The sequence below is a fragment of the Psittacula echo genome, assembly GCF_963264785.1.
Source record: "Psittacula echo genome assembly, chromosome: Z".
Classification (NCBI taxonomy): Eukaryota; Metazoa; Chordata; class Aves; order Psittaciformes; family Psittacidae; genus Psittacula; species Psittacula echo.
The window spans coordinates 28950442-29060867 of NC_137742.1; the positions used below are offsets into that span (position 1 = coordinate 28950442).

The 110426-nt window shown below is 40.2% G+C and overlaps 2 protein-coding genes across 2 annotated transcripts; one reads left to right on the forward strand and one right to left on the reverse strand.

Moving 5' to 3' along the window:
- Nucleotides 1–31638: 31638 nt before the first annotated feature.
- Nucleotides 31639–48741, reverse strand: PTCD2 (pentatricopeptide repeat domain 2; the record flags this gene model as incomplete). Its single annotated transcript, XM_080637952.1, has 10 exons — nucleotides 31639–32690; nucleotides 34090–34203; nucleotides 35020–35094; nucleotides 38106–38219; nucleotides 40231–40322; nucleotides 41521–41599; nucleotides 43015–43132; nucleotides 44046–44175; nucleotides 46511–46603; nucleotides 48636–48741. 10 exons carry the CDS (start codon nucleotides 48739–48741, stop codon nucleotides 32466–32468), a joined length of 1146 nt encoding a protein of 381 aa, XP_080494078.1. The 3' UTR covers nucleotides 31639–32465.
- MRPS27 (mitochondrial ribosomal protein S27) lies at nucleotides 48723–99870 on the forward strand. Its single transcript, XM_080637951.1, has 11 exons — nucleotides 48723–48880; nucleotides 50882–50959; nucleotides 59018–59088; nucleotides 60985–61043; nucleotides 83188–83302; nucleotides 83777–83855; nucleotides 85164–85279; nucleotides 88088–88190; nucleotides 91001–91143; nucleotides 94461–94616; nucleotides 99571–99870. The coding sequence occupies exons 1-11, from the start codon at nucleotides 48817–48819 to the stop codon at nucleotides 99808–99810; spliced, it is 1224 nt and encodes a 407-aa protein (XP_080494077.1). The 5' UTR covers nucleotides 48723–48816; the 3' UTR covers nucleotides 99811–99870.
- Nucleotides 99871–110426: the final 10556 nt, after the last annotated feature.

Below are 110426 nucleotides of genomic sequence, written 5' to 3' on the forward strand. Positions count from 1 at the left end.
CTATTTGGGTGTTCAGCTTGTGGTAACACATAAAATTAAAGCCTAATCTTTACCACCTTTGTATTAAATCACATCCATACTCTTTCTGTGTATTATTGTAAGAAGCCTAATTCCATCCTCTTGAAGAGCACCAGAGCAAATAAGAGTGGCCACAACCTCATACAACCAAGATGCTTTCCAAACTCATATAAAATGAGATGCTTCAAGAAGCCATGTTGAGGACAGGCAAATTGGCCACATCATAATGAGTATGGGCAAGTGAATGCAGGTGGTTTATTATATTAGAGGCTTGTCTGCTGTTAAGGTCAGCAGGGAGAATTCTGCAAGACACTGTATAAAACAGAGCACATGTGGATGAAAAGTCAAAAACTGGGTGAAGAAAGACAATGTATTTACCAGGAAAGTGAAGTTGCAGGTAACCACGAAACAAACTGGTTTGTGTCTGGCTGCCAGATCTCAGCCATCTCCTTGTTAACCTGAGTTCTTCCTGGTTGAGGACAGCCTCCAGCCTGTAAACGCAAAGACAGGTGTTCTGTGTTTAGCAGCTCAAAGGATAAACCACAATATTATAATAGAAGTTTATCCTATATTGCGTCCTGTAAAACAAGGTGCTGGGAAGACCAGGTAATGCTACTGCACCCACCTTTTTACAACTCTCTGTTGATCTACTAGCTACTCTCCTATTTCTGTCTTCATACGGTGCTGCTGGACTCTGCTATTATGAGTGTACAGTTAAGAAGTAATATAAGTACTGTATTTATTGTTCCAAGAAGTTTTTAATAATTATTAACAGTTTTGAAAATGTCATGTCTGCTTAGCTGAACAAGATGTAACAGAGCTAACATTTTGTACCTCTAACAGATTTTGCAAATAAAGTTATATATATTTATTTTGTGTAGAATGTTGTGTTCCTATTCAAAGCCCCAGCTCAAAAAATAGACCAAATATCTGTGAATACTCAGCTTCTGGCTTTATATCTCAATAGTAAAAGCATGTATGAGGTATTGTATTAATTTAAGCAAATAAATATGTACTGGAGAAGCTGCTGTGCTTTGTATTGAAATGGATCTGAAGTTTTTGGAACTCTAGCTATTTTATATAGTAAATGTATGGGGCTGGTCTGAGAAGGTCATGTCTCACTCAGCACTGCTGAAGAGTGGTCCTTGTAAAGGGAAGCCTCGAAGACAAGAGCAGAACAGCTGCCAGATCCTTTGAGGTAGAGAGATCACTTTATTATGACAGACTGCAGGGAGGACATAAAAATGCTCTGAGATGATTATGGTAGTTGTTAATGTGGCCTTATACCAGCTAAAAATCAAAGACGTAATCCTTATCTTAAAGGTATTTCAAAGATCTGCACCACGTAAAAAGAGAGGAAAAAACAACCAGACGTATTATAAGACTGAAGTTAAGAAAGTAGATACACCTTTATAACTTGAGGAATAAGCAAAAGATTCTGAATTTGGAGGCTCAAAGTTTCTTTTTGTAGTGGAATTCATCACTTTAAGTGATAATTAAACTCTTGAATTTGTTTGGTTTAATGAAAACTTGATGGATTTGGCATCATCAGACTTTACAGAGAACATTTTAATCTGTTTCTGAGCACCAAGAGAAAGCAACTGGAATGTTGGATATAATATCACTAAAGCAATAATGAAAATAGATATATTCTGATTCTCAAAGTTACATACCTTTAAAAGTGCAAGAAGGCTTATACAAACACTAGAAATACATGTAAGAGGCTAAAAGAAACAGAAATAAGGTTTTTTTGCATTTCTGTTTTCTTACTTTCTTATTTTCCCTTCTGTTTCGGTCACAGGTAAAAACAACTATGAAGATTATAAGCTACCTCTACATGAGGAGAAGGAGCATATGTGGGAAGTGACATAGTTCATTCCCATGTGACTCAGCATCACTGAATCTCAAAAATTCACCTTTGCCAGTCACGAATAAATAATTTAGGAATGCATGCTTGGTCCTTTTCACAAATTTCCTTTTTCATTTTTCTTGAAAACTGAGCTATGCTCACTTACGTCTTCAAACAAGCAGAAATGAAGTAGAAGAGAAAGAGAGCCTCTCAGATGTTCCCAGAGGGCTTTTCTGTGCCTGTAGCAAAATGGCAACAGGCCCAGAATATCTGAAGTATTTTCACGGAGACAGACTAATATCAACAATACAACAAAAAGGGGTGAAATATTATATAAAAAATAATCCTAGTTACATACAGATGATATGGGATATCTCTGAGTAGATTAAGTCACAGTCAAACTGCATTTGTTAGACTTTCAACAAATTAACATTCTAGTTTAAGAAATAAGGCTGCATACACAACTTCTTGCCAAATTTGTCCCATTAATCTGCTCTATGGCTTGTGTAGTGTGATACAGCTAAATGTGTTTGCCCACTGGTTCACGATGCAAAAATCTGATCTAAAAACACATGCAGGGTGTCAGTCATTTCAGCACTTGCAAATGAAACACTATATAGGGATCACTGCTAATGCTGTTCTCAGATATGATATGATGGTGTGTTGGATCATACAGCATAAATTTCCTTAGAGATCAGACTGCAAAGAAAGTACAGCTGGACAGAGAACAGACATTTTGTGAATAAACCTTCTGGTGTCCTATCATTCTGTTTACCCTGTCTGAAAAAGAACTGTCTATTCAGTGCAATTGTATAAACGATTTTGTTTGGAAGGAGCCAGACACCATTGCCTTACAGTGAATTACTTCCTGGATTGAAAAATCTCTTATAGTGTAAGCATTTTGCTTAACAGGCTTTTGTCAATTTACATCCAAGGAAGATGTTGGCTTGTATTTTTGGAGCTGGGATTCTCTGTTTGTACTGTACTATTTTCAGTACTTAAGTACCCTTAGACTTCTGAATGGAAAATCGTTGAAGAATAGGTTATGATTGAGACACTAATTAGCCAATTAAAAAACAGGATGCAATAAAATGAGAATGATGGAGTTGTGTGAAAACATGGAATGTATTTCTACCTGTTATAAAATTAACAGAGATGGGAACAGTACAAATTTGTCAGATAAGGTGCCGCAGAAATATCTCTAAAAGAAATACCGCTTAGCAAGCTAAGTGACAGATACAAACCCAGAGAAATATCTATCAATACAGAGTGATATCGTGCCATTTTCTGCTACAAGCTATGTGACTTTTCTAGAAACACTAACTCTTCATCTTTTTTATTTGTTTCATAGACCAAGATGACTTTTTAAAATTAGTATATAAAACATTTGTACAAGAGAGAGAATCTACCCTTCAGCCAGCCATAAATATAATGAAAACTGACAACAGTGAAGTTTTGCTGCTAAGAAAGTTACACTAAAATTGAAACAGGATTGTGCCTGCTATAATCTATCTTGGAAGTCTGTGAGAGCAACACCAAAACCAGACAGGACCAAGATGATATAGGTCTGCTAAATGCACATGTACTGCCTGAGAGTTTACTCAGCCAGTAATCTCTGTTCTTACTTATGGGAAAAATTAAAAGCTGTCTCCTAATGAGAGTTTTCTTTAAACTGGGATTAAAACCAATGCAAGTTCTGAAAGGATTGTATGAGGCAGACTTCACATGATTTGATACTAGATACCAGCAAAATTAATGCCACTGAAATATTTCCTACAGGAATATCCGGGGTTCCCAGTGTTACCATTGCTTCGTGGGAGGCAACCACCCCACAGCCAGCCAGCAGAATGGATCATGAGAGAGGTTTGTGCAAATGTCACCCATTCCAGTGTAGTTAGTCCATTCTAATTATATCATATCCAGGTTAAGCAAGCCTGCCTAATTTCACTCTGAAGGTGATGAGGCATAATTGTGTAGCCTGTTCCACCCACTCTTCTGTAACATGCAGCTATGGGACAAATACATTTTGAATAGCTGTACATATTTTAGTAATGAGCATCTGATGATGACATCCACTAACATGCCTGGTTTCAGCAGTGAGGTTAGCAGTCCTTCTACCTGATTTATATTAGCAGATCCAACCCCTGTGCAGCATGAAACCACACAACACTCATACCCTGTTGGATAATGTAAGGATTTTTCATTTCCATTGCTCCATTAGTCTAATTGCAGGAGTCTATTAACCTTGCTGATGGCTTGACCTGCTTCCTCCATTTCTTATAATCATGTATTTCCACATTTTTTTTTTTTCCATGGCTTTAGTTCTGCACTTTTAGGCTTCCATGTAGAAAAAAAATGCTTAGATCTTATAATGCATACTGAGAAGAGTAAGTGCAAGTAACTACTTGTATGCATTTTTGACAGATGGTGGCAAGCTAGCAAATATTTTCTAAAGATTTTGCTTTCTTATTTTGTATTTTTTTAAAAAAAGGTTTCTTCGATTCCATTTTACTTTTTCTGACCACTCTTCAGGGCTCTACTACACAACTACTGATCACCTTCCTACAGGGGACCCTAAGTGTCCAGAGTGATCTACTCTGAGAACACTGCTGCAGAGCCATTCTTATGAAATGTTTCAAAGAAAAAAGAACATCCCAGTGTGACAGACGAGCAGAGAGAATGACAACCCCAGGTGCACTTAGCATTATCTCCAACAGCCAGCACCATGAGTATGACACACTAGTCCTTTCTTCAAAGCCAAGGTGCAAATTACCCAGGGAATTACAGACCAGTCAGTCTCACCTCTGTGCCTGGCAAACTCTTGGAGCAGATTCTCCTGGAAGGCATGCTAAGGCACACGAAAACCAACAAGGTGGTTGGTGACAGCCAGCATGGCTTCACTAAGGGGAAATCCTGCCTCACCAATTTGGTGGCCTTCTACGATGGGGCTAGGGAACTGATGGACAAGGGTGGAGCAGTTGACGTCATCTACCTGGAATTGTGCAAAGCGTCTGACACTGTCCCACACGACATCCTTGTCTCTAAATTGGAGAGACACCAATTTGATGGGTGGACCACTCGGTGGATAAAGAACTGGCTGGATGGCCACACACAAAGAGTTGTGGTCAACGGCTCAGTGTCCAGCTGGAAACCGATAATGAGTGGTGTCCCTCAGGGATCGGTGTTGGGACCGGTCTTGTTCAACATCTTTGTCGGTGACATGGACAGTGGGATTGAGTGCGCCCTCAGCAAGTTTGATGATGACACCAAGCTGTGTGGTTCGGTTGATACGCCGGAGGGAAGGGATGCCATCCAGAGGGACCTCGACACGCTTGTGAGGTGGGCTGATGCCAACCTGATGAAGTTTAACCATGCCAAGTGCAAGGTCCTACACCTGGGTCGGAGCAATCCCAGGCACAGCTACAGGTTGGGCAGAGAAGAGATTCAGAGCAGCCCTGCAGAGAAGGACTTGGGGGTGTTGGTCGATGAGAAAATGAACATGAGCTGTCTTCAGTGTGCACTCGCAGCCCAGAAAGCCAACTGTATCCTGGGCTGCCCAGCAGGTCCAAGGAGGTGATCCTGCCCCTCTACTCTGCTCTCATGAGACCTCACTTGGAGTATTGTGTGCAGTTCTGGTGTCCTCAACATAAAAAGGACATGGAGCTGTTGAAACAAGTCCAAAGCAGGGCCATGAGGATGATCAGGGGACTGGAGCACCTCCTGTATGAAGATAGGCTGAGAAAGTTGGGGCTGTTCAGTCTGGAGAAGAGAAGGCTGCGTGGAGACCTCATAGCAGCCTTCCAGTACCCAAAAGGGGGCTATAAGGATGATGGAGAGGGACTCTTCATTAGGGACTGTAGTGATAGGACAAGGGGTAATGGGTTAAAATTTTAACAGGGGAAGTTTAGATTGGATATAAGGAAGAAATTCTTTACTGTGAGGGTGGTGAGGCACTGGAATGGGTTGTCCAAAGGAAGTTGTGAATGCTCCATCCCTGGCAGTGTTCAAGGCCAGGTTGGACAGAGCCTTGAGTGGCATGGTTTAGTGTGAGATGCCCCTGCCCACAGCAAGGGGGTTGGAACTAGGTGATCTTAAGATCCTTTCCAACCCTAACTATTCTATGATTCTATTAAAACATTTTTAGATTAATAAAAAATGCCAACATTTCAGTGTTTCTGGGTTTGCACTCTTCAGCTTATGGAGTAAATATGTGAGTTATAGCAGGCAGTGGAAACATACAGATTCACCCATAGTGGAAAAAGACTGTTAATCTCTTATCTTCATATCCTATGAATTAGCAATCTAGTCTAAAAAAGTATATTTATAATGCAGCTACTTCCATATGCGACATTAACAAGACACATGAAAAAAATCACTTTGGTGTCATGTTTAAACTCTGTCAGCCACGCAGTCTCGCTCGCTCCCTCCCTCCCTTCTTCCCTCCGCTCCCGGAGGGATGAGAAGGAGAATCAAAAGAATGTAACTGCCACGGGTTGAGATAAGAACAGTCCAGTAACTAAGGTATAACACAAATCACTACTGCTACCACCAATAGTAATAATAATGATAAAGGAAATAACAAGGAAGAGAATACAATACCACCCACCGACCGATAATAACCAGCCCGACCGAGCACTGAGCGATACCTAGTCCAACCCCACAGTGAACTTGCCCTTCCAGGTAACTCTCAGTTACATCCCGGGCATGATGTGCTGTGGTATGGAATACCTCTTTGGCTAGCCTGGGTCAGGTGTCCTGTCTCTGCTTCCTCCCGGCTTCCTCTCCTCCTTGGCAGAGCATGAGACTCAGAAAGTCCTTGGTCAGACTAAACATTTGAGCAGTAACTGAAAACATCGGTGTTATCAGTGCTGTTCCCAGGCTGAAAGTCAAAAACCACAGCGCTGCACCAGCTACTAAGAAGGAGAAAAATAACTGCTACTGCTGAACCCAGGACATTTTGGATAGAACACAACCATAAAATCCGGCAATCAGGATATGAAGGGTGGTCTCATCCCATTCATATAATCCCCCAAAAATAGCTTCATAAAGCAGCACAATAAATAATTTTACCAGTATTAAACACCTTCTAACCTATACATTGAATATCCCTAAGATATCTTTCTTTTTGAGTCTCTGCATGATGTTAACATGAAGACAAGGCCTAATTGCCCAGAAAGTAAAAAACTATCCTACACTATTCAAACCTGGAAATTCTCCAAGGACATTTAATTAAATACTTAGCTTTTCAAGCCTTATTATGAAGGGGTTTTGTTATAATATACTTTCACATTACTGACCGTCCTGCCACTTTCTGAATCAGTTAGGCAGGAGTATGCCCAGAGGGAAGGCCATCAGAGCAACCACACATCTCCAACCTCCTGTCCTCTCCAGCCAAGGCACCTCCTCAGCTGATACCTCCTGATCACTATGTTTTGCAAACTGGTTACTGGGCGAAAGCATTCCGGCTTGTTCTTGTGGGGTGCAAGCCATTGAGATCAGTTGTACAGAAGAGATGTGAGAATTTTCCCCACAATGTTAGAAGGTGAGAAGCTTCGAACTGACCCAATGGCTCCAGGCTGAAGCAGATGCTCCACTGCTGCCAGGGTTGCCGAAATGGCCCACACCCAGGCTGGGGCACTGGGGTCAGCCTCCCACTGGTGGGAGAAAGGGATATAAAAGGCATACAAAAAGGGACTACACTACACTACATCTGTGCGTCACTACTACCATGAGTCACACACTTTCTCCTACAAAGCTCAATGAGACAGGGTCTTGTTTTGACCTGCTCTGTTGCATCAGCAGGAATTATTTTAAGAAACATGCCTTTCAGGAGAGCATGAATACTCTTGGGAGTCACCAGCTCTGTCGAAAAACAGCCCCAAAGCTCATAACTGAGACACAGTTCTGTATTTCACTTCTAGCTTCTCCCTGCTCTTAGACCTACCTCCATTTTCTGAGGTCCTTCACCTCTGCAGGGCACAAGCATGTCTCATCATGCCTCCAATAGCCATCTGACAAGGATAACCAGTCCTTATGCTCCTCTTCTCATTTTTCCTTACAGGTTTCCAACACCTTTAAAGCAAAGTTACATATCAAAACCTCAGTTTTCCCTCCAAGCACTGGAGAAGCAAGACTTCTTCTCTTCAGACCCCTTGACTGCCTCTTTCCACCTTGCTGCTCCCACTGACAAATCTCCCTCATTGAGTGGGTGAGCTCACTTGGTTTCCATGTTGATGGAGGTGCTTGAACCCATTCCTCACCTGCTCAGAATCCACCTCCTAACCTTCTATGTAGAGCCTGAATAATGTCCTATTAATGTATTCATTTTGTAATTACGGAGCTCTGCTTTGTAAAAGAAGGAATAGCATCACTATCTGTAAAAGAAGGAATAGCAAGCGCCATCAGACTGTTTTTCCAAGCAACCTTTTTTCCCCTTCTGCTCTTTCTTTCTTTAGCTTGTTTTTTATTCTTTCCTGTAGGTAGATGACACTGGCAAATCTTCTCTTCTGGTGGGAAGCAGGTAGGTGGTTATGTTAGTAATATAAGAACAAATGAAAATACAGAGCAAAACTTCATGCTGCTCTGTGAATGTTAAGGTTCACTGTGCAAGAAAGTAATAGTAGCCTTGAGTTTATGGTGGACGCAATTGCACTCTCCACCTTTAAATGACAGTTTTAACTCTCTTGTCTTCCACCATCTGAGGGATGGTTTTTTTCAAAAGGGTAAATTTTAAAGCCATAATCCACAGGAAAGTCAAATTGACTTTCAGAACTGGCTTTCACTTTACCACATACGAGAGTAAAAAGGACTTCATGGAGCCATTTTAACAGGTGTTGGCAGCATCCCAGGTCTGTTCCCTGTACTTAACAAGCAGCAGATTGGGCCAGCCAGAAAGTGGTTACCTCATCCACCAGCGATGACAATATCAACCAGAGCTTTGTGCCCATAGGCAAGACATGCACACAAACCTTACACATCAATGTAGTCCACTGCACAGATGAAACGGGAAACAGCTTTAGATGTCAGTTAAGGCTGCTGCCTGATGCTTACACTTTCAGCCCAATAACTGAGGAAGGGATGTACCTAAACCAGGTGCCAATAGACCTTTCAACTTTGATGCCTGATCAGCTGCCAGTTGGCCTTTTACAGAAGATAAAACAAAGTTTCTGACAGCCAAACTTCCTTTTGCTTTCTCTGCCTCCTCCTATGGCTAAGCAGACTAATCGAAAATGCTCCTGTGTTGGTGCCTGACTGGACGGTATTACCCTGGTAAAGTGCAAACCTGACCCAGTATGACTTAGCTGTTCAATTTTGAATGGCACACAGCCAACTTGCTACCAGTTGGGTTATTCATGCTGCAATAGGAAGCAATCTTCCTGACACGCGAACTTCCTTCTTCTGCCTGAGCAGCAGCGTAAGCAGTCAAAGATGCTGAGCTAGATAAAGAAAAAATCTATCCTGTAAAGATATGGGTCTTGACTGAAGGCTGTGCTTCAGCATCACTTAGCCCATATTCATATGCATATGTACGACCTGGAAATCTTTGCTAAATAAAGTGGGCCACAGAGATGGTAATCTAAATTGGAATTCAAGGTGCCAGCGCAGAGTTTGATTACATTTATTTTGCTGTCAAGAATGCTAACCTATTAGAGAGAGATTCATCATCTGCCAGTTAAACCAGTTATTTGAGATGACTTTCCTCCTCCCCTTTTCTGCCCTTATCAGAGCTCTTAATCGTGTTTTTAAAGGAAGGCTACCTCAGCCTGCAATGGTTTTCATTAGTATGGTTACCTGAGCTGATGCACAATGTTCATCTTGGAGGACAACAAGTTAGATGAACTACCTGTTTCACACAAGAACACCAAGGCACCAATACAAACCATGTGTCTGTATAAAGCTCTCCTTAGCTCCTTACCTGAAGGGGAAAGAGAGGTTTGGAATAGCAGGAGGAAAGAAATGGAGGGCCTATATTTTAGTTTTCAGCTGATGCGAAAGTGTTCTCTTACTGCTCGTACTCTCACACTCATACTTTTTACTCATTTTCTGGGAGTGTTGGTCAACACCCAGCTGAACATGAGCCAGGTTGTGCCCAGGCAGCCAAGAAGGCTAACAGCATCCTGGCCTGTATCACAGATAGCATGGCCAGCAGGGCCAGGGCAGTGATCATCCCCCTGTACTGGGCACTGACGAGACTGCACCTCAAATCCTGTGTTCAGTTCTGGGCTTCTCACTACAGGAGAGACGTTGAGGTGCTGGGGTGGGTCCAAAAAAGGGCAACGAAGCTGGGGAAGTGCCTGGAGCACAAGTGTGATGAGGAGCAGCTGAGGGAACTGGGAGTGTTTGGTATGGAGAAGAGAAGTCTCAGGAGGGACCTTATCTCTGTCTACAAGTCTACAACTACCTGGAAAGAGGTTGTAGAGAGGTGGGTATCAGTCTTCCAAGTAACAAGCAATAAGACAAGATGTAATAGCCTCAAGCTGTGCCAGGGGGGATTAGATTAGATATTGGGAATAATGTCTTCACCAAAAGGGTCGTCAAGTTCTGGAACAGGCTGCACAGAGAAGTAGTTGAGTCACCATCCCTGAAGGTATTTAAAAGACACGTAGATGTGCAATTTATGAACATGGTTCAGTGGTGGACTTGGCTGTGTTATGTTTATGGTTGGACTCAACAATCTTAAAGGTTTTTTCCACCCTAAATGACTCTACAATTATAACGGATTCTATGATTCTAATTGATTCTATGATGCTATGATTCCATGCCCTTCTGGAGAGGTGTTCCACATTGCCAGGGAGCAGTGCAGGGGAAGAAAGATATCCATTGCACAGTATACAAGGAGAAAAAACAAATTGTGTTTAGATTCCTGAACTGACCTTTATTTATTTTTTTTTTTCTGCCAAAAATCAATACTTCCTTGTAGCTGTGCAAAAGAAGCTGGAGAATAGAGATAACAAAGGCAGTGGATTTTAGAAAAACAGTAGCTATGAACCAAATATCAGTACCCCAGGCACATAATTCTGCTTGCAGCCAAGACTCTTGATGGAAAACAAGTTAAATATGGAGAGTTTGAGATTTGGGGTGTGTGTTACTCTTTATTTACAAAGAAAGCACACATTAGGGACAAACAACAGAAGGCAGTTTCTTTGTTTAGAGAATTAAATCTGTTTTAAGCCAGCATTCTGTCCAAAATTAGAACTTTCACTCCTACTTTGGATTTCTTCCAGGGCCATGCTGCTGGTACTTCCTTGGCTGGCCCTGGCTCTTTTTTGACTGCATTTTCGTTAGGTTCACTTCACGTTCTCACATACGCACCTTTATGATCTAGTCTGAGCTCGTCAACTGTGTTTGCAAATTGTCCCAGAGAAAGCTTTTTGACTGGTACAATCCAGGCTTTCCTTAGCCCCTTGCTAGTCTGTGACTTGGGTAGCAGTTCCTACTGTTTCATTTGTTGCTAGGTAAAAGGGTATTTAATTATTTTCTCAGTGAGGTTATATGAGTCTACCAGCCAGCTATACTGAGGTTTGACATCACCAATATGTCAAAATTATGAAGTCTGACAGCTACCAGCATCTTCCAGCCCGGAAGTGTTGTATTTATTGGAAGAGAACACTTTAGAATATGAAGGAATTCAACTGGCAGGTTGACAACATGATCAGAATTGAGATGAATCTGAGTTATATAAAGGTATGTATTTAAAGTAGAGCATTCTTACAGCTTTAGATTCTTAAGGGTAGCATGAATTTGATTTGATTAAATTCCCTTTGAATTTTAATTAAGATACCTAAAAATTTAATTCTTAAAAACAGCATACAAAAAATAATTAAATGCAGTTTACCTAATCTTCTTTAAAATTATTTTAGTTTTACACGCCTGAGGGTCACCTTGTATATTTAAAACATAAATATTACCTCCCTGACTCCTTTCATGACATTCATGAAAATGAAATGTTTGCTTGGTGTAGTATTAAAATATACTGCATACTTGAAGTAGTATGTAATAGGCATTCAGCATTGTTCTGAAAAATAACTCCAGCTGATGATATACAAAACAGAGGGTATAACAATGTGATCCCTCTGCCAAATTTGCTCTTAGCTGCAGCGGTTGTTAGATGTGACTCATGAACACTGATTTAGTCAATGCTTTGCTGCTTGGGAGTGTGGTATGTCCCTAGCTAATCCAGTTTAGGATCAAATAGGAAAGTTGACTTAATTCATCTATGAGAAAGGGGCAAACCAATCTGCTTGGCTGGTCCCAAAGCAGTCTGAAATCCACTTCCATGAGAGTGGCAGTTTGATGTTTGTTTTATTGTTTGTGTCACTGAAAAGTAATTTCATACACCACCTTAGAAAAATGTTTTTCCAAGCTCAAGTGTTTGTAGGGTCCTTTTCTAGCAAATGGAGGGCAGCAATTGTCTCAGCCTCCAAATATACTCTCCCTGTTCTTGTGAATCACCACCACAGAAAACAAAGACACAACCTTTTCTCTGCTGGCTATGCAGGCACTCAGAAATGTATACAAGCACAACTTACGCTACTTATGTAATATCACCTAATGTCATCAAATAACAATTTTTATTTTTTTTTCAAATACATTCCAAAACGCAATCTAAATCTTTTATGAAGTTAAACCTTTCCTGGCTGCAGAATTTTTCACTGAAATCAATACAGCTTTGAAGGAAAGAGATAGGTCGATTTGAAACAACTTTTTCTGACAGAAGTTACTCAGAAAGTGTTTCTCAACTGTAGACACTCCAGACCTTACAAAAACTTCAGCTGTTCTCTAAGACTCGAAAGCTGTGATGGTTACATGTGCAGTGCTGTGTTCCTTTGACTTTTCCCCTTCCTTTAAAATGTAAACCCATGACACATCCATCTATTTGTTTATCTTTCACAGTACGGAGCCATGAAAATCTCTTGTCCTATACAAATGATTAATAATGTCACGATTTCTTAACCACTGTCTATGAAGAAACACTCTGCTTCTTACCCTCTGCTTTATAATTTGAAATCTCCCACCCCCATCCATGACATACAGGCCTGTCATTCTCTTTCACTGTCATTTCCTTCTATTTTATCTAAGTGTTTCAGAGTTTTCCCCAGGAAATTCTTTTCTATTCATTTTTAGTGCTTTTAAGGGAGCAAACAAGATGAAAGCTTACGGAAAAAAAAAAATGTTGTCTTTTTTGACATTGTAAATATAGCTGATGTTTCCCTTTTTGCAGCTATGTGGGTTGCAATCTGAAAACTATTAAGGTAAATAGTAGTTAGTGAAGCCTTTATTTTACAGCAAAGCAGACGCTGCTGAGTATCTTTCTAAATCAGTTAAAAAGCAACAAAAAGTCAGAGCAATGAAACAATAAATTTCAATTGATAACTAAAGCCTAATTGTTCCTCTCCACAGAAATACATGCCAAACGTTTAACTACTGTTCATTCTTATTAGTGGCTTTAGACCCAGAAATATAACTTGATTGTCTTCTTATAATGAACTTGATTGCCTTCTTATGGTGTAAACCAGGAATAACTGACTTGAAATCAGGTTGTTCTCATGTGGAAGGTTGCTAACCAGACTCTGGTAAAGCAGATGAGAGTAGTTTCCTTTTCTCTAGCTACGTTTGTGCAATAAGCAACATGCAGAAGATTAAATGTCTCTCCACATTTTTTGCTAGCACCAACAGCCATTATGCAGACAATTTGCTGAGCATTGTCTTCCAAACTCCCCATCTGATAAAGTATCTGAATAGTACAGCATGGTAAAAAAATAATCCTGTAATAATCAGGAATTCTTCCACCTTCATTTAGGTCTTCTTAAAACATGGTAATTAATCTAACAAGCAGAAAAAATTAAGAAAGAGGAATTCCCCTTGTTACCATGGAAATTACAACCCGTTGACTGACAAAGGAAAACAGATTAATAGAATCATAGAATGGTTTGGGTCTGAAGGAACCTTAAAGATCATCCAGTTCCACTTCCCCACCACAGGCAGGGACACCTCCCACTAGACCAGGTTGTTCAAAGTCTGGTTCGACCTGGACTTGAACACTGCCAGGGATGGGGCAGCCACAGCTTCTCTGGGCAACCTGTGCCAGTGCCTCACCACCCTCACATGGAAGGATATTTTCCTAATATCTAATTTAAATCTATGCTCTTTCTTTAAAATCTATGCTCTCTTTTTTTCTCTAAAGCCATTACCTCTTGTCCTGTCACTACTTGCCCTTGTAAAATGTTTCTCTCCAGAGTTGATTTAGTCACACTTTAGGTATTAGAAGGCTGCTTTAAAGTTTCTCCAGAGCCTTCTCTTCTCCAGGCTGATAAACACTTGCTTTCTCAGCCTGTCTCCACAGGAGAAGTGCTCCAGCCCCCTTCTCTTGACTTGTGCCAACAGTTCCACATCCCCCTTGTGCTGGGGGCCCCAGAGCTGGATGCAGCACTGCAGGTGGTTTCTCATCAGAGCAGAGTGGAGGGGGAGAATCACCTACCTCAGCCTGCTGGTCACGCTCTTTTTGATGCAGCCCTGCACACAGTTGGCTTTCTGGGCTGCAAGTGCAAATTGCCAGGTCATTATGAGCTTCTCATCAACCAGTTTGTTGTATTAATAACTTCAGCAGCTGAAGAGGACTCCATATTTATAGAATTGGAGAGTTACAGGATAAATGAGATTGGAAGGAACCTCTGGAGGTCATCTAGCCCAACTTCTTGGTCAAAATGGGTTGAACTAGACCAGATTGTTCAGGACATCGACCAGTTGAGTTCTGAGCATCTCCCTAGGATGGAGACTCCACAGTCTCTCAGGGAAACCTGTTTGAGCACAACCGGAATTTTCCAATGGAAACTGTTTCTTATTCCCATGTTCGGGTACATGCTTGTTGCCTCCAGTCCTGTCACTTGCACTTCCAGAAGAGTCTGGTTCTGTCTTCCCTATATCTTCCCATGAGGCAGTTGCAGATGGCACTTAAATATTCCCTGCAAAGCTAATTTCCAACCACTCATCCCACCCTCTGTAATGTTGCAGGAGGTTATTCTCTACCTTGTTAAGCTTTCTGAGGCTCCTGTCACACCACTTCTTCAGCCTGTTGGGAATTACAGGTTCATCTCAGCATGCCCTGCAGCATATCTACCATCTCCTGACTTGGTATTCTTGGCAGGCTTCCTGAGAGCGAAATTTCTGTCATCCAGGTTATTGACAGAGATGTTAACCAGTATGGGCCTCAGGCTCTGTTCTTGATGGACGCAGTGAGTAAATAACAAGCCATCATACTTCATACTTATGGCCACAGAACCCCTTGAGCCTGGCAGTTCAGCCAGTTTTCCACCTGATCAACAACCTGTGTATCCAATCCCCAACTCACGCATTTGGGTACTAGGATACTATGGGAGACAGAGTCAAAAGCCTTGCAAAGTGTGGTGCAGTCATGGCATCACAGGAGTTGGTCAGTTTAGTAACCTTTGAGCTGCAAAAGATTAATACTGATTTATTGGTTTTTCCCTGTTTCTTTTAAGGCAACAGTTTTGACTCTATACTTAGTTAAAGTCTCTGGTTTCTGTTGTCCAGTTGACCTGGCACTGTTTGAAAACTCAAAGATAATGTCAAATGAGTGAGAGGAGGAAGAGCAGTTGCAGCTTTAGATTGTTATTTTCTAGCTAATTATTCTAGCTAATTATTCCATTGATGAAATTTTTCCCTAAAGATTTTCTGTCTTACATGAAGAAGAATAAACAATTTTTTTTTTCCCCCAAATCATATAATTCCTTGAAATGAACAAAGCTTTTCTTTGTGGTTGAACTTTATCACAACCAGGAGCTCAGGAAAGGAGACCTACACTGTCTTATGGCTTCCACCAGGTGGTAAAACACAGCTGTATTTGAAACAGAGTTTTCAGTCAGAAGGCTGGTTTCTTCTGCTGGCCAGGATCCCTAGCTGGTTAAAGCCACTGGGAAGGCACTGTGTGGTCGTCTCCTCTGAAAGGAAGAAAATTATGTATTACACTCGCAGAGCAAGAGGTATGATAGAAGATTTACTTTATTCATTGCTGATAGACAGCACTTTGCAAAGACACCATTCAGAAAACAAGCCTTTAATTTCAGCATGAATGTAATAAAGTTCAACCATAAAGAAAAGCTTTGCTTATTTCAAGGAATTATAGGACTCGGGAAAAAAAAAAAATTATTCTTCATGTAAGACAGAAAATCTTTGGGGGAAAATTTCATCAAAAATTTAGCTTTCTGTCAAAGAACAGCTTAGCTAGAAAATATTTCCAGTATGTCAGCTAAGACTAGATGTGTTGAGTCAGTGGAACATAGCTGAACTTTAAGTGTTGTCATTTAAAAGTAAAGATAGCACTAACGACACTTACACATTTTACAAAATGTCCCACGTCACTCTAATAAGAAAATGCCTCCTTCCAAGCTGCTATTAAGACTTTTGTAGAAATTATTCAAATGAACATTTCAACTATCTGATGTAATACCCAACATTAGCTATTATTATTATTACAAGACACATAAACTGGTGTGGATAGTCCATTTGCTTCCTAACAAATTCCTATAACGAAGGACAGCCACATAGATTTTCAAATGTCAGTAACAGTTAACCAAGTAAAATAATCACCTCGAATCTCTGATTCATCTGACTTCAGAGCAGTTTGCCTCATCTCCGACACCCATATGATCTCGTAAATGCCTGACATGCTCTAACAACTCTCCATTGCATTCTTTCTCAGGATATTGTAGTTACTTCCTTGTACCTTGTAGTAAAAGTATTAGAATAGTAGCTCGTGTATCATTATCCTTGCATGACATCAGTTCTTGCAAATATCTTCCTAGCACATATCTAAGTGGCTTCCATTTGAATTTGTGTAAACATTTCGTGCTATTGAACTAGAAGTCACTTAATTTTGCACCTGTCCCTTCCTCAGTTTAAATAATACACACATATTTCTCCTTCCTGCTATTGTTCTCCCATATAGGAAAAGTAAGAAGATCCAGAGTGTGCAACTTGTAAAGGAAATTGCATTAATATATATTGGAAAAGCACATTAATAATAAATTAGGGAGCAACTGCCCAAGTTTACTTTAGAAAAAAATCCAACTCTCATTATCAAAGGCATTTTTCTACAAATTACAGTATCTATTCTTCTCTGCATGTAGTTTACATCCAATTCCTATTTCACCCGGTGGAAAGACTCTTGTTACTTTTCTCCAGCACTGACAAAATCTGTGAAGTACAAGAGGGCAAATGATTTATACATTCTGTTTATTCAAAGTCCCTGTGTATGTTATTAACCATGAGAGATTATATAGCACATGAATGAGAGGAGGTTTAAATGAATAGTGGTGGATCCTTGGAGGGGGGTTCAAAGGACAGACTTTCCAGAGGCAGAGAACCAATTTGAGCAACATAATTGAAACATAGCACTAACCAAGTTTAAGTGGCTAACAGGCAATTGCAGAGTCTCAGCACAGAGAGATCTTGATAAATTTAAGGACTGGGCCAAGAGGTAGCTCATATGTTTCAGTAAAGAAAAGTGGAAGAATCCCATGCACTGGTATGGCAGTTGCACATCAGGCAAACCTGGCTGATGTGCTGGGCTACTTGAGGAGGACTGTAGCCAGCAGGTCAAGGACATTTATTATCACACACTATCACACACTACACTCACCACTATGATGGGGAGGCTGGCTCTGGAATATCGCCTCCAGTTTTATTGATCTCCCCTCAAGAAAGGTGTGGACAAAATAGAGTGAAAGATTACCAACAGGTCCAGGGCTTGCAGTATGTATGTTGTGAAGAAAGACTGAAGGATTGATTTATGTATTCACCTAGGGAAAAAAAAGGTTAAGGGGTGATTTAACAGCTACCTATCATTACTTGGAGGGTAGTTACAAAAATGACAGACCAATTCTTGGTAGTGGTAGATGATGTAAGAGAGAGAGTAGCCAACAATTGTGGTTTGGGAGGTTCAAGTTTTACATAAGTGGCATTAGAAAGCATGGTTTTGCTAGCAAAACCTAGTGCAGCACTGGAACAAGTTGTCCAGAGATGTTTCTCAGTCCGTGGAGGTTTTCAGGACTTGGATGGAAAAAGCTGTGGCTCATATAACTTAGTCTGAGAAATAGTCTCATCTCAAGTAGGAAATTGGACTGAATGACCACTATTGGCACTTCCAGTCCACACTTCTAAGCTTCTGTGAACTGAATTGACCTGAAGTCTGTCCACTGTAATGCCAATAATAAACTCAGGGAAACAAAAATGTAAAAATGTAGCAAAACTATGCTATTTACTAGCTACAAGAAGAACTAAAATAATTCATAATAATCTTTACTAAATGCTGTAATAGATAAACAGCTAACAGCATGCCTGCTAGCTAGAAGAAAAGAAGGAAAAGGCAAAATTCTTAAAGGTTTTTTTCATGATATAATGACAAATTCCAAGATTTGCTGTTTTGAAGGAAAGTCGAAATAGCCAGTCAATGTGTCTTGGTGTCTATTTGACTCTTAATTGGAAAACGCTAGCTATTTATTTTGCATAGCCTATTTTTAGGGAAAACACCTTCTGTCTCGTCACATGCTCCAGAGGAATAATTTTAAGAGGACTAGTTTCAAACACGTTATTTTCAAAGTATTTGTAAAAAGTGGTTGGAATGGTTAAGCTTTTTGTTGTGGAGAGTCTAAAGCATCTCCAGTCACCACTGCAGGACATCAGTACCTGTCTAGACAAGCTGCAGATTCCACACAACAGTATTTTTCATGGATGAGCATCTTAAATATATTGGAAAAAATAATGTTTTCATATCGTGATGTAAGATCTCAGAGAGAGCATAAGGAGCATTATTCCTTCAGTGATGAAACCTTCATAACTACAGTGGCATATGAAGGTCTATTTTCAGTCCTGTTGCAAAGACAAGGTGCAGATCTCACTTTCTGATTTTGCATTTAGTGAAGTTAAGTTTCAGTTGTGCTCACTGTAATGTGTTGGTGAGGCATGTGGACATTTTTCAGACATTTCCGGAGCTCTTCTAAACATAGTGCTATTCAGGCAATACTAGACATCTAGCTACTGAGAGCCATGGATACCAATGCAAAACAGTATAACACATATTCACAATAGCAAAGTTCATTGAGTTTAGTAAGTATGATGGGATACTTGGTTTTTATTTAGCAATTTGGTAATATGTATACTGTGAGTGAAGAGCAGAAAATATCTTTAAACACAGAATTCTTCTAATTGCTTTTTTATGCATAGAGATGGATGCTCACTGTGACCTCCTGACTTCTTTAAAAGTACATGCAAATAAGTTTAGCATTATTCTGTATTTCCATCACTTTTTGAAACCATTCCAAGGATGCAATCACTTGGATAGAATTATGGTTTCTGAAGTTCTTGAGAGTTAGTATCTCATGCTGAAAATGAGAGAGGACATATTTTTATTCTATCAGTGTCACAGTAAGACAAATTTTAATCCTGTGAACAAAACCTTTTACACAAGAAGGTGTTTCCTCAGTGTTATCTTTTCTGACAGCTGAAACTAATATTATAGAATCACAGGATGATTAGGTTTGGAAAGGACCTTAAGATCATCTAATTCCAACCCCCCTGCCATGGGCAGGGACACCTCACACTAGACCAGGTTGCTCAAGGCTCTGTCCAGCCTGGCCTCGAACACTGCCAGGGATGGAGCATTTACCACTTCTTTGTGCAACCCATTCCAGTGCTTCACCACTCTCACACTAAGGAACTTCTTCCTTTTATCTAACCTGAACTTCCCCTGTTTAAGTTTAAACCCATTGCCCCTTGTCCTATCACTACAGTCATAGTCAAATGAAGGTTCAAAGACAGTGGTGGAATGGAAACAGAGCATCTTTAAAGTAAATGTAAGTTCAGCGTAGCCAGTAGATGCATATTTACTTGTAAAGAACCCATAAAAGAAATTTTGTCTTACAGATGTTGAACACAGAAAAGAACCAACATAGTTCTGTTCAAAAAAAAATATGTAAAATATGGCAAGTAGCTGGACTAAGGCAAACAGTGCTTATGGGGTCAATCACAAACTTGCAGTTGCCCACCTAATACATCAGAAAGAGTAACTATGTACTTCAGCATACTCACAGTACGTATGGAATTTATTTTATTTACATCACACAAAATGTACTCAGTAAATTTTAAGTAACCACTGCCTAGTTGAAACATTATGTCTTAGTAATAAATTGATTTTTACTGCCATATGTTAATAAACCTTGTTTTGTAGAATACCAAGCATAATCAGCACTTGCTGTCTAGATGCCCATCTGCAGAAGGTTTCTCCTATGTACATGGAGGTTCCTTGAACTCGTTACTTTATATTTGACACACAGGATTTTGAGATACAGGTTTATTTGCAGTGCTTGAACAGTTCTTGCTTTATCTTGCCTTCATTTGCCTTCTGCTGTTGCTGATTCAGCATGATGATATCTGTATTACTAGGTCTGATTCCAGCTGTAATACTTTGAGCTGATCACAAATTATTTCATCTGCTATGCTTCAAAGTGCATGTGCAACTGTCTGGTTCCATGAAACAGCAAAATATTGTTCTGTGTATTTCCCAGTTTCTGTCTGTGCTGCTGAAATTTATAGCCTACAACTACAATATGCAGTTTACGCACACAAAAAGTTATCCTATGCCAGAAAAGCAGTGTCACATTTATCATTAGTGAGGGGAAGTACACAAAGCAATAGCTGGCTTTCAGTGGAGTATGCAAGAAGAACATTTTAGTTTTTCAGAAAGCCCTTGAGCTTTACTAGTTTTCAAACATTTGAATCCATCAGTGAAAATAACTGCAGTCTCACTTTATCTTCATAAACACCACAGAGGTGGGTCCAGATTTAGCAAGATATCTTCAACCCCTTTTTGCTGTAGAAATGGTGAATTTGGACTCTCGGTTTATTCCATAAATGTAAAGAAACAAGGTACAATAAAGAATGGTTGCAGCTACAGACAGCAGCAGCAGTCGTGAGGTGGACAAAGAAAGATCCATTTACAACAAAGGTAAAGGTCCCTGCCTCCTGTCCTACCTGCCAGAGCGTGAGGTGTGTGCTCAGTGGTAGTACTGCTCCACCAGAGAAAGAGAAAACTATGTTCACAGATAAAGATCAGTACAAGGAGAATGGCTTCCTTGCAGGTCAGGGCATACTGAAATAACCTTGCCAATGACGAGGCATACATCTTAGAAAAAATTTGGGGTTTATTCACTTACACAAAGAAGAAAGTAAATTAGACAAGGCCAAAATTATCTTTGCGCAATAAACTGAAAATCTACTGTAGCTTTTTCTACACTTCTGGACTGAATTTGTCTTTATTACTCAAAAAGGCCCTTTTAAAAAAATATCTGATATTCTCAGTTTCATACCTTCATTTTTTCCCTTAAGGTCATTTAGGGAAACAGGAAGCATTCTCACTCATTGTGTTTCTGCTTATTGTTTAAACAACAGCATTCTCTCAGCTGCCCTTTTAACCACATTCACAAAGTCTGCAGACTGGGTGCTTGATGTTGGAAGGCAAGGAAAAATCCTCTAGCAACAGAAGTAATCAGGGCTGAGCTGAAGCAAAGTGACACACAACAATTTTTACCAGTGGAGGTTTCTATAAGTTCTTGGGTTTCTACAGAAGCCCAGTAGCTTCACATATCTGAAAGAAACCTGCTGGGATGTTGTAATACAGAAGTAGTTCTGTCCCAACATAAGGTGGGGTTTATGAAGTTTGCAGTGTAATTGTGCTGGAATTCAAATTCTGTCAAGCTTTCAGGATCTTTGGATTTGCAAGGTGTGTAGGAAAATTATAAGATCACATCACTTCCCGTCATGCTCCTACACCTCTATTTCTGGCACAAGGAAGGGCTTTGGAAGTAAAACAGCTTGGTTAAGAACATTTACAGTAGGCATGTGACCTGACTGCCAGGAGCTTTTAATTCATTTTGCAGCTGGAAGTCACCGAGATACCATATAGGTACCAGCCAAAACTGTCAACACCACTTTTACAAAAGACATCCAGTCTGTGCTGCCTCATTTCTGGGACACCCTATGCTGTACCTGATTTCCTGAGCTGCCAGACAGCACAGAAAACCCATATGAAACAGCATTTGAAAGTCAGTTCCTAAATTTCCAGAGATGGTCTCCCCAAAACTGAAAAAAATATCCGAAGTTTGGCTTTAAGAACATAAAATACATGGAATAATCCCATCACATAAATGTTATTCCTAAACCCCTTGGTCTTTCTGGCTAGTAACTCAGGAGTCAGGTTGGCTAAATTATCTCAGATTGTCCTAAGGAACAGATTTCAGTTCTCACACTAGTTACTGATCATGGTCACTGCAGCATGCAGAGGATACATCTCTACTTGTGCTTTGAATAAGAAAGAGATGGCAGTCCCTCATGTCAGTTGCAGGAAACTTTCTAAGTTATTGCATTGCATAGCAGAACTGATTCAATTACTCAGCACTACAGTAATTTTCTGTGTTTTCTTCTTAAAGAATATATTAATTGGAAGCATATTGGGCTATTCACAGGTGTTGAAACAGTTGGAAAACATTCTCGGCACGACTATGAACCAGCTGATTTGCTACTACCCTTACTCATTTCTTTGATTTGCCCTAGTTCGCATCAGGAATCGTGACTGCATCCAGGATAGGAAAACATCTCTAATGAAGTAAACACCCACTGATGTAGTTTTCTTCTGACATGGAGAAGTATTTCTTACTTTCTCTTCCCCACCACTCTGTTTTCATGTGTCTCCTTTCAGCACAGTACGAATTTAAACTTTCAATTTCCAGACTGTGTGCATAAATGTCCAGACTAACTAAATGAGCAGTCTTGCTCAATACTAACAGTATGACTCACTATCTATAAGACTGACCTTGAATATTTACCAGACAAATACCACATGTGCAAATTATTCCCTGCAGCTAACAGGAAGACTAAACATTTATGCAAGCAAAATGTTGTAACAACATGCATGATATTCTCATTGGCAAATTGAGCACAGTGCTACATTTCTCACTAAATGAAGAACACAATCGGGAAAAAAAAAAAAAAATCACACCTGTGAGCACAAAGGAAAAGAAACTCACTCACATATCATCTTGGGACTACAGAAAACATTTGACTGCTGAAGCTTACTTTGGGAAGACAACAGTTTGCTTGTTAGACATCCAAATCTGAGAAAGTGAGAAAAGACACCAGAGCAAATATAACGCTTATATTTCTTAAAAGCCTTATATACAGCATATATATCATGCCGGAATAATCAGAACCATACTGGGATATGGCCTCTTATTGCTGCTATTTTGGCAGTATGCAAACTCTGTTATCTGGACATTTCTAGGTATGTCATCGGGATTTGGCAAGAGGTCTTTAGATAAATATGCTTGCAAAAAACATCAGTACCACAACCATCCCTAGGACTTTCAAGAAATAGAAGTGGTTAATCATATAGTTACTCCACTAAATTACTAACATGGGAAGTTTTGACTTGGTTGAGGAAGTTGTATGTTCTCTCACTGTAAGGACATTTAAAAGAACAGTGTAAGTATAAAAAGATTGTCAATGAAATAAATGTGACTTACAATCACACTAATTGATAATCACATGTAATTGACGGTGACTGATTATATTTAGCCAATAGGTAAGAAAGACTGTGGGCAAAATAAACTGATGCTACAGCAAGTGAGATATTTAAAATCATCTGTCAATGGAAGAACACTTCTTCGTTCCACTCTGGTGGTCAGAGGATGCTTTGAGGCACCCCTGCTTAGGAAGAGAATAATAAAAGATAGGTACTAATACAGACTCAGAGAGGTTCTCAATCTAAACTTAAACCACTCTAGTGAGTCTAGAGCACAGTAATTTTAGGAGAAGACACCAACAAGAGCTAACTATAATCAGGTATGAAGCAAGAGAATTAATTGAAAATACATGTATCTTAATATGAATAAAAGTTGAAAGAACAAGCTCGGTTACACTGTGTCATGGTTTAAACCCAGTCAGCCATAAAACAGACACACAGTCTCTCTCTCACCCCCCCTCCCCACCTTTTCTTCCCCCTGCTCCTGGAGAGATGGGAAGAAGAATCAAAAGAATGTAACTCCCACAGGTTGAGATAAGAACAGTCTAGTAACTAAGGTATAACACAAATCACTGCTGCTACCACCAGTAATAATAATGATAAAGGAAATAACAAGGGAAGAGAATACAACACCTCACGACCTGCCAATCAACAAACTCACCCCCACCCCGCAGTGAACTAGCCCTTCCAGGTAACTCCCAGTTACATCCTGAGCATGACGTGCTGTGGTATGGAATACCCCTTTGGGTAGTTTGGGTCAGGTGTCCTGTCCCTGCTTCCTGCCAGCTTCCCCTCCTCCCTGGCAGAGCATGAGACTCACAAAGTCCTTGGTCAGAGTAAACATTCTGACCAGCAACTGAAAACATTGGTTTTATCAGCACTGTCCCCAGGCCGAAAGTAAAAAACACAGCACTGCACCAGCTACTAGAAGGAGAAAAAGTGACTGCTGCTGCTGAACCCAGGACACACTGGAAGGAAAGGCAGCTAGGCCCATAAGTCTACAATTGTACAGGCAACGAGCTGAATTTCCTTTCTCTGACTGAATACTGAATGTTTCAGTGCTATTCTCTGCTGGTATGTAATGGGTGATGGAAAAAGGCGGCCTCCAGAAATCTCTTTCAATGTAAGTTAATTTACAGCTCTGTGATTAGTTTGCAAGAAAAAAAAAAAATCAGCCCAATACATAGGTGTCACTAACATAGTTACAAATATATGTAAAACAAATGAAAAATCTAAAACTGCCCTCAGTAATGCAAATGTGACAAGGCATCACACTTTTTCCACCACATTGTCAAGGTAGCAAACTGCTTTGTTACCCACAGCAGCTCAAGGAAGAAATGCTTTGCAGACTAAGCAGTTCTGCCCATGCAAATGGGCTTACTGTGTAAAATTTCAAGCCTGAAATTTGTTATGCTGATGTTTTCATCTGTGTGCTGGCCACAGAGAGCTGCATTAGGGAAACAGTCACCACAGGTTCTTTTCTAAAATCAAGCATGCACTTTTTTTAGCAATTTGGGGGGCATTTTTCAAAGCTTTAATTTGCGAATGCTTATAAATCTTAAACCCTTCCAAAGGGTAGTAGAAGTGCAGCAGAGAAGAGTCTGTGGTCTAAATTTCCCCTGAAAGTACTTAACCACTGGGGCAATTCTGTAGATGTATCATCCTTTCTCCATCACAGTTCTCTTTTTCTGTCATTCTGATGTGAGAACTGATAAAGATTCAAACATAAAGAAGAAGTTCTCAACAATGTCTCTGCCTTTTATTTCTCCTTTTTTTCCTCCCTTCCTTTTACCCAGTCCAAGTGATGGTATTATAGAGAAGAAGGGTAAGAAGTTTCTCAAACTGTTTTGCTAATGTTTAACTAAACACACTTGACTTCTCCAGTTAGGTAAAGTGAATTTGTGAACTGATTCCCTTTCCTATTCTAACAAGTTATGCTGGACTCTACAGCTCCAGTTCTGCAGCACACTTTTTTCATTATTCTTTTCTAAAGTTTTCCATAAAGATCGGTGCTGCCAAGTCTCCCGCTACAAGACATTTCCTGTTCCTAAAGCAAACGTGATAATCTCTTGCATGATAGTTAGCCTGAATTACTTAGCACAGGCAAGACTGGAGATGGGTAGTTTTCTACTTTGTTTTGATATTGCAGTTTCTGCTGAATATGGCTGTGGTCCTAATGCCTCTTAGGCATCTCACAAAGTTCAGCGGGACTGAGACCCCACAAACTTCCTTTAACTGTATAGAAACTGGAAGCTCAGGACTTAGGAAACTGGACATGAAAAGCACATCTTACAATCTATCTCGAGTACAAAGCCTTGAAAAAAAAACCACCTTTAACATGAACTAAGAGGACAATTTCTTTTTTGGAGTATGTGCCAGAATGAATGCAGGGGCAGGTTGCTGCAAGCACCCACCCACTTGGGACTCCAGGCACAAAGAACTCCAGCTATTCCAGGCAAACAACAGTCACATTGCCTGTCCAAGCATACCATCAGCCCAAGCAGCTAAGGCAAAGCTTTGTGTTTGATAGAAGTGAGAGCAAATTTTTCTTCTGCCTAGTTTCTGAAGCAAGCAGTGGGTACGACTTGCATATAGAGCTGTGGCTGTTTGGTAAGAAAATGAGAGCACACTGCTGGAAACATTGTCTTAGTCCACATCATTATCTGCTTTGATATTGTATGTGTAAAGGAGACAACCTCTTAAATTACCTCAAAGATAGACAGAAACATTAAGACCATTACTATAATGGCCCGTTTACTGATGTGGTAAAGCAAAGCTCTTTTGAGATGTTTATTTTCTTTTATCCTGGCAAATTGTGAAGTTTCAGGAGACAAATAAAGGCTGATAATATGAGAAATTAAATGACTACACTTGAGCTGTTTGTGAAAAAGTTGTACCAGCATATATATAAGCCAAAATAGCAGGAGATATATCATATTCAAAGAAACCAAAGAAGTAGCAGTAATTTTGGATATAAATGGGGAATGTAGCAATGGAATGTTTGAATCATAGGCCGACTACACCGTTCTGTCCAGAATAATCCAGGTAGCAATACAATGTTGATCTTATCCCTTTCAATCTTGGATTTTACAGTATGAATCAGACAACTGTGGAAAAGAAATAAAATGTACTACAGTTCCACCATATATCAAAGTATCTGACAGTGTTCTTGAACTCATTTCAAATCCCCCTGCTGCCCCAACAATCTTGGACATTTGATTTTAGAGATGCTTACCTCCAAAAAAGAGTAATGTTTGACTACATAACACAGGTCCTACAAACAACTGGTGAAAAGACTTTTCATGCCCTTTAACAATGTCTACCAGCTCACTGGGTTCCCAAACCACCTTGTTCTTATTGTACCACATCCAGATAAATTCAGTGATTTCCAGTCCAGAGGGTGGAATTAACCAGACTAGCTACCATCTTACCTATTTGTACAGCACATGATTGTCATATGATTTGGAAATTTGCACTCCTATGCTCTGGATAGCAAAGGAGCAGTGAGAGGCTGTGTCAGAGTCTAGAACTTCCATTGCAACTCATAACCCCAAAGTGAGCATGGGGACCAGGCAACCCCCCAGCTGGGTTGAGCACCATCCTCAGTACAGAAGAGGCTAAAAAGAGAGCCTTGTCTATGAAAATGTGTAAAAGCTGACTACTAAACCAGCTACATGGTGGCATGCTAGGAGTTTCAAACCTTCATGTGCATTTCTCACAGGACAGTGGGGGATTACAAGCCAGCATGGTCCGTAGCTCACCCAGGTGCCTAATAGAACAGTTCAATTTAAAAGGTCATATAGTCCAAACCACACCTCACAGCAAGTCCAATCAAGCCAGGTAGCTTAGGGCCATGTCCTGCTGAATCTCGAAGACCTACAAGAACAGGGATTTTACACCCCCTCTGGGCAGCTTGTTCCAGGGTTGGATCACCCTCATGGTAACTTTTTTTATCCTAATACCTGATCAGAATCTCCGATGTTTTAACTTGTGCCCATTGCTCCCTGCCCTATCATCATGCGTCTTTGAGAAGAGTCTAGCTCCACCATCTCTTTGTCCTCTTATCAGGTTGCTGTAGAAGAGAATAAGGTTTACCCTGAGCCTTCTCTTTTTAAGGCTGAGGAAACCCACTTCTCCAAGCCTCTCTTCCCCAGACAAAAAGGCAGAGTACCTCAGCCTTATCCCTGTCACTTGTCACTAGTTCCACTGCCCCAGTGACCACAGGCCCACATTTCGTTAACGTTCCTTTTGCTGTCAATGGACTTAGAAAAATCTTTTTTCCCCACCCTTCACCTCCCTTGCTAGTTTGAACTAGTTGAGCTTTGGCTTTCCTGACTCCATTTCTACATGCATGGTCATGTTTTTGCCTTCCTCCCGAGTAGCCTATCCCTGCTTCCACCTTCTGTGTGTCTTCTTTGTGTCTGAGCTCAGCCAGGATCTCTGTGTTCATCCACACTGGCCTTTCGCCAGCTTGCTTGACTTTCTGCACATTGAGATGGATCATCCCTGTGCTTTGATGAGGCTGTCCTTGAAGATCAACCAGGTCTCCCAGGCCTCTTTCTTTCTAGGAATGGTTCCTATAGGATCTTGCAAGCACTTCCCTGAACAAGCCAAAACGTACTCTTCTGAAGTCCTGGATCCAACTTAACTCCTCTCAGGATCTTAAATCTACTCTTGCAACTCTTGTTGCAAGTCTCTTGCCTCTTAGGCTATACATCAGTTGTTGCTCACTTGTTAGTTGCAGTTCCAACAGATCACCTTTTCTCACCAGTTCATCAGTCATGTGCATCAAGAAATTATCTTCAACGTGTTCCAGAAATCTCTTGGATCACTTGCGTCCAGCCTTATTGCCCTTCCAGCATGGTGGCTAAAGTCACTGATGAGTACTAGAGTCGGTGACTGAGACTTTCTCCAGCTGCCTAAAGAATGTGTCACCTGCTCCCTCTTCTTTATCCGATGAGATGTAGCAGATACCCATTGCAGCATCACCTGCACAGGTCTGTCCTCTGATCCTTACCCATAAGTAAGGATTACCCACAAGCAAATGTATAGGACACTTTTATACAGAACTCAATGTCTCTGCCATCCTTGTCCACTCGTCTTTCTTGCAGCATTCTAGTCATGAGAGCTATCCCACTACATCACCATAATCCTAATGAGGTCTTAACTCTGTAGCTGTGCATAGACTTTCCTCTGGCATGCTACATGTATTTGGGTACAGGTGTTTGTGATGGGTCTTAAATTACACTGCCTTTACAGGGGAAGTGTGAAAGCCTTCCCTGCCATGCTGTCTCACAGGTGCATCTATCTGCTCTGCCTCTTGTGCCTTCAATTATCTCTCCAGCCTGGGCAGCATCTCCACAACTTCCAGATTCTTTGTCAGATTGCTGCCTTTATCTCCACAGAAGGAAGTCTCCTATAACTGTCATGCCACTTTTACCCTTCATGTAGATGCCAAGTTCAGGTTCAGCAGGTTCTGATCCCATATGTCTGATTTGAGCAGACGGTCCCTAACTCAACTTCCCTCTGGAATCAGTGCTCCCGCATTTATTCTGAGTTGCTGCTTGGCAAAAGGATTTGGGAGCTGACCTTACCTAACAAGCATACAAAAGGGTTTGTAGTTAGAGCATCAATACTCACAAAAAACCAGCACCTATGCTTGGGGAGCTGAAGTCGGACTACCCTGGTTTTCACTGCATGTGCTGCTGGAATCATTAGGAGGTTTAGACAACTGTGCAGAGCAAAGAGACACCAAAAGCTCCTGAAGGTCTTCATCTACCTATCTTCAATAGCAACAGCAAAGATAGATGTGGAAGCAGCATTATATCTCACATCACAAAACATGAAGCTAGTATTAGTAATAGCTTTAAGTCTTCCTAGCCCCTCTTGCTGCTTAACTATACCAATCAGATGAAAATAAAGTGACTTCAAAAGTAGCCTGGAAAGGAAGCAGACAATCACACACTTGCTGAGTTCTAAACACGGTTCATAAGCAGCAAGAGAAAAGAAACAGAGGAGGAAAGGGATGTATGAGCAACATCTACTTTTAATAAACTTACTAATGAGTATGTGGCAGTACAAGGGCATGTAAGGAGCCACAACAGATGCAGCTTTAAAACAAAGAAAGAAAGAAACAAGTATTTTCTTATTTTGTAATAAAAATTTTTAGAAGGATGCAATTTGAAACAACCCTGAGGAAAAGAAAACCCAAAAGCCAAACCCAAAGTTGAACAGCTCTGGATTTACACACTATAGGCCTTCCTACTTTCTGTAGTGCTGTAAAGTTCTAGCAAATCTTTGTTTCAACAGTTATTTAAGCTTATGTAGGAGGTTCATTAAGTACATAAAAAATTTCTTTAGGAAGCATTCCTGAGCTCCCCCATATTGATTAAGCCTTTCACCTTCATTTTCATTGTTCTGAAGCACAAAATTAACATGAGCACAGAGGAAGTGATCCTTCCTTACCAAGACTCAAGATGCTTGTCGAAAGGAATATGAAAGAGGTATTAACCCATGGAGAACAGCAGAAGCATCTACAGCAGAGGAGCATCAGCCCTTTGAAGACTGCACACAATACAGATGCCATGTGAATGCAAAGATAGTTTTACAATTCAAGCTGGAAAAAGTACCCAACTTTCTCTTCAGATGTATAGCAAAGTAAGCCTTTATAATTGTCATTGGCATATTAGAAGTAACGTCAACAGACTGTCTTGTATGTCATTGATTAGTATTTCCACAGAATACTCAAAAAACTGCATCATGATCACTGGCAAAGATGAGTTGTTTCAACAAATGCAATAAGTTCCAAACAAAATGCTCTAAATCTATAGGTCTGCAGTCTATACCTACCATCAACCATTCGGGGGTGTGAACTAATGCCTGGATTTTCTATTTTGAGACTGCATGTGTTACGCATAGGGCAAACTGTTCATTCTGCCCTGCCTTTACACAACTGACACCGCAGATGCAAGTTATCCCAGGTGCAAGTTATCCCTTGAAATTGAGCCGGTAGGAAAGCGTGATCAAGAAACGCCACCTGCTGTCTCCCGGATCACTGTTCTAAAAAGCTGCTTGAAAAGCTGCTGGAGAGCAAGGACATGCTCTAAACTCATGCTTCCTTTTATTGCAGGAAAAATATTTGAACACGATAAACAGCAATCCTTCAGATCCTCATTTAAGATACTTAATACATAAAGTTTCAAGCAGCATTTCCTACAGAAGTCTTTTGCAGTGAAACCTAGAAAAAAAGGGCAGCAATTCCCTTTGAAATACGCTTTTTTTTCCAGATTGCTCCCCTCCCTTCACTCCAAATAATTAATTGAATTTCACAATGTTGGCTTCTCTTGAATTTCAAGGTTCATCCTTAATTAAAACTCTATATAAGCAAAGTATAACTATACCACTGGCTGCAATAATATAGCGCATTATCTTTCCTTGTGGCTATCCCCAAGAAATGCTCTCAAGTGACTCAACCCAGGGCATTCCAGCCACTCCAATCCAGCAAAAGCCCTAAATATTTGCTTAACTTTAAACAAGTTTGGTTTCCTGATCTTGGGCACTAGAGAACTAGATGCCCACCACACTTCAACATACTAAACTAAGCATATGGTTAAAGAACCTTCTGCACAACAGCCAGTGTGCTCAGGACCTGGATGCACCAAAAAGTAAATCTGTAAACACATATGAAATCCAAGCTTCCCTGATGAACAAGCTGCTGTGCAACTTGAATGAAACAAATTAGACTTTGTTTGAATTAATGTGCATAAATATTAGAAGCTGCTCTTTTCACCTCCTTTTTTTCCTAACGGAGGATGTTACCAGTCTTCTATACCACTTCCAGAGCAACCTTCAATATTTTCATGTTTAATTGCCCAAATTTTGTTTGTGTTTTTTTTGAACCTACCCTTCTTGGGTTCCTGCTTTCTTTTCCTACTGAAGTATTTTTAGTTATTCAAGGGCATTGCCTCTCTCTCTCAAGACAAAGAAATGGTGCTTCCTTACAACAGATTATAGCTTGAGTAAATCAGCCTCAAGAAAGCAAATAGTCAAGAGAATAAAGAATGGAAAACATCAGCTATATTGGTAATTGTAATAGAAGTTATTGTTACTTGAGTTACACGTAGGACACAGCCTGAGCCAGGAACCTAACCAATTCACATTAAAGCAAACATGTGAACCTCAGTCCAAGGCTGAATTAACTTCTTGCAATTAATTCAAGTTTGAAAGTGCCAAATAAGTAAATGAAAAAGACTTGACCTTATATATTTGCTCTGTAACATGCTAAATGGATAAAACTATCTTCTATTATTGCCAATAAAAATGTGGTTTTACATCAAGCAGTTGTCCTGATAGTACTAGCCATCCAAGTAAACTGAACAGTAGTTCACACCTTTTCTTTTTTTTTTTTTTTAAACTAATCCTTGCCACACTGCAAGCAACCTTCACAAATCCTTTATCAAAGTTATTTGTGGAGAAAAGATTGGGAGCTACTTAAGGTTCCATATTGGAAGCGCTGGAATAATTTCCAACTGAGGGAAAAAGATGCCTTCTTCCCTCTGATTCTCTTGAGATGTACTGAATTTGAATAAACAGTTAACTTCCATACTCTTTTATCTAGACTCTGCACTGCATCTGTCCTTTTAGTCAGAACATTACATTTGATGAAGACTGAATTTTCTTCTCACAAACCACAAGTCAGGTCAGATACACAAATTATTCTGGGTCATTTTCATCAGGATGTTTAGCATAGAAAAATTCTGATTTAAGAGCCTGAGGAAAAACTTCAAAACATTCTATCACTCCATTTCTGACCAACACACAAATATACATTGTCATGGCTTGTTTTTATCATCAAAATTGAAATGTGAAAGCTACATGATCTATATTTAAAATGCAGTTTCACACAAACAAATAATTGCTCATTGGGGAGGAGAGGAGAAGGCATTTTACTTGAATGTGGCTTCTAAGAGATGCTAACAGCAGTTTAGTGTGCCATCAAATATTCAACTATTCCAACAACAGATTTGACCGAAGTGGTTTAGCAGCCTGACAGCCCAATAGCTTCTGATTGAAAAGCTTTGCAGGGATCTTCTTTGAACTAGGAATCTGGAAAAGCATGTCTTCTAGCGTGCACATGGTTATCCGTCCCGAAGCTTGTAGTTTCATATGAATATCTCTTAATTTGGCAGAAAGGTAGGCGTTTTCTTCAATCTTTTCCCTGACTGCAGCCAGCTAAGGAGGAGAAAATGAAAAGACTTACAGTTCAGCAAGTGAAGATCTCACTCAACCACCACACTGAAGGCAAGCAATCACTCAAAGGAAAAAAAAAAGGCACATAATGTAAGATATGTGGCTAACACAGTGACAAGTAAGAAGAGGATTTTATGCATCACCAAATGCAATACCACATATTATGCATCACCAAATGCAATACCACATATTATACATCACCAAACAATGGTGGAAATGCACTGGCTCTCTATTAGAGATAAGCTGTTAGATTTAAAGCTTCCTCAAAATATACAGTCCACTTTTCACTCCTAGTACAGACTATCACAATTATTTTTTTATTCAAACCCAGGAAACATTAATTACTTCCTGAAATCTACTTTCCAGATCAGCACAATTCTAGTTATTATTATGTATCACATCAAATGTACAGAAAAAGTCAAAAAAAAAGTCAGCCTATAGAACACTGAGAAGTTCTGTATGCCATATACAGAGTCTGAGCTCAAGTGTAAGTATTTCTTTAAAATTCTTATTTATCGATAACCTTTTATGGAAGGAATGGATAAGGACTAATGCTTAGTCTTCTTAGGAACTGTTTGAAATTTGCCTAACAAGAGCAAAATACAACACTGACAAATGCAACATCTATTGCAATGAATTTACAAAACGAAATGCTGCTTTAAAAAAAAATTAATTTCAACACACCAGTTAACATACATTGGCTGTATTTTGAAAGATGTGTCCTACTTCTTTTTAGTATTTGTTATCTTATGTATCAGTTATTAATTTTGCTTAATAGGTGGCAGTGAAAGGCTAAGTATTTAATTATTAACATAGTCTTAAAATATCTTATTCCATAGACAAGCTTCAGGAAAAGCCGCAGCAAGGCTACCAAGCTGATAGGGGTACATATGTGCTCTGAAGGAGGTCTTCTTGGTGATCAATATTGTAAAAGCTTTTTTCAAATAGTAAAATATAGTAAAATAGCAAAAGCTATTACTTCCCATATCACATTTCCCTGTGTAGCATCACAGGTCTTTGCAAATATTACCAGCCTAACAATATTGCTGTGATCAGAACCTTATTCTCATTTTTACATCAAATGAAAATAACACAGAAGGCAAAGGATTAAATTACTTAATGCCACTAGGGAACGCTTCATCTGCATTCAGATGAAATCTGAGCTCCTAAGAGCAAGATCTACAATAAAAAAAGGGAAGTGGGCAGCTAAGTGCTTTATCCAACAGTACACAAAGCCAGCCAGCAGCCTTGCCATCTGACTGCATCAGATTCCAAACAACATTAGTAGGGTGAACTCAGGCACCTAAAGTTCTGTAACTGATCCACCATCATCATGGCTCAGTAAAGCACCACGGACCTCCTCTCATTACTGTACACTTACCACCTGCTCAGAAAACTCGATTTTTTTCACAAAGGGAGGAGTTTCAACTTTCACTGCTACCTCTAATGTCCTTATTACTTCTTCTAGCAAACCAGATCTGAGCTGGACAAGAACCTTAAAAATAAAATAAAATCACACAAATAGTACTTATCATCAGAATGCAAATTTAAAGAAAAAAACGTGTTTGAGGAAGACATGAAGCAAAGCAGGAAAAAATACATTTCTAGACATTGCACTGATAAAAATCCTTTAATCATGAAGAAAGCCAAAGGAATGACTGATTTCCAGAGAGGTTTAGGGGGTCTTTTTTGCAGCTGGGACCTGGAAAGGGTGAGCCTGGAGACAAGGCTCCTCTGGCAGAGCTGCATTAGCTGTTCTTGCATAAACTGAGTTTTTTTTCTCCACAGCTTAGAGAAGTTACTTACAGGGCACATGCAGGAGACCTTCCCTCAGGTTTTAGACCATGCAATTAAGGAAAAAAAAAAGCACTGTGCACATGAAGTTAAGGTTCAAAGGGCTGTAGGAGGCCTGAAGTGGGCAGAACACAGCTAAGGAAGGCATTTACTTGGAACTGTGTTTTTTTTAGTCTCTTGTAGCAAGAAGGCAAAAAGTCACGATGTCATAATTAGAAATTGTTCACAGTCTATACTCACAGACATTGGACTGGTCTACTTTGCATTCTCAGCTATGGTGGGAAGCAATTTTAAAAAAATGGTGGCAGGGTGTTAACAATTCAGAAAGTACTAACAGTTTTTGTCAGAAAAAACAACTGACAGAAATTGTTTGTTTGCTTAAAACCAAGCTGAGCAACAGTACTGCTACATGCCCGTGCTACTAAGGAGCTGGACTTCTGTTACTCTGCACAAGGAGTATTTTGTCCAGTATAGCATAATTCTCAGCAAGATTCTAATACAAAGCAAAGATACTTACTTTAAGATTATTGTACAGTCTGCTCTCTGTTTTCAATATCCGGGAACAATAAAATTTGGCTTGTGAAACATCATTCTAGGAAGTAATTATAAATAATAAAAAGAATATGGTTAAACATGTAGGACACACTTTGACAAGAAAAGTTTAAGAAAAACAACAGTCTTTCACAACTTTTCATGAATCACAAACCAGCATCTGGAATCCCTTCACCAATCCATGGGTCATCAAGATCCACAGATTCAAAACAGCATCCAGTCTGTGAAAGGAACACTCCACACTGAAGTTTCCACGTCATCTGGCTCTTTAGCACAGTACTGACAGTACTCCCTGCGCCAGACCAGCCAGGGAAAGAAGCATGTAACCAACAGTGAACATGAGAGCACCTAAAAGATAAAAGATCTACACACGTGCCAAATTTGGCACAAGTCAGAGTACTTAAATGAACTGCAGTATATGTTAGCGTGAGTATTTATCTTGCCCAGCACTTTCAACCTTTTGGACATACACATTTACAGTACTGTGTCTGTGCCATCAACTGATTTGTATAGACAGTAAATGTTACACTGACATTTACTAGACTAAGCATTGTTACTTGGGATCAAGAAATATCTTACAGCAAGATGTACTGTCAAAGATCATGCAGCTTAAGGAACGTGAAGCATTATTCTGTTTGCAAAACAATAACTGATTTTTATATAAGGCAACATCATGAAGGATATTTCATGTTGTGGCAGAGACAGATTATTCTGTTTTTAAACCTCAATGCCAGTGAGATGCCCTGTCATTTCACCATGCACATCAAAAAATTAATTAGATGATGCTATTGTTCAGTGTCTCTGTTCATAGAGACAGTGCAAAAAACACCACAGAGTGCATAAGAAAATTTTAACAATTTTACTTCATCCATTCAAATCCATGAACAACATCAAATCACTAGCTCTTACAGCTCTGACCTCTGTTTAGACATGAAACAGAGAAAGTTCAGAATTTCCTCAAGCGGTATACACAAGTTATCTGCAGGTGAAATACTAGACTTTACCATTTCCTAATTGTTATTCTCTTGCTCAGTTTTTAACCCTGTACTGCCTCAGAGCCTCTCCATATCAGTGCTTAGGCACATGAGGTATATGAAAACCTCTCCCTGAAGAAATGTTGTGGAGAAAGACAAGCCATCTCCCAGGCAGAAGGACAATACATGTCATAGCCCTTGAGTTTGCCTCTCAAGATAAATATTTTTAAAAGATGATTGTACACATACTTTAAATTATCATTTTAATTACATTTAGAGGAAATCATCACTAAATAGCAGTATCTGAAGGACTGGGTCCATGGTGACATCTGACCTGCTGACTGAACTCTCTTTACTGGCGTTGTGTCGTGGTTTAAACCGTCAGCCATAAATCAGCCACACAGTCTCTATCTCACTCCCCCCACTTCTTTCCCTCCCCCTGCTCCCGGACAGGTGTGGAAGAGAATCGAAAAGAATGAAACTCCCATGGGTTGAAATAAGAACAGTTTAGTAACTAAGTATAACACAAATCACTACTGCTACCACCAATAATAATAATGATGAAGGAAACAACAAGGAAAGAAAATATGACACCTCACGACCCGTCGACCGATACCTCGCCCCCACCCAGCAGTTTCTGAAACTTGTCATTGGGGATTCCATACAGCTGCCTTCCATCTCTGACTCTTCCAAAGCACTGGAGGGGCCCAGTGGACTAGATACTTGCCCATACTGTGCCACACACCCAGGCACTCATGACTCTCCAGCCCTGGGGAAAACCTCTTGGTCCTCCTACATCATTGTCTAACCCCAGAAAAGACCCAAACCTGACTCTGCTTAACTTTCGAGATCAGACAAAATGGTCGTGCGTAAAACACGCTCTGTATGCGTGCCAACACGCTGATCCCCATCACAATCAGCAAACAGGTTCCAATGGTACCCAAAGGCCATTCAAAACCTTCAGAACTCTCAAATGATGCTGCTATACTTGTCACTGGGGCTGGTGTAGCTGCTGTGCTTGCAGGCTCTCTCACCACCAGCTTCTCTTTTTCTGAGTTCAGATCTTCCGCCTCTGCCTTGCTGGGAAATGCTGCGTGGTCTCTTGCATCCTTCTGGGGCTCAGGCTCGCGGGGCTCAGCGGGCGGCTGCTGGGGGATGCTCTCGGCCGCCACGGGGCTGGGCTCGGCTGCGGGGCTGGGCTCCTCTGCCGCCTCCTCCCACTGCTGGGCAGCTGCCTCCTTCCTCTGCTCGACCGCCCCGACCTCCTCCACCGGCAGCCGCTCCCTGCCGGCCTCTGGCCCTGCTCCTGCCACCGCTTGGTCCCTGGGGTCACTCTCCCAGGCTGCTTTGGCAGCCGGTGGCTCCCGGGGCCACCTCCCCTCCACTCCCCGCAGCCTCAAGAAGACGGAGGTGAGGATGAGGGCCAGGGCGGTGAAGAGCAGCAGGATGGCCAGGTACAAATCCACGGCCACATCCATCCCTGCTGCTGGAGCCCGCCCGTATTACAAGCCATTACCATAAAGTACAGTGAAACAAGAACCTTAGGCCAAGGCCCACACTTGATAAACACTAACACAGCAAATACTGGCTCCAAGTAAGGTACAGCATACTGAAACTGTGAGATCAAGAGAAACAACTTTGAGAGCCAATAAATCAGCATTGTGACGAGTGCTTTTCAAAAATACGATTAGACACCGGTCAGATCTGTCGTTATCTCAACCCATGGGAGTTACATTCTTTTGATTTTCCTCCCCATCCCTCTGGGAGAGGTGGGGGGGGGGGAGTAGAAACTGCATGGCTGATTTGCCAACAGGGCTTAAATCACGACAGGTTGTTACTAGCACCAAATATCTGTGCATTCAACTCAGCATGTATATTTAGATTAGAGAATTTCTACATTCACTTTATGTGGGAATTATCTATAATCTTAAATCTTTCAGGGGCCTAAAAGGTCTAGTACTTGAAGTTACTACATATCTCAGTTATGCTTCCTCTATGTTAGCTTCCTTTCATTGACCATCTTACAAAAATAAAATCAGAGAAATTCAGGCACAAATCAGAACAAAAGGTACTGTACCTGCTTCAGAGCAGTTGCCACAGCAAAGCAGTAAGCTCGCAGTGGTAATGTGTCACCTTTTAGCTGTGCTTCTTCAAGCAGTTTCTCACAGATTTTGCAAGACTCCAGGTTGCCCTGCATAGAAATTTCAAACCTAAGTTGCACTTGCTGTTCTTGTGATGTGAAAGGACAATTGCAATCACATTCAGAAGGCAATCAGAAGTCAATATACTGTAAGATACCAGCACCATTATTTTCAGTATTCAAGTAGCGCATCTTGAAGATATTTCCCTTCAAGATTTTTTATGAAGTTTTTTATGTTGCATCATGAGCAAAAAAACTTCTGAGCTTCAAGGTTTCCCACCTACTGCTAACAGCTGGATCAATAGATTAAGTTCTTCAAAAAGCCTCATCTAATCCTCTTTAGTGCATAAAGGGTTGCTACAGTTTATTCCCTTATTGATAGTATTTTATCTTCATTAAAAAACCAAAACAACCAAAAAAAACCCCCCAAAAACCCCAAACCCATCAAAAAACCAAGAATGAAACAAAAAAATACCCCAGCCCCCAAAACACCATACATTTATTGTGGCTTTTAAAACAACTGGGTGACAGTTGAGAATCATTTCCCCTCTATTTTTATCAATTCACTAAACAGCTAATGAGGGGTCAAATTCTCTATTGAAAACACAGGTAGGGCCAGAAGTAGTAGAAAACAAAGTCTTGGGAACCTCTTCCTGTTGCACATGCCATAGATCCAAGGGTTCGGACAGCAGGCCGTGGAAAGAACTATGTAGAGATTTTAGGGAAGAAACTACCAAAGACTGAGTAAAGGATACGTCAGAGAAACAGTAAGTTTCTTTGAAAGCCTTTACCTGAACGGGCAGTGTTTTACCAAGGAGCAACCCTGAAGTGGTAAATATTGCCTCAGTAGATGTTAGTAGTAAACACCAGCTTATAAACTTGTGTCATAGCATAGTGTCAAGATTCTTTGTATATTCATAACTTTCTAAAAAAGGCACCTTCTACACAGAACTGGTAACAACCCTAAACTGACTGGAACCAACTATCTCTAGCTTTTTTTAACAGCAGACATCTTCTGCAGCTCTTTCTCAGCTCAATCTACTGCCTCACTCCACAAACACCAAAGCCACATAGCTATTCCTGACCTAAAGGCAGCCCTTATTCATTAGGACTGAGAACTTCAAAAGCACCATATAAATTACTGCTGAGCTACCGTTCTAGGTCAACTCCTTTTTTATCACATATGCACTCAGTTTCCTTGTATGGTTAACTGAGAAACCTGAGAAAGTTTAGTTGAGTGTATAATTTTTCCTCAGCTAGTGTCTTTCATACTAAAAACATAGGGAAATTGAAGAATACTTCCCTACTAAGTTTGGGAAAGGCCTAATTTGGCATTTAAAATTGCAGAACTGATTCAAATCTGGAAAGAAGGATCAAAATAAAAAACTCTGGGGAACTCACCTTGCTACAAAAGGGAAACAGGTACAAGGAAACACTTGTAGAACCTACGTAGCCTAGTTTCTTACTGTGTTCATGCTCTTTTTCTGAGCTAAAAATACAGTGAAGGTCAAGAGGCAGCCTGTTTCTCACTGAAGGTATTCATTTCGGTTTCTTTTCTCCACTCAGCTGCCCATTTCCATCAGGCATGTAGGCACAGATTACCTTTGGGAACTCTAATCCTTGTCAAGTTTGGGTGCAACTACAGAAATGGTTCAAGGTTACTTGGAGGGGAAGGGGAAAATGTATGGGAGATGTCTGACAGAACATATATATACGCCTTGTTTCTTAAGGAAGCCAGACTATAAAACCAACATTGAAGCTCAACCACAAAGCACAGTCTGAAGAGGTACACAGATCCAAGAGAAAGAATACTATCACGGTGTATCAAATTTGCTCTTCAGTGCTTATGACCACATATGTTTTTAGAAATTTGCTTTGTGACATTAGTTTGCATGGGAAGCCATATATGTGTACTCAATTAAGCAATTCAGGACCTAAATATGCCTAAAATATTTGCGCTAGATAAGAAATAATGACTGGAAAATTTTAAATTTCATAGAAAAGGAAGACATAGAGAAGGCATTTCAAATCCTTTTTCGTCACGTAAATTGAAAATACTCACCAGTTTGTAGCATATTGCAAATGCAATTAGATAGGTTTCTTTGCTGAAAGGTATACTTTGTTTTTTCATTTCGACCAGAACTTCCAAAGCACCTATCAAAAATACATTAGTGTTATTCACTTCACAAATTTAAGGCTGTACATTTTGTAACAGCAGGAAAAAAAATAATTAAATCAACACTGAATAATCTTAGTAGGTGTATTTCAAAATAGGAATGTAATTGAAATCTGTTCTTTAAAAAAAAAAAAAACCCAAAAAAAAACCAAACATTTAAAAAAGTTTTATTTAGAGTCAGTTGGATGCAAATATTTCTTGCCAGCAAGAAGGTTTTCAATCTACATTAGCATCTGGCCTTACTGTTCTATTATTTTCATACAAATCTAAAAATAAATTCTAGAGACTTGACAAAGCTGCTTTCATTCTTCCCAACTGCCCAGAAAGTCAGCCTTTTAAACACATAAACAAAGCTTCCACCATTTTTTGGAAACTAACAGCTCCTCAGTAACACACATGTTCCATTACACCACCACACTGCATCGAGGCTCTGATCCAGTTATTTTCAGTCTCAACTTCTATGACAACCTCTGGACTTAGATTTGCCAAACATCAAGAGAGTAAGTGCTGTGTGTTCAACAAATTTCAAATAAAGGGATTTGCTTGAAAAGTTTACTCCACACTCAATTTAAGATTTTGTCATGGAATGTCTTTTCAGTCAGGTCACATGATTCACCGTTATCCTCAAAAAGGACCAAAATGATTTGAAACACTTGACTTAAAATACTGCAGTAGCTACTCTTTATGGGCACACTAGTAGAACAAACAAAGAAAAGACTGCAGCCTGGTTTTGTTACCCAAGTGAAAAAGGGTACTCTTCCCTGCTCTGACACAAATGCAGAACTGCCAAAAAAAGTCGTGGAAGAGCTTACTGTTCAAAAAAACTGCATAAAACAAACTTTGAATAGAGAAAACAAAAAGCTCCGGAAATTACAAACCAAGGAGAAGTTAAGCCTTCAGAAAAGACGGGTTAGGAAACAATCCCCCCGGATAACTACAATTCTGTGCAACCAGGAATGGTAAGAATACCAGTAGAAATACAAAACAGTCTTCCATTTTTAGTACACCCTACAGTGCAGCTAATCCACATCTACACTGATATACAGGATGTTTGGCCTTTGAAACCATAAACCAATGAGTAATATTCATTAAAATTTACATGTATCTATACACACACACTTACAATGAGAAGCATTCTCCTCAAAATGCATTTGCCTTAGCAAACGGAGTACTTACTTTCAAAATGGCCCTTTTTAAATAACATAGTCATCAAAATATGGAATGATGTACTCTCCGAGAAAAAACCACGCAAATTCTGGAGAACAGACACAGCAAGTGTAAAGAAAGTTAGGAGAGTGAGCATTCTTACTGTGCACAGCATCTTGAAGGTCTTCCTACTGGAACAGCCCCATCTTCCTAAGTTCCACATTAACATTCCGGGTTCCCTGACTGTCCCTCTGTCAAGTTACCTCTAAAATACCAGTGATTAATTATGGCCAAAAGCTCTCTAAACTTAAGTAGAAATTTCTCAGAGATTCCCCACTACTAATTTTTTTTAAATAACAGATTGTGACTTCTAAATTGATGCAAGCAGAAGTCACTGACTAATGGCAACTCCAAAATCTCAGCAGAAACACAGCTTGCTGCTCATTAACAGTATCTCTAGTGTAAGGTACCACCACCATAAAACTGAAAGAATTTTTTGCTCATCACAGTAGCAAATGATGAACAGATCAGCACAATGGCTTGAGAACAGAACAGCAGAAGAAAGAGCAAGTATATTTTACATTTCGCTTCAATGACAGAGTGTGTTGGAAATAGCCATATAAAATGCCAGAGGTGTTAAGTCTAAATTTCTGCAGCAGTCTGAAGAAGTAGTACTCTAGCTTACTATCCATTAGTTACTAAGTACTGCAGGACCTGTCTCAATGAAATAGATCTTAAGTAAAAAAAAAAAAGAAAACAAAACAAAACCCACACATACTTTTACATGTGCCTAATTTAATAATAGTGGCACAAGCAAGACTTCTCCCATTTCTGGCTAGACACATCTCATGCCTTAATGAATTAACATTGTAGAGGTGACTTTCCACTGGCTGCCAGAGATTTTTGAAGACATGACATTATTGCACAGAACCTTTTATATTTATTATACAATGGGCATGACTAATGTCTTGTCATAATAGCATACACAGCATTTTACAGATGTTCAGAAACAAGCCTTTAAGTTTCTTCAGCATTTAAAATGGCCAAGTTCCTGAGCTGATTAATATTATATCACCACTGCAGGGTTCAGAGGGAGTTTGAAGTACAAAATAATGAGACACATATGTCAGTGCAAACAACCCAAGGGATTTCAGAGGACTACTATGTAAAAGCTCAGAAGTGTTCATTTCCAAGAACAATCTAAAGCATCATAGGATGCAGGAAAGCACGCATCAGCTGTGTTTATTTGAGAAATTTTTTAATCAATACTTATGATGCAATTATGCAGAAGTAGAATAATGTTATCAGTCAAACTAGCATTTAGTTTTCTTTTAATTACTGTCTTGCTATTTTTAAGGTAAACCCCATGTAATCTGCATCCTCACATTAATATCATAGACATCCTTACTAATGCAACACATATACTTCAAGTCTATAAGCACATGCAGGGCTCGTGTAGCACACGAATTACTCATATAGGAATAATAGTAACAACACTATTTTCTAAATATATAGGCGAATTACCTGATCTTTGATAAGTTCTACTGCAGGTCGTTCAAGATCTAGCTCATAACACAGCCTCATAAAGAGTGGCCCAAATTTAAAATTATGTAAGGCTGTGATTCCATTCTGCTCATGGTACCTATGGGAAAGATTAAAAAAAGTTAATCACACAGGGCATGAAATTTGTGAAGGGAAAACAGGTTTAAATAAAGATCTGTATGTGCAATGACAAGCACACTTCTCTATCTGCATCAGCCAATGACATCTGGATAACAGAAAATTAATTTTATGGAAAAAATATTGTTTTGATCAAACTAATAAACTAACTAGGAATATGTAAATTAACCTGCATTGAATTAATAGCAGAATGGGTCTCTGCCACAAAAATTCCAGCTACGTTACCCTCTATCCCCAGAGCAGTAACACAGGAGGTTGCAGCATTCTATTTTAGCAGCAGTACCTGTTCAAATAACTTTTTCTCTCCTACATGAAAAGAACTCCAATTAAAATGTTAAAAATAAAGTGTTTCATTTTTTTTCTTTATAACTCCTACACTGCAATTGCTGGGAAAGCTTTAATTCACAAAACCTGCCACTACTGCATCCAGATCAGTTTTTAACGAGGGATGGCTTGGCTGGAAAACGCCACCATTATACCTGGCAGTATTCAAGGCCAGGCTGGACAGTCTTGGGTGACGTAGTTTAGTGTGTGGTGTCCTTGCCCATGGCAGGGTGGCTGGAACTAGATGATCTTAAGGTCCTTTCCAACCCTAACTATTCTGTGATTCTATGATGCTTCTGTGTGGCACTGTTCATTCTGCATACAATAGGAAAGCACTTCGCTCTTGCAGCTTGACTCTCCTTTGATCTGAGAGTCTGTGAAGGATTGGAAGATCCAAACCAAATTAAAATACAGCCTCAGTTTAAGGGATTAACTATGCATATGGCCACTGAATGAGGGTAAGCCCCCAACTGCAGACATAACCTGAGATGATCTAATAAAAGCAAAAAAATAAAGACAGAAAAGAGTGTTACCTGGATTGTTAAAAATACCTGTAAATAACTTCTCTGGCTAGTTCCACATCAGATGAAGTCTGACATAAATGCAGCAATTTTTTTAATTCAGTTTTGAGAATTATTTCATTTTTCTTTAATTTTTCTTTAATACTTTTAAAATACGGATCTGAAAATAAAACACATTATAGCAATAGTCTATAGACAATTCCTTTACCTGCATTGCATACTTGGTACCTGAAACATGAAGATTCAATGAGGCAGAAAGCTTGGGGTTTTTTTCACCAAGAAAAATGCATGAAACTTCATGCCTAGATGTCCCCATGAAGTCACGTCAGACTTGGAAAACCGAGAGGATGCTTACTGTGAACTTAATTGCATTGTGCATGTTATGTAATACAAAATTTTTAAAGAGGAAGGAAGTTTTGTAAGTGACATTTTCTGTCTTATGTTCATTTTTTAAAAAGCAAGCAAACAAACAAAACCACTCCCACTCAGCCTTCAAATGACCATAGAAACTTCTACTCAACACTGCTTGTGCCCAAGATCTAAATTCCTTCATGACTGATGCAAACACAAAGAGTCTCATATGTAATCTATGTATTTTTATATACAACCATAACCTTAGGAGTTGTTGCCCTTTTCCTGCCACTCCGAAAGAGATTTCTCTATCCAGCACATTTTCCTATGACAAAGGAAGCTCAAAGATGAGTCCTTCATTTGGTAATCTCAAGCCTCTGATTCAGACACACCCAAGACTAAAATCACATGCACCACCTGGCATCCTCTACAGGTGCTAACCCCCATCTTGGCCAGGGAGGTGAACTTTTTGGTAACAGTTGCTGGGTCAGTGCTGTTCCCAAGTTAAAAACCTATACAAGAGGTGCAAAGTGAGCACCCCAGAGAACAACATATTCAGCTACTAGATGCGTATCTGTTGCTCCATGCAAATACAAGCCCTTACTCGAGCTGAAATGCAGAGCTGAATCCTGTGAAGGCAGAAGAATATATATAGATATATGCATATAATAGTTGTAATGTATTCAAACGTGCACAGAAATTCAAAAAATACCTGGGATTCCAACTATCTTTGTATTACAGTAGGCAACCATTTAACTGCTGTAGTTAATAGAATAACTATTACAGTTAACAGTTGTATTATAATAACTAATAGCTATTATATATTCTGGGTAATTTATACATATATATTGTTTCTGCTTCTAAGCCAAGTTTAATAATAACCCTAATTACTCCTTTTCAGCTTTCAAGTATTAGACTAAACAGAGAGTACAGAAACCATGCACACATCACACAGATAGGTGCTTGGAACATTGTCTTAATTAGTCCATGGAAGTTCCTATTTGTACAATACAAAAAGATCTACTGTGACCTGTAAAGTCAAATATTTGGCTTTTACAAACCTGTTTTAGCAAGAGTGATTAACCCATAGCAATAAATTCAATTTATTATATTCAATAATAATATTCAATACATTTGAATTATCACATTCATCCTCCTTGACGGGCAGAATGAATAATCCCCCATGTGGGTATGTCATCATCACAGCACAATATAGCAACATTATGACTTGCCACTGCCTGATTCAAACTCTACTTTTATTTAATACAGAAAAACTGTCCTGTTGACTTTACCTCCTACTCTGTCCCAGAAGACTGGTTTATACAAAACAAAATTTGATTATTTGTCTCTTCCTTGACATACACATAAAAACCAAAATTAACTACATCCTTTGGAACAATTGTCAATTTGAAACACTAGAACACCTGCACATGATTAAACAGGTGCAGGAAGTGGAGTTTTACCAAATCTCTCTTGAATATTAAGGACAGATTAATGTTTATATTTATGTTCCTTAAACAAAAGAATTTGTTTATTTTTTTAGCAGCTTGATAAAATCCCCATTAGGGAAGATCCACTGATCTTGCTCCTTCATAAGCTCGGAAAGCCTAAATTTGTTTTCCATATTCTAAGTATGCATATATCATCTAGAATTGGGTATACAATTGAGAACTTACATTAGGTAAATAGAAACAAATCTAAAAGAATAAGCTACCTACATTTACAGAGTAGATTAAAAAAGAGAATTACTGCCATAGGCATTCTCTGGATAATTAAGCAGCTATTAGGTTTTGTATTAACTTTCCCTGATACCATATTTGAAGCAAGATTTGTAGACTGAAACAGTATTTTCTACTAGACTATCTGACAAAGTTGCAAAAGCAAGGGCATAAACACTTCTTATGCAAAAGTCTGCATGCTTGAAAACTTCTCCACATTTTCCAGCATGCCATAACTAATATTGTTTCACTCTACAAAGCCGCAGATCTTCCAATAATTTTAGCAACAAAAAATTTGCAAGAGAAAGATTAAGTTGTTGTTTTACAAGGGGTCAGTTGATATCACATTATAATGACTGTGACTGTCTTATTTCCTAGGACTTAATACAAAACTGAGAATGGTGATTATGAAATAAATATTAATACCTTTATTGCCGTGAACTTCATTTCTAATTACCACCTTCATCTGCTGAAATTCTTGTAACTTGATATCATCTTCTGTTAGCAGATACCTCTTCCCTACCACAAGAAAAAAAGATGAAGGTAGAGTTTTATGTCACAGTGTGTTTTAATACCACTGAACTTTGTATTTATTCATTATTGTCCTTAATTACTGTGTGATGCCAAAACAGGGGCACCATGACACTAAAAAAAGACTGCAAAAATTGCAATTGCTCATATGACCGACAAAAGTACCTGAGCACTATGTCTCAGCTTCACAAAGTTAATGTCTACATATATGAAGTATGTATTTACTAGATGTGCAAAAGAAAAAGTAGAGACACCACTTCTCTCCACCAAGCTAAGATACATGAGGATTCTGCACAAGCATAAGGTATTTCACCCCTTTCATATTTTTATAATGATTTGTCTTCTCTTTGTTCACCACAATTCACTAGTGGCACAGACTCCTCACATCTGCTGTCCCCCCTATTGTAGAATGCATCGTTCTAGAAGCTCAAAAGGCAGTAGAAAGACAAAAGGAAAAAACATAAAGCTTACTATTTGGATTGTATTAACAGTAAAATTCTAGTGCAGTACAGATGTCAGAGAAGACAGTCATTGAACCTAGAATCTCAAAATTAGCTTTGGGTGCTGACCTCAACTGTGCTGTGTTGTAAGCTCCTTTAACAAGTGTCATGCAAATGCTATTTGTGATTTTTTTTTTGCTGCAACAAAAACAGCCCTCCCATAAATTTTTGTTTGCAACCAGTGATTTTGTAACAGAGAGTCACTGTAATAGTTTGTCACAATCTAATCTTTAAAGTTTTTGGCTTCTTAAAGAATGATTCTAATAATGCAGAGACAAGAGCAACTGTTATCCTGAGCTAGGTTATTCCTCCTCCTTCTGTGTTTCCCTAGCAAAATAAAAACACTTGTTTTCTACGGAAGCTAAGCATGCTAATGATCCATTTCATAAAATCTGAAGAAAACCCCCCTCCATTAAATGGCATCTTTAGCCATTAAATTCAAGGGAAACAGTTTCAATGGGTAAGCAAATACACTTTATCCAGCAAAAAACTGGCCTGGATTATATTGCCATTACTTCCCAAATACCCAGACAGCTGGTCTAACACCACCTCTGTCCTGGGCCTCTCCAAAGCTGATGCGGGAATCATGCCAGTGCCTGGGCTGGTACACACACACCACACTGCATGGACTCTCAGCAGTCACAGGTGTGATTAGAGAGCTTGGGACCGCAGAATTTTACCCTTCTTGAAATTAATTTGCTTTGTTCTACTGCTTTCTTATATACACACTTTAAAGTGTTATAGAAAGAAACCAGTGCAAAGAGGGCCGCTGAGCAAAAAGAGGGAGACCAATATGATGGCTGGCGCACACAGGCAGTGCAGGCCATCCCAGAGAAATTAACTGACCAACCTGCTTTACCTCTGACACACCGTGATTCTCTAAAAGGAAGGAGAGTGAAAAGTGGTGGACAGACCACCACGCAGCGGGGAGCTTCATGTTTCTGGGGCGTCTAACAGACCTGTAAACTAAGCGCACCCTCCACAAACGTTGGTACAGCAACTCAGAGACCCAGACGTGGCCTATGCTGGAGCCTTCTAACACGTCCTTTCCACGCCAAGGGAACACTTCGAAAGGTCTGTGAAGCCCGATCACGGTGGTAACAACCAGCAGGCGCGTCTGGATAATGTTGCTCTCCCAGAAAAAAACCGCATTTATGAAGCTGAATGAATTGGGTTTTGGTGACTCCTATGTAGCCGATGGCAAGCACAGGATAAACCGAGTAACGCTGCTCCGCGGGATAAAGCTGCCGGACCAGCTCAATACACCACAGCTCAATACACCACAGCACCAACGAGCCCGCCCTAAAGCTCAGAGTTCCCTTCCGTTCCATACCCAGCGCCGAGAGGGGCACCCCCGTCGGAACTACACTCCCGTCAGGCACACGGTTACAACAAACGCCAGGCCTGCTGGGAGTTGTAGTACCGTGGCCGGCGCCGCAGCCCGCTGGCAGCCCAGGGCCCCAGCTGCGCACCCCGCCGCCCGTCTCCGCCGCCCGTCCCCGCCGCGCAGCCCGCGGTACCTCCAGGCGCGCAGCCCCAGCAGCCGGAGGCGGGCGGGTGAACGGCGGAGCGCCGCACCGCCTCCCGCACCACACGCCGCGACCCGCCGGCAAGCACCACCGCCATCTTGCGCGCGACCTGCCGAAGGCGGGACGCTCGCGGACTTGCCTTGCGTTGCAGCTCGCCTCCTTTCTCGGCACCATGGCCGCCGCCGTGCTAAGGCGGGCAGTGTTCTGCACCAGGAGGGCCCTCGGCGGCGCGGCAGGTCGGTGCTCTGTTGGCAGACGGCAGCAGCGCTCAGCGGAGGCTCCCACTTGGGGAGACTCCCTGAGGGGCAGTGGGCCTCGACCGGGGAGGACAGGCCGTGGCGGGACGAGTCCCTGAGTCGCCCTGGTTGGCCGCGGAGCGTGAGCAGGCACGGGGTGGTGCCTGGGGACTTCCACTTTGCCTTTATACAAACATGTATAAAGGTGCAGGCAGATCTGAGAACGGCGTACCACTAGCATGCGATGCGGGAGAGTGTTCTTAATCTGTTTTTTATAGGTATTCCCCCTTGTCGATTTCATAGCTTAGTATGATAGGAGCTGCCGTTTGGGGTCACGGGAAGCCACGCGGCGTTGTATGGAGGCTGCGGAACCCGCAACAATCGGTGTTCAGCACAACCTACTAACTCAGGTGACAGAAACGCAACCAAGACTTAGGTTTTCTTAAAGCCACCTTTCAAAAAATCCTGACCTTTGGGATGATGGGTGACTTTAATTGTGCTTTTTCAGCTTCCCTCCGCAGGAATTTTACTGTGTTGCTTCCTGGTATCTACACGCCCCTGTCTCAGTAATGCCACCCTTTGCTTTGGCACTGGACCTCCAGCTTACCTGAGCAAAGCACTACCATGCAGGCAGTTGCTTGTACTGTAGAAAACAGTTCTTTAAAGCTGTATCCTTGCTAGCTGTATCCTTAGCTGTGAATGAGCATACAAAGGTTTATCCTAGCAAAAGAACAGCACAAACCCAGATCTTTTGTGTGCCTTCTTCATCAACATAATTAGAAATAGCTTCAAAAGAAAACCCACCAACTAGATAGACTGGATATTAGGAAAAATTTCTTCACCAAAAGGACAGTCAGGCATTGGAACAGGCTGCCCAGGGAAGTGGCAGAATCACCATCCCTGGCAGCGTTCAGAATCCGTGTAGATGAGGCCTTCAGTGATACGGTTTTTATGGTTGTCTTGGGAGTCCTGGGATAATGGTTGCACTTAAAGGTCTTTTCCAACCTAGCTGATTCTATGATTTTGTGATTCAAACCGAAACAAAAATGCCTCTTTTTCTTACTTTCCAACTGTTTGGTAAAGCATTGCATGTTTTTTCACATTCTGACTGTGGAATGCAGTGTACCTGATCGTTTTTGACAAAGCTTGCTAAGATGTTAAGATGTGTGTGTATAATTTAATGTCAGAAGAATGATAAGGAGAAAAATTGTTTCAGACAAGAGCAACAAACTTTTAGTGGTAGCAGGTAGATTTTCAGATAAAGGCTTTAAGATACTAGCTAAGAATTCTGTGTAGCATAGTAATGGCTATTTCTTGTTTCTTGACATGGATTTCCACAACTCCTTGCATGTATTTCTCTATATTCCTTAAAAAAAATCATCCACATATTCCTCATGCATTTTCAAGTCCTCATAATCTGTGAATGATGCACAAACATAGTTTGTTCTTCCAAATTAAACATTTTCGTTTCACAAGCTAGAACATGTCTTGAGCAGATTTCAAAAGTGGCACAAAATAGTATTTGGAAAAAACCGGCTTAAAAACATTTGAGCAAACTTTGCATTTCACAGGAGATGCTTTTTGGTGTGTATTCCTTTGTATTCCTTTTTTTTTTTTTTTTTTTTTAATGTCTTCATATAGCTAATTGTTAGCATTGGATGATAAAGGCCTGTGGGCACAAAGAAGCTATTCTTTGGGGTTTTTTCTGTGTTTACAAATTTATCATTTTCTTAAATACGGAGTTCAGTTTAGAAAGATTTGTTTCATGCTGAAAAAAACTTAGGGGATAGCTTTTCTGTTTTAAAAATGACAAGGTAATGGCTCATCCACATAGAAGGAGCCGAACTGTTACAGTATCTGCTGCTGACAGTTGTGTCATAAGACAGCTTAATGCATCCAACTCAGTAAATGTGACAGAAAAAGGTGATATCTAATAAAGTGTTAGTTTATTTAGAGGTGTCTAAGCAACCTGCCTTACCTAGTGATTTCTTGCTTCATTAGGGAGAAGATACCTTCTTTCTGCAGCCTATGTGGACAGCTCAAAATGGGAAAACAGAAAAAAAGAAGATCATAGCCTAGGTAAGAAAAGTTTTTTTCCTTTTCTACACTAATTGCAACCTGCACTCATATTAGAGTAGCTCATCATCTATAAGTATTTCAAAATTAAAAAATTTATGGAGCAATATGCTTCTGAGGATCTATGTCAAAGTCTGCTCAACTTGTTAAAAATCTGTCATATGTTCGAAGCTATAATGCAGAAATAAGTTACAATTTTCCCATTTAATTAATGTTTGGCTTCTACAAGCTAGTTTTTTTTCTTTGACAAAATTCAAGGTTTTCATGAATGTCATAGTTTTGTGTCTAACAGTTAAGACTATCTCCAAGTGTCCTCTTCATTGATACTGTGGATAAGGGAAGAGCGTCTGATGTCACCTACCTGGACTTGTGCAAAGCATTTGTCACTGTCCTGCATGACATCATTCTCTCTAGATTGGAGAGGCATGGATTTGATGTATGGACCACTTGGTGGGTAAGGGTTGGATGGTCACACTCAAAGAGTTGTGGTCAACAGCTCAATGTCCAAGTAGAGATCAGTGACAAGTGGTGTCCTTCAGGGATTGGTGTTGGGACCGGTCTTGTTCAACATATTTGTTGGTGTCGTGGACAGTGGGATTGAGTGCGCCTTCAGCAAGTTTGCTGATGACACCAAGCTGTGTGGTTCGGTTGATACACTGGAGGGAAGGGATGCCATCCAGAGGGACCTTGACACGCTTGTGGGGTGGGCTGATGCCAACCTCATGAAGTTCAGCAAGGCCAACTGCAAGGCCCTGCACCTGGATTGGTGCAATCCTGAGCATAAATAAAGGCTGGTCACAGACTGGGTTGAGAGCAGCCCTGAGGAGAAGGACTTGGAAGTGTTGGTTGACAAGAAACTCAACATGAGATGGCAGCGTGTGCTTACAGCCCAGAAAGCCAGCGTATGCTGGGCTGCATGGCTTTCTGGGCTGTATCAAATGAGCATGGCAAGCAGGTCAGGGGAGGTGATTCTTCCCCTCTACTCCACTCTTGTGAGACCCCACCTGCAGGCCTGCATTCAGTGTTGGGGCTCCCTCACGAGAAGGATGTGAACTTGTTGAATTGAGCCCAGAGGAGGGCCATGAAGATGATCAGAGGGCTGGAGCATCTCTTCTATTAATTTAGGCTGAGAGAGATGTTCTTGTTAAGCCTGGAGAAGAGAAAGATCAGGGGAGATGTTACAGCAGCCTGCCAATACCTAAAGAAGAGGGCCCAATACCTAGAGGAGAGATTTCTTTGTACAAATGCATGTAGTGGCAGGACAAGGGGGAATGGCTTTAAACTGAAAGTGGCAAGATTTACGTTAAATGTTAAGAAGTTCTTTATTGTGAGGGTGGTGAGGCATTGTCACAGGTTGCCCAGAGAAGTTGTGACTTCTCCATCTGTGGCTGCGTTGAAGGCCAGGTTTGACAGGGCTTGGAGTAACCTGGTCTAGTGGAAGGTGTTCCTCCATATGGCAAAGGATTGGGACTAGATGATCTTTAATGGCCCTTCCAATCCAAACCATTCTATGATTATCCGATATGATTCTATGATTGTTTTGATTGTAATGCAGTGAAAAAGAAGACCCATTCTGTGATTATTACAGGGATTTAATGTTTGAAAACATTTTTTAACCATTTTCCTCATAGTTTTGCAAGAGGCAAGTTGTATTTCTTGTGGATATTTTAGATTTTTCTTTTGGGGAAAAATGAAACTATGCCTTTATTTCCAAGAATCTGTACATTAAACTGTATCTCAGATGGTAGTGAGATCTCTTGTGTGAATTTCATGGCTAGATTCTTTCGCTAGTTTACATTTGAAATGTGATTCCACTATCTTTTTGGTGACTGTGTTAAGTGGAAAGCATCATACAAAACTTTTTTCCGTGCTAAAGATATGTACACATTTTATACCGCAGGTGTTTTGGAGACTCCTTCATGCGTTACCTTTGTCTTCCATTTTTTACTCCTTAGCCCCTGAACTGTGCTTGTTAATTGTAACACAGATTATTAGGCTGAAAGAAGAAGCAGCAGGTGAAATTCAAGGGGTTTTGTCAGGCAGGAAGACAGACAAAATGGTCAGTTATCATTGATCAGTAAATGATCAATAGATGATCAGTAGTTTTTATGCACTAATTAGTTTCTGTTATTTGCCTATAACCAGCTAGGTTGGTATTGTCAACATGTTTTACTGTACATGGGCCAGAAACAGCTAGTGGGTGCTCATGACTGTAGCTTGGATCCTGCAGCGACTGTTAATACCTTTTAACCCTTTACCGTCAATAGGACTGATCATGCAGTATTTTGGGGCTGGAGGCACAGTCTAGTGGCCTGAGATGCACTTGAATCAGTCACCTCCAGATGAAAAAGGATTCTTATTTGGCAACAGAAATCCACTGTAGAGGAAAATGTTGTTGTGCAAGTGCTGGTACAGTCTATGTTTGGCTTTCCCTGGGACTGGCAAGACCCTTCATGACTGCTTGGCAAGTCTTCATGCTGCTCTGCTGATGATCTTGATCCAAAGCAGATGTCTGTTCCGTGCTTTTCAAAGTACTACTTTGCATTTTCATTTTGTGCTCACAGAAAAGAGAAAACAAGTTAACACAGTGTCAGCTGTATTAGCATTTTCAAATGGAAGACAGCCCTGCAGACGTCTGCTCTGTAGCTGTCAGTTGTGTGGTTGCACATATAATCTAGTGTGTTGTAGCTACAGTGAATTCCTTGTGTGGAGGAGATGCTCTTTTATTTGTGTATTTCAAACACTGTTTCAGAACTGCTATTCTGCAAAACTATGTTGTAAGAATACATTTAAAGGAAAACAAATATTTTTTATTTAAAGTGGGTTCCATTTCTCTGCTGCAGCGATGTGGTGCCATCCCAGACTTAAACTCATTTACTGTGTCCATGTAAGATATGCTTTATTCTGTTCTCCATAGTCTCAGTTTAGCATTCCAAGTATTACTAAGTTTTGCTAAACTTCAGTACTGAAAAAAGCATGGGGAAAAAACAAGGCTGTATTTTGTGTACAGAAGCATGTTTGTTCAAAAAGGTAGGAACTGAAAACGTGTTCATTTGGAATTTGCAAACTGCCAGAATTCAGAAACCTTTCTGGAAGTAGTTAAGTGACAGTAACCATCTTGATGAGAAGAATATCAGTTATCAGAATACATGGGGATGGCGGAATCCGAATAAGACAGTAAGTGGCTTTTTTTTATTAGAAAACCTCATAGTGCCCAGAATGGTTTATCTGCAACACCAGGTGGCAGTGCTGCCTTTAGAAACTTGAATAATTTCCATTCAAAGCCTTTTTTGGTACAAAACTGTAGTTGTTTCCAGAACATGCTAGGGATGTGGCAATACTGAGAAATATGGAGTATCTAAATTTATAAGACAAAAGTATTTGCCTTAGCCTGCCTTTGTATTTTAATTGGGTATTGAAAATAAATCAGGTTTTTCATTATACAGAAAATGAAATGTTAGCCTGTGAGTTAAGATATTAGCTCTGCTCATCATTCCCAGAACAAGTAAATTTTGCATCTTAGTTGTATCCACTTTCCTGTTGCTGTCTCATCACTGGATTTAAACCCTGGCTGGGGTGGACCACTTCTAAGAATAAAAGGGTAGTGACCTTATGTGGTGGCCAAATGTGCCACTTGTTAATGTTGCTACATGTTGTGGGTAGGTAAACACTGCAGATCAAAATGAAACAGGGTGGATCTCCTGGGTCACCAAACTGGTATTAGATGTCGTAACCACTAACTTGGAAGGTCATGGTCAGTATTTTCCCAAACATTGTCCTGAATAACCCTGTTGAAGGCAGCAAGATGCTGAGTTTCTATGAGGGAAAAAAAAAAAAAAAAAAGTGAACATGAAATCTACGATACCAGTGCTATAGAGAAAACTGTGAAGTCATATCCAGAAGTTAAGTGACCTCATCTCAGGCTTATGTTTGTTTTGTTAATTTCTTTAAATCCATGAGCTTTTGCAATATGTAGAAATTAAAGTTTTTAAAAAATTCATCTTGTAGAACTGTATTTTTAGGTAATGTGTATGAGAGGTTATATCTACGAGTGTCCTCTTTGGTAATGACTATCAAAGAAAAGCGCTTGCAACATATATATAGTAGAATGTATGTAGAATTTTATTTTGGCCATTAAAACATTTGTTTGGTTCATAGGCCAACGTTAGTGTCATGGTTTAAGCCCAGGCCGTAAATCAGAACCACGCAGTCCACTTCCCCCCCCACCTTTCTTCCCTCCGCTTCTGGAAGGACAGGGAGGAGAATCAAAAGAATGCAGCTCCCACAGGTTGAGATAAGAACAGTTTAATAACTAAGGTATAACACAAATCACTACTGCTACCACTAATAGTAATAATGATAAAGGAAATAACAAGGAAGAGAATACAACCGCTCACCAACCGGTATCTCGCCCCCACCCCGCAGTCATCTAGCCCTTCCGAGAACTCTCCGTTCTACATCCTGGGCATGACGTGCTATGGTATGGAATACCTCTTTGGCTAGTTTGGGTCAGGTGTCCTGTCCCTGCTTCCTCCCAGCTTCTCCTCCTCCCTGGCAGAGCATGAGACTCACAAAGTCCTTGGTCAGGGTAAACATTCTGACCCACAACTGAAAACATCGGCTTTATCAGTATTATTCCCAGGTCGAAAGTCAAAACACAGCACTGCAGCAGTAGAAAAAATGACTGCTACTGCTAAACCAGGACAGTTAGTTCTCCAGTTTTACTACCTACAGTGGCAGGAGACTTGAACATTCACATCCTTGCATTGTAGTACTTCTGTTGGGATGTTTTTAACCAAGAAGCAGCTTTTATCTTGATTATTGAATGGCAACTTATGAAACAAACATGGTTTACAAAAGGTGGCTGAATTATTTCAAATCATGAATATAAGAAAAAAAATATTTTAGGTGCTTTTCGAAGAAAACTGAAATTATTCAAATCTGGAAACTACAGCCATTTTTCTGGAAACAAACTTTCCCACTAGCTTTATTTGTCTTCTATTTAAGGTTTAATCAGCTTTCATGTTATTGTGAGTCTTATACTGGAGCTGATAGATAAGTGCTTCATGTTGCTTTCCATAGTAAAGTTCTGATGGAGAGATCTAGCTTTGTAGACAGCATAAAAGGTCAGTCATTAAAATTCTGTATGTGAACTCTCCCAGGGGAGGCCTGTATATAAATGACTAACAGTCCTGGGATTTTGCACTCATAGCATTCTATTCATTTGGTTTATATTCTGCATAAATACTTAGTGTTTCCTGAAATGGGCTCTTCATCTTCATGAGCAGGTGAACAAAAGAAGTGCTAAGCTCAGGCACTGAGTATGTCACAAAGTGGTCTTAGGTACTGCCTTCTAGTTTTCTAAGGAAAATGCATAACAATATTAGTTCTGGAATAGATAAATAAACTCCCAGCCTGTGTCTGTGTCTGTCACAGGTCCACATTGCTATGTCATGAAACATAGCAGATTTCAGAATGAATAATTTTTTCCCAGCTATCTTGAAATGCAGAGGAAGAATGTTGGAGGACAGCAGGCTTAGTATGTTTAGGCAAGGATTTAGCCAGTTCTTAGTTCCTGACAAGATGACTTGACCACAGCATCCTGTCGGTCTAACTTCTAGCACTACTGTGAATGCCCCCATAGTCTTTACTTGCGTGCTCCATCATTACATTTGTGAGTGCTGGACAGATGGATAATATGGAGTCAAATACAGACACTTCTTGTAAGGGTATTCCCACAGAAATTTCTTTACCATTAAAAAAGTTGATCCTCTGTTTTAGTTGTATAGCATGGCCTTGGTGGCCCACATCAGTTCAGCATCCTGTGCTGTATTTCTTAGGAGCTAGTACTTGCTCAGTAATTTTGCCCCAGATTTCCATTTGCTTCCATGGTCATGAAATACTTGCATTCCCGTAGCCAGAGATAAATGCTCTTTCTGTGTTTTGAAGAACACCTTAAGGTGCCTCAGGAAGGAGGGTGTTAAATAAACACAAAATACTGCTATGTAGCAGACAGCAGCATTGTACAGACTAAGAACCAACTTTTATTCTAAATCAAGGCTCTGCCATTTTACTGGAGCAAAAATCTCTGCATGTTTTATAATTTGAGGGAATACCTACAAGGTCAGAATAGCACGGAATGCCATTTGTACTGTTAGAACTGTATACCCCGCAGTATTCACTGGCAGTACAGGTGTGTTTTGTAACATGATGAACAGTGATATCACTGTGTTTGTGGACAGAGCAGATATGGGCCGCATCTCTTTGAGACATAGCATGTTACTGGTGCAGTGCTGATTCCAACCGCTTACAACTTTACCAGGGTGGAAGGCTTTATTTGTTCTGATGTGGTGCTGTAAGTTGTGCTTACCTCATGTTTCATTGACAGGTGTGGAGGTCAGATGAGCTTTTTGGAAAACAAATCGTAAAGTGAGCCAACCCATAAACTCTTGAAGGATGACCAATGGGACTAATCCCTGGATGGAAGGATGAGTAACGGAACTGAGATGTGTCAGAGGAGAGGCTGGTTTAGTAACAGTTGCAGTCTTGGGGTGCAAAGGATGAAGCAAGATGCTGATGATGCAGAGAGAAAATATTGGATTCCTGGTTCTGGAAGATGCAGAAGAATAGAGTGGTTGAAGTCTCAAAATACTGTAGATAGGATATCATCAGTTTGTATCTCATTGAAGAATCAAGAAGCTGACATTAATCATACAATAAGCAGCTTACTCTTCCTGAGTTATCATTATTTTACAGGAACATTACAAAACTAAAACTTCAAGTTAACATAACTTCTAATTAAATTCATTAAATGCAATGGTTGGCTACCTGTTCAGCAGTCAGAAGCTTAACATTCTTATATGGTCCAATCAATATTGTTACATGACTGTGGGAGCAGAATGCTCTGAAGTTAATAAAGTACCTGAACAGTGCCCAGTTTGATTAACAGGATTTCTTTGGATTAATGTGTGACTATAGGGCTTCTCAGTATGGTACTGTTTGTTTCTGTGTTTCATTGTTTTACTGTAAAATACAGGACAAACGCGTGCCAGAAACACTGTCCAGCAAATGCTAAGCTTGAAAGCAAGTGTGAATTTTAAGGACATCTGCTCTGGAATTTTTTGTGAATTATATTAGTTATACTAACTTAATTCAACACATTATAGGGTAGTTTGCTTTCTCAGCCTTCTTTTTAATAAGTTAAAATTACTATGTTGAGAATCTTTCCATGTATTATTTTCTATTAAAGTATTTAATTGTAATTACAGACCATAGAATCATAGAATAGTTGGGGTTGGAAAGGACCTTAAGATCATCAATTTCCAACCCCCCCTGCCATGGACAGAAACACCTCACACTAAACCATGTCACCCAAGGCTCTGTCCAGCCCGACCTTGAACACCACCGGGGATGGAGCATTCACAGCTTCCTAGGGCAACCCATTCCAGTGCCTCACCACCCTCACAGTAAAGAACTTCTTCGTTATAACCAATCTAAACTTCCCCTGTTTAAGTTTGAACCTGTTACCCCTTGTCCTATCACTGCAGTCCCTCATGAAGAGTCCTGCTCCGGCATCGTTATAGGACCCCTTCAGATACTGGAAGGCTGCTATGAGATCTCCACGCAGCCTTCTCTTCTCCAGGCTGAAAAGCCCCAACTTTCTCAGCCTCTCTTCATACGGGACGTGCTCCAGTCCCCTGATCATCCTTGTGGCCTCCTCTGGACTTGTTCCAACAGTTCCATGTCCCTTTTATGCTGAGGACACCAGAACTGCACACAATACTCCAAGTGAGGTCTCAAGAGCAGGGTAGAGGGGCAGGATCACCTCCTTCAACCTGCTGGTCACGCTCCTTTTGATGCAGCCCAGGATACGGTTGGCTTTTTGGGCTGCTAGGGCACAATTGAAAGTATTGTTTTCATACAACCTCAAAATGAGATGTTAACAAGGAACCATAATTTGATTTCATGGACAGAGGTTCTTTTCTACATCTACATGACGGTTCTGCCAGATTTTCCTATAATGCCAGTTGATTAAACATACTCTTTTTCTGTTTTCTGCAGCCGACTTAGCCCACTTAATGGACAGAACCTATGAAAGAAAGCTACCTGTCAGCTCTTTGACAATAGCCCGGGTAAGGAAATGAATCCCAATCATAAAGTAATGGAAATAAGAGTGGAATTCTTATGAAGTCAAGTGAGCTGAGGGGAGATGATACCCACCTCTTCTGGGAGTTCTGGGATGGTAAATGTCTTGTTACACTGTCAAATTGCTGTGTAACCGCTGTTTTATTGTTACTTTGTACTCATTGGTTAGTACCTGGACTATAGGGTCTTCAAGATAGAGATAGGTTTTTTTTATTTAGTAAAATCAGGTCTTGCTGTTTCAGGGCTATGTGTTTCATTAATGTACATTCCCTCCCTTTCTGTGGTTTCTGCCTTAGTGAGAGCTTTAACGGCCTCCCTGGCACTTAGTAAGAACCCAGGCTGCTAACGGACTGCAGTGGATTAGCACACTGCCTGTCTGCCTGCATCTTCCTCCACTTTCTGGCTCCTTTCGGAGTAAGGCAGAGGTGATACATTTTGCCTCTATGGTTTTCTTTCCTTGCCTCAGGAGACTGAGGCAGGAATGCTGGTATGGGAGAAGCAAAGGCATTATTTTTATTGGAATTAATAACCAGCTCCATCCTCTGGATGGGTTAATCTAGGGAAGAGAAGTGAAGGCAGAAATGTGAGATGTGCTTCTGAGTTCTCTGTATGAGTGTTTGTTCTGAAGGAGAATAAATATGTCACTTGTGTTATACAAAAAGTTGACTAAAATTTCAATCTTCAAAATTATCCAGAAAAGCTGTGTCAGCACCTTTGTACCTCAGTGCTACCACTACTTAGGATCATTGGCACCACTAACTGAGAAGTCACAGAATACTTTGTGCAGTTAAAAGCTCAAGCATTTATATGGATGCATTCTTGATCATTGCTTCTGAAACAGCATCCATGTAGGTAATGGTTGTTCCTCTGCCTTTTATTACTTAGCCAGTTTTATTGCTTTGCTTCATGTTCCTGCTTTGGGTTGACCACTGCCCTGAACATGTAGCATTTGCAGGTTATCAAATTTTCCAATACCTGGAGCTTACATCAGATTCTTATTTTCTAAAGTGTAAATCATGCAAACATACTATTGCCGCACCAAAAGATGAGACCTATATATACAGCATGCAAGGAGCATGAAGAAACTGGAAGCAAGTACCAGTGAGCTGAAACTATTATTTTTAGCTTATGCTTAGCATAAAGAGAAGTACTGACCTTTAGAACATGTTGTTTATATATTCTGAGTTAAAGGTATTGTATTTGAAAGACTTCAGTGTTCACTCAGCATTCAGTGTTACCATAAGACGAAGTCTGGTTGAAAACTTTGCTTTTATTTAAATAGTTGATAGCACTGGGAATTTTGAAAGTTTGTCTGGAGTAGACAAGGTTTGAAATGAGAATAACATTGTGCTTTACAGCATGGGGGGTGATGTATTATCTTACTGTTATTTATATGTGTGGTGAAATACAAAATGCTGTTGCCCCTGTCTTCAGAGTTCATAGTATGAATAGGCATAGCAGGCAAACTTTAGGGAAAAGATTACTTTTTAGTGAGAGAAGTAAGACATGTTGAGACTCGCTCAAAATTGAAAAAAAAATGAGCTGAATGTTCTCAAATTAAAGGATGCCACTAAAGAGCAAAAAATTCAGAGAGAAGCAACAAAAATACAAGGTACTAAGCTATATGGGCATTATGCTTAGATGGTCTCCATGTTTTCAAGGGGTATAACTTTTCTTCGAGGTGAGGAATGGTGTCATCTCAGTTTAAAAAGATGTGACTTAGAGCAGTTTAGAAGAAACTAGGATCAAGCAAAGACTTGAAGATCTCCGGTACTGCCAGACACCTAAATCCGTTATGCATGTATTTTGTTTATTGAAGTGGCATTTCTAATATTCTTTGTGAGTGCTCCCTCTGAATCTTTTATTTCTTATTTTTTAATCAGTTTGTTGACAACATTTCTTCACGAGAGGAAGTGGATCAAGCTGAATACTACCTTTACAAGTAAGCATCTTTTCCCCCCAGCATGAACTTTGAGACATACAAGTAAATACCTTGAAATCTTGCCCTTTTAAGACTCTGGCCCTTACCAGTTTACTGGCTTTAATTTCTCTTTTGCAAAATATGTGCATCTACTTGTCTTACTACTCACAGCTAAGGGCCGTCTTGGTAACTTCTTTGTTATGGCTACCCTCCTTCAGGTCCTCTGTCATAGACTGCTGTCAAGCATGTTGGTCTGAGCCACTAAACAGCTAAAATACCTCCAGCTATGATTTACAGTAGAGATTCTGAAATAGTAAAAGAATTATGTTTGTTAACAGTTTTTCTTCTAATACTTTTTCTTTTGTCCTCTTAAGTCATTATTTAACTAAATTGGCCAGATGCATGTTTGCGTGTTCAGGTGTAGGCCTCATGGAAGCTTTTTTCCTTAGAATGAACAGAAATGAGAATGGGCGTGCTGTGGTAATGATCAAGTCAGCAAGGCTAAATGAAGCATATTCCTGTTTTTTATTCCCTTAGTACTTCATGTTTCCCAGACAGGCTTGTATTGTTCACCTTCTGCATGGTTTGTTAGGGTTTTCTGCAACTCTTTTTGAGTTGATTGAAGTGTATTGGGTACCTTTTCTGCTAATGTCAGGTTGAGTGCTTGCTTCAGGTCAGTGCATCTCAGTGTCTTTCTTAAGAGGGCAGTAATTCTTGCTGATAACTAAAATAAGTTAGTTCTCTTACGGCTGGTTGCACACCCATTTTGAGAGCTAGGTTTTCTGATGGAGAAAGTAACTCATCCTGTCAAAGTGCATGAGAGAGCATCTTTACAAGTATTGTCAGGTTGTTATTTCTAAATAATAATGATTGTTACTTTAATGAAGTTTACTGGATGGCTGTTTTAAGTATATGTGTAGTTGTAAAGGCATGACTGTGTTACATGTCAGATCTCTGTGATTCTCTGGTATTACTGGGGCAGTATCTGAACCTCAGAGAAATCCAGTTTGCTAATACTAGCAATATCCTGTAATTAAAAAAATAAAAGGAGGAAGAACAATCTCTCACAGAGAGAAGGTTAGTAGAGTTTTTATCACTATTTCGTTAGTGTTGTTAGAATCTATGCTCAGAGATCAGTTTTTCTTCCTGCAACAGGTGAGATGAAAACAGGATAAAGTAAAGCAGTTTAAGGCAAGCCCTCAGTTTTGTTCTACAGATGTTCTTGAAAACAAGAGGTTCAGAGAGAGTGACAAAAAATTAGAATATACAAAACATTCCATAGTAAGAGGGAGAGAATAGAATGAGAATCTCTGGTATATATCATGTAAATATCCTTTCCAGTCTTCACCTGTACCTCAGTTTAAAACACAGGGGCTTTATCCTTAAATCACATTCTAAAAGAGAGGTTTGCAGTTCAAAAATAATTACAGTTATTTACTCGTTCTCTAAGAAATAATTCTCCTGTGACTGGTGAGAACACAGTTACGTGTGCATCAAACATGATCATTTGTAATTGATACAGATTTTAGTAGTCTATGTGGAGAGAATAGAGAAGTACTGATGTGTCACATGGCTTGTCAGACATACTTTCATTGACATTGTTCTTGTGTGTGTCCCTGTAATGCTGCTTTGTTTTGGTGTTGCAAATTGCTTAGTCTTTTAGTGATGTTAGGGTAAGTTTTCCAGGAGATTTCATTCCAACAAGATCCATGAAACTATTCTCAAAATGCATTTATATGCAGGTACTGAAACAGTGTAAAGAGGTCTGTAATTCATGTGAAAATGTAAAATCCCAATTATAACATCAGCTTCCCTTTCAAATGAAAATGTGTGCTAGCTTCAGGAAATTGGAGATGTGATTGGTATCTGAAAAGCCCCTTTTTTGTTGTTCTTTACATTTTGCACTTAGGCTGGAGTTCAAATGAAGGACATGTTTATAAGATATCTCTTTGCAGCTGGGAGGATGTTTGACACAGAAAAAGTTGTGCAAAAGTGACCACTCCATGTGATACAAAGGAGGTGGTAGAGAGGGAGAGTTAAGAAACAAAGAAGCTTTGACAGGAGATCACTTTTTCTGGCTTAATGAGGAACAGTTTGAGAAACAGTTCAGAGCACAATTTTTGTACTATATGTAAGAAGAGTAAGCCTCTAAAAAAGAGAAAGGCAGTATCAGCCAAAAACTTTTTAACCTCTTTTAAGGTACAGAAATCCGTTGTGAGCAAATGCCATATAAGCGGCCTGGTAAGTTTGCTGTATGTGCATTTGCCTGAACATAAATAAGCAGAATGCTCCCAGAGTCCTGGGATATATAGGAGAAAGATTTTGATGTCTCTCCCCAGTGTTGGCTGCCTCTGGCAATCTGAGGTGAAGGGTAATCGGTTCCAAGGCCCCATCAATTTTGGAAGATCTTCCTGATAAAAAAGCGCAAACTGTGCCTGTGGGAAGAATCAGAGGGAAGTAAATGGCATTTACATGCTCATGGTGTGGGGTTTTGCTGAAGATGGGGGTGCTAGAACTTGAAATGACAAGCTTTGTAGACTGGTGACTTTCCTTGTAGTATTTCAGGCAGAACATAGTTTCCAAAAGTAGTACTCTGGAGCATTACCATAATGCATTTAGGGTCCTGAAATACAATATATGTATTATATTTAGACCTGTTTTAACTTTCCATCCTCTTAAATCAGTGATCTCCTGCCATACTGTCTCCACAAAGAATCTTGAGCTCTCAAAAATAGCTGTGTAGAAACTACTTCGCTACATTGTGGAACATGTCAGTAAGATGATAAAGGCCATTTTGAGGCATGACATCATCTGCTTTCAGTGCTCCTCTTTTTGTTCTCTTCTGAATACCTCCCTCCCTCTGTTAACTGTCAGACTTAAAAAAACCCTTTCATCTCCTAGGATACCAGCAGAAATTCTAATCATAATGCAGAGCTCTTTGAGCCAGATCAAAGACCTGCAGTTCGCCTTACTTTGTCCTCTCTCACTCACTGAGATGTCACTATTTCTCATGTCAGGGTGTTTTTTGTATGATAGAAACATTAGCATAAAGGAGCAGGGTTTTGTGGTGAGGTAACTGCTGATTCTTTATGTAAATCTTATACCAACAAAGATTTTCAATGTGCTTGAAAGCAACTGGGGAAGTTTTATGTTGAGATTCCTCAGGAGGATTTTTAATTGCATTAAACACATGACCCACTGTATAGAAAAAAGTGTGCACGCTGTGAAATGTAAATGTTTGTGCATCCATGTGCTCTGTAAATTCTTGCACAATCTACCTAGATTTTCTCATTGCCTTTCCTTGACTAATAATTGCTTTTTTTGAAATCTAGTTATTTCTGCAGATTTTAGGATTTATTACCTGGGATCAGTATTTGATTATAATCACAAGATGGGACAATTGCAAACTCCTAGAAGATACTCTTAGATGTGATGTTGTATCTTTCGTGGTAGTAAGTTGCAGTTTCGAGTTGAAGATGGCAACTAGTAGGATAAAAACCTGACTTAGGTTTACAACCATGCCCAGAGCTGCCATGATCATAAAATCATAGAATAGTTAGGGTTGGAAAGGACCTTAAGGTCATCTAGTTCCAACCCCCCTGCCATGGGCAGGGACACCTCACACTAAACCATGTCACCCAAGGCTCTGTCCAATCTGGACTTGAACACTGCCAGGGATGGACCATTTACAACTTCCTTGGGCAACCCATTCCAGTGCCTCACCACCCTCACAGTAAAGAATTTCTTCCTTATATCCAATTTAAACTTCCCCTGTTTAAGTTTGAACCCGTTACCCCTTGTCCTTTCACTGCAGTCCCTCATGAAGAGTCCTTCTCCAGCATCTTTATAGGCCCCCTTCAGATACAGGCTGAACAGCCCCAACTTTCTCAGCCTGTCTTCATAAGGGAGGTGCTCCAGTCCCCTGATCATCCTTGTGGCCTCCTCTGGACTTGTTCCAGCAGTTCCATGTCCTTTTTATGTTGAGGACACCAGAACTGCACACAATACTCCAAGTGAGGGCACACGAGAGCAGAGTAGAGGGGCAGGATCACCTCCTTCAGCCAGTGGTCATGCTCCTTTTGATGCAGCCCAGGGTACAGTTGGCTTTCTGGGCTGCGAGCGCACACTGCAGCCGGCTCATGTTCATTTTCTCATTGACCAACACACCCAAGTCCTTCTCCACAGGGCTGCTCTGAATCTCTTCTCTGCCCAACCTGTGGCTGTGCCTGGGATTGCTCCAACCCAGCTGTAGGACCTTGCACTTGGCATGGTTAAACTTCATCAGGTTGGCATCAGCCCACCTCACAAGCGTGTCGAGGTCCCTCTGGATGGCATTCCTTCCCTCCAGCTTATCAACCGAACCACACAGCTTGGTGTCATCGGAAAACTTGTTGAGGGTGCACTCAATCCCACTGTCCATGTCACCAACAAAGATGTTGAACAAGACTGGTCCCAACACCGATCCCTGAAGGACACCACTTATTACTGCTCTCCAGCTGGATGTTGAGCCATTGACCACAACTCTTTGTGTGTGGCCATCCAGCCAGTTCTTTATCCACCGAGTGGTCCATCTATCAAATTGATGTCTCTCCAATTTAGAGACAAGGATGTCGTGTGGGACAGTGTCAAAGGCTTTGCACAATTCCAGGTAGATGATGTCAACTGCTCTAGTCCATCCATCAGTTCCATAGCCCCATCATAGAAGGCCACCAAATTGGTCAGGCAGGATTTCCCCTTAGTGAAGCCATGCTGGCTGTCACCAAGCATCTTGTTGTTTTTCATGTGCCTTAGCATGCCTTCCAGGAGAATCTGCTCCAAGAGTTTGCCAGGCACAGAGGTGAGACTGACTGGTCTGTAATTCCCTGAGTCTTCCATTTTCTCCTTCTTGAAAATGGGGGTTATATTTCCCTTTTTCCAGTCATCAGGAACTTCACCTGACTGCCATGATTTTTCAAATATGATGGCCAGTGGCTTAGCAACTTCATTTGCCAGCTCCTTCAGGACCCGCGGATGGATTTCGTCAGGTCCCATGGACTTGTGCATGTTCAAGTTCTTAAGATGGTCTCAGACCAGATCCTCTCCTACAGTGGGCCCAAGGTCTTCATTCTCCCAGTCCCTGTGTCTGCCTTCCAAGACTTGGGTGGTGTGGTCAGAACATTTGCCAGTGAAAACTGAGGCAAAGAAGTCATTAAGAACCTCAGCCTTCTCCAAATCCAGGGTAGCCAGTTTTCCTGATAGCTTCCAGTCTTTTATTCGCAATGTACCTATAGATTCCCTTCCTGTTAGCTTTCACATCCCTAGCCAAGTTTAATTCTAACTGGGCCTTAGCTTTGCTAACCTGGTCCCTAGCTTCCTGGACAACATCCCTGTATTCTTCCCAGGCCGCCTGTCCCTGCTTCCACCTTCTATAAGCCTCTTTTTTTTCCTTTGAATTTTCCTGAGCAGCTCCTTATCCATCCAAGGAGGTCTCCTGGCCCTCCTCCTTCTTTGGGATATAGTAACTTTGTGCTTACTGTGTCTATCAATCTTGGTAATTCCTATATGGTGAAAGTATTTATTCCTTTGTATATCTAAATAAATACAGCAGAAAAAATAGCAATGAATCACATTGTTAAGGAATAATCTTGACGTGCGCTATACAGTGCTGTCTTGCTACAGATAGGCTGTTTAGAATTAGAATTACTTGAATTGTTTGATCTCAGCTTAAATCAGCAAGCAAGAAACCTTAATTCAAATAAAAGGCTTAAACCATGTTTCATGTTTAGAATTTTATTATCTTTCTAAACAAAGCCTTATTGTTGTTTTCTGGTAACCCTTTAAACCATTTTGATATTCTTGGGCATTATTTGGAATTATTATTTGGAATTATTCTATTAAATTTGAAACCATTTTTTACTGAGCAAGGAGACAATCTTGTGTGGATACTAGCAAGGCTAACAGGTATTTAGTGGTTTAATTTATGTATTTGATTATCCTTAAAAAAAAGGAAGAAGTGTTTACCAGGGTGCTGTATTTCACTGGTGGGGACAACTCTCTTGAGAAAGAAACTTGAATGAAAGTATTACTTTTTCTGCAAATGTAGATATTTTAATAACTATGTAAACATTATTTATATTAGATACAATATGGAAAGCATCTATCAGAACATGTTTTGCATTTAAAATTTAGAAACTACATGAAATCTTGTTTTTGTTTGTTGAAATTAGCAGATTCTCAGGATGGCAGGATTTTGTTATTCGTAGGTGCCATTTTTATTTTTTTTTTTAATTTTTTTTTTTTGCTTTTTTATTTTAAAGAGGCAAGTATACACCCCTGCTGGTTCTAGTCACAAGTTACTCAATAATGAGTTGAACTAACCATATAGGAGAATAAGCAATATATTGTGATTGCAGCTGTAGAAGGGGTTTTAGTTTCTCAGCTAGTAACTTTCTCTAGTCTGTGGCATCGTATCCTACTAGTAAAATTAGCTGTAAAGTATATGTTTCTTAAGGGAAAAAAAAAAGAAGTATATAATACAAATTTTTGAATTTAGCTTTGCGGTTTTGGTTTTGGTGGGGTTTTTTTGTGAGTTTATTTCAAATAGAAATTCTCTTAATTTTTTTGTTAGCTTTAACTTACTGAAGTTAAAGCTAACTGAGTCACACTGCTGAGTAGCACTGGGTTGTGGTGTAAGCAAAAGTGTAGGTAGCCATTCAAATGAAAATATTAGGCCATTTGAACTGCATCTATCTTCATGCATCATGTATAAAATAACAAAATAGGCTAAAAATGGGACAGCATTTATCATATGTTTTGGGAAATAAAGGTTTTTGAGCTATTGCAACCAGCATGTATTTAAAATGCTGAGCAGTTTAAATGTCATAAGACAGAGGAATAAGTAAAGTCAAAAGGCTTACAAATCAGGCAGAAAGATTCTTAGGAATTGTAAAGATATCACAGTGGTTTTGATTATTTTGTCGTAATTAGTAGTAAAAGAGATTTGTAAGATAAGTTATGGTGCTGATTTGTTGCTGTTAGCCATGGTTTTCTGTGGGGTCAATCAGGCTGTTCATGGCTGCATCAAAAAGAATGTGACAGCAGGTTGAAGGAGGTGGTCCTGCCCCTCTCATCTGCTATTGTGACACCCCACTTGGAGTATTGTGTGCACTTCTGGTGTCCTCAACATAAGGACATGGAGCAGGTGGAGGAGGAGTCCAGAGGAGGGCCACGAGGATGATCAGGGGGCTGGAGCACCTCTCACATGAAGACAAGCTGAGAAAGTTGGGGCTGTTCAGCCTGGAGAAGAGAAGGCTGCGTGGAGACCTCATAGCAGCCTTCCAGTATCTGAAGGGGGCCTGCAAGGATGCTGGAAATGGACTCTTCATCAGGGACTGTAGGAATAAGACAAAGGGTAATGAGTTTAAACAGGGCAAGGTCAGGTTAGATATAAGAAAGAGAAGTTCTTTACTGTGAAGGTGGTGAGGCACTGGAACAGGCTGCCCAAGTGGCAAATACTCCATCCCTGGCAGTGTTCAAGGCCAGGTGGGACAGAACCTTGAGCCACCTGGTCTAGGGTGAGGTGTCCCTGCCCATGGTTGCATCCTAAGGTGCTTTCCAATCACAGCTATTCTATGATTCTATGATTCTAACATGGTTTTGACTTCATCAGTTTTATTCTGAGAAAATGTAGGTTAGGAGCTGGAGGTGAAATATGTGCATAAAGCAGTCTTGGCTCTCTGATGTCCTGATGTTGGGTATTAGAGTTGCATAGCCTGCCACAACTGCTGTCTTGATAATACATATTGGGTTGAATGTACATGTTGTAAAGCTGATCTACTTACCTGAGTTCACTCAGAATTTTATGTTTTAATTGTTTTATTTGTAACTAAAAGTTATGCTTGTAAGAAAGTAGGATTGGAGGTCCGTTCAGAATGTGAAAAAATGTTTTGAAGCATTCCATGCCATATTTACACTGTAGGTTAGCCTGAAGGGGATTTGTGTCTATCTGTCCATATATAGATTTTTTTTCTTCATTTTTTTTCCTTTACAATGTTTGAATGAGTTTCTCCAGGAGACTGTTATGAATGCTTATAATACCTATACAGGCAGTTTTATGACACTGCTCTACCATGGAAACATTATCAGCTCTTGCAGGGTGCATGGAAGCAGAGCTGGAACCAAGCCATCTCTGTTGACATTCCATTACATGAGAAATCCTGTTCTGCACCACCTTTCTTAGGATTGTCAGTATGGTTGAATGATGACAAGTCGTGTAAATTTTATAATGTAGACGGATGGACAGAAGGACAAAGGCACTAAAATATTTTTTCCTGTGTTACTCATCCAACACATGAGATACCATGTTCGTGTGCTTTTTCAGTGAGAACTTCCCCTCATTTTACTCTGTAAAAGGAAAAATAGGTATGGTCTTAACTTCTAGCAAATCATTCTTGTCTATAAGCTTGCTGTGTTCCACAGAATGTGTAAGATGGATACAGTCTGATAAAGCATGTAAAAAAGGCCTACACCATGTTACTGGACTGGTGCTTTCTTGATAATAGTGAAGATGTACCACTTACTAATAGGATCCAGTAGAGTGTATGTTGTATTTGTGAGTATCTGTGGTTGTGTTGCATGTTGCTGCATAGTATGTAGTAACAGGTAGTAGATGTGGTGCAGGTTCTGGAAGGTGAAAGCCTTTGAAAATGGAAAAAACGATGACCATGGTAAGGGATGAAGTAATGCACCACAGGTATAGCTCTGATCTTGTTTTGTTCTGTTATACTCCATTATAGACAAAATGGTTCTCAACAAAATCAAAATTAACTGTGACAGGGATGAGAGAGACTTACTTCAGCATACATCTTTCTTTAGCTTTTAATTGATGGGGAATGTTAATTTTCAAATAGTTGGCTTCTTTTATTTACAGAAGTGGATGTTTATGCTTCTGTAGGACTATAAATGTTGAGCCAACAACCAGTTGTCAAGACATTGAGAAGATCTTGATTATATCCATCGGGCTGTAGATTTCTTTTTGGCCCCAGTAATAAAAAAATTTAAAAGCCATCTTCCATTGCTTGATTCCTTCCAGTGGTTCATTTTTTCTAAATACTCCCATGTTCTTCAGAAATATCCAGAAACTTTGGAGTACAGAACAAAAATGAAAATAAGCAGGTATGTTTATTCAACTTCTGTGGCTGATTATTTCTACATATACATTCATGCCTGTGATAAAGTGTTTCCCTCCCTAAGGGGTGAAGAGCTCATATTGCAAACAGATCCACAAAACAATGCTTTGCTGTAATTATATAGAGGTTCTGATAAGCAAAGGTCATAGTTTAACATTTTCCTGGGGTCATTTCTGAGGTTATTACTACCTGTTTTCCAGAAATGGAAAATAAAAGTGCAAATTTCTGAATGTAAGATGTCCAGTAGCAAAGTGAAAAAAATGGTTCTTCAGGTCACCTACTTTTTGAGGTTTTGGTTAGGGGGTTTTTCTTTGTTTATTTTAATGCTGCTTTAGTGAGCTATTTTTAAAGCTGCATGACTGCATGCTCCAGGTAACATACCTATACTGTCTGCTGCAATGAGGCCAGCTGCATCTTCAGTGCTTCTCTGTACAAAGCACTCTTGTCACTCTGCTCAGCTACCTGTGACTGTTCTGGCACAGTCCCTGTTACCTCTTTTTCTGCGTTTGTTCTTTACTTGGTAAATCTTTGATTCCTTGGCAGAATAATCTCTTCCTTGCCTTTTTTTTTAACTCCCCCTTTTTTTTCTCCTTGTTTTTTTTTTTTTTAATTTTATTTATTTTTTATATCCCCTTACATATTTCCTAAAATTCTGGTGTGTCCCCTTTCCCTGAAGGAGAATGCCCCCAGGCTTTTCACCTGTCTCCCTGTCTCCCCTTTGCTACATCAGTTTAAAACACTGAAGGGCTTTGTTAAACGTGGAGTTGGTAATTTCAGGAGTTACACTGCAGCAGCTATCAGCAGTTGGTTTCTGTGTTCAGCACCCTGACAGATTTTATGGGATACTGGGCTGCACATCCTTTAAAGTTGCTGGAGTTGTCCTTACTTCCCAGACTTAGTCAATGATCCATGAATATGCATGATGTGCCAGGTCCTTATTAGACTGGGGAGGTCCCTGGTGGCTGGGGAGCTATGTGTTGTCTCTTTGGATCAGGTGAGGATTTGACCCAGGATCTAGTTTAGGGAGCACGTAAACAGCCAACAAAGAATGCTTTCTTGGGTTTGCTGTTAAAATTGGAAAGAAGTATGCAAGAGAGCAGCTGGTAGAAACTCGTTTTCTCAGCTGTAAATGTAGACACAATAAATATTCCTTCTTTCTCTTGCTGAAAAATTAGTATGGATTTTGATGAGTCTACCCCTTCACTGTGGAGCTTGTCAAGCTGAAAGTACATGGATTTTGGCAACTGTCTTGGCAAGCAGATTTGCACCTTTATGAGATTTGCACCTTTTTCCAAGAATTGGGGTGGATGTAAAGCTGGCTTAAATCTCTAAAGTCAACTTTATGATCATCCTCTTTAAATTGTCATTTATTTAATTCTCATCTCTCCTCTTTCACTACTGTTTATGTTTAACAAAAGGGAAAAATACTCTGTTCTTTAGCCTAATCACCTGCTTTCTACTTAGTTCCGTTAGGGAGAGAGCAGAGCAGGGCTGAATCCAGTGACAGCAGACAGATGGGAGTAAAATGACAACCCACCCTCCTGCCTTGCCTACAATGCCTGTGCCAAAGCTTTAGTTATTGGACTGTTCTTATCTCAGCCTGTGGGGTTTACATTCTTTTGATTCTCCTCCCAATTCTGCCCAGAGGAAAGAAAAGGAGGGAGGAGAGAATGGCTGCGTGGAGCTGAGTTACTGGCTGGGGTTAAACCAGGACAAACCTGAACTGTGCCAGTCCAGTTTTTGAAGTGTTTGAAAGCAACTGTAAAGTTTGGCTCTTCCCTTGCTGAAGTTGACACCTGGGATCCATTCAGTATTTGTATTCCCGCAGCAGTCTCTTTCTAGCACCTCCTTTTTGCTTAGGTTGCATGTGGTGTGAAACCCAACAAATTTGCAGAATAAACTGTTTGGCTCTTGTGCCTTCTCTATTACAGCCTTTGATACTCAAGACAGAGGAATCCATGGCTTGTAATGTGTGCAAGTTCAACTTTGATCAAGCCAAAAAGTGTCAGGGTTGTGTCAGTGGGTGTAATATTACAGTAGTTTGAAGCTAGCATGTGATGTATTTCTGGGAGATATTTTATGAAGCATAAAGAATTTGAGTGAAATAAATAGAAAATGCAACCCTGTTACAGTGCAGACTCTAGCTCTAAGTGAACTAGGTCTCTGACAAAATTATGTTAATTTTGTCTCAGGTTAAATTTAGGCTGTACATTGGGTACTGCTAAAGGTTGGTGTTTGCAAATACTGTAATAGCAATGTCTAGTTACAGCCTTAAAATAATAAGACATTATTGGCTTTTGTTGACAGCAGTTTTATCATAGCCACAAAGTGTTCCTTTTTAAAGTGTAAGGGGGGTATTGTCGTAGTTTAAGTTTAGTGCTAGAAGAGGAACTCTTAAATGTTAGTCCTAAGCCCAATTCAGTTCCCTCTGACACCGAATGACAGTAAAACTTGGAGTCACTGTCTTCTCAGCTCAGATGTAGCCTTTGTGCTACATCTCTGTTCAGCTTATTTGATAGTTACTGGAAAGCAGGCTTCCCTGTGGCATCACTGCAAAAGTTGATGGCTAAGATGGAAGTTTTGTAAAACATCTGTAGTCATTTATTTTTAAAAATGAAACATCTAACTAGCTTTGAAGCAATTTATTCCCTAAAATCACAAAAATTTAGACATCCATGTCGAAGAAAGCCTATTGATGTAAGTACTCTATGGTACCTAGCAGGTTTTAAACTTCCAAATATGCAGGTAGTAGGAACTAGCTTTCTGCTAGAAACTGACTTTCTGGCAGTCTTCAGCAGGGGATTGTTCTCACTCTGCAAAGTGAACCAGGTACAAAGGTGATTTCAGCAATTATGGATTACAAATGGACTTTCACAAATGTTTCTTTTTTTATGTTGAAAAATGAATGCAGTTGTTAACTTGAGTACTAGCTTTCAGACGGGTGGAGGATTAACTGAAGTAATGGTGGGCATAGCTGGACTAGTAAAATGGTGTCCTGGTTTAGCAGTAGCAGTCATTTTTTCTACTTCTTAGTAGCTGGTGCAGCGCTGTGGTTTTGACTTTCGGCCTGGGCATAATACTGATAAAACCGATGTTTTCAGTTGCTGGTCAGAATGTTTACTCTGACCAAGGACTTTGTGAGTCTCATGCTCTGCCAGGGAGGAGGGGAAGCCGGGAGGAAGCAGAGACAGGACACCTGACCCAGGCTAGCCAAAGAGGTATTCCATACCACAGCACATCATGCCCAGGATGTAGAACTGAGAGTTCTCGGAAGGGCTAGCTCACTGCTGGGTGGGGGTGAGGTATCGGTCAGTGTGGTATCATATTCTCTTCCCTTGTTATTTCCTTTATCATTATTATTGGTGGTAGCAGTAGTGATTTGTGTTATACCTTAGTTACTAAACTGTTCTTGTCTCAACCGGTGGGAGTTGCATTCTTTCGATTCTCCTTCCCATCCCTCCAGGAGGGGGGGGAAGAAAGGGTGAGGGGAAGTAGACTGCATGGTTCTAATTTATGGCCTGGGCTTAAGCCACAACAAATGGTAACAATCAAATCAGTACTTTACTTATATATGCCACTTTTTACAGTGTTTGTGTTAATCAGTTAATCAGAGTAAATATTCCAGCAGAAGTGCTTCTTTGTTGAGCTTTAATACAGCAAGCTTTAGCCTGACACACTTAAAAATTGCTGAGATTCAAAAATCTCCCTGAAGCAAGAAATAGAGTGTGTTGTATGGTTCTTAATTTCTCTAAATATGTTTTTATATGCCAGGATATCAAGAAAAAAATACAATTAATAGAAGAGTTGGTTTTAAATTAGACTTTGGTGTGGTTGCATGAGGACAAGGAAAAGCACTAAAGATTATCTTATGAAAATCACTATAGCAACAGCTCACCCCATCATTTCCTGCCTTTTCCTTAGGCTGTGATACTCTATTTAGTCACTAGATTTTTAATAGAATTTATATTCAAAACCAGTCATTTCAACTGTAAGCTCAGAAGTATTTTTAACAGAAATTCTAGGAGTTGTATCCTTTACAGCTGATAGTTTGGGGAAATCTCAGGGGTTTTATTATTGTCATTATTATGGAAAGACTTCCTTTTTCTTGTTAACTATTGCTCTTTGAATTTCAGCTTTAGTGTGACAGTATTATGTATTCTTCATGTGCATGAGAATAAAATCTGATTTTCCTGCCTGGCTTTTCCAGAGGGAGTTGGGAGAGATGAAGGGTGGAGTAACAAGATGCCATTATCCTAACAGGAGGAGAAAAATAAAAATACTATGTTAAAGTGTCTGTTTATTTGGTTTCTTTCATTGAGGATATATTTTTAATCAAGAAGTAAAGCAGATTTCCCCCATGGTTCACCTTATAATTCTGTATTGACCATAAAGCAGTGAAGCAAAAAACTGGGGTTGCTTGTTTCATAATTTGTGTCTGAAACAAAACTTCCAAATGTTGATAGAATGATCCAGTTTTATTTTCTGCATGAAACTAAACCAGGCATTACCACTTGTTCTTAGTAGCAGTATTTATACCATCACAATGTTCTTTCCTCTACCAGTAACATTGGGATCCCCAGGTGTCCAGTTTTAGAGTTAGTGAGCTAGCAGGCAACCTTACCTTTAACCTGTATTATTTAAATACTATGCTTAGAACAATAAGCAAAATAATTCCCTTTTTTGAGTGTTAAGACTTACAGTTTCTAGCTAGACAAGGCCTGTGACTGGTGTCATTTATTATGATAGTTGAGGTATACAGACCATCTTCAATTAAGCTGATGCAGAAGATACTGACTCATGCTGAGAAGTGAACTTCCATTGGTGTCCTGCCAGGAGGTGCATAGTTCTGGAGTATTTTGCATTTACATGGCTAGAGGAACTTCTTAGGAAACATTCACACTCTGACAGATTTTTGCCAGGGACAGAGAGAGAGCCTGGGCATTGCATTTTCAGTCTGGTTGTGAACTAACTAGTATAAAGGTTCGAGTAATGCAAAGCAAGTCTGTGGGATACTTAAGTTACAGAATCATAGAATCATAGAATGGTTAGGGTTGGAGAGGACCGTAAGATCATCCAGTTCCAACCCCCCTGCCATGGGCTGGGATACCTCACCCTAGGCCATGTTACTCAAGGCTCTGTCCAGCCTGGCCTTGAACACTGCCAGGGATGGAGCATTCAAAACTTCTTTGGGCAGCCTGTGCCAGTGCCTCACCGCCTTCACAGTAAAGAACTTCTTCCTTATATCTAACCTGACCTCCCCCTGTTTAAACCCATTACCTCTTGTCCTGTCGCTACAGTTCCCAGTGAAGAGTACCTTTCCAGTATCCTTGTAGGCCCCCTTCAGATACTGGAAGGCTGCTATGAGGTCTCCACGCAGCCTTCTCTTCTCCAGGCTGAACAGCCCCAACTTTCTCAGCCTGTCTCCATACGGGAGGTGCTCCAGTCCCCTTATCATCCTCGTGGCATCCTCTGGACTTGTTCCAACAGTTCCATGTCCCTTTTATGTTCACCAGAACTGCACACAGTACTCCAAGTGGGATCTCATGAGAGCAGGGTAGAGGGGCAGGATCACCTCCTTCCACCTGCTGGTCACTCTGAGTTCTTTGAAGCACTCCTCCTCTCTCTGCTTCAGAAATGATTCTAGAGGGGTTGAAGGCTGCTTGGTGTAACCTCATGGCAGAAGGTTAGAAGAGCTGCTGTTATGTTCACTGCCTGTGGATGGAAGGAGAGATAAATAATTCAGGTACTTTTAAGAGACAGGAATCCCAATAAATTGCTTCAAACTTTGCTGTAGTCTCTGGATCTGCTGCCATTAGTTTTGTGGTAGTTTTTATGTGTATTTTTAAATGATAGAATAGTTTGGATTGCAAGGTACCTTCAAAGTCATCTAGTCCAATCCCCCTGCAATGAATGGAGGCATCTAAAGTAGATTGCCCAGAACCACGTCCAGCCTTTCCTTAAATGTCTCTTAAATGCACCAGGGATGGTGCATCCACCACCTCTCTGGGCAACCTGTTCCAGTATTTTACCACTGTCATTGTAAAGAACTTTTTCCTCGCATCCAGCCTGAATCTCTGCTCTTTTGGTTTAAAACCATCACCCCTCCTATTGCAGCAGGCCGTGCAAAAAAGTATTTCTCCATCTTTCTTATAGGCTCCTTTAAGAACTGAAAGGCCTCCCTGGAATCTTCTCCAGGCTGAACAACCCCAACTCTCTCAACCTTTCCTCATAGGAGAAATTGTATTTGTATGTAAGCATATATATGTATATGTATATATATATATAAGCAAAGCATTTCTTTTGTGCTGCAGTAAGCTGCTTCTCCATTCATACATTGTTTTGAAATCTGTAACATTTTTCTAGGACCTTGCAGTTATTTGATGATACTATTTTTCTTTTTAACATAACAAGGCTGTTCTTTGTGTTTTGCTCACAAAGGTGCCTTAAATCTGTCAAAAGGAAGAAGAGCATTTAGTGATGCAAAAGATTGACAACAATGGGAAGAAATGCTTGTTGTATCAGTAATTCAGCTTGTCATTTGTTAATCAACTCTAATAACTGGCTTTCACAGTATCTAGGTCAGTAAAGGATAAACTAGATCCTAGCCGCTATATGGTGTGTTTCTGTGTGATAGTCGTCATTGGAAAGAGGCCTAGAGCAGCTTTGTTTTCTTGTGCAGGAGTGGGGTTTTGAGCAATGCGGTAACTACTCTGTGATTACTGAATGATAAATTCAGTCCATTCAGTTGTTAGAAGAGGATGGTTACCAAGCTGATATCCTGAAACCTTCTAAATGGCTATATAGTATGTACTTCTACACAGAATATCTCCTCTCCCAGATCTGGGCCATAAGGATTTAAGACACAGGTAAACCTGCAACATTGAGGCAGACAGATATATAAAAGGTGAATGTGGTATAAGTGGAAAGCAAGCCCCAATACTGTAGATATTCTTTATGTCTGCTTCAGCCTTGATGTTTGACTGTGCTTCTGCACAGCCAAAAAAACTATAAAAAACCACCTATATCTAAAAATTGATCATTTGGACCTGTTTTGAGGCCATATTCATCAGTGGTGCAACTCCTGAATGAAAGACACTGTGCAGGAAATAGGTGTTCATGTGGAGGTGGCCAAAGAAATCGAGCTAAATTAGTTTGAAATCAAAGATTGGGAAAGTCAATAAAATTAAAACAGAATAAGGGCTCAATGTGGGCTTTGTTCAGGGAATCTTCAAATGGCTTCTCTTCATGTGTAAGAGCACAATTCTGCCTCAGCATTACACTATCCTCTGTTATAGTTGACTTGTTTATTTTACTACACCTGTCCTGTTACTGCTTTTCGTAACTGATTTCGTATACTATGTGTGCTGGTTGAGTTTTTTATTTCAACACAGAAGAAAAGTTTTCTCTCTGTTTTTGCTTGAGTGTAGTCAGTTAATGCATGAGGTGTTTGCTATAGGACTGATGTTTATATATGAAATTTTTAAAATTATGCATACAAAGAAAGGTGTAGGCTAAGATGCAGGCAAAGAATGTGACAAAAATGAGGTTTTGTTCATGTTTAAAGGAAATTTCAGTCAACAAAGATTTTTTACAGGGCTGTTGCCTTTGACGCTGACACATGAGCAATGCCTCTGGGGCAATTTAAATTGCAGATGATTTTTCCCAAGACTTATGGCTTGAAATCACAAACAAAGGGTGAGTTTTGGGTGACGTTTCCTTAGCTTTTCAGTTTCCAAGCTAAGGCTGCCTGGTATCCATTTGATCATTATGCACTGTAGCTTAAAAAATGTGCCTGGGAATAAAAAAACATGGCATTGCCAAGGAGCTTCACAGCCCTGTATGACTTGTGCAAAACATAGTGTGGCTTTGGATTCATTCCATTGAGAGAGCTTCTTCCTGGCTCACAGAGACATTTCTTATGATACTTACTCATTTTAAGTCTCCTTACATTTTGCTTCAGGAGATTTTAGAATTTTAAGTGGATGAGAAGAAATCTGACACTCTCCCCTCCTGATTAAAGCAAATCAACTTGCAAACCTGTATTTCCCTCTAGTTACTACAGCAGTAATGAAGATCTGAAGCTTAGGTGTAAGAAAGTTACAGTGCATACCACTAGGTAGGTTCATTCCTTTCCTGAACTAGGTCCTACAAGGGTACTAGCAGCATGTGAAACTTATTTATTTTTAACTGAAGAAAGTACAATAATGCATCTAAACAATGTACATTAGAAATAATGAAAGAATGGAGATTGCTCAGTGTCCTATTGCTGGTTTCTCCACTTCCTTGCAATGTGGCAAAAGATGTACAGGAGTCTCTAAAATTTAAGATCAGAGAAGAGCAGCATCAAGTCATAGAATGGTTAGGGTTGTAAAGGACCTTAAGATCATCTAATTCCAAACCCCCTGCCATGAACAGGGGTGCCTCACACTAGACCATGTCACCTGAGGCTCTGTCCAACCTGGCCTTGAGCACTGCCAGGGATGAAGCATTTATCACATTGTCGTGGTTTAAGCCCAGGCCGTAAATTAGAACCATGCAGTCTACTCTCCCCTGCCCACCGGAGGGATGGGGAGGAGAATCGAAAGAATGTAACTCCCATGGGTTGAGATAAAAACAGTCCAGTAACTAAGGTATAACACAAACCACTACTGCTACCACCAATAATAATAATGATAAGAGAAATAACAAGGGAAGAGAATACAATACCACCCACTGGAAACGAGCCCGACAGAGCAGAGAATGTGCCCTTCCGGGTAAATCCCAGTTACATCCCCGGGCATGACGTGCTGTGGTATGGAATACCTCTTTGGCTAGTTTGGGTCAGGTGTCCTGTCCCTCCTTCCTCCCGGCTTCCCTTCCTCCCTGGCAGAGCATGAGACTCACAAAGTCCTTGGTCAGGGTAAACATTCTGACCCACAACTGAAAACATCGGTTTTATCAGTATTATTCTCAGGCCGAAAGTCAAAACCACAGCGCTGCACCAGCTACTAAGAAGGAGAAAAACTGACTGCTGCTGCTGAACCCAGGACACACATCTTTGGGCAACCTGTTCCAGTGCCTCAACACCCTCACAGTAAAGAACTTCTTCCTTACACCTAACCTGACCTTCCTCTGTTTAAGTTTAAAGCCATTACCTTTTGTCCTGTCACTGCAGTCCCTGATGAAGTCCCTTTCCAGCATCCTTGTAGGCCCTCTTCAGATATTTGAAGGCTGCTGTCATAGTACAAGAGGCTTTATTTATGGAGTTGGTTTTATATATGGTAATGCAAAATCAGCAAAGCACAATGTGGGTGAAATCTAGAATGTCTTGGAGAAATCTGGACACCTGAGAGATCATACAGTTCTATGCACTGGATCTGTAGATCATTACAAAACACTCCCTCATTAGGTTAGATAAATTTGGAGAAAGGAAAGAAACTCATCCCTTTTCACAGATGGGGGAAGGGAGAGGGGAAAAGGGAAGAAAACATAATGTGTTGCACAAGGATAGCTTCTGGCAGTACCAGGAATTGGATCAACCCTTAAGAAAGCCACATAGTACAAAATGGGAGCTTGTCATCAGCTTATGAAAGAATTAGAACATATCTGCCGAGCTTGCTTTCCTCTGTACAGGAGAGCTGTTCCTGGTAGTAGAAGTAATAACTTATGCAGAATTTGCTTTTCTGTAATCCAGAAAATTTTCCTTCACCATCTTCTTTATTGTGATTGTCCCCAAAACAAGAACTCCCTAATACCAAACCTAGAGAAAAGAATACAGTCCAGCCGCATGGTGCTTCTTTACTGTCAGAGTGGATGTATTACTTCCTTGAGAATACAAGGTATGTGAAAGCAGCACTAGAGTGTATCACCACTTGATGGCACCAGATAAATTTGAAAGACTATATAAAATAAGTAAAGAAGTGAAGCAACTCAGCTTTTCTGCAGTGTGGGAGGGCACCAATAGAAGTAAGCCATGCACTCCTGTAAGTAGAAGCACTCTCAACACCTGATAAACTTCTCCATTGTTCAGTTTTTTAACACAGCATGAGTACTTCAGCACTGTAAATATGCATCAGGGCCATATGCAGGAAATTAATAAACTAAAAATGTATTCTTAGCCCAATGTGGCAGCCAGTTTGTGAGCAAGAGAGACTCTGCACTTGCTTGGATAAAAATGTCCTTCTTGCTTGGTACTGATACTCACTGTATCTCTTCCAGGTCATAGTAATTTGCAAGTAGAAAGTGGTGGTTTAATGAAAAATCAAGTTTCTGGACTACATAATTTGAATAATTTTCCAAAACAAGGGGAATTCTAGTACTGTTGCACTGTGTGCTGTTAGATTCACAATAAAAATATTTTAGGAACTCATTTTCTTACAGATGCCCTTCTTGTTCCCTGTGGGGACAGATGTTCTCAGTTCAATGACTGGAAGGATGACCATATTGATTCCTTAGTCATTAACATTGAAGTATACCAACAGGGACACTTCAGGAGCTCCTCTAATACTCACCTTTTCTGAACACATTATAAGAATCATGTGCTTCTTAGCTTTGTATTAATTCTGAGAAAAATGAGTTTCAGCAGCAAACATCTGCAAGGTAACCTCCTGGTCTTTCCATTAAATACACAGCAATTGTTAGAGGCTTCCTAAATTTATTTCACTCTAAATCTTCTGCTTTCTGTTGTTTTAGTTTCCTTCTGGTTTTGTTCATCAGTCCTGAACATACTGCCTTGCTTAATTATATCCTGTTCTGTGTTTTGTGGAATAAGAGAAGCATGATGACATTAATGCTTGTCAATATGACCATCAATCTCCTCTTTTCCCTGATTCCCTTTCAAATCAAAATGTCTGCCATAATATTTGGTTAGTTTGTCTAGGTTATCTGTAAAAACAGATACTCTGTTGATTTCTATTGTTAGCTAGTAGAAGAGACACTGAGCTCAACCCAGCATTCTATGGATCAGAAACAACTGAAGATTGCAATGTGCCTGTTTCCCTTTCACTTCCAATTCTCCTTCTACCACATCATGGATTAATGGAAGTATCCAGTTTTGAGAGATCATGTACATGCATATGCATTGCATTCTTGTTGACATGGAGACGGAAGAATATTGGCACCAGTCCCCTGTCTTCATTCCCAGGCAACTGTTTTGTAGTTAATTATTAGAATTAACTAGAAAATTATTTGGCTGAGAAGCTGTATGCTTTTTATTTACATAGTACTTATCACAGTGGGGACCTGGTCTGAGTATAAAGATCTTAATAGTAGCATATAGTAATTATAACTGATAAATCTTATCACACACACACTCTCAGATCAGTCTCAGCCCTGCAAAACCCACGTGAAGATTTCTTTGTTTTATATAATTTTATAACATGCCTCTGAATTTTGTGCATCTCAGTTCTAGACCTCATCACATCCCTGTTAAGCCTTTACTGTTAATGTGCAATTTGACTTTGAAACCTAGAAGCATTTCACCATTACAGTAGGCTGTAACATTTCCAAGGTGCAGGAGGTATTGAAGTGCTCACTTTCACTTTGGTGTACTCAAGAGAATAAATATAGCTCTGAAAAAAAGTGAATATTCAAACCCATTAAAACCTTTGGGGTTTTTGTTTGGTTTGTTGGGGTTTTCTTTAATGTCTGTTTCCTTCCTGTGTAACTAATTAGTAGGAAGGATGCCAAAGATTATATCAAAAGAAAGGCCTAAGTCTTTGAGAGCATCAGTGTCATGGTTTTTATAAGACAAGTCTGTTATTTTCCCCTTGCGAAACAATATTAACCATTTAATGAAGCAACTTTAAAAATGCTGGCAGCTTTATTGCTGGGTGCCAGTGTTGCAGTCTGACCCATCTTAAATGGCTGGTGAAACAGTCTGTAGCAATTAGATAATTGTTTCATTAAAATATGATTAAGTCCAAATGCCTATAATTGATGCTTCCTGCAAGCATTATTGAAACAGAACTTTAATGAAAGCAAATATATGTTCTTGCTGTTCCCAATATTTGAACTCCAGTGGGAAGAAAATGGAAAGCAATTAGAGCAACAAAATGGATGTTTGTAATTTAATATTCAAAGCATGCTTTTCTTTTTCTGTTAAATTCTAATTTAATTGGGAGGTTTCATGTGCTCCTTACAAACCCATATATTTAGACATTGTGTAGTTATTTAGCAGGTTTTTGGCACAAATGCCTTCTGCATCCTGAAGGCTCTCTGGGCTGCAGTAATTTTCCGGGGTTGGTCATCTTTGTAGCCCTTAGCCATGGGATGCAATACAGGGAGATTCACTGAGGGGGAAAGAATGTTGGTGGCCACGTTAATCTGATAAATGTTCTGGAAAGCATGCTCACTCATATGGAAGAGCCAGTACTGCCTACAAATGGTGCTGCAGCTTGGCTTGAGGCTGTAAGCATCTGCACATGAGACCAGCTCAGTCACTGGCATTTTCTACAGGAAGTGCTGGGGAGTGAGCCCATTTTTCATGCATACAGTTTGAATTGAGAAGGATTACATGCATCTCTTCACATTGGGGTGTGAAATTCAGCCCAGAACCATGACAGCAACTCCTACCACTTGGCTCTTAATTGTTTTTTGAGTCTTTGCCAAAGGTAAAGCTCCATATGCTTTTTGTCACCACTTATCCAAATACAAAGCAAAATGTATATGTCTAAATAAGGATGGAATAAAAGAGGCTGAACTGAGGAGTATTTAAATGTACAAATTGCTTGAGCGCTCGAGTAGGTTGCCTGGGAAGACTGCTGAAGCCATGACATGAGGCGAATCAGAACAGGTTAAAGAAGCATCAGTTGGGAACAAGGCAGCTGGTGCAGGGGAGGGCTCTCCAGCAGTTTTTCCTTGCATGAGGCATGCCTCACTGATGAAGCATTTCTAAAGCAAATACATATTTGAGCTTATGAAAGGCAGGGGTTCTGAAACTCATAGTTTGTTGATTACAGAATTTGTTTCTGTGAAAACAAAGAGTCATATTGTCACTTGGACCATTTATCATTCTTTAGGTTTCGGCATAGTCCAAATTGCTGGTACTTGAGAGACTGGACCATACATAGCTGGATCAGACAATGCTTAAAATATGGTGCACAAGACAAAGCCTTATACACATTAAAAAACAAGGTAAGTTTTTACAAGGAAAAGTCATGAATATATTTGATCAACTTTTTTGAGAAAATATGGCTGACCTGGAATCTCTATTGCAGCCAGGTCCTGTAGACTATGGTTTTAAGTTCAGATATTTCTTTACCAAAACTGAAATTAATGTTGCACTTGAATTTTATCTTCTTTCCCAGGAAGACTTGTTTTTAAACAGTGTGGTGTCCAAAATATGCTAGATGCAGAAGCATAAAAGCGTGATAGGCAGTGCCCTTCCTGATCCCAAAGGCTCACATGAAGTGCCAAAGCAAAGCCAGTACATCAGAAGCTAGAAGGCCTACATCACAGAAGCTGTGCAAATCTCCTTGGGTTACTTGGGTGTCACATAGCATCAGTGTGCAATGGTGTGGTTTTGATCTTTCTGATAACCTGCAGTACTATACTTGGGAAGATTTGGAAAAGCAGATCTTCACACTGGTTTTTCCTTCTTTTCTTCAGGTTCAGTATGGAATTTTTCCAGATAATTTCACTTTCAATATTTTGTTGGATTGTTTTATAAAGCAGAAGAAATATGAAGGTAAGAAAATATGTCCGCGTGAGGATGCAGTTCCGCATCATTCATTAGTTGTATGCTCCTACATCTGCAGAGCCTTTCTTTGAATTAAAAGCTTTCAGCCATATTTTCTTTGAAGTCACCTTAAAAACATAATGCCTTTTTTCTTTAAGCTACTTTTCTGCAGGTTTATTTATCTCATTTCTGTTGGGTTTTTATTCGTTACCTAATTTTGAAATGTGCAGTTCATAGTTTCTACTGTGATTAATCCCATTCCAAATATAAATCAACTTCTCCACTTTTTGCAAGTCTGACTTGCATGCTGACAACATCATATGAGTTTTTAGTGACAATTAGAATGTTATAAGAATCAAAATGTGTGTTGGTAGAGTTAATGTTTTGTACATTTAGTTATTCAAAAAGCTGCATAGCTAAAGTGTTTAGACTTTCTCTCTGTCACTGGAGAGAACTAGCTATGCTGAATTGCTGTGTTGGGGTGCCTGTCTTTTACTACTGACTGTCTAAGTGTTAAATAGTCCTCTTATGTTTGATGACAAATATTTAAGATTTTAATTTTACTGCAGGTTTTCTGGTACTGTAGACTTGCAGTGAGCTTTTCTTTGCTTAAGCCTCTTGTAAAACAAATAACTGAAAGAGACAGTAGAATTGCCCACTGTCTGTAGCTTTTATGTCATGAAAGTTTTGCTAAATGGCAAATTAATACATATTTTTATTTTATTTTGTGAGCTCCCCTATCTTTGAAGTACCCCTTATTCAATCTGTATTTCTTTGTGTGATATGCTTGAGTTCTTTGTTTAACAAACTGTCCTTCCTGACAGGGAGTGTCACTGGGACCCCCTGTGGAGCATCTCCAAGCACTATTTGCTGAATACAGTGAGTGCTGTGGGTGATCTGTGACAACATTTCTTCTCCATTGTACTCTCCTGTCACCTTAAGGCAGTGAATTTAAGCGAGTCTTCTGTTGTTTGTAATCTAAACACAAGAATGAAGAAGTAATTTTTCCGATTTTTTTTTTTTAATGTTAATGATTGAAGGGCTGAGCAAAGAAGAGCCAGTTGAAGAGTGTAGGGCTAAGTTTGGAAAGATCCCTGCTGTGTTCTCATGCTATTCAACCCGTTCTTCCTTCTCGCAGTATGTTGAGTAACCCAAGCGAGTAAGACTCATTCCACATTACCTGTCATAAGAAATCTAACTTTCTCCCTAAGTACTTCAAAACATTTTGCATCAGTAAAACATCAATGAACATGAGCAGGTATGAACGTGAACTGTGTAAATTTGCAGTTGCTGATTATGTATTGTTTTCCTCCCTAGATGCTGTGTCAGTAGTAACAGAGATCATGCTGCAAGAAAGTTTTGATGAATTATCAACACAGCTTCTTTCTCTTTATGTTTTACACCAGCACCTGGCAACTAAGCATGAACATACGGTAAGCTGACCACATAAAATGATGCACAAAAACCTTTGTTTCTAAGTGTCAGTTGGGTATTCAATCATGAATGTATTTTATTTCCCTTAAGTTTACCTGGGAAAAAATAATACTCTTTTTTTATTTGTCATTAGTTTTACAGCTGCAGAAGAAGAAAAAAAAGAAACACAAAATATGAAAGCCATAAAATCACTTGTCACCCTTTTTGCCACTTCCTCTGGAAAGGAAGATGTGTTGCGATTTTCAAATGTAATGTATGCCCAGTGGAAGATTATGAAAAGACATTTCAGTTCACTTCAAAGACAGCTTTATCAGTTAACAAAATAACTGTGTCATGTCTTGTATAGGAGACTGTTTAGGTGGTTATTGTATATTATTAGACCTTGATAATGGTGATATTGCAGAATTATAAAGCATTTTCACTAGGATTTTTGCTACCCAATTTGGCTTTGGATGTATTGTTTCTAGTATGTATTTGTTTTAAAGCTTAATTTGTTGCATCTCTCCTGTCTCCAAGGATTAGGGGTTTCTTTCACATCATGCTTGTTTAAGGCCAGTATGACAGTTCAGGCTTTCAGAAGTGGCATTGTGTTCTTCCTTTGCAGAAGGGGCTCAGTTAGGTATCAGCAAAGGGCTCTGCTATGTCTGTCACTTTAGCCATGTACTTTTCATGTAGTTTGGCACAAGCCTTCAGTAGCATGTTGTCATCCATAGGAAAACACTTGAAGCCTCCATTTGCCTTACATGAAGCATCTTCCAAAATACATGTTACAGATGCCTTAAGGTTTTACTCAACTGGATTGTTATTTCAGTTTTCACTATAGAAAACAGATGTGCATTTGCCATGTTTTGTATTCTGCTTCAATCCACAGAAATAAGCATAAGCACTTGTATATGAAAAGCAGAAGGAACAAAACTTCATTTTCCCCTTGTGTTTGTCAGTGTTCATATAGCCTGACTGCAAAGATAAGAATTTGTCAGTATTTATAGCATTTCATGAAAGCTGAATATGCAAGCAAGGGTTGTGTGGACACGACACATTTAAGGCAAGCGTATTTGTACAGCTGTGATGTTTAATAGTGTATGGCTGTGGCATTTTGAAATTAGCCTATCCAGTGCCAGCAATAAGCCATATTTTTTGGTGTATACATTATATAGAGTACTGTTCAATACCTCATAACGCTCAGTACCATTTTTCTGTGTTTGATTTAAGAAGTGATGGTAAACAGAATTATGAGGTCTGCTCAGCTATTCCTGAAAATCCCATTCTTTTTTCAAAGGTGTGAGACAGGTCAGCCAGTTTGCTGCTGCAGACAGACCATTGGCAGTAGCTTAGGGTTCAGCAGCCTGATAAAATGTTTTTTAACTTTGAGAGCTGAATCTTGTGCATCTGACTATGTTAGTCCTTAGTGCGTATAGCAGTGGTGATAGACAGTGGTGATTTTTCTGCTGTTGTAAAAACCACTGAAAGCCTGACTGATCTTGGCTGTCCCCAGAAAGTTGCCTCCTTGACTGCTGCAAACAATCGCTGTGATTGCTACCTGCCACTGAAAGCTGTTAACATTAAGTTCTTGCAGTTCCTCCAGCTTGTGGAGCCAAATGGGCTAGCTCACAAAAGAACCTAGGCCGTATAAGCCTTGTTTTTCCAGTTGCGTCTGATTTTCCTATAAGATGTAGCTGCATTGCTGAATTCAGGATGAAACGGCCCTATCTCCTTGTATTGCTTTTCTGGGTCAGAAAAATACCTTGCCTGGATGTTAGGCGATAGTATTTTGTTGTCAGATGATAAGATGCAAATTTTTTCAGCACCCAAATGGAGACATGAAACAATACCATACTTTGAAAAAGACATATTTGAATAATGCATTAAATTAGAAGGTTGAACCTTTGTGGTTTTTAAGACCGAGTGTACCTTGGGGAATTTTTCAGAAAACTTGGATGTTTTGCCACAGATACTTGTTTTAGGTCATAAGGTAATAAACAAGACACAAGTACTCTGCCACAAAATCCATGTGTTAGCAAGTCAGACTTCCTCCAATCTATTGTCTTTTTTTAGCTTCCTTTTTATCATTTTCTTAGCAATGGGAATTGTTCATCTCCTTTCACTTGCAATAAAGAGACATTTATCCTCAATGTTTGTGCTTCTCTGGTCTTGAACTATCCCATAGCAAAACAAAATTCAGACTGCTCTTGTGGTTTTAACGTATTTACTGATAGGGTGCCATTCGTTAACCAACACTGGTGGTCTGGCTCAGACAGCTGGTACTACTCTCTCTAGCTGGAGAGACAGCTGTACTTCTAATCCTCAGGCATACAGGGGCCTTGGAGAGTTGCATATGTTCTTTTCACGATAAAGATTTTGGACTCAGAGCTGCCATTAGCAGCATATTCTTCTCTCGGCATTTTCCTATTCTAGTGAGAAATAGAGAACCATGTATTTGTCCACATACTTAAAGGCTACTCTAGCACAGAAGCCATGGAATCTTTTCTTCAGCAGTGTTAGTCTGAAGCAAGTGGTAGGACATACAGGACAGAGACAGAGCTTAGCTTGAACAGTGTGAATTCATGTAGCCCTGTGTTTTGAAGGAAATGCACTGATTAACCTCTGCCTTCTGGAAAGAGAGGTGTTCCTCGATGTTTTGTGTGCTATTCCTTGGGATGTACGTACTGTAACTCTGACCACTAGACATGTTTAGTGATTTGTTACTGCTGAGACATCTGATGAAAGCCTTATGTGCTGTCTTTGGCTGTTGCCATTTTATGTTTGTGTTTGTCAAGGAACACTTACTTAGTTCACATCATTTGCAGTGGGAAGAGGAGAAAAATCTTGGAGCATCGCTAGTGCTCACAGGTCTCAAGCAAACAAGTACTGTGGGTTTTAGCTCCCAGCTGTATGGCTATGCATTCCTTGGTAAGTTTTACCTCCCTTACAGTCATCTTTTCCCTCTTGTCTTCAGTGGCTGAATTAAGTTGGCATCTTCACTTTATTAAAAGGTAATCAAGGAGAAAGCTAAGGAAAAGAGAAGTAGTGGAAGGAACAGTTTCAGAGTTAAGACTGAATCTGTTTTGCAGGCCTGGAGGATAGTACTGATTTGAATGGTATATCCTTTATCAGACAGCTTTGGAACCTCCTTTAAGACTCCCTGCTGGTTTGAATTGGCAGCTGAAAATATAAAGATATTCTTGAAAGAAATAGGGTTGGTTGGTTTGTGGACCAACAAATTGAAAAAAAACAAGCACAAAAGTACAGAGTTCCATAACACAAATTTAAGGTTGTGGACAGTAAACTCTCTTTCTAGTTAGTAAGCTTCTTAAAATAGTCCTTAAACCTCAAGAAGTTTAGAGAGCACAGTCTGAAAAACACTATCTTTGAACATTTACTTCTCACTGTAAAGTTAATGTTTCTGTTGTGAACAGCAGATATCGGTGCCTTTTCCCTGTATCTGTTAAGTAGTCTTTACTACTTATGATATGCTATGCTATTAAAGAGCAGTTAGAGTATATTCAGAATTAGAGGGAAATGTGGTACAGGGTAAGTAATTTTTGAATTTAGTGCAGACAGGTTTTGTCGTTCTCTACAAAATGGTAATTTACTTGAAAGTTGTCATGGGAACCCAAAACAAAAGTAATTAATACCTTTAAAATATGATTATGCAGCTTTTCCATTACCACATCGTATTTTATGTTAGAATGTATTGAGGGTAATGAAAAGTGCACTTTTTCTTAAAATGTGGCCTCAAAATATGATGTGTAGTATCAGAGTTAGGATGCTGATTCATATTTATCATGACTGTAAGATAAAAACATCCTTTTTAGTCCAAATGGGGGATAAATGTGAAAATTAATTTGAAAGCAGGATTTTCCGTGGAGCTATAGTTTGTTACCCAGTGGAGATACACATACAAGTAGGGGCTTTGCTCTCCCATTGTCATTCAGTCTGGAGTGGTTTTTATGTCATATAGATTGGCTGAGTAGTGGCTGTATTTCACAAATGCACTTCACTGTTGTCTGTGAGCAATAGTACTTGTTCCATGACATTGACATTCAGTAGATCAAGAGCTATTTACTCTTACGTCATGTATTACACAGTCTTGCCAACACTAATGGAACTGACCTCAAGAGAATTAAAGATGTCTACAGGCACAAAGTTTTAAGTACCTCAGCTATTTTAATTTAGCCATATTTCAATAAGCTTTGTCTGTGCACTTACTACCTTGCTTTTCCTAAACTATTTTCTTCAATGTGAAGAAGAGTAAGGTGTGTTTCATAGTTTTATTTCATTATAGCCAGTGTGCAAATTTGATCAAAAGCTTAGGTATAGCTCTCATAAGCTACACTGAAGTAGTATCATTCATTACATTGACAATGAAAAAATCAAAGCCTTAGAGTGACAATAGTTGTAAATTAGTACTGAGCAAGTGCAATGTGGTGTACATTTCCTCTGTTATGTAGGAGTTTCATGTTCTCTGGTATTATTGTCAGAAAAAAAGCCACATTGTCACTAGTGCTGCTTATCACAGATCCTGCTAAAGTCAGTGAAGAACGTGTTGCACAGAACGTCTTAAATCAAGAACCAAAATTTTGTTTTGGCAGTTCTCCCTATTTCCTATACAGTAGAAGGAAGCTACAGTAGTGTCATGGTTTAAGCCCAGCTGGTAACTCAGAACCATGCAGCCGCTCGCTCACTCTCCCTCTTCTTCCTCCCCCAGCTCCTGGAGGGATGGGAAGGAGTATTGAAAGAATGTAATTCCCATGGGTTGAGATAAGAACAGTCCAGTAACTAAGGTATAACACAAAACCACCGCTGCTACCACCAATAATAATAATGATAAGGGATATAACAAGGGAAGAAAATACAACTACTCACCATCCGCTGACCAGTACCTAGCCTGACCCAAGCAGTGATCTAACCCTTTTGGATAACTGCCCCCAGTTTATATACTGGGCATGATGTGCTGTGGTATGGAATACCCCTTTGGCTAGTTTGGGTGCAGTGTCCTATCTCTGCTTCCTCCTGGCTTCCCCTCCTCCCTGGCAGAGCATGAAACTCAGAAAGTCCTTGGTCAGAGTAAACATTACTGAGCAACAACTAAAAACATCGGTGTTACCAGCGTTGTTCTGAGGCTGAAAGTCAAAAGCACAGCACTACACCAGCTACTAAGAAGGAGAAAAATGACTGCTATAGCTGAACCCAAGACAAGTAGAAATAAGGGTACTAAGCTGTATAATTGGCCAGAGTTTGTGTTGTTTAAATACCATACAGTCTGGCCATGACACATATGTGAGACCCTAAAGGCCGAAGAGTTGACTCTGGAGCCTTAGATTTAGTGCACAGGTGCTGCACAGTCAGTGCCTAAAAGCTAAGGAGGCATTTGTCCGAAATCTTCGGACATCCTTCTCAGAGCTGCTGTTAAAACTACCAGATAATCAGAAAACCTAACTGCTTTTCCTCTTTTCCATCTAGACAAAATTTCTAGGAGATGAGGCAGTGGGCATGGGGAGGAAGTGGAAAGAAACGTGTGGTATCCATGAAGGTGGGCAAAAAGAAGGCACCTTAATAAAATAATAGTTCTGTCAGAGCAGGTTTGTAGAAGAGCGTGTTGTTTTTACCACAGAAGCCAGACAATTGCTGTCACTTCTGAAAAATAGCGCCAACCTATACGGGTTCTGTTCAGGCTCAAATGTTAAGGTATTAACACTGAAGTATTTTTTTTATCACAGGGAAGGTGGAGTTGAATAAAGGGCTAAGAGCTGTATACAATCTAATGCCACTGATGTGGACACCTGGATACTTGAATAGAGCCTTGCAAGTGATGGAGAATGTGGCTTCATTGTCAGGAGACAGCAAAATCTGCAAAGAAGCTGTAAGTATGAAGGCTATAATGCCTTGACCAAAGGTAATTCCAGAGAAGCCAAACTCCAGTAAAACCTGTGAATTCTGTGCTTTGCTAATGAGAAGTTCAGCTACACTTCAGAGATCTTTGGAAGGCAAGAGAAGAAGTAATGTTCAGAACAGAACCATGCTCCAGTTGATGAGCTGGTGATGTTTACTGGCATGTTTTTGGAGTTGAGTGTCTGTTACTCCCACAAACCATTTAAGTATGTTTCCTAAACCTTTCCCCTGCATAGAGACACCTGCGTCTGTGTCACAGGAAGCACTTGCCTGTGGGGATGGGAAGACACCTTTGTTTCCCAAGCTTCTGAACTCACTTGAAGATACACTTCTTACCAGTGAGAAGCAAATACCACATCTTGTTCTCCCGGCTAGCTCTATGTATTCTGTTTCCTCTGAGATGATGTCCTGAGTGACACTGGTCCAAAAATTTTACAGTGATTTCTAGAAGAATTGTAGTGCCCTCAGCTGGGGAGGATGGATAGATTCAATCCATTTGTGAAATCAGCACCAACTGAGGAACTTGTGGGTTAGGAGTGCTGTGGGGCATCATGCTGATCCTGGAATTAGACAGCTTAGGAAGAGTAACTTAGGAAACCACCACATGGGCTGGAGCATAGAAACAGCACTGCTGGCGTCATTACTAGGCTTGCAGTCTCTGCAGTCCCCTTGACAAACAGAGGCCAGGGCACTGCTCAGCAGGTTCTCCTATCTATTGCTCCATGCTGTGAAGCAGCTTTGTGTGATACTGGACAGTGCAGAGAAGGAAGTGTCACGTATGCAACTTGTGCCAGATTGAGTTACATCTTTAGGTATGTGGTTTTGGGAGTTTCTTCCTCACTCCAAGTCTGAAGAATTCAGCCTATCATGCTTGTAATCTTTTATGCTTGCAAACCCCAGGGAAATTAAGGAATTCCTCAGGTAGCTTTGGGTTGTAGGTGAATATCCTAGTATTGGCCTACATCAGCCTGTGGTACAACAGAATCCCATCCTTCTATGTACCAATGCTGTAACAATAGTAAACACTACTGGTAATGTAGCAATGCTTTCTTCACAGAAACACTTTTTACTTTGTGCACTGAAAAATTAAGAACTTAGAAGGTTGTGATTGATTACTCACTAATGCTGCAAGTGTCTCTGTACGAAGCCAGTAGGTGAGCCCCAAAAGCAATGACCATGAGAGCCACACAGAAACTTCACTGAAAAGATACTTTGCTTCATATGGATTTTAGGTAGCAGTATATAAACAATAGTGCAATTCGTGTAAGTTTCACCAAGCTGAGGACCAAGAGCAGGCCAGGGTGGTTTGTTATTATCAAAGTAATTGTTCTGTAATGCATTTTTGTGACCCCAGTGCAGAAAGGAAAACAGGAAAATATGCTGGTCGATAACCCTTATCTGGTGTAAAGTAATTATAGTGTATTGATTTGCATCATCTGGCCTTACTTAAAAGTACTTACTATTAAAATCCATGCAAAACATATTTAATTACTATTTTTGACTAAAATGCGGTATTCCTGAGGGTGAAGGTCTAGGAGCACTGACCAGGTCAATATGGGGGTCAGTCAGCTTTCACTGAATTCAGCAGCAGAAAAGATGGAAACAGTTTCAAGTGCCATAAACCCTTCTTTCCTGTAGTATCTTGGGTATCTCATGGGCAGGACTAGGTTGAATCTTGCAATTCTAATGAATCCATATTGTAGGTCTGAGAAGTATGGGCCCATGTTAAAAATGGCCTGCACAATCACAGATTTATTTGAGAAAGACATGGAACTTAGTTTTGGTTTTGGGAACTTAGTTCTTTTCCAAAATGTAACATTGTTTACTGGCTGAATGAATTTCATTATCTGAAAGGGAAGTTTTCAAAAGAACTTTTATAGCAGCAGTTTTATAAACATTTTCAAGTGATTCCAAATGATCATCAGTCACTGACTTTTCTTTCAGAAATTAATGGAAGCTTAAAGCCTGTCTAGAAGGGAGTCTGTTTTCCCTCTACAATTACTATCTTCACAAAATCATAGAAATACTGTTTTAGTGTTGTGTTATATTGTTTAACTATGGACAAGCAAGACAAGTTTTGGGGTTTTTTAATTGTTTGAGAAGGTCTCTGAGCAAGTGTACGTATTTCCAAGCACATAGTTGTATTTCATTGCTTATTTAATCCTGTTTCAGTAGTGCTAGTTTAAAGATTGCATTTCAGTGTCAGGATTGTTATTTCAAACAAGCCTAATTTTTATTCCATTATCATTATATATTTATGCTGGGAAAACTAAACTGTAATTATCAAGATCCCTTTTGCTTGGAGAAAACATCACAGAGTCAAAGGTTACACAGAGTTATTTTATCCTACTGATAAACATTCAGGATTCATAGAAGGATAACAGCTCTTTGCATTTGTGAAAGCTAAAATTTGAAATGCAGGCAACCTTCACCTAATAATTGCCGTTATGAAGATCATGTTATTCCCAAAACAGCACCAGCATCCATATAGCAGTTCTTTTATATCAATAATACTTAACAAAAATAATTTAACAAATCCCTCAGTGAAGCTAATGCATTCTTCTGATACAAATGCAATTAGATTAGGAGAGGGTGGTTCTCTCGCTACCTCAGAAGTCATATATGAAGAGAACAGAGGTGTCACAGAATAAAAATATACTTATATCAATATATTAAATGCTTACATTTCCATTTTTCCTGTTAAATTGTCAAATTAGTGATAGGAATGAGTGTTCTTGTTGCTAAACAGGTGATTTCCTTGCTTCTTTTCACCAAAGAGGTACTATCTTTGTACCTCTAATCATCTGTTGTAAAGGTACACTAATAATCTATTAGAGATTATATTGTTCGAACAGTCCATAGTAATATCTTATTTAGACGTACCTGTGATTGTGTGTCATGCTGGTGCTTTTACCACTGTGACTACCATTCAACATTAGTATCCATGGCTGGATATCAGGCCAGGAGGAGATAATAGCCTAATGCTTGACAAATCTGCAGATACCGATCAGCATCTGAGTCACAGGGAGTTTTATTGCTGGCAGAGGGTGGTGGCGTTTTTCTCTTGTGAGTGTTTAATGTCCAGCCTCAAAGATCTCAAGCACAGTACAAAATTCTTCCAAGAGCAAGTCCCATTTCCTTCTAGAATTTGGTTTTCTTTTTATCATATACAGAAGTAATCTGAAAATATGTGGTATCCCCTGAAGTTGTTGTTAAACATGACAGCAGTGTTACTTGGATTGTATTTCTGTGCTGTTTAAGCTAACAATGACAAATGTGAGTTTTCAGATTGATGCTTTGGAGACCATTTTGCAGTCTGTCCTTGAAGCAAAACCTGGTCCAGAATCAGCTGAAGAAGTCAAGGAATTAGAGCAGAAGTCACAGTGTGCAGAATCAGAAGAAACAGAGCATTCTAAAGTACCTGAGTACTACAGCCGATTCAAGGTAAGAGAGTTTCATTTATCTAAATATTCTAAGACATAGTAGGACTCCATAATACTTACTAGAAAATATATATATATGCTGGTTTAATATGGTTAGTAGACTGACACCCCTTCAGTGCATCAGGAGTCCTACCTGGCCTTTTTGAAACGGATATCACCTTATATTTTCACTTATTCAAGCAGGAAGCAGCAGCCTACAAAGACATAAACGCTCAAGACCACTTGTCTTTTATCTGTCTCCTGGGATTTTATCTTCACATTTCATACATCAAAATGATAAATCCAATCCTGTCTATAAAAGTGGTATGGGATTAGAGATCTGACGTTGTGTGGGCTCTTTCTCATCAAAATAAATTGTGATAGGCATGACACCATCGTGAATTTGCTGTCTATTTGTCTATGTTATGATTAAGTAGGAATGTTGCATTCTGTACTTTGGGGAATTAAGAAAGGCTGTATCACCTCTGTTTTATATTTACGTCATCACGCTGATGATAATAATATGAAACACAAACAGTTGTTCATTAGGGCATAGCTATATAATAAGTGCATTGTATTTTTAACATCTCTTAGCTATATAACGAGCTCATTTTATTTCAGCATCTCTGATTTGTGCTTAGTAAAAATCAAATTAATCTGTTGAAATTAATCTGTTCTGTAGTTCCAGGAGCATACCTAGAACTCTTCCCATATGCCGTCAGTTTCCATTGCAGCTGTCATGACCTTAGACAGTTGTTCTGAATGCAGACCATTGCTTTCTAAAGAAATTTCAAAAGCTAAAAGACTAGTATCCTGTGGTTTCATCTTACATACACACCCTTTTACTTTCTTTAATTTATTATTTACATAAATTATTTGCCACTAATCTTAACAGGTTAAACGCACTTCATAGGCACTTAGAACTTTTTAATTGAAGTTTTTTGGGAATCATTGGGTGCTCATCATGTGATAATTAATGCCTGAATGAATCACAGTGAATTGGGTAAACGCAAGTGCCCTTTGAAGGAGAGAGTGTGACACTTTTTGAGTATCTCATTGTCTATCTATTTTTGAGCCTTGAAGAAAATAGTGCAGAATGCTCAAAACAAGGCCTAAATGTCAAACTGGGGACAGACTAGTGCCAAGAGAGTAGTTTTCTTCTCACCTCAACCTTTTCCCAAGTTTCATAATTAACCCCAGTTCAGGCATTCCCTGGTGTGGCAGTGAGTCCCCTGACTTTGAGCCAGCAACTACAGTCACAATGCTTAGCTCTAAGCTCTCACCATAAAGATCTGAATATAAGAAAGTCATAGTCCTCATGTGAAGTCTAGGCATCCAGCATTAATTTATATGTAAATAAGCCACATTTTATGGCTTTCTGGATGAGAAAAGGAGCTCTCAAGTCAGAATCTGTTTCAGCTAAGCCTGAAAGAGTTCTCAGACTCTTGTCTCAAATCCATCAGGCCAGTACCAGCGAGTCTTCCCAGTTGAACCCCTGGACACCTATGGGCATAGTTCACATGGCTGAGAAGTTCACTAGAAATCCATACAAGTCTGAGGGAAAGTGGGAGCTCTGAAGCAACCTGGTGATGTTGGCATTCACTGCTTCTGTCCCAGCACAGATCATTTTCCCCCATGTGATGTAACCCAACACAGAATTTGCGCTTCTTCTGCTGAAAACACTTTGATTGCACTTTGTCCAGCCCAGCGTTAGCCACCACATCCCAGTCTTACTCCTTGAGCTCAAAACCAATTGCTTCTGTCTCCTGCTTATGCAGTTCTCTTTCACAGGTCATATACACCTCAGTGTGTGAGGAAAAGCATGTGAATTTGCTCCAGACATACTGTTCTTGACTAGAATTGTAGCTTCTTCTGCATGGCTTTTATAAACATAGTTGCACTCCATATCTCATACCAACCTTCAGAACAGCTGTTCGTGGAAGTACCTGAAAAAGCCATGGCAGCCTAACGGACGCAATGTATGAGAGCAAGCATGTCCTTCACTTCCACAAGCGGGATATGAAGGCATTTGGCTCTTTCCAGTTAAACCCTTTAGAGCTGTAATTTAGACTCTGTCTGACGCTGTCATTCGTATTACCTGTTTTCAGACTCAGTATGCTGAAGCTCACTATTCAGTAAAATGTTCCTCGAGCAATTCCCTTCATCTGTGTCAATGATCAGTGGGCAAGCATTTCATCACATAAATGTTGGGAACACCCTTTCTAAAAGCAGTGCTCCTTTAATGGTCTGCATTCAGAGCCCTGGAGACTGCTTTTAAAAATCAGTGATGTAGCCGCTTAAAAATGTGCCCTTTGGTACCTTCACGATATAGAGGTTGCTTTCCTAAGTAAGTTTCACTAATGTATCACAGCAGAGCAGGGAAGATTCTGGGAGTTGGGCTGAGGCCAACCTCATGAAGTTTAACCATGCCAAGTGCAAGGTCCTGTACCTGGGTCGGAGCAGTCCCAGGCACAGCTACAGGTTGGGCAGAGAAGAGATTCAGAGCAGCCCTGCAGAGAAGGACTTGGGGGTGTTGGTCAATGAGAAAATGAACGTGAGCTGGCTGCAGTGTGCGCTCGCAGCCCAGAAAGCCAACCGTATCCTGGGCTGCATCAAAAGGAGTGTGACCAGCAGGTCAAAGGAGGTGATCCTGCCCCTCTACTGTGCTCTCATGAGACCTCACTTGGAGTATTGTGTGCAGTTCTGGTGTCCTCAATATAAAAGGGACATGGAACTGTTGGAACAAGTCCAGAGGAGGGCCACGAGGATGATCAGGGGACTGGAGCACCTCCCGTATGGAGACAGGCTGAGAAAGTTGGGGCTGTTCAGCCTGGAGAAGAGAAGGCTGCGTGGAGACCTCATAGCAGCCTTCCAGTATCTGAAGGGGACCTATAGGGATGCTGGAGAGGGACTCTTCATTAGGGACTGTAGTGATAGGGCAACAGGTAACGGGTTAAAACTTAAAGAGGAGAAGTTTAGATTGGATATAAGGAAGAAATTCTTTACTGTGAGGGTGGTGAGGCACTGGAATGGGTTGCCCAAGGAAGTTGTGAATGCTCCATCCCTGGCGGTGTTCAAGGCCAGGCTGGACAGAGCCTTGGGTGGCATGGTTTAGTGTGAGGCATCCCTGCCTGTGGCAGGGTAGTTGGAACGAGATGATCTTAAGGTCCTTTCCAACCCTGACTATTCTATGATTCTATGAATATCTAATCTGTAAACATGAGTATAGGTGGCAGGTTCCTTCCCCAGACCCAAGGTGTATGGTCTCTTCATGTTTCTTTCTTATGCATTGTATACTTACTGACATCTCAGAGACGAATACACCTAAATATTGCTGAGTTTGGTGTTAGTCCATCACATCAAAGCCATTGGGTTTGCCTTCATTCTTTATCATAAAACCAGCACCCAAACAGAGCCAAATACCCAGGCCCCTCAGACTTGCATGTCTAGTATTTTAAAGACTCTTTTATCTGCTGTCTGTCCAATTCTAACCTCAAGCGTCTAGCAAAACACAATGAAGCTTGCAGTTGTGTTGGCTCAGGTAGGGAAAAATGGAGAGGCCTCAGAGGAAATATCATAGTTTCCTGCATAAGAACAAGGCAAGAGCCTCAAGGCAGGAGCTGAGGGGCAGTGCCTTTATGGATTATTGCCAGCAGAGGCTGAGGCAAGAGTAATACTGTGGTCCAGCAGCACAGTGCATAAGCTTCCAGCGGTAAGTGGAAGTCCTGTTATCTACGGCCTCTGAATTGCCACAGTATTTGAATGGGAATGATCCCTACGTCTTCTTTCCGTCGTAGAATCATAGAATGGTTCTGATTGGAGAGGACCTTAAGATAATCTAGTTCCAACTCCCCTGCCATGAGTAGAGACATATCACACTAAACCAGTCACCCAAGACTCTGTCCAAGCTGGCCTTGAACACTGCCAGGGATGGAGCATTTATCACTTCTTTGGGCAACCTGTTCCTATAATGCAAAACAATAGGCTTTATTCAGAGGGCCCACAAAAGAATCTTTTAAGGACATGTACTTACTTTAAACATTTCTGTAAGTGTGGGCTCAGTAAAATGTTTTAATTTAAAGAAAAATCAGGAAAATGTGTTGCTATCTACTGAGTGAGCAAGGGTCAAAGAATATTTCAGTGGCATGTCATTTTTCTCCCTCAGGAAACTCCTCTTTGGTTGTGTATCTGCACTTTTAAGGCAGTTAATCAGATTGTTAGTGAGCCATCAGGCTAAAGATTCCAGAAAGCCAGAAATAGTATCACTGGATGATTCATTATCTTAAGTGAATTAACATTTTTACGCTGCATAAAATCTAGATAAGTAAAGCTCAAGAAAGAAATACTGCATGTTTTCTTACTGAAGCTCTGCTCTTAGTTTCAGTGTAGAGTATCCCTGAAAAAATATCCCTTGCTTTAGTGCTATTGTACAGTCTGTGTGTGTATAGTCAAGCCTCAGATCACAAGCCTCAGATCTTCTTTTTGGGAAGAAAAATCGTGGTTGTTACTTAGTATGTTGTTAGCAAAAGAGCATTTAAAATTACGTGTATTTGTTGAGAGGAATGCTAATGCAGGTAGTATGGAGCAATCCGTTGGTTTTGATGTAAGACACAAACCTAAGGTATTCAGATTATATTTACTGTAGTTGACTGGTTAGCTGATCTTTATAACACATAACTGAACTTGGAAAAATAAAGAGAATTTCAATGTTTAATTAAAATGAAACTTTTCTTTTTTTTTTTTATTTTTATTGCTCAATTAATTATTCTAAAGGTTAGCATTTCAAGAAATGATACCTGCTAACCACAGCACAACAGTGGTGGGATAAAGTATGTCCCTGGCCTACACAGCCCAGCTAATAGTTAGATTCAGGCAGCAATGTATTGGTTATTACAGAGAAGTATTTTGTGGCTGACTATTTTGTGACTGACTGGCTCTCTCCTTTTAACTTTCTGCTAAATCACTTTTTATGACAGGAGCTGTACTCCAAGCTGCATTCACTTGGCAAGGTTGAATCTGGAAGCCTCTTAACCTTAACCACCCAACTTGTCAAGGAAAAGATGCCAGCATGTGAAGTGGAAGACATTGCAAAATATGAGCAGAAGCTAAAGGAGTGGGAGCAAGAACAAGCGCTTCTCATTGAGAGAGAAAGAGAGATGAGAGAAAAGGCTAAGAAGGAGATGGAAGCTAAGAAGCTAGCTAAAGCATCTGCTTAGTACTGGAGCTCCAAGACTGCCATAGTGGTATGCATTCCTCTGTCACTGAACTGAAGTGCTTACCATTATTAATATTCACTTCAGTCCTGCTACAAGTGTGACTGTATGTGACTGCTATATGGAAATTAAACTTTTCCCATTTTGCCTGTTTCCTGAAGTAAAGCACATGTGGTTTAGAAATCTTTATCCTGTGCATGGTGTATTTTCCTCCTAACATCAGCCAGGCGGGGGGTAGAATAGAGACAACACAAAGAAACAAAGGCACAAGAAGTAGCTTGCCTGTAATGAAAGGTGTAAAGGGTGGAAGGAACAGAAGAAGAGGGAAGAATTTCGAGCACAAGTTATTTCAGTAGGGGTTTCTCACAGGAAAGAATGCCTTGGCTACTCTGAACTTCAGACACTTAAGAGGATTAACGTGTATTGATCGCTTTTTTCTTTCCCAACCCATTTGGAAAATCTAGGCTACTATACCTGGAGTTGGAAGCCTAACTTTAGGCTGTTTTAAAAGTACTTAAAGAGTTTCAGCCTAGTGAGTTAGCACTTGTGCAGGCACTCTGATGGGCCTTGCCTATAAGGAAGTTAGAAATTTCTGATTTTATTGCTGCTGGGCTGCTCCATTTTTGAGGTCAGTAGAGAAACACACACAATCACCTCAGAGAGCACTGAGGAGCCTCATACGGCTGTGCAGTCTCTTTTTATATTCTTGGCACTGTTTCATGGGGGGTTTGACCTAATTCCCTTCCTGTCTCAGCTGTGTACATGGTCCCATGCCCCATTCTTCATATCAGTAAAACAATGTAGCTATTCACACAGCACAAGGAAAGGGCAAGGGAGGGAAGGATCATAGTGCATTCGTTGGCTGTGGGATGCAACAGAATCCGTGCCTGCTTATATTCCCTGTCACCACTGAATTTCATCAGCTGCACCCAGTGACTTCATTCAGCTCAGGGCAGGGCAAGTTCCTTGAAAACATGAAGATCCTAGCAACAGCCCTGCTGTATTGCAGCTTCTTAGGGCAACAACACTGTTGTCCCACTGTGTTTTACTAGAGGGTCTGATAAGCATTTCCAGTTTATCGTGCACCTGTGTAGTCTTACAGTAATAAAACTCACATCACAAACTTACTGTAAATCCAGTGAGAACATGCTGCAAATCTGTGAACTTGTTTCAAGTGTAGGGAAAGCATCTGCATATACCAAATACCTCTCTTATTCCCAGCAAATGCACTCAGAGCCTGATTGCTCTTTTGCAGCTTGGCAGTTAGATCCTTACCCTGTCTTGTTAGCAAGTCCTATAGTTTCCCCCATACTGCAGTAAGAGAGTGCTACCTCCAGGTAAGTGGATGATTTTGTGGCTTAGCCAAACTAAACCAGCAGTGGGTTTTCCGGGGCAAGTTGTCTAAGTCTCCTGATTTTTTTTCCCCTTCTTTCTTGATCTGAATGCTTTCTGATTATTAGAATTTAGGGAGCCTTAAGGGAGAGAAGGAAGCCAAACACACTTTTAAGAATAGTTTCTGTGAAACTGATGGCTTTAGAGGCCATCTCTCCTATTCCAGTCACAGAAGAATGAAGTGTCTCTTCCCTGACTGCCTATTTCACTTCTTCAGTATCAACATGGGTTGTACCTCCAGACGTTCATGATCACTCCTACTTCCAGATTCCTTTTTCAGCTTCTCTCTACAGACACTACCTCTCCCTTCTGGAGAACACAGTTTTAAGACCCTTCTTGCAGACACATGGCCTCTAGCCACTGCAGCTGCTGATCCTGTTGCTTATGAGACACTGTTTGTCTAGGCCACAATGGGCACTGCCACATTTCTCCTTGTTTCTTGTTATCATCTACTTTTTGCCAGCCCAAGGAGCCTGTTTCTGGCCCCACCTCTCCCTTCCCTCACCCTGCTTGGTAGATATGCCAGGCTGCTAATGCTAATTGAGCTCCAACAAGCTGCCAGCTGCCATAGCCCCCGCTCTCTCAGAGCATGCTTCACTTCCCCCACAATTAATACCCTTCCCATTTATTTGGACTTAACTATTACAGCAATAGGAGAAAAAAATTCTCCTCTAAGCTCTGAGTAGCTTGTTCATGAGTATTACAGGTTGCGTTCTGGTTTTGTTCCAGGCACTATGTGTTTGAATGCTTTCAGCCCAGTCCAAATCCTAAGCTTAAACACTCCTAGCCCCTGGGAGGCTGGGGCAGGGCAGGGGGGATGAGAGATGTGCTGCCTATTGCTCTATAGGAAACAAAGCAGATTCCTGGGGCCACATGAAGGACATCAAACCCAAGACCTGCAGCAGAGGGTCCAAACTATTTGTGGCTTTAGAAGCCAAGTTTTGCCAAACTCTTATTCACCTGTCCCGTTGGTACCACCCTGAGCAAGAAATCGCTTCTGACACTTCCACCAGCTGCATGCTGGAGCTCCTCTTCCCTCCCTTTTATGCCCAAGCCAAGTATTTCTCCATGGCCCATTAGCCTCCATCACTTCTCCCCACACACGTCTCACCACTCTCAATAGCAACCAGCTTCTGCCAAACAGATATTTTCTCACCTAACAAATCCTCACATTTCCCACAAGCATACCTGCTCCCTCTTGAATTCTTCAGCAATCCTCTTTGCTGCTTCCCCTTTGACCTTCCCCTTGATCCCCTTCAAGCTCCTCCCATGTATCATCTCACATTTATTTCTTTCTCTTCCAAGGAGGCTGGCCATGTGTCTGCCCTGCATGCCTACCTTAAACAGCAGTGTCTCCGCAGCTCTGCAGACAGCAAGCAGCCCAGGGTACTAAGCACTTGGGCACCCTGAGATTTGAAGATCCTGGATACAGCTCAGTCAACAAGAGGTTGGAAACATGAATTACCAACTGAAGCTTGAGGGAGAAGAGGAAGGTACTCTCCTCTTCAGTGATCTCACTTACCAGCTAGCTTTGAGCAAAAGTCAGCAGTCAGACAAACTGTGAGATGGGATAATTCACAAACCAATGCTGTTCAGGCATGTACTCAGCTTCCTAAAGGAGACATGGATTGGTAGCTGTGCACCACAAATGCAGCAAATGAAAAATCAACACAATAGCAGCTAAGTCAGCCTGAGTTACATGCTTTTCTCCTTCCCACTCCAGAAAAAGTAAGATAAGATTTCACGCTTTGCTCCCTTGCATAAGTCATGTTGCACACACAACCTGATTTTCAACTTGCTGGATTACTCTTAAATACAAGTTTGAAGAACACTTGTAGCAACAGCTAACAGTGAAACTGGGCCCTGGGTAGTCAAAAGCCCTTCCGTCCAGGTGCCCGTGGCTTTCTGTGCACTCCTGTGACAGCTATCACTTGCTGTGAAGCCAGCTGCATTTAGAACTGGGGTGGCAGCTTTTGGTCTGCTGCTTCTTAACCATGAGCTCTGATGGTAAGCGAAGAATGTGAATGTGTATATATATATGCATCAAAAAAAAAACCAACTTTTGTGCTCTACAAACATGTAAAGCTTCCTAGTTCATCCAGTCCTGTGCCCTGGTGCTCATTTGATGCAAGCTCGTAACTCAGTGAGCACTTCCTCATTAAGCCTTTTGAAATGTTGCTGCGCCTTGCTGCACTGTTTCAGACAGCTGTCTAGACCTTTCTGCATGTGGATGGGATTGGCAAAATATTTCCTGGAGAGGACAGACCAAAGTTTCTTTCAGTAGTAGCACTATCTCCTTTTTTTGTATCACCTCTCCCAGAAATGCTCCTACACCTCCTGTTCTCATTTGTGACTACAGCTATGATTTGGATTAAAGCTGTTGCAGTTTCTCCCTTATCATATATTTCTAAGTCACAGGAGTGCATCTCTCTTTTTGACAGTTTCTGAATAACACCGCTGTTCATTATTCTGCTGTCTGTGTAGCTAAAGGCAGGGGAAAATCTCCCAGTACCAGATGTAATACATCTGTACACACAGTCACTGAGTTGTGCATGCAAACAAGGTGACTGGCAGCCTAAATAATACCTGCCTTTGCTAACACTTATGGTACAGCATTGACAGATTTGCACATGGTAGGCAGTGTTAACAGCTATCCTGTATTTCCCGAGGCGTGGGAGATACCATTCTCTCAATAATACTAGCCAAAAGAAACAGAAACCAGTACAAATGCAAAGCCTGTTTGGTATGTTGGCATGAATTCAAATGCTGTTAGGAGAAGAAACCCAGCACTTCAAAGGCAAAAGCTTTCACTTTTAATTCAAAAAGTAGCTTCCCAATTCAAATCCATGGCAGACATCAAATACAAATACACTGCTGATTAGGCAAGTATGTAACTCTTCCTCCCAGGAGTGTCACTGGCTTGCAGTGAAGCAGTGAAAGTCATTATTCACAAGAGGAAAATTACACATTTATTCCCTTGCAGCTCAAATAAATGCTGCCTGAAGCCTTGCACAGATGGGCCCTATTTAGGGTAACAGCCGACCTTGCCAAGATAAGGTTACTAGATGCTCTCAGACCTGGTCCTACACACAGCAGTGGTATCAAGCCCCTTGCCACAGCTTCAAGCACTTGTTCCCTCCGCAGCGGCCTGTCCCAGCTGCTTGCCTGTCTGCGGTCCTGATCACCGTGATACTGTGGGACCAAAATGATGGCTTACCTCAGCCGCAGATGGAGGTTGGCTGGTGCAAGGGGGTTTCTGACCCGAGCAGCCATCACTGTGCCAGGCAGAAGACAACCAAGAGCACAGGTTAGCAAGCGTCCTCTTCCCCCACCTCCTGAGAAAGGTGGAGTAAGGTAGGTACAAAAGAGAACTGTGTCCCTGGCTTTGAGGCATGCAGGATGCGATCTGCTGAACTGCATCTGATTTGCAAGTACTGCTCTGGTTTTGCAGATGTGATACATGTGATAGAAAACTATCCCATCTATTTTGTGTCAGTCTCCCCACAGAAATATATATATGTTTCAGTAATTACAAAGCTATCACTGAACTCAGCAAGCAATTTCATAGTACTAACTCTGTTGCTGCTTTTAAACCAAAGTTTTAAATTTTTTTTATTTATTTAAACCAAATAAACTGAAGTCCATTCAACCCATTCTAAATTGCAGATGCCCCAGGCACGGAAATAATATTAGAGCCCCAGTGACTAGCACATTAGATTATCAGGACAAAATTCACCTTTCAATATGTCTTGTTTATTGCAAAACCTGACAATTCCTGTCTTAAATGAATTGGAAAGAAACTTTCAAGCCTGTTCTGGTCCTTGTACAGGGTAACTGCTGCTATAATTATGCCTTTGGAAACTCTGAACTCACTGGTAGTACTGACTTGCACTCTGGGGGCTTTCATATTAACTGTTTAAGTGGCTCATTGGTTCACACACAGAATCACAGACTATTAGGAATTGGAAGGGACCTCAAAGATCATCTAGTCCAATCCCCCTGCCGGAGCAGGAACACCTAGATGAGGTTACACAGGAAGGCGTCCAGGCGGGTTTTGAATGTCTTCAGAGAAGGAGACTCCACAACCCCCCTGGGCAGCCTGTTCCAGTGTTCTGTCACCCTCACTGAGAAGAAGTTTCTTCTCAAATTTAAGTGGAACCTCTTGTGTTCCAGTTTGTACCCATTACCCCTTGTCCTATCATTGTTTGCCACTGAGAAGAGCCTGGCTCCATCCTTGTGACACTCACCCTTTGTATATTTATAAACATTAATGAGGTCACCCCTCAGTCTCCTCTTACCTCCTCTTAAGGTTCAGTTTACCTTCAACTCTTTAAGCTAAGAAAGTAACTCAGCTGGGCTGAGATAACGTAAGGTTTATAAAAGATCAGTCAAAATTAATTTCTGGACCTTAACAAGTATACAGGATATGACCTCAGTGTAGATATATTTATATTTATATAAATAATATGTAGGTAGATATATTTATATTTAGCTTTGTTTGTATTAGGACATAAGTTCCATCTATTTTGCCTATCTTGTCTGTGTAATTTACAACACAGGAGATGGCCAAGCTGTAGTACAAGGTGTAAATCATGGCATGCAATTATTTTGGCAGTAAAGCTGGCAGCAGATGCACAGTCAACCTCCACCCCTGCCTTCCCAGCTATTTACACTGGAGCTGGTAATGCTAGAGTTGTTGAACTGCAGACAAGCAGCTACGTAAAGTGATAAGGATCTGTGAGAACCAGCAGACAGAGCTTGTGCAGATTACAGGGTCTGTGTCTCTCCTCAGTATTTAACTTCTGGTGGAAATGATGCTGAGCATGCAGTCAAAACCAGCAAATCCCCTGGGAAGCTGAAGATACTCAGTAGTTTTGGGCTGAATCTGAAGACAGGGCCATATAGCTCAATAGAGAACAATGTCTAGGGGGCTTCATGCTAGTGTGGACTAGTTGTGTCTGTGGGAGGTGAAAATAGGGACCACAGCTATAGGTAGTGCTCAAAAATGTTCGCTAAGTGGAGAACATGTAACGTAAGTTCCATGTGCCCAGAGAAACCCTCTAAGAAAACAAAGAGCTTTGCTGCAACACTGGGAATGAGCTGGATCTGTGAGGTGTCACCATGGCTATTACTCAAGGAGACCCTGGTCACCTCTTTTCACCCCATCCTAGGAACCATGAAAAGCAACAATTTCCTCCCAGCCACAGAACACTAGAAATCGGTATCAAACAGTCTCCAGATCTAGGATGCCACTAGACAGATCCCTCATTTTATATAGACCAGAAACATGTGAGTGACTGTCATTTCCCTCTGCCATCTGAAATACTTGATAAGCTGACTGAATTTCTTCCTTAACAACACTAGTGGAAATTAAATTTCTCCTTCTCAGCAGCTGTGTTGGGGAAAGGATGTGGCAAGCCTCAGACCTTTCATGTGGCAAGCCTCAGACTAGGCTGGTCTGCCCCTATTCATGTGTATTCATGTGATTCCCACATGTGCAAATCCAGGACTTAACCCTGCAACTGCAGGTGAATAATGGGGGTTGAAGCCTGACCTGGTCTGCTTTGCACAATCATTTTAATGTATTTTAGGCTGTTTTTAATATATATTCAGGCTACTCTATCAAAAAGGCTCAAAAAGCCTTGACGTACACATGTGCAGCAAAACTACAAAGGTGGAACGCCTAATCTTACAGCATCCCTTTAACAGCAGGAGAGGAAAAATCTGATGTTTATAAAATAAAAAACTAATTTCATTGAACGATTTGTTCCCTCTCCCAGGAATTACTGGGCAGCAGCAGTCAGGAAGGGTCCATGTCCACTGGAAGCAAGCTGCATGCTCTTGTTAAACTGCAACAACTTTGGAAAAGACTTCTTTTCCAAACCAGGGTGGGCTCAGTTTGATGTAACTTTATTGGGTATCACTTCTGACACAGCCCATTGAATGTGTACTTACTGAAAATGAGGTGTTTTCTCATGCTGCTGAGGGATACAGAAATGAGAACAACAGAAAAAAGCCCTGTCATGATACATCTTGGTAATGCTTTACGCCACAGGGAATAGAAGTAATCTTCCGCATTTGCTTTCCAATTTCTAAATAGTGAGCATTTCTTATCTGGCAGCTAAGTTTTTTTTGAGAAAAAATCCATACAGTAGGCAATCATGATTGAAGGAAAGGGAGAACTTAAAAATACGTACATACACAAAGACAAGAAACATGTCAACACCACTTTACCACTTTTGTAGTTTATTGTGGAACTGAGTTTGTTTCTTTTACATCAAATATCCTCAATGGAAGAGGGGATATTGCACACAAATATCATAAAAGCACTACATATTACTTTCACTGAAACTAATTTTCTACTTTAGATATGACTGGATAGAATAGAAGTGATGCAAGATTATAAGACATAATACCATACACAGCTGCAGACTGACACAAATACCATTCAGAACAAGAGAGAGGAGGTGTGTGAGTGCTTCTCAGCCAGCAACAAGACTGTTTCTTTCCACAGTTTGGAAGATAATGGCTGCATGCAAATGCGTGAAAGCTTGTTTCAGATTTTCTCTTTTACAGTTGTAAATACAGCCCAGTCTTGAAGAGGTAGCTCCTGCCATCTGGAGCTCCTAGCTAGTCTAGAGCAGAGAAGCTGCTTTTTTAATTTTTTTTTTTTTTTTTCATTTTCTGTATTTTTATGTGATTGTTTTATTTAGTTACATTTTTTTAGATTTTTTTGTAAAGTCTTAACAAACAGACTTTTTTCTTTTTTTTTTTTTAATTTTAAATAACAAACATTTTTAAACCTGGTGAATAATATAATTGTATTCTAAGAAATGCTTACCCCTAGTTCCTTTTAGTGTTTTGTTCAATTATTAAGTGAAAAGATGAAAGCTTACAGTTTCTTTCAAGTGTAAACATTATACTTTATGCTTTTCTAATAAATCCAGACCAACAAAATTACTATTTCTCTCAAAACATCATTACTGAGCAAGAATCTCTGGTGACAGATGAACAAAGAGAAGCATAAGACAGTAATGCCCCAAATGCACAGTAAGCACTCATTGGAGCTAACTGGCTTGTGGTGGGAGCAATTGGAAATTCGATTAACTAATTGATTAAATCTTAGTAAATGAGTACTGGAACTCTCCTAAAATGTGTAAGCTATTATAGACGATTAAAGAAAAAAACATTCATATACACAGTTATCTCCACTCACCACAGTATGTAAAGTAAGTAAAAGAAAAAGAAAAATCAAAAGTAATTTCTATGAAAGATGGGGTGAAAATAGAGGTCAATGAACTCAGGCCCACCACAGGACCTTAAAAAGGCATGCAAGAGAGGCCCTGTCCAAGTTCAGGAGTGGGGTGGGATCTCCGAAGTTTCTTCATTGTATTATATGAAGCAGTATAGTGATAGCATAACAAGAATGACTGGGGATGCTCTTATGGGTAATACCATCATTTAAGTGGAGTGTTCTTTACACTCAGATATTGAATCTTTATAATTAGAGTAATTAATAACAAACCATGCTCCTAGAAAACTGTGCTGATCAACAGCACTCATCTTTAATGTACACGGTACATTTTGATGACTGCTACTCTAAACTAACTGTGTAGTACTAGAACTAGCACAGGTAGGTTAGTTTCACAGGCAGGAAAGGAGCAAGAGGAGCTAATGGAGGAGTTCATTGCTGTGTTGCACCCAGGTGCCATTGATACTTGAAAAGGAATGGATGGAACAGGCATTACAATACCTCAGAATAGCCAGACTGGGGTTTTAATATCCTTGTAGCAGCAAAAAATTGAATGTAATTTTTAGATAAGCTGTAACTGTCTAATTATTATTATTAAATTAAAACAAATGCTTGAGCCATCACAAACTTGCTTGGGGAGACTTAAGGCTTGATTCCAATTTCATTTACAGTAGGACCAAATGACTGTAACTTCCCTGACTGTAGAGAAATTGCTCCCGGTTCACAGGAGTAAGTACCATAAGTGAGATCTGTCTCAGGACCACTTCTGTACTTAAAACAGATTTTCTACCAAAGCAGAGATACAAACTATTTCAGATATTGTGAGAAAAATCAGAAAATCTGTTCCCACCCTCTCAAAAAGTTTGAAATCTAACCTACATAAGAAAGTAGACAAAGCAGAAAGAATTGTAGAAATAGTACAACTATTCTGCCAAACACTTTGCCTATAACTTTGTAAACTACATATTACAAAAGCAATTTTAAGTGAATGATTATGAGCCCAGCAAACATGCTTGTTTTCACAACACATTTCCATCTGCCTTTTGTGCCATAGTCATTCCCTATTATTCTTAACGACTTAGAAGGTATAGCAATAAATAAAACAGCATTGCTAGAGATACCTAAAAAAAAGGAAGACATGAAAAATAAATCAAAACTCCCAACAACTGACAAACAGTAATTCACAGCATTAAATGGGCCTCAGGAGCCCATGTAACAAGGACCCTAAAGCAGTATTTAAAAAACCCTCATAAAAGTTAGGAGTGCAAACTTATACCTATTAAACAAAAATATCCTAACAATGTAAAATTGAAATAAATTATAAGTAAAGAAAACAAAATGAGGTCATAGTTCACTACATTGTGAAACTTAATGCCAGTCTATATACAGACCAGCATATATCCCCATTCTGGAGGCTTTTACGCCTTCTTTAAATTCAGATTTGCAAACCTGCAATAATGTAACAAGATATTTTTTGAATTGGGGTAAAATTTCTGAGACTAGAAAATCCAAACTGTCTTAAATTACTGAACAGTGATGCTGTTCCTCTGCAATCAGTGTAGAGAAGGAAAGCAAGGGGGAGAGGAAGGGCAAAGGGAAAGAGAAAGAGAAGCAAAAAAAAGGGAAGGGAAGGGGCAGTAACAGAAGAGGCAAGGAAAGGAAGAGGAGGAGGAGGAGAAAAGAAGAGCAAATGAGAAGAAAGGATCAAGGAAGGAAAGAAGAGAGGGGAGGGGAGGAGAGGGGAGGAGAGGAGAGAAAGAGTGACTTATTTATTTTAGCTTATTGCTTATTCTATCTTTTTCAAGATCTTGTGAGGGTTGAGAATGTAGGTTACACCCTTGTATTAGGCAATCAGCTTTTCAAATTCCATTTTCTGTCATCATCAATAGACTAATTTTACTACCAGGGTGCCCTTCCATCCTCCCCACCCCCCAAAAGGTATTGGCAGTTGATTATTTTCAATAAATTTTACCTC

Coding starts and splice junctions, on each gene's coding strand:
- MRPS27 (XM_080637951.1), top strand. CDS start 48,817: ATGGCCGCCGCCGTGCTAAGGCGGGCAGTGTTCTGCACCAGGAGGGCC. Junction 59,089..60,984: donor GCTCTTTGACAATAGCCCGG/GTAAGGAAATGA, acceptor TTTTTTAATCAG/TTTGTTGACAACATTTCTTC. Junction 88,191..91,000: donor GTATGGCTATGCATTCCTTG/GTAAGTTTTACC, acceptor TTTTTATCACAG/GGAAGGTGGAGTTGAATAAA.